Source organism: Catharus ustulatus, chromosome 8, assembly GCF_009819885.2.
Source record: "Catharus ustulatus isolate bCatUst1 chromosome 8, bCatUst1.pri.v2, whole genome shotgun sequence".
Taxonomy (NCBI): Eukaryota; Metazoa; Chordata; class Aves; order Passeriformes; family Turdidae; genus Catharus; species Catharus ustulatus.
This window is the reverse complement of record NC_046228.1, coordinates 25293418-25409657: the sequence shown is the minus strand read 5'-3', so window position 1 is coordinate 25409657 and position 116240 is coordinate 25293418. Positions and strand designations below refer to the sequence as shown.

The window sequence follows — 116240 nt, the reverse complement described above, 5'->3', positions numbered from 1 at the left end:
TTAGTGAGAATTTTTCATTTTCCACTGCTGGCACCTCAAACAGTTCTTTGCAAACTAAGTTAGGCATCGGTCCTGAGCCCTAGAGTGCTCCACTGAGCCACATGAAGCCACCCCATTTTCTCCCATGAAATTCAAAAAGGTCTCAGATCTGTTATGTTCAGCCTTAAGAACAAATGCTGCAGGGATAACAGGGTGAAGGTATAATGGCTTGTGATGATCAGAATGATCCAACAGTCCCTGCTGGCTTATTTACAATGAATCTATCAACTCACCCAAGAGTGAGACAGACTGCTCCTGAGTAGAACTGTCATCATGCAGATCAAAGAAGCCAGCACTTAAAAAGTATAAATGTCAGAATGCACTGGAGCAATGCTGGATTTGTACCTAAAAATTTCTTTTTAGTCTTTAATTTATTCATTTAAAGTAATAATCATTGTAAGCATAATTATTATGGAAAAGAAAACAAGAGAGTTTTGTATCCCTTTCTAAATTTTATTGGAATTGCCTGCAGATTTGTCACCAGCAGAGACTCTACTTTGTTGGCCCAGCTGTTAAAGAAAGTATATAGAGTGAAACAAGCATTTAAATATGCTGTATAGTCAACTTTAGTAAAATCAATGGGATTAGCTAGACTGTGCAATATTAAAGAGCTTTGTAGGTCACTGCAGAAATGGGATCAGACATTGCATTTTCCCTGAAAAAGCACAGTAACTACCAGGGACTGATGTGATATGTGTGGGAATAGCGTAATAACAGGCCAAATTCTTATCCCAGAAATAACCCTCTGGAAGCCACAGGGCAGCTCACAAAACCAAGGAAGCATTCAGCTGAAAGCCAAGAAGCTACAAAATCCTTGTAGAGAAGCATCTAGGACAGGGGGTGGTTTGGAGAAGGGATGCTCAGGTGCAGGTCCCTTTGGGCCAAGGAACAGAAGGCAGGGCACTGTGACAGCCTGCAGGCTTCTCTGGGCTGCACAGAGTTTGAACTGCCCCAGCTCCACTCCAGGCCCTCCCCACAAATCCCAAAGCTGTGCAAAGAGTTTGGCTCAGCTAAACAGAAAACTGGCCCTGGATATTGTATTTTACTGCATTTTCTCCCTTTCTATTTAGCCTCTCTTCCTGTGATTCTACAGAAATACTCAGAGACCATATTTCTTTAGATGATGTTGCTCCATTACAAAAATGCTGCATTAAAACTTACTTTCTAGAAATAAAGTCCATTGTAGAGCAAGATGGTCAATATTAGCATGCTTTAGGAGGGATAGTGCAGACATTCAGTATGTAGAACTGGGACTAAATGCCTAGGAAAAAAACCCAACAAGCTGCAGGAGGATGCAGATGGTTGATGCAGGAAGTCAGTTTAAAGTCACAGCTGAATACAAGGTCAGAGCTGAATCTAAAAAAAGAAGAAAGGAAAACTGTTATGAACAAAAAATAAAATAACAGACTACACTGTTTCGATAAAGCAAGAGCCCATATTTTAACCACTAATGTTTCATTTTAATCTAGATTTTCAGTCAGAAACAATGGTGGACAGGTGAAATTTATGAAATTGTAACCAAGTCCAGATTTCCATGATGTTTGCCTCCCAGAAAATCATCAGCTTCTGGACTTACTATGATCTATTTTTTATTATGAATGAATTCCCTTTTTTAAAATTCAGCAGTAGGTTGAACTCAAAGGTGGTTCTCTACTATTGGTATATCACTGTATCTTGCAGCTCTTATATATCAACAAAATAGTTTGTACCATAAATGATATGTGATCTCCTAGTGAGCAAAGATATTTCGTGGGTTTTTTTTCTAAATAGTCAATTAAAAAATCATATGTAAGGATATGTTTCTGTATTTACACACTCTATAAATCCAAGGATTGTAAAAAATCATACATGCAACTCCACTCAACAAACCAGCCCTAATTTCATAACTTTTTATGTTCTGATTATGTATTGTCATCACAAACATGGAATGAGACGAAGAAAATCCTCAACAAACTGAGAAGAACACAGTTCTGATCATCATACATACTTGCACATATCCTTCCCTTGCCATTTCTCTTTTTTAAGTTCATGTGTATCAGCAACAAGTCTTTTTTGTGGATTTTACATACCCTTCTAGGCCCTACAAAGTTAGAAGTTCAAGTAGTTTCAATCATTTCTGGTTTTCTTGTGAAAAAAAAAAAAAAGGCAGCATTTTTTTTTTACCTTCCAAGCAATTTTATAATACCATAAACCAAATGCACAAGCCTTTCTCTCTGAGCACAGAAGGTGCTGGATTGCTTTGCTGCTCTTCAGAGCAGGCAATTCTCCACTCAAATGATGGAGAAGAGTATTTCATTTCAGGAATCTGTCACAGGGAACAAGCATGGTTGGGCTCTCGGTATCTTCTAGAGTCCCTCCAGAGGGCAGCTGGAATGATCTTGCAATATCCCTAAATGAGGACTCTGGTCATTTCTCATACAGCTGAGCTGCAGGACCTCCCTGCTTCTCTCTCTTGGTATTGCAATTTTCACTGCCTCAGGAGACAGAGCTGGAAATAGAGCACCTCAAGACAGAATTAGTTCACTGGGCTTTGAATCTGTCTCTTGGGCCTCAGCATGGGCAACTAAAGGAGAACCAGCCTTAAAAAACCTCCAGCTATTAATGAGAACCATTGGAAGCAAACCCTGAAATACTCAGAGGGCCTTAGAAAGAATTGACGCCAAAAATTAATCCCAGCAGTGAAGTTCCTCTGATCTCCATTATAAACCTAAAAAACCAGCAGGATTTATATAACAATAGGTACTTTAAAAGTGGCATAGAAGATATTGAATATTTCACTAATGTTAGTTCCTACAGTATTGTTTGAATTTTGCAGTCAAATACATGGGTTCTGTGAGCCTGACAGAGATAAAGCACAAATAGCTGAATCTAATACCTGCTTCTAAGCCTTTTCCCTGAGCAACAAATGTACTAATTACAGAAAGCAGGATCTAGCTTTCCCTTTGTGCTCTACATGTTGTCACACATGGATGGAAATAATTAGCATTTATCTGAAATATTTTGTCTCCAAAAAGTTCAGTGGAAACCCTAACTATTTAGGAGACATATCAATAAACATTTCATTAAGAAAGGCTGGTTGAGGCTGGGACTATCTATGCCAGTGAGACATTCTCATTGCTCTGGCCCCAATCTAAAATCTTGGCTGTACCTGGATGAATTCCCATCCAAACCTACTCTCAGCAGACAGCAGGCACAGCAGAGGTGTGTGCACTGCAGCCCATTCCCAAAACAGCTGTATGAGCCTAGCTGGGTATCTCTGCAGCCCTGTAATTGAAATACCAAGGTTTCAATTCCAGAAATGACACCCCAGTACAGCTCTGACTGTGGAAGTATAAAAATGAAGCTGAAATCTCCTTCCAATGTAGAAGAAAATGAAACATCAAAACCTCAAAAAACTTTTCTGAAACCAAGCAGCCTCTATTGTGACACATGTTATGAACCAAATTATCTTTTTACTGAACCAGACAGGAAGAATGAAAAATCTATAGCTAATTTAAAGTCTGCCTGCTACACACAATATCTAAAATATTTTCCAAATGCATAATGGCAGAACAGTTCTCCTACACAAGACATTTGCTCAGTTGCCCTCCAGATCATCACTGACACTTCCTTAACCATTGCTAGTCTCCAAAAAAGTTCATTAATTTTCTTTTAGAAAGTTTCTTACCAAGGTCCTGAGGAAAAAAAAAAGGATTTGAAAGTAAGTTGCATGGAAAGGACATGACATCTCTCAGCCTCAACAAAACTGGGGAAGCTGTAGAAAAGTTACTATCCCTTCTCTCTTTTTTTTCACATGAACAAACTTTTAGAGTTCGAAACCTCTGACAGCCTAGGATTTCTAATATGCTAAAGACTACAGTCAGAGAAACAAGGAATGGAAATCTGGCCTGTATTGAGGATAACAAAGGACTCCCAGGTAATCTTTTTTTTTGTAATAGTTTGCAATTATACTGTCCTTTGGTCACACAGATCCCCAGCTCCTGCCCCACAGAGCACAGCTCAGGAACACACTGAGATTGCTTAGACTTTACCACCTTAATACAATTCACAGATTTTTAATTCACTACCAGCACTCACTACCTAAATGCTAAAGCCTCAGTACTCCAGGGAGAAAGGGAAGAATGAACCCTGCTTTAACCCCTTTAACCAAAACCTGCAAAGAAATAAATCTCTGCATGCAGCAGGTCAGACACAGCTGCATCATCTGTGCCAGTTTGTGCCTTTCCAGCAGCCTGAGACTTCCCCAGGGCAGCAGCACCTGCACAAACCCACCAGCCTGCCACAAACACACCACAGCAGCACCCCTTAAAATGCTGCAGAAGTGAAGGATAGTACATCCAAATCCATTGCACTTGGAACTCTTACTCCCCAGCATGAAGTGATTTGGTGCTTATGCCTTGGAGCTAACCTGAACTTCTTTCTGACACTGTTCCAGCCCCAAACAAAATTAAGAATAGTGTTTTGAAATCTCCATTAGCATGTGGGACTCATAAAAGTGACTCACACAAAGTAGAAACCAGAGCATTGCAGCATTACCAACAACTTGAATCTTCACACACAAGCTTCCAGACTAAAGTTAAATTCTGCCAGGATCACAAACTATCACGTCTATTCCTGTTAGACACTTCTTTGCTTTCCAGAAGCATCTCTTAGCAGTGAAGACTGAAATGACTGATGTCTTCCACCTTCCTCTTTTCTTAGAAAGGGCAGATTCTTTCTGGTTCCTAAACCCACAGACTTCAGTTCCATCAAGTCTCTGTCCATCAAAGGGACCTCCAGATAAGCTTCTTCAAAATGTGAGTCAAGAGAAAGGCAGGCTATGGTGGTAGTTTTTTCCTCAGCTGAATAGAGTCAGACTGAAAGGCATCTGATGCTTTCCATTTAATATTTTCATTCTGTACTAAAAAGCATAAAAATCTGTGGGTGTATTTTTACTGCACCAGCACCACACAAAACAGAAAGCAAGAAGTGGTGCATAAAAATTGCAGTAGGGGAGAGCAAAACAAAACTATTGAAAAATAAATATGTTTGCAGGATCTAGATACTTTATGGATGTATAGAAAAGGACACCTGAAGTACTACTGACTGTCACTATATGTGTTGCTGCTTTTAATTAACTAGGAATACCAAGCTAAGCCAGTCTGAAAGAGAAAAAAGAGTGACAGCAGCAATTCATGCACTTATTGACCAGCCTTTTTTCACCGTCAGGAAATGTTCAATTTGGGAATACGACCATTAGGTATATCCCATTAAAAAAAACCCTGACCAAACTGCCAGAACTCCAGGCTTGGTCCCTGGATACACATAAATTCTGTCATTTATGAGTGACATAGGCTACAGAGTGTACATTTATGAGTGACATAGGCTACAGAGTGTACATAGGGACCGGAGTGCTGCACATTCATAACAGCAACTTGTCCTGGATTTGGTGAGATCTGTAGCCTACCCAGACCTGGAGTTACAACAGAATTATAAAACACCAAGAAATACAGGACAAACAGCATGCTCAGAGCACATCCAACACACACAAGAACACACAGAGTAAACCCAGTGCACAACAGATGTGTATGCTTCTTTTCAGGAAATCTTGGACAGAGCTCTGGTAGCTGCAATTACAGGGTTTTACCTATAAGAATATAAAAAGATGTTCATAATAAATCAGAAGTGTGCCTCTAAACTCAATCATGGCATTTCCTATAATGGATTCCCCATCAAAGCACTTCAGGATAACCTGAATTGCAGAGAGCAATGAATCTTGGATGTCCTGCACACAGCTGGAGCAGCACTGCAGCTCTGGGGGGGTGCAGCCACATCTCTCAGAGCACTGGGATGCTGGGCCCTGCTCCCTGTGTGTGATGTGTCCCCATGAAAAGGATGGCACTCTCTGTGCATCTCAATGTGCTGCTGCAGATCAGCCTATTCCCAGTTCTTCCCCCAAAGCAGTTTACTGAAGCACGACCACAGGCTCCAGCTTGCTTCTCCTCACAGATATGCTCACCCTCTGCTCTAACTCCTCCACTCTCCCTTCTGTTCTGTTAGGTTTATTTTCATCACAGTCACAGAAGTTTCGTGCTGAGCAAGTAAAATGATAGTTCCTTTTCTAAAAATCTTCTGATGTTTCCCAAAATAACTGCATCTAGCAGACCTGTGAACCAGACCAAAATACCCTTTCACTAGTACTCAAAGGCAGAGAAGATAAACAGTACTATATATGAAATAAGAGTATGTTCTCCAGTGCAGAAAGTCCTTTCCAATCAATCTTTTTCTGGTATTTTACTGCTCAGATCAACACAGATACACACTGTCCAACTTTTTTTTTTTCTCCTGAGAAGAGGACAGTTTACTTGAAGCCACAATCAAATGAATCACATTTCCACCTTGTAAAAAATTAAAGCAGTAGATTAACCCTCAGATGAGAGATACATCACACTGCAGAATATTAGATTAGCTTAATTTAGAGCAATCCATCAACTCAGAAAGGAGGAAAGACTCATCCATTTATTCTAGATAATTTCTTTTGCTGAAAGGAAGTTTTTTCATTGCTATCTGCAGAGAAAATAGTTTCTCCCTGTCTCTCAGTCCTGGGATGTGCCTTGAAGAGGAGGCACAAACACAGCTCAGGTCCCCCAGGTGGGGGCCCAGCTTGACCCCAGAAGCTGCAGAGGCACAGGGCTTGCCAAAGACCCTGCACATTGTCCTCTCAGCAGTGCAGAGCAGGTAATGCTGCACCAGAGCTCAGCCTGTTCCTCACCTGAGGAGCAGGGACACTCTCACTGCTCTGCCACTGACCCTCTACCAGGTTACTGATGAGGTATCTTCTGATTTTTCAGGTTGGTGTCAACTTTTCCAGTGAAAAACTTGCCCCCTGTGCATTTGTACAGCACCCAGCACAATCAGCACCCGATGCTGGTAAGAACCTTGTGCAGCGTCTCTTACAACAGATTTGCAGGATATTGTGCAGACAGGAAAAGCACTTTAGCTTGACAATGCTGTTCTGTAAATTTGGATTCCCAAATCATCTTGTTTTGTCATAATCTTTGAAACTGATTAGTTTGCATATAAAATCACAGTCCTTTTGGCACAGGATTTCCATACCTGGCTGCTTGTCAGTGCTTTGTGCAGTGTTATGAACCTCTATTCCCCCATTAGTATTCACTGCAGCAAAATGATGACTGACACTGAAGATGTGCTTATCTGATGTGGTTTCTTACTTGTTTTCACCCATTTACTATATACCTCATTTTGTTTCCTTTATTGTAGTCAGTCTTTTACCAAGGAAAACTGTTATTTTTTTTCATGACTACTATTTTCTACATATCCATGAGCCTGATGCAGCTTCTTTGAAAAAATTCCTACTGACTTCAGAACACACTGGAACTGCTCCCTATGGAGGATGAAAATGTCTGGCATGCCTAATGCTGCACTACCACCACCTACTCATCCTCTCTGGTTCTTGTCTCTTTTGGAGCTTCACACTTTACCAGCTCTGCCAATAAAATGCTAACATTTACCCCCTTGCCTGCATTTCAGAAATATCCCAACCCCTGGCCATGCTGACAGCATGGGACAATCCTGCCTAAGCCTCAGTCTGCACTCTGACCTCAATAAACAGAGATACCTTTGATACCCAAAAGCCAGCTCATCTTGTCAATCTCTGAACCAGCAGGAAGGTCTCATCATTTTGTGACATGCAGCTTAATCCATGACGGATCTTGGTCCCTTTTAAGCAGTCAAACATATGTGTTCTACTTCTCCATCATCTGTAAAGAGCCCTTCTTTCTGGATGTGACAATGCAAACATAATGCAATACACACAAGACCTTTCCCCATGACAGGATGTAAGGTAGCAATCTGTACCTCAGGACTTTTATTTTCCAATTCATATGCAGCGTTGCAGGATGTGCCATTTCAATTGGAAAAAGCAAATAATGCCAGAAAGGATTCAGCTCATCCTCCCTCTCATAAGCCCAGCCAAAGGGACTGGCTTTTTAATTACAGAGCCAGAGAGTCAGTAAAACATCTCCACCTCCTTTACAGGATCCTCAGGCTCCAAACTCATTATCAGATTGCTTTTTAAGAGTCAGCAAATTAAACTCCCTCCAGCGTTATAATCACCACAGTGATTATAATTCCATGGTGCAGTGAAGTTTTAGGATGCTACAGACTTGGAGCCACTGTTATAACCACAGACTGCAACACACAGCCCCCACCAAGCAGCACCACACTGGGAAGCTCAATCTGCTTACTGGAACAATCTTTAAATAGTATTAACTGGCAGACAGCATTTCCTCCAGCTCAGGCAGCAGCAACACTAGGGGGTTGTAATGCATCCTGAATAGAACACAGCACATGCTTCATAAGCTGTCCTATAACTGGCTCTTATTTATTAGGGATTCAACTCTCCCAATAAAGTGGGCTTAGAAAGGCAACAGAAAAAAATATAAAACAATCTGTACATTATTTTCAAACTATTGCTTCAAAACCAGCAATTTTTTGATAACCATTTTACTTGAAAAGTAGTGGTTTTTCTGGATAACCATTACAAAATAATAATTGAGAGTATTTCAGAAATCATTCTGCTTGCTCAAAAACACTAAGTCAGAGATGGCACCTTCAGGCTCTGAAGTTTCCTTTACAGAAAAAAAAAAAAAAATCCTCTTTTATATTTTAGCCACAGACTTGAAAGATGAGTGTGAAGGGCTTGGACCATTTCTCAAGCCCTTAGCACCTTCCAGGTGAGGTCCAGCTATGGACAAAATTTGGCTAGACTTTAGAATCAGTTTCTAGGAGCACTCTTAAATCTGGCTCTAAGTAGATGCCAATCATAATCTAGTCTTTCTTGGAACTCTGTCCCTTATTAAATTCAATAATCACTCTTCTGAATGACAGCAGAGGGAAATTCACTAAAAACTGTTTTGAAGATCTGAAAGGATCTCTCCCAGCATGATAATGACTATGTTTCCATTTCTGTTAATGACATCTGAGAACTGGAAACAAAAGTAGTGGTGGAGGATTAAGTAATTATGGAGTATTAGATGCATTTGAAGAGCAGGGTCACAGAAAAAGGCAGGAGGAGGAAAGAGAGAGCATGCTGTGGGCTGCTCATCAGCTTGGAAGCTGTAAAATATCCCCCCTTATTCACAGTGTGGTGGCTGTAAAGGACACAGGCTCACAGTACAGATCAGCTGTTCTTTATTGTCCCCATTCTGGAGAGCTACAGCTTTTATGGGTAAGTAAAGCTCTTGTTAACTATAGATAGATACAATCTCTAGTCTGTGATTAATTTTTCTCTCATCTAGAAACTGCAGATGTATGCAACAGAAATAGAAAACTAATTTAGGATCATTTAAATATACAAGTGTAGTTCTGTGATAAATGCAATACTATAGGTGACCTAAAATTCTTGTGTCTTCTATTTCAAACAATATTTAACACTTATAGTCATATGAAAATCAAAGCTGGTTTAGAGAAAACTAGCAAATTATGAGAAGAGCAATGAAAAGGGAACTTTAAGCACTGGAAAACGAGTTCTTGTGAAATTTAGGTGTTTGAAAGGGAACTGAAATTCATTCCTCTCTACTGACAGTACAACATCCATCAAAGCAGATCTGCTCACGTGTGCCTCTGCACATGCAGGCACTCTGTCTCCACTGGGAGGGCTGCAGCTGCATTTAGGTGGTCCAGCCTTTGAATATGCTTCTTTATGACTCAACCCTCAGCACAGGTAAAGCTGCAGTACAAGCTCCTAGCTAAGACCTTTCCACGTCAAGGGAATGCCTTTCATACTGGATTGAAAATATACTTTGAATTTTCATTAGTCTCCAGATCATTCCAAGGTTTTGGTTAACTGGATCAAAGGGTTCAGCCTTCCACCTTCATTCACATGATGGCAACTCACGTCACAGCTGGACCTCGTGACATGAGCAGAACTAATCTTAGCAATACTCAATGTGTTTAAGGGTGAAATAATCTCTGTAAGAGCAGTATGACAACTGAGCTGCCATTTAGAGTAATTACCTCCTTAGTCAATTAAATTATTATTCAAGTACAGGCAAACATCTCAATGCTTTTGGGACAGTGATAAAAAAGCAGGTCAAATTTAACTTAAAAGCACTTTAAACAGTCAGAGAGATGGGCACAAAACATAAGTGGAGACTAAACCAGTATTGGACAGGTATTGCTTCTGGCTAAATTGTCTCTGTTTGTACACATCATTTCCATAGGACTGACTTGCTATTGCAATGCAGGTGGAGACAGCTGAATTTGGTGGATTGTTTCTTCTACTCCTACATCACCTGCCCTACTTTCTGAATATTCTGCTCAGAAGGCTTGTCCTTTTGATATATTTGTTGGTCATGGCTCAAAGTTTTTATTTCTACTTTTGTTCCTGCACTTTCCAGCCTGCTTTTGCTCACACAGCACTGTTTCTGCTGCTCAAGTACAAAACTCTGGGTAGGATAATAAGAAATGACAAACAGAAACCCACACAATTCTAAGTACAGGTTTGTCAAACTTATCTTGAAAAAAAAAATTCATTCATATAAAATCATGTAACAATTCAGGCAATTTTTAGACATAGGCTGTGTTACCTTCCTTACAACTAGAAATACTAAATACAACCTGAAAAATAACTCCTTGTGTGTGCAGTTTTCAGCATTCCCCAGCACCTTGCCATTTGCTTCAACAGCATTAGAAACCCATAATACATCAATACCATAGGGAAATCCCACATCTGCTGCTTTTAATTCAAGTTGTTTTTCCTTCTAGCTTTTAAAGCATTACATCAGATGGACTTAAATCAGAGTCAAGAAAGCTTATTGCTGCCTAGAACCTAATGAAAATTCAGCCACTCTTTCTGCAGAGCTAGAAAGACTGCACCAAAGGCAATAAAGCCATCCTGACCTGAACAGGCTGCAGGGGGGGAGGCAGGGTCCCAAAAGCAGCTTTGAACCAGCTCCTCAAAGGCTCTCAGTCTCATTTCTGAGGTGCTCTGTCAAACAAAGCTCTTGCACCCAAGGAAGGATGAGGTTGTGTCTGAAGGCTCATACCATTCCATCTTTTCTGTTTCTAAGGACTTGCTTGTATCACAGCATCACCAACAATGTGGAAAAAAAAAAAAACAAAACAGAAAAAAAAAACCCTCTTCTTGCTCTGTTGCAATTCAAGTAACTTTTAATATCCATTCACCTAAACCTATCATTCTTGTGCTTTGGGTTCCCTCCACATGTATTAAAAAACCTAAATTAAGTAAATAAATCACAGTGCTTAGAAAAAGCTAAATTATCTTCTCACTATTCTAATATCAAAATCCAGTTTTCAAAGGGGCCTATCTTCTAATGGAGATATAATTTAATCTATACAGAAAAAGTACTTCATTCAGGGCCCAGTCCAGGAAAGGACAGTGACAGTACATTGTTATTTAAACACTGGAAAGGGGACTTTTCTATGATCATTTGTAGATAAGAGTACAAAACAATGGCCTGTCCTGTCCAAAAATATTTGGGAATAAAAACAGCCCAGCTTTACTGAAAGATCTGTAGAAACTCCTTCAAAAACACCAATTCCAGACAGGGAAAACAAATACCTATTTAAAAGAAATTAGCCCATGTTAGAAATTAGAGAATATTTTAAGACTATAAAAATATCAGAAGTATTTGGAATCAGTGCTGTTCAGCGCAGATGCTGAAATATCTAGCACTGCAAAACTATTTTACACAAATAATTTTATCATTCTTTAACTTATTTGTGCAAAAAAAGTAGAATAGGAAGAAATCTAGTCACAAAGTAATTCAGCCAAGATAAGCTCAGTACAGCAAAAAAAATCTTATGACTTGCTCAGACACAGTCCCTCCCCCCTTTATTAAATGTTTGTTTTTTTTCTGAAAAGCCCCTCCCACACAATTTGATAATTTTTGTATAGCAATAAAAATATTTAGATAATTTCTAATGATTGCAAGCATTTCTTGCAATACAAGTGAGAGAACACTGTCAAGATTTTTGAACCTGATAGTTCTAGGTAATGCTGAAAAAGCTTGCACAGCATTATGAAAACATGAATTTGTCCAGGAAAATCTTATTTCAACCTTCAGTGCCCAGGCAACTCCAACCTACTCATGCAGAGAGCTCAAACCTACTCACACAGCACAGGTAACCAGGTCAACATAATCAAATTAAAATAAACAAGAAATTACCCAGAAAAAAAAAAATCGGATTTCCAAAATTGGAAAGACATCTGTGTCCATCTGCATACATTTAAAATCTGATTTTTCTTGCTCTGCTGGGAATGAGCATAAAAGTAACACTTTATAGATATTGATAAAGTGATGCACTAGTAAGGAGATACTGTTGAGCAACTCAGGTTTGGAGCAGAGCTCTAAATTGTAGGTCATGTCTCACAGCAGTGTGTTACTTTGCATTAAGCACCAACAGAGCTTGTAAGGCCATAGCTTTTAAAATGTGTGTCAGAATTGAGAATGATTTTTTTTTACATTACAAAGTCTCTTATACTGCATAAAAATAGCCAAACACACACACACCCACTAGGCAAGAAAAAATATTCCTGGCACCTCCACTATGCAACCAACTTCAATACTGCCTTCCAAGGATCTTCTTCACATCTGTCTCATTATAAAAGGGGTCTAACACACATCAGGATCAAAATCAAAATACTCAGTGCTACAAAATTTCAGACAGTGCCACAAAAAATATGTACAGAATTTAGGAAAATTCCCACTAATGTCCACTTTATTCTGGAGATCTCTGAGATTAACAAGGTGCCTCACTCCATAGGTCATGCAACACCCTTATCTTCATAGTACAGGAGCAAAATCCTCCTCTCTCAGGTGGCTTTTTCCAAAACTTGAGTGGAGTCATACAAGCAATTATCAAGAACAAGACAGGTGCAGGTAGAGGACAAGTTCCAGACAAAATTTACTTTTGGGAAGCAGAAGAGAAATTAATACAGGCCTACAATATATCTTTTTAGTATAGCTCTTCAAATAAAATTTGTCACACACAAGCAGAACAGACAAATGCTCAGGCCTATGGCTTTATTTGAATAGAAGCAATCATTAATTAAACACTAGAAGTTCAGGAATTTCAATCTGGACAGTGGGACCTTTGTGCTGTGCCTGTTTAGGTGGAGACAAGGCACAAAAGGTCAATAATTGCATTTGTTTCATTTGTCATCTGTCCACCTGGCTCCCTGGTGGGGCTCTGCCAGCCATGCCCAACACCCACCCACCCTCCTGCCAGATTGTTCAGCAGGGACAGCTCAGGGCTGGGCTGATGCTCCCAGAGCAGCCAAAAGGCTTCTTCCTTTCACAGCTGCTCTCCTGCTTGGCTAAAACACCCCTTGTAGCAGCTGCCAGCCAAAGGAAACCAGTGTTTCCTCTGCCATGGAGCCTAATTGGTTTTTTCTCCACTGACAGCTCTTCAAGCTAAATTTAGGGAGCCAGGAAAATTGGGCTGAATGCTCTTTGGCTGAGACTATGGCCTACTGCCCATACACACATGATAACCATAAGGGTTCCTTTAAGCCACTTTGTGCTTCAAAACTTAAAATGCACATCAAAGGTATGCAGCAAAGGCATCTTTAGAGACCAACACCACTCAACAAATGCAGAAAACTAGATCTCCAGTGAGCAAGACAAAAATTTCATTCATTTCCATAAACGAAGCCAATTTATCCCCAGCTGTCACAATTTGTCTGATTGCTTTTCTGCTCACATGTAGCTTTGCTGCACTGACAATTTACTCTTCTTTCACGGTACATGATGAAATCAACCTCCTGGAACCAAACAACTGTGAAAGAATTTGAACTTTGATTTAAACCTGACCCCTTGTTTATTATAAAAAACACCTCTTTAGAGGTTTATATAATTAAATTGTATTTATATTCTGAAAATATGACCCAAACACAAACTGTGCTTTACTCATTGCTTTTGAGCACAGCACATTTGTGGCTGCTCCTGCAAGCATGACTTCCAGCCTTTGGATCTGGAATTTCCTTACCTTGCATAATGAATTGGAATACCTAGGAGCTCAGACCCAGCACTTGCCTACAACATTTTAATACCTTTACACCAAAGTGAATTTTATCCCTATTCTCCATCCCTCAAAAAAGGAGTAAGTTTAACAGAACACAATTAAGCAGCCTTTCATGCCATAGGCCATCTCTTTGGCACTTTTGCTCTCCCTGACTGCACTTGGCTGGCTTTATTTTGACTTATCTCACTGACCTGATTTAGGTTATCATATTGTTCCTCTTATCTGTTTTCAGTCAGGGTTCTGCAGCCACTTTTCTTGTTGACTCCACAGGCCATAACATCAGACACAAGCCAATAGGATCTGCCTTCTACCCACAGCTTTCCTAACACACACTTTTTCCTTTCAATTATCCAAGAAAAAAACTAAAAATTATAAAAAATATTCCCCCTCCCAAACAATCTCTATTTCACAATCAATTGCCATTTTTTCTCACCATAACAATATATCAGTTTGGGTTACCACAAGAATATCAGTATCTCTTTTTACCAGGGCCTCTTCTGAGCCTGCATTTCTCTACTAATTGTCTGAAAATTTCTTCTGTCCACCTCAGTTTCTTTTTCTTTACCTCATAAAAAAAAAAAAAAGGAAAAAAAAAAGGAAAAAAAAAGAAAAATTGCCATACAAGAACATAAATGGAAGTACTAGCCAGTCAGGCTTAAACTCCTGTCTTCATCAGCCTTTCCACCTGTGGCTCAGGCTAAATTGTGAAAAATCTGCTTTAAAACTTGCTGCTTTCTTGTGTCCTTTGAATAGTAAAACATTCAAAGGTCCATCCCACAGGATCACAGGCATTGAGAATGCTTTAAGGAGCTCAGGATGGGCCCATGCAGTCCAGAAAGGTTGCAAAAGCAATGAGCAAAGGCTAGATTTTGGGACAACAGTGGGCTTTCCTCTGTTTTCCAGTTCTAGGCAAGAGGCATTTTCAGTGCACACTTATGTATTTGGCCATTAACATTGAGAATAACTAACAATAATCTAAACCAGGAGAAAAGAATATTGGGGAAAATAAGGGCCTTTTCAGATTCTGAAAGTGGGTGGAAGGAAATATTTCAATTCCCAGATACTGACAGGGCTCCAGCCTTGTAGGGAAAACTACGATCATACATCCCTACTCCTTTCCTGCTTGGAGAGAAGTGCTGAAGAATGTTTCTAACAAGAGTTAAAAACCAGCCAGGTCAGGAGTTGTTCATAATTATATCCCTTTCATCCTCAGGATATTAAATTCTCTCCCCAGGTCCTTTTTAATCTCCTGATTTTTGTCCTACACCTCATCACCCTTGAGTGCTGTGACAAAGACACAAAATGTATCTTTTAACATGGCCCTAAGTGGCTTTCCACGGGGACACAGAAAATAGCAGCTTATCTGATTTACAGGACAATTTTCTTGCCATGGGTTTGAAAGTCTGAAGAGATGGAGAATCTGCTCCTCCAATACTTTACTTCATGCACCAAGATAAGATAGTTCTGCTGGAAAGATTATGAGTCAGACCAGTCCCAAAACAGTTGCATGACTTTCAGGAGATGAAATACAATAGTTCACCACTGGAGAAATTAAAAAAAAGAAAAAATCTTTGTTTGAATTAAATTACACCTTTCTCCTCCCTTCTCTGGTAACAAAATCAAAAGCAGCAGCTTTTGCTACCCGTGGTTACAGCAAAATGCTCTAATCATGTATCTGCACCACTCACAGCCAGCAGGGATGCTTCTGACCTTACAGGCTTTATTTGCTCTTAACACAAATACATTTGCCAGCCCTCCTGGACTTCTCCAGCTCCAATTCATACCTTTATGTTTCATATGAAACATAATTTAATATCACATTCCCAGACAAGGGGACCTGGAGCTTTATCTCCACTACTATACAATAATACTTCTCAGCATTCAGGTACATTTATTACCATGAGTTTGTTTAGGATATTCCACAACAAACCAGAAATTATTTTATCTATTTTAGGGAAGAGCACTAAAAAACTACTGTGAGAAAATGGAGAGTTACAGCTACATGCTTTTGCAGGCTGCCACCACTAACATGTTTGCAGGTCAATTTTTCTTTTTGCTTTGTTTTTAATTACATTGCTCGACAGACCCAATGGCTATTTTGCAGTATTACGAGTTGAAGTTTTAGTTTCTTTGGGTTACATCTTATGCTTTTCAGCTACTCTTGTCCTGCAGAGCTCTAGGAGTTTCTCAACCCTAACCCTCATCCCTCAGCTGTTACACAGGACATGTGAAAACAGAGACTTGTGTTTCCTGCCCCGGTGATAAAATACATTTACAGAAAAATACAGCCAAGAGAAGGCCAGATGACAATTTCAACAAGCAAAAACAAGAATGAGTTATTTTCTGCCTCAATCCAAAGTTACTTTGTGGCATTTATCTCTAGTCCATGTTCTGCAAGCTAAATTACAAACAAATCCAACATAAATACTTGAATGAATTTAAGTGCAATTAAACAGGATGAGACTTCCACCAAAGAAAATCCCAATAAGAAGTCGATTTCTAGAAGTTAAGAAAGCATACGCAGTGTCTTCTTTTACTGTTCTTTAATCACCTGTTACCAGAGACAGGAGACAAAGCTAAATAGACCTCTATTGTGAATAGCTACCACACCTTTACACTCAGCAAAAACACATTACCTTGCTTTTCTGCTTTGAATAATGCTGATAATAATAATGCATGGAAGAACCTTCTAAAGTATACTAAAGGTAAGTGACAGAAGAAGTAGTTCAGTACGTGAAATTACTGAAAGAAGAGGCAGCAAAACACAAGGCATTTGACTGGATTAAACTGTTTAAGCCCTCAAATTGGCTCAAACACACCTGACACTGCTCAGGACCCAAACAACAATAAGTAACACCAAGAGTAGCATTTATGTTGAAGGATAGAGTCTATACTTCCTCTAGAAGAAAAAGAGAAAATAATTTCTACACATGTGAACGGCTGCAAGGAAAAAAAATCAGAAGTCATTGCTGTTTTAGAAGGGGCAAACTCAGCTGCTGGAAGAGGGAGATGTGTGGGATTCTCTCACTCCCTGAGGATTTTATAGGTCAAAACTAGCCCAGAGCATGGACACAGCCATGGTTCAAGGGATCCAAAGAGCTCCCTTCCCCATGGCTCTTTCCCCTGCAGAAGCCAGGTGAAATTTCTGTGCTTCAGCCCATTTTCTGCACTGTGTCAGCTCCCACAGCAAAAGTCTGGTTCCTATGCCTTTTACTCAGTGTCTTATGTACAGATTTATGTGTGAAATGATAATCTATGCCTTCAGGAAAAAAAGGCTTTTGTAACTCAGCCTCAAGGGATTTCTAAACTCAGGCCCTGCAGGCAGTGAATGCCCAATTCCCTCTCTTCTACAGTGAATGCCTAAATCTAGCAGAAATGCTGATTCAAGAGGACAAACAATATTCCTTGGAAGATGTTTATTCTGCTGGAAGCCTCCTCAGAGGCCAGGAGGGCAGGCACTTCCTGCTGTCTGGCCAGCTGAACCACTTCTGCAAAAAACCTGAAACAAATCCTCCTGGTTTGCCCCTAGTTCCACCCCGTCAACAACCTATTGATTTACCAAAATATGAGTATTGGTCTAATACCGATACTCAACTGTGACGGACAAAAGACACTCTAACAATTTAAAGTTAGAAAGGGTATGTTTATTCAGCGCTGGGCAGCAGTGTGGGGTAGCCCCCTAATACACACTGCAAAATTACAGGTGATCACAGAGTCTGTTTATTGACAAAAGGTTTAAACAAATACATATTCATAATACCAGCCCCTCCCATCCCCTGCTTCCTATGGTAATTAGCTTGAATGGCTATTAAGCATGCGTGGTTGGATTCTTGAATTAAGTCTGGGCTCGTTTTTGTGGGAGGGGTTTAGAAGGAGGAAGTAAGGCGAGTCTTCCTCGTCCTGACGTTTTTATTAATGACAATACAAATGGCCTTTGGGGCAACTGCAGTTCTGCAAAGAGTGAGTTTCTGGTTGCAATTGTTTGTGTTCTTTGGACCTAACTACTAGTTTCATCCTTTCCATTGCAAGCACAGCTAAGCAAACATAAATTGACAGGCAATCAATTATTTAAGTTTCAGGTAACTATCTCAAGCCCAGTTTCTTTTAACTTTTAACTAAAATCCTAATTTCTTTAAGATTAGTGTTTCACTATTCCACCATGGGATGAACCAAAATGCCAACACCCAGAATTTTCCACAGAAGATAAATAAATAGCTTCTTCTGGTGACTTTTAGTCACAAACTGTATATGTTCTACTGCTTTTTCACACAACAATGTCTACTTCACTGCCCCTACAGAAGCATGGACTTAAACACAAGGAGTATTGAGGAATTAATTCCAAGCCAGTTAAGTTAATCAAGTTTTTCTCAATAACAAGCATGATAAAATTCTGAGTCCCCGAGAAAAGGTTCAGTATTTTAACACTGTTATAGTTAAATGCTGCTTTCTGTGAGGCTTTTATAAATAACTCTTCTGTCAGCTACTGCTCCTACTAATCTCAAAGTACTGCAGAGTGAAACCAGAAGAGTGTTTTCCAGGACTTTGTCTGTCATCATGCATATGGTGTTATTCTACTGATCTGTTCCCTGGAGAAATGACAAAACATCTGGATTTCTAGTTACCACTGTACCAACCCAGCATGGACTGTCCCTGCTATTTGTAAAACAACCTCCTCCATCTTCAGAAATCCAGTTGTCTTTCCACAGCGTCACAGATCCTATACCAGAAATGCATCAGAAGTGTATTTGCAAACACCACTATTGCTCTGATTAGAGAGCTCAGTACTAGAAGTCAAATGCCAACACATTTTGGGTTTTGATAAGATGAAAGCAGAGTTCAGCGGACAATTCCATCTCACAGGTTCCTAATTTATTTCATGTTGCTCAATCAGCAGTTGCAACCTTCTGCTCGCTCCCACTAGATATTTAAGATCAAACCTGATTCAACTGTCAGGTTGCTCAGGTGGTTTATTTTCTGTTCTTTTTGTGTAAAAAAGCTGCATTCTACTGTTCTTCATTTACACAAAATTATTTATTCAGCAAATTTTGTCAGGAGAAACTGGACCTGATGAATCTAACTATTTTTCTAGAGATAGCAGTTTCTTTAAAGCACAAAAGCAAACCTCTTTTTAAATTACTGCTTTTTGTTTTTTAAGCCAGATAGTTTTTCTTCTCAATAGGCAGTAACAGTTTTTAATTGTGTTCTACTTCAATTCCCTTTACTTCATCCATTTTTCAAAACAGCTAAGGACACTTATTTTCCTCAGAGGTAAATTCCTGCATGCACTAAATTCATGTGTTTTCATTTGAAAAACAAAAAAAATCTCACATTAATTAATGGATACATTAGGGAAAGAGAATAAAGTGAGTCAGCCAAACAAAAAAAAGTGATCAATTATTAATCCCCATTAAATAATTTCTGAGGCACAACTCATGAGTCAGCATTTTCAAGGAAACCATTCATAAAGCAGAAATGCTATTTTACTACAATTTTGGTAACATCCTACATTATATCCTACTAAACACTAACTATGTCAGACATCAGTTTTCCAGCATTATTTCTTACATCAATTGAAGCCACTTTAGGTCTTTTTGTTTTCAGAAATTAGATGGAGGAATCTTCATATTGAAAGGACAGAAGATTGTGTCAATAAAATAAGTGGTAACCAACTGTCAGAACTGGAGTTTATAAGAGATTACAAGAGATTAAAAGATGATTCATAAATCACTGTGACATGCAGAATATCACTGAGATCAACAACAGCATTAATAAAGTTGGAAGCAATAAGAATAGGATGAGTTTACAAAAAACAGTGGCAAGGAATGTGGGAAATTAAAGTCTGATCTTTGCACAGATAAATTGTCGGATTATAGTAAATCACAGAGATACTAAACAGACATCATGAGAAAGGATAGTCCCCACTTATCTCCACTTTTGTGGAGGTAAGTAATGTTCAACCTGTCTCTAAACATATTTTTAAGGAGCTGGTAAGAAGGTCAATAAAGGAGATACTGTTAATGCATTTCAATTTCTGCAAACCTTTCAATAACCTTTATCTAAGTTATCTTGGGATATGAGAGATGATTATCTGATGAAGTCTGAAGAGCTGGATAAAGGCTGCTTTTACAATAGAAAGCCAAAATTATTAGAGGTTACCTTCGCTGGAACCTGTGTAATTCAATATATTCATAAATGACCTAGAAATAACAGAATAGCAAAGAGTTTTTCACTATTTGGAGTACTCAAAATTGACTGTAGAGAATTGCAGGAAAATTGTATCATCCTGTGTGACTTGGGATAAAGAGGCACATCAAGCTCAGTGTCTGCAAATGCAAAACAACCTACATGGGGAAAAGATGGCCAAATTAGAAATGATGGTGGGGTTTAAGCTAACTCCCACTGTCCAGAAGATGAAAAATCATTTTGATCAACTGCACAAAAGCCATTTTCAAATAGACAAAGAATTACCAAAGTAGAAAAAAACCATTATAATCTCTGTCTGAATCCCAGTCCACCTGAGTCTTGAGAACACTTTCAAATTCTAGATTCTCACAAAGAATAAAAGTGAGCTGGAAAAATAATCAGGCAAATTATCAAAGTTTCTGTAAACGCTAAGCAAATTGGCAGAGGAATTGCAAAGGGGGACTACAATAAAAACCCATCTGATTATAACAGACTTGGAAGAGCAAATAGTGAAGGATAATTCCTTTCTCTTAGTACAGCAACTCAAAAGCCATCAACTTTGACCTTTTAGGTAAATATTTTAAAACAAAGGGAAGTGTCTTCCTCTTACAACTGTGAACCCATGGAACTTAGTGTCCCTGTGGAGATAAAAATTACGAATTAACTTGTACAGGTAAAAAACATCCTTACAAAAGTTAATCAACATGCATTAGATATATATTGATGTAAATACTAGGTATGTTCCTAAAGGCCAAAGTTGCCAGAAACAAAAGTTTCTTCCATTCTTTCGGGGCTGCCACCACCACAGTGGATCCTCAGCTGAGCTACAAGTAGTGTCTTTATGATAAACAGGTATTTAGAAATGACAGGCTTGATATGGGTCCTGTAATGATTCCTCTCTCATCCCCACCTCAGACTCTGCCACAGTTATTATATGTTAATTTCTGTTTCTAGACAGAATTAATCCCTGCATGTTTATGCCTGCACAAGAGCTATGTGCTGTCTGAGAAGTGACCAAGCTTTTGACCTCATGCTCTTAGAATAAACGAGTATATCTTGACCCTTCAGGAAATTATTTTATAATAAGATATTAAGAACTGAAAAGAACTAGCACAAGGAATTCAATCTTTTCCATGCTGGCTCAAAGTTTTTTATTCCATTCTGTTTAGAAACCCTGAGTAAGCACCTGGAATACCTTGGGCTTTGTGGAGATGACACAGAAGCTGAAGATCACATCCTTGAAAGTTTGAATGGGATTCTCCTGGCTATTACTGAAGATAGTTAAGTATCACTCTGGATCACCAATAAACCATTTGCACAGATGAAAAGAATTCATGGCAGGTTTTGTTTACTGTGATAATCTGTATTTCAAGAAGTGATTGCTGCTGCAACTATAGCTGGCCTCAGGCTGTGTTGCTTTCTTTTCTCTCTATAAAACTCACAAAATTACCTGTGAGCAGATAAAGTTACTGGTCACTAAAATACCAAAAGCTCCAGAGAAATTCCAGGTTTAATATTCTATTTACTACAAACTCCTAGGATTAATTTAGGGTGACCCCATCAGGTCAGGCATTCTAAAAGTAGTTTCTAGTCTACTTATACAGAAGTCCCTAAAGCCTTTGCACATTCTCCTAGAATTACATAGACCTGCATTTATCTGAGTCTCCTGGCAGATGGTGATTTACTACCTTCAGGACAGCTGGCCATATTTTGATGTCAAAAGGCTAAAGGAATTGTCTGTTCTAATTGCTAGTCTAATAAAAGATGCTGTGCCTACCTACAGAATTAATTGCTAGGCCATACCTCAGGAATAGCTTCTTAATCCCTGACTTCCTATGCCTTATGCAGGCATCCTTTTACAGGCAGGGAAGATGAAACTGTTTTCCTCTTTGCTTTGCCCCCCCTGCTTCAATTCAGGATAAAGCAGAGTAATCAGCTGGAACCACACGTGCAGCAATTCAAGCAGATGACTATGCCCATACATTCAGACTCAGAGAGCCTTTAAGAACCTTGTTAAATCAGAAGCTTGGATCCCACAGGCACCCAGTCTGAAAACAAAGGAGCATGTGAATGAAGCAGCTGCAAACCTACTGCAGGTATTGCTAACACTCTTATCATTGCAGAGCAGAGATCCTTCCACCTACTCAGAGGGAGCAGGATCTTCCCAACTTTGGCAAAAATCCTGACGGGCAATCCACGATGTGCAGTGAAAGCAGCCCACGTGCTTTCAGAGATAGCCAAGAATGGTAAGTGGTGCTCAAATATTACTACAAGGCATCTTACAGCACACTAGCTTCATGTTTTCACTCTTGAATTTTGTTTCATGGCTACCAGCTACTGCTATTGCAATTGTTTTATTCCTAAATGGCAAAAGCCTGGAATTCCCTCTTTTATCTATGCAGAGGAAATGAAGAAACCGTGTATTGAGGCAGATTTGGTTCTAACACTGATACCTTTGCTGGAGAGCACAGACCAAGAGATGCTGCTCCATGCTGGGAGGGCCATTGGCCGTATCTGCTACGATAATCGTAAGTACCCGCTGAAGAGAGTCTGCTTTTCCCTGGCTCTAAGGCACTATCTTAAAAGGCCTTGTAACCTGTAACCTTTATGAGGCCTGAGCACATAATGCACTTCAGCCTCCAGTTAGGTATGCAATTCACAGAGCTCACAGACACCTGGCTGTATGCACCCCAAGCACTGCCTGAACCCTGGGGTTTGCTCCTAACATTTTTGACTTCAAGGTGGCACATCTGTCAGAACTGCTTTGAAAATACAGGAGGAGCAGAGCCTCACACATCTTAATCAGTTTTGCAGACTTACCTTGGGTCCAAATCCTGAATGGCTTGGATTTCTTCCAAAGTAATAAGAACATCTGTGAAGCAAAACACTTGTTAAAGAAGTGTGTTAGAAAAAAAAAAAAACAGATTTAAAAAAAAAAAACTGAGATATTTATCTATGCAAGGAATAGTCTTCTCTGAGGACCACTGCTTGCATGCAGGACATTTTTGTCCTCCAAATTGCCTGGACACCAGTTTGCTTGCTGGTCTCACAAGTTAAATGATTTGCATTTACTTGCCCAAAACAGTTAAAGACTTTTTTTTAACTCCCAGACTGACCAAAATATTTTTTGTACACTGAAAGTAATATGAAAATTTTCACCCAGTATCTCGTATCCATTACCCTGTGCCTTCATCTTCTCTAGTACTTCTAGTGTGGATCTGCACAGCTTTACTTAGAAAGTTCTGAACTTGCCTCCTCCACTGTTCTTATGAAATCTAAGCATGATAGGCACCTGGTATAGATTCCACTAAGCTCCCTGTGAGTTATGTGCATTCACCAGGGAATTACACAATAGTTCAGAAAAGCTTTTCCCTACAATTACATTCCTGGTTCATGGAACTCCTGCACCCAGCACAGCTGCAGCACATGGCCATCCTGCACATCTGCTTCCCTTCTGGCAGAGCACAGTCCCAGCACAGATTTGCCAACACCACTGTAACATGCTTTAATAAAGCCTATTACTGACATGGCAATAAATGCATCAAAGAGAAGAAAAATTGCCTTCACCAATTCCCTGTCTGAACTCCAATTGTCTGTGCTACAGCAGCACCAGTCCCTCCTGGTGTCTGCCATGCACTCTGCCACCCAGCAGCAGCCCAGCTCCCAGCAAGACACTGCTGCAAAAGCAGTGCCATCGTGCTGTTAACAACCATACTGCCCAAATCTATCCTACAGTTCCTGGCACCCTCAAAAGCATTTCAGACATTAACCTGTCATTCCTTACAACACAAACTATAAAAAGAAAGAAAAGGGTTATCAGGGTTTGTGATGAATGGCTGCTGGCACACTCAGGGCTGGGGATGGCGTTTGTCGGAGGACAGCTCCACGAGCGCCTACAAGCCGGGACCAGCTCTGCGGCAGCCAGATCTCGGCGGGATATATGATAAAAAAGCTTTATCCCGACTTTGTCCCAAAAGTCTCTGGTAAAGGCTACAGAATGGTCAACATTTTGGAAGTTAATCAAAGTTGAGTCTAAGAGATTCTTTAACTCCTGCTTTGCCAGGTTATTTTGACTGGAGCTTAATAAATGCTTTAGTTGCTTATAGAGAGTTCTCTCGTGAGCAGAGTGAGTTTGTTCCATTTATTAGACTTGTGTACTAACCTCAGGATCATAGAAACAGTGCTCGTAATTCACTGGCCAGGCAATCTCACAGCACGCTGTATTCCTGCTCCCCTCCTCTGAGCTGTGCTCTGAGGCGTGGCCAGGCAATGGCCTAGCGTGCTCGGGACCACCCTGGATCCACACCTTGAGCTCCAGCGCAGGCCGTGCTCAGCAGTGCTCACCTGTGCTCGGGGCACGAGGCAGGGTCCTCCTTAGAGCTCCAGGAGACTCTGATCAACAGCGTCTCTGTGCTCAAGGAACACCGTGGCAGGGTCCCTCACAGAGCCCCTCACAGAGCTCCAGGCACTCTGCACAGCAGCAGAGTAGAGCTCGTGGGCTGCCAGGCAAGGCCTTCCAGAGCTCGGCTTCCCTCACTCAAAGGCTGCCTCGACAGATTTTTTTAAGAGCATCAGCCCATAACGCTGTGCTGCAACGCGGTGCTGTGCTCACGATACTGATAAAGCAATGAGAAATAGTCTGTTAGTTACCATCCATGGAGAAGTCTCCCACAGCTGAAGAAGCTGAGGTGGCCCTTGAGAAACACATTGGTGGCACCAATCTGTGGGAATGTTGGGGGGGGCGACGGGCAGGATGGTTGGGACAAACGGAGAGGTCTCTATAGGCAGGTCTTGGAACTTGTGTTTATTGCATGGGGCGTGGGTAAAGAGGGCCCTGCTTGGAGCTGCCAGCCACAGTTGGAGCAGGGCAGAAGGAGAGGGTAGGGTGGTAGGAGTTCTAAGTACGAGGATGAGGTAAGAGAGATAAGAGCTAAGAGTTAAGAGATTAAGAGAGTTAAGAGAAAGAATAAAGAGCTAAGAGAGCGAGTTTCCCATTACAATACAATCGTCTTCTGTGTTGAATATTCTAATTTCCACTAAGCAATCTAATACAAGATACAAATTCTCTAACATTTGCATGCAACCTATAGAAATCACTATATTACCATGTTTTACTGCTTTCTTATCCCTAAACCTTACCTTGGACCCTTTCCTTTACGCCTGCAGAGGGTCTCTGCAGGCTTTATGGTATTTGTGGCGTCTGGCATATCCAAACAAAGGAAGGAGGCTTCAAGCATCCACACTGTCAGGCACACAGTCAAAAACTGCTACCATTTCTATCTCGCTTATGGTTTCCATATTCTCAAAATCCTTTGCTGGACAATCACATTTATAAGGTTTTCCTGATTCATCCTGCCCAAAAAAGGTTTTCCTCAGCAAGCACATGTGGATGGAGACAGTGGCTTAACACCTTAAGTCAAAGTTGAACCAGGAGGTTTAGCAAAATTCTGTTCCAAACTTGCATTTCCTCTACACACATATTAGCCTGGAGCCACCACATAAAAGCTATACAAATTCTAATAGGGTGAGAAAGAACCAGACTACCTTGCTGCTAAGCGTCTCAATGGGACCCTTTGCACTGATTTAATCAGTTCGTGACTTAACCACCTTTAACACCCATGCTGCCCTGACCAGGCACCCTTCAGGAAGAGCTGGTGCAGGTTGGAGTAATCCCATCATTGGTCCGAATTCTGACTGACTATGCAGAGAGTGAACCACTGGTCCACGTTGCTTTGTTGGCCTTGTACAACCTGGCAGACCTTGGTAAGTAAGGTCCTTTTTCAAGTTTTTGCATTCTAGAACAAAATATCTCCACAGTGTCACTGCCTTTCCATGCCCACAGGTTTTGTTTGTGTTTTCCTTTGCTTTTGGGGTGGGGCAGGGGTGGTGTTTGGGCTTTGTTTCTAACATACTGATACCTAATCGGGAACTGGCCACAGTGTCTGGATTGGAGAAATAACTACTCTTTTATGGAGTACCAGCAATTACATACTACATTAAACAATTAAGTTGTAACAGTCAGTTTTTGACCCCAAATGAAGAGATAGCATAACTTCATAGGATAAATTAACAGTTTCAACTACTACAGATTTGGTACATTAAAAGCTTGTTTATTAAAATCTCAGTTCTATTTAATAATTAAGTTCCTATACCTTACTGAAAAACAGCTTCCATTTTCATTTATAACATTTTCAAAGCAAAAGCATCTCCACTAATTTTAAATATATTTGTCCTACTTCACACAAGTTGTGAGTAGTAAAGAAAAAGACCATGCACAGAATTACCACTGTATATATGGTCTGTCTAAAATTTGATCTACTGCTTCCTGCATTTCAAGGGAGATACAGGGAAGGGGACATGAGAGCACAATGTCACATTATCCTCTAAGGAGGTCTGTCCTTATTATGTCTGTTATATATTTAATAACACATTCAATTGAAAGGCATCCATTGCAAACAGTGGCAAGCTTTGCTAACATACATCTTGCACATGTTTAGGATCCCAGCAAGGCTAGAAGGCAATCAAGGCAAAAAATACACTGCCTCAGCAAACTGAATGTGCCAGTTGTTATATTAAATAATCATAATACAGAGGGACTTGTACAAGTCATTGAAATTAAGCCAGGATTATTTGGACACCTGTGATGTCGACAGAAATTACAGAAAAACTGTTAAAGAACTTGGGGGGAGAAGAGTGAGTTCTGCTGTCTCAGTGCTGTCCAAAGAAACAGAAGAGTCTACAAGAACAGAAAATTCCTTCCAAAACAGTGTCTAATCACTTCAGATCATAGGGAGATATCTTTAAACATCTAATCAAATTTAAAAATCTTGACTTTATTACATACACAGATTCAGCCAAGGAAGCCCTAAGCACAACAAAAGTTGCTGAACAGCTGGTGAAACAACTGAGGAGAGCAGAGAGCCATGAGAGGTTAGAAATTGTCTTTGAGGTCCTGCAAGCACTGGCAGAAAATGGTAAGGCTCCTTTTGGTCTGGGTGAAAAAGGGGAGACTGGGTTTTGTACTGGTTTAAGCTCTGGGTTCCAAGTTTGCCATGGGATCCTGCTAACAGAACCAGCAACACTTTCAGGAGACATAAGCCTCGAGAAATTCAAGATCCTGGCCCAAAAAGCATTTGAACAGGTGAGACAGCAAAGGAAGGAGGGAGTACCACTGCACTGCATTTCAGTAGATCCACACGACAGCAGGCTCAAAGTTACTCTCCATGGTGGGTAAGAGGAAAGCAGCAGCACAGATAATTTTCTAATTTTAAAAATCAGAACAACCAGGTACCACTTCAACCCCTGTTTGGGCCATTTACTTAAGAGCCGGACTCACTGCTCCTTCTGGATCCTTTCCAGCTCAGAATATTCTGTGAATCTGTGAAGCTGCATACCCTAAGGCAGCAGTGCAACAAGCACTGACACTGCTCCACTGAAAATTCTAAATATCCGACACAGATTTTAAAGACTTGAGAGCTCATGACTGGCAACACAAGAAATGTCAAAGACCAATGCAGAAAGCTTTGCTCATTCTGCCTTGGTGTCATCCTAGCTCCAGAAAGTTGGAGCTTTTGTGCTTACAAACAAAACCAAAAAACCCTGAAAAACAACTGGCTAAAGTTCAAGGATTTAGCTTTCTAGTTTGGAATGCTTCCACAAAAAGCCAAGCAGCTTTTAATGTGCTTTTGCTGTGATCTCTACAGATGCTCTGAAAGTGCAGTTGGTGGAGGCAGGTGTGCCAGAGGCGCTATCTGAGATCCTGCTGAGGCTCCAAGGCAGCTCACAAGCTGAAGATACGTGCATTGTGAAGGCTGCATCAGATCTCATCGTCTCTCTGCTTCTTGGAGGTAAAAAGGGGAATATTACAGGCCAGGTACATAAAGACTCAACATCCAGAAGTCTCTTTAGCAAAGGAGTTACTATCTCTGTTGGTTTCTTTTACTTAACAGAGACCTATCCACAATCTCTTATCATCCTTGCAGGAATTTTCTCAGGCATGACACTTCATTTCTATAGCCTATAGCCCAGTGCTTGTGCCTAACAGCAACTTAGTTTGTATTACTGCTAGGCTATATTTTGGGCAATACAAATTAAAAAATAAAATATCAAGAACTGGCCACTTACACTGAATTCCACTACTCTCAACCCCAAAGCAATCAACAACAGAAACATTTTAAATTATTAACCTTAACAAGAAACTAAATCATCACCGACTAATGGAACAGTTCTGTTTGGGGCTAATTATAATCAGATATGAGATATTCTCTATTTCTCATAACACAAATAAGAACATACAGAAGGTTTTTGCTAAGGGCTATGGCATCATGTCTCAGAACACAGACACTTGCACCATATCCTGACACTTACTGGTACCAAGGCAGGGGCAAAGCTTACTGCTAATTTTACAAAAGAAATGCTAAGGTTGGTTATTCTCTACCCTTAAAAGATGGAAAGCCAATGATTGTGAGTGCAGAGAAAAACAACGCTGTCAGATTCCTCTGCTCCCTGGTTCTGAAACAGCTGCTTTCTTTTCTGCAGAATTTTCTGCATGCAATTAAGTTACAGATAATAATAATCGTGAAGAAAGGGGTGATCAGGTATGCAAGCTTTTGCACTTTTCTTTTTCCTGAGCCACACTTTATTAGAGGGGAGATTCTGGAAATACTTAATGCAAATGTATTTGTTGGAAATTAAAAACAAAATGAAACAAAAAATACCACAAAAACACACAGAAAAGCTCTCAAACAAACAAAAACCCAAACAAAAAAATCCCACAGAGTTACTGCTGGCTTTGGTTTTTAATCCTTTTAGGAAGGGAGTGTTACTCAGACAATTGTGGGGGGAGGGGGGAAATCTCAAGATAAGCCATTTTATCTTTCAATTCCTATTATAGAAAGCAATGAGCCTTTATACTCTGCAGAGAGAAAGAGATTCTTATGAGCAGACTCCTGGAAAGCATGCTGTGCTCAATCAGTCAGCAAAAGACCCCCAGCACACTGCCTGTCTTTTCTCACTGATAGCTACTGCACTGGCTTCAAACTCAGTTAACAAAATTGCTCAACTTTCTGCATTAATAGGTGTTTACGTATTAGGAGAGATTCCCTCACATCTGTCCGAATGTTGGTTTTGGGGGTTTTTTTTAAAGCAAGTTATCACCCAGACATCTCTTCACCTGCACCTCACAGTCTTTCTGGACTCCCTTTTTTCCTTGCCTCACGCCTTGCTCTGAATCAGCCATTGTGCATCATGGTCTGCAAAGGGCACGGAAGTGCCCCCAGAGCCTTTAACTGGCTATTTCCATTTACTCACTGAATGCCTTGCTTTGTCACTCGCTCTTCTCCCCCATCTTCCCCACAACAGCGTCAGATGTTTCATGTGGAAGAAGTGAATAATCCCTCTCATGCCTCAGTGTGTGCCACTGATGTATGCACAGCTTTTAATCTGAGAGAAAAAAAGTCCTGTGGAAATCTGTTCTCAGCATCAAATGACTTCTAGGCAATGAAAAGATGACAGACAGCTTTTGCAGCTATGAAAAGTGGCTGTTTCCATCAGACTTTAACTATGAGCCATTAAATTGAATGTTCTGCTGCTATCCAAGCAAAAACTCCATAGGAGAGAAAAGCAATTTGGAGCTCTCTGACAATCAAAGCAAGGCAACCACTAATGGGCTCTGCCTATTTGCACTTTTCTACATGAGGAAAAAAAAAATGTTCTGACATTCTTCAGTTTGAGAGGTGGGGGAGGAGAGAAATTAAGTTCAATTAAGGTTAGTCTATATGAAGATCAAAATATTTTCCCAGTAGAATTTTATCAGACCAAAAGAGATGACCTACTTCTATAGAATCTGTTCCTAAAGAGGTCTGGGCAATTTTCCTCATATACTCTGATCTCCAAAGATTAGGACAAGGCAAGAGAACACTTGAAGAATGACAAGCAAAACCATCAGCTTTAGAGAATATATGCACAAAATGGTATCAAAAGATAGAGTAGAATTCCAACTATTCCACAGACTGACAGTTCTCTCATGAAAACACCCAATTATGTTTTACAAGCATCTGAAAAATTCTTTTCTAACATATCTAAGAACACAGGGCAAAAACTAGTTACTAAGGGAAATGTTGAGATAAGAAAAGAATAATAGGCACTCATTCAAAAAACAACAGGAATATCTATGACTTTGAGGTGTAAATAACATACAAACCAGCAAAGGTGTTACAATCACTAAGGCTCTTCTTTATGTATGCTATACATACAAAAAGTAGAAGCCTGTATGCCTCAGTCTGTAAACTCAAAACCATGAGAAGTACTAAAAGTACTTTTGGCTAGACCTTGTGGTTGCATGAGGTGTGTGTAGTTCCAGGGATAACTCTTTATTCCAGGTGAATATGTCTTTCTATTTAGTGTTCACACTGTTTTGCCATTTCTAACAAACAGCTTTCACGAAGTAAGAGCACAGCAGTAAGGAGATGTTCATGTGTGTCAGGCATATAATTCTCTTGAGGTATAATAAACTGCATAAAGAAAAATACAGGAAATTATTTTCCAAATGGCATCTTCAAAACCTTTCCTTCAGAAAGGATGTCATCTGTAGCATAGAGGGTTTCCTTTTGCTCTTTAGATGAACTTTCTAATTCCTAACAAGGTGAGCTAAGCAGCTTCTGAAAACAAAGCTGCCACCTGTACAGAGCAAGTTCTCAAAGACAGGAGGAGAGATCCAGACACACACTGACAAAATGCTGCAGAGCATTGCTGGGCAGGCAATAGTTTTTGGAATATACAAATCTGCTCTTTCACTGGGATTTAATAAACCAGATCTCTCCACGTCAATTCATTTTTTCCAAGCTTCATGAGTGCAATACAAATTGACTTCTCATGGCAGCAAGTAGGTTTCTCAAAAGAGGTAAGAAAAACCTAGCTCTGATTCTTTCAAGGAGTAGTTAATGACTATTTCATAGAAAACAAAGAATAACAGGAGTACAGAAGTAGTAATCAGATTTACCATTGGTGAGTAAGGTCCCGGGTTTCACAATAGCGTCTTAAATCAGTAGAACAGCAAAATTAAAGAAGTGCTAATGATGAACGGTGAGAAATGAAAAATGCCACTGGAAAATGCAGCAGCACTGAGGAGTAAAAGAGACTGGAGAAGCTATGGTTTTGAATTTGACAGCAATTGTCCCTTGAAAGCTCTCTTCAGCTAAGCTCCACCGGAGTCTGTCTCAGCATCAGTTTACAGGCAGCTGATGCTCACCTCACTAAAGAGCTGAAGGTTGCAAAAAAACACCACAAAAGCTGTAGTCTTGATCTTGGCAAGGCATGAAAATAGTCAAGGCAAAGACTTCCTGAATTCTGAATTTGCATCATTCTTTCCCATCACTGTGTTTCTTACCTCTCTCTTCAGATGGCAACTGTCTGCGAATGTTCCAGCTGGGAGTCATTCACCAGCTCCTGGATATTCTGGAGAAACAAATCCAGAGCAGGGACACCTCTGTTCAGCAGGCTGCCCTGAGTGCACTGCAGAACCTCGCCGTTCCAGGTACACAGCCTGAACACAACTGCCTTGCTGCCATTCTTTGTACACATGGGTCACCTCTGCAGCTCTGACCAAGTCACCAATACCAGCCCCTTGTGTTTTGAGGGGCAATTGACCTTTTACTCCTCCCCTGCAGGAACATATAGTCGAATAATTCATCAGGACTTCCTCATCTACCTGAAGAGTTTAAATATCATAGAGTGTAATCTCACTACCAGCTGCTGAAATAGTTTCATACTAATAGCACACAGCAGCTCAAGACAAAAATCAGAACTGGGTTCATAGCTTAAAACAGAGTATGGGGTGGAGACACCTGGTAGGGATGTCAGACTTTCTCTTCTATAAAGCTAATATTTATTCATATTACACAGAACCAGTAAATCTTAATGTTCTTTGAAGCTGCCTTTTAAAAAGCTCAACCAATTATAAAATATTAATATACAGCAATTTGATTACCTGTTCTGTTCAAGTCTATTACAAACCATTTTAGATGTTTCCAAGTGTGTGGACACTTAAAATGCTATTCCTACAATGTACTTTTCCTCATCAATTCATAAAAACATCTGTAATTTATCTGTAATATTTGTTAGATATTCTCTAACAGAAATACAACACTTCTAGAAACACAAACTCCATTCACTTTCAACAATATAATCTGCTACCTGAAAAAGAAAAAATAAGATACTGAGTGGAAATCCACAAACATGAATTAAATATGGATCAACACTTGAAATAGACACAGAAGAACTCTTCAATTCAAGTATTGATCTTAAAGGTGAATAGATGCTTATAAAAAATTGAAAAAGTCATTATGATCTAGTAAAAGGAGTCCATGTGTGCCAGTGAAAAACAAGGACATTAGGAGCAAGTTACTTAATAGGGTGTGCTTCTCAATTTCCCCAATAAAAGGATGAAGGGATATAACAGTTATCTCCCTCATTCTACTGTCCAATCTTCCTCACCACTCCCGAAAAATATGTGCAAAAATTAGGGGAAAAAATGCTCTGGAGGAAGCAGCTTTTGGTAGCACAGTTAAGCAGTATTAAGACTCCTTTCAGACAAGCTTCTGGTTATTACAAGGGATTTACTGTACCGACCACTGGAGCAAAGACACAAAAATGAGGAGAGGAAAGCACAGAAACAAAGGCATGAACAGCAGGGGATCAGCAAGCTCAAACACAAACAGAAAATCCATTTTGAAGAAATATGGCTGAGTAAATCATTTCTGCCCCCAGTTCAGTTAAGCTGAGTTCGCACAGAACAGGCATCCTCATCTGACTGGGCAAGTGGATGGATAATCTGTTACAACTAGAAAAAGGAAGAGAAATGACAATGCTGTGTTCTATGTACTTTGTTCTGGACAAGCATAAGATCAAAAGTAACCAAACCTACCTAAGAGCAGCTCCTATAAAAGTTTTAGCCCAAAAGAGAAGTCTAAACAACCAGGTAGTCCTGACTTAATTTCTGATCTCTCTAGCCAGTCGGACCTTTCACTAGAAGCCTAACACAGCACACAATTCACAACAGTTATGCTATATCTACATTTTCAGATGTTTGTGCTGTTACTGAGCCTCACATCAAGGTCTCTTTTCCATTTTCTAGTTGTCAGCAAGGTTCAAATGCTGGAGGAAGGCATTGCAGAGCGGATCGAGGCGCTCCTGAGGTCAGAGAGCCCTCCTGTGCAGTTTAAACTCCTCGGAACATTACGGATGTTAGCAGATGGCCAAGGTAGGCACCTGCCAGCATCCACTGAGATCAGCTGTGAGCTCCCCTCCCCCTCCCCCTGCAAAACCACGGGCTGAGTGTCCTGCTAACCCAATTCCACTCCATCTGGAGAGATTCCAGCAGAGATTATTGCCAGAGGCTGCATGCTTTCCAGACTGCCCCAGTCAGCCTCAGAGGCAGCTGAGTAACAAACCACGTGGAACAGACCCACAGCAGTTGGTGAGAACAGGCAAAGACCTAAAAAAAAAAAAAAGCTTTTTACCAGAGATAGAGATAGAGCAGCAAGGCATGAATACAATAAAAAAGAGCCAGGTTTCAGTGTCAACTCACAGGACAGCAAATCAATAAAGAACTAGAGAACACAAAAGGAATAAAGGGAGCTGGTATGGAGCAAGGCAGGAGAAACTAATTTCTACCAGTTTTTCTATACACGTTGCCAGTTTTATCTTGCTTGTGTGTCTCAAATGTTGAACTTACTTTGCATGTTAATGTATTGGATTATCCACCTGGACTTCAGTTTAACCAGAGGAGGGTATGCAAAAGCAACAATCTTTCTGAGCACATAATTGCATTTTGAGAAACATGCACAACGTTGGAATTACATTAAGGTATACTTCAATATCTTAATTAATCCTTGGGCTTACTTAGCTCTTACCAGACCGTGGCACAAAAACACTGTGTGGTTTGGCACCGTCTTTCACATTGTCTGAGCAGCTGCTCTGGAGCAATAATCAGTAGTGATTCCTTGATGTGCAGGAATAACGTAAGCTAAAACTAGAATAGTTATGACCATTTTGTGGTGGGAAGTGATAATTGACATAGGACAATTACAGACATCACTTCATTAGTTATATGGAAGAGGATAAAACCTCACTCTGCTACACTGCATGCTGCACTCCATTGAACTACTGCAGACACCATTATTATGACAACTATTTGCATCTTTTATCAAATTAACATGCATGATAGAAAATTTAGATCTAGCCCTTCTATTAGTTTGCACTACTTCCAGTCCAGTGAAAGCTGCTTTCACTTACATTTCACCGTGGTAGGAAATGAACATTACAAGATGCATAGAAACTTAGCATCTTCTTGTTCTGAGGCTTAGAAGAAGTCACTGTAATGTCATTTTTCTAAAGTTGTATCTCAATTGTGACAGGGCACTTAACATTTCAAATTGAGGCATCACAGTAGCATAGATCTAAATTATCAAACACTAAATTAGCTTTTCTTATTTTATTTACCAGCCCTAAAACAAAGTTGAAATTTGGCACAAGGCACAACTTCTGAATCTGAAACAACACATTTATCAAAATGCAAAGTAGAATAAAATATGTAGGAGACTCAAAGTTTATCTATTCTCACCTATGAACACACAATTCTCCCACTTTTAATTACTTTCTATTCTGTTTACTCATGAGCTAACATTGCCTTAATTAACTCAGCCTGAAACTCTTATGAACATACACCTACTAAGAAGTCCACACTAAATTAGTTAATTGCCTTATCTAGTATAAATTCATTACTCTGACTATCAACAGGCATACTGAGGCTTACACACAAAGGAGAGGCAGGTTTCTTCCCAATCACAGAAAACTGCAGGCAGATCTGTCAGCTTCACTGCTCTACAGAGATGTTTATCTCCTGATTCTTCCACCACTGGGCTTCAGAGGAGCAGAATAATTTGTGCACTTCAGTAGCCAAAGGACTTTCAGCACAACTAGAGCTCAATCTTACAAAATGACAAATTTTAAGTTAAAAGGTCTTCCTGTTAAGAATAACTGAGTTTTATCAAAACTATCCCTTCTGTTACAGATGTTAACCTGATTCTACTTCCTAGGAAAAGTTATCTAGTGAGGTTTTTTCAAATGTCAACCACAGACACTAATATTTCTAGCAAGTCTTGAGATGGGGTTCCTGAAACACAGGGCAATGCAACTTAAAAGGCTCTTCCACACTAAGGGGAATTTCTGGTAATGCCTTATACATGGTTCAACACACATTCTTAAAGACTCAGGTCATCCAAATACTGACATGCTGTTGTTCTGTACTAAGACTTGGCTTCCCACACTACCAACAGTAATGAATTATCACCAAAACAGAATAGACAGGGTCCCAAGAGCCCACAATTACATTTGTGGCGGGCTCAAAGTGCAAGTGCCAAAAGCCAAGTGGGAATGGGATGGGCTTCCTCAAGTATTGCAACAGATTTGTTTTCAAAGACAGAAAGCTGCTTATTTTAGGCCATACCTCAGCAGCCCCTTTAAAAAGATAGGGCCATTGGAGCAGCTTTTTGTCCTTTCCCTGCATGATTCCCTTGGTAAAGTATGCTTTGGTAAACATTTCCAAGATCTTTTAAAAGTTCCATGCTTCCATTAGAGTTCTTGAAGGTTGCTGAGTGCAGGTCCATAGCTCCAGTTACTCCTACGCCCACATTGCTGTGACAGACTGATTCTGAATGCCTCTGGGTGATGCTTTTCAGCTGATGCAGCTGAAATCCTGGGCCAAGACCCCCAGCTGCTCAGCAGGCTGGTGCAGTGGTGCAGTGAGAGTGACCACAGCGGCATCTGCGGAGAGGCAAACCGGCTGCTGGCATCCATCCTGCACCACAACCGCTCCCAGGTACAGAAACCTCTGCTCCCACTGATTTCTACCTCACCCTCCTCAAGTGTTTTCAAAGCTTGTAGACAGAGCTAGGGATTAAACAACACATACAGTTTATCAATGAAAACCATGAAGGTTCACAGTGAAAACCTCTCTGGTCTGCCTCAACCTGTGCACTCTGTAAGCACAGATACCTCACAGAAACGAGCACCATGGTCTCTTACTGTCACTTGTCAACACTGACCCTGCTTGAGTAAGGCTTGACAAATGCTAAGCAGGTAAAGTTTTTCTATGGCCATAAATATGTTTCAGATTAAAATGGTAAAAACAACCCAGAGCTGTCCTAAATGTCAGTCCTCTGGAAGATCCAAAGAGCCCACTTATCCATGATGGACAAATCTGGCATGATCTTTATGTGCTGGCATTTTCAAACAGGCTTCTGATTTTTGTAAATTGTGCTATTACACACAGGCATCCCATATGCTGTACTGAGGCAGTGACTAAAGAAGTAGGTACTCCTTGCACAGGCTTTGATAAAGCAAAACTAATCCTTGCTACTTTGAGGACTTGAAATGAGTGGAATAAGGACAAATTGAAACAAGACCAAATATGTATTTATTTTACAGATATGCATCTATGATTAATTTTAAGTATTGATATTCCAGGTATATTAGACCAGCCATAAGCAGACATGATGATCAGTGCCAAAAGTAATGTCATCTCTAGTCATTGAATATTGTCAGTTTGCACTGCAGCAGACAAATAATTTCCCTCTATTAAGAAGCTGAAGAGTGCAAGCTCACTTCCCTCTTCATCCTTCTGTATCCCTACATCAGATTCCCATGTTCCACCTTTGCTTTCACAGGAAGTGGTCAAAGCCATCCAGGCAGCACAAGGAGTGAAGCATCTGGTTTCCATGACAACAAGTGAACACACTGCCATGCAGAATGAGGCTCTGAACGCCTTGGCAATAGCATCTACCATCGATTTAGGTATTTTCCTCCTAAAAGCATCTATCTGTGCACGATCCTCAGTTCTTAAGAAAGATTGTCATGCTGTTAATTCTAGGTAACGTGCAAAAAAGCACATTTCTTGTCTAGATTTTGCTCTTCAGCATGAAATAAAGGTGGTCACCATTCAGATCATAAATTCAATAGGCTTTGGGAACGGCCTGAAGTTTTTTTAATTTAGGATAGAGTCAAATTATGCTGTGTGGACAGGCAGTAGTTGAATAGCATAATATGATGCTAGAAACCTACACACAAAAAAAAAAAAAAGAGTGAAAGTAAATGTGATGGAGATAAAAAAAGATGATAAAGGGTAAATGAAAGACAAATTATATACCCAAATGGTCAATGAGGACTACAAGTAAGAGAAATAATCTTCAGACAGACATGAGGAAAGAATAAAGCAGAAGCATAAATAAAAAGGCAGCGTAGAAACTGCAAACTAAGCAAGTGAGAAAACTAACAACTCAAACTAATTTTCCTGAGCTAGTTTTCAGAGTTATGTACAATTTTTTCAGATTTTTCCTGTAGAACTTCTAAAAAGGTCTCAATTTATTACAATAGAGAGACATCACAGAAATCTATGTACATCAAAAGGTAAATTGAAAAGAAAAACTTGAAATTTGTAATTTCCTACACCAACAAGACTGAAGAGCTCATTTTACTGTGTATCTACCATTAAAACTCTCTAACTCATTTGGGCAACTAATGGGAATGAACATTTCTAGCACTGAACATTGCAGATTTTAATTCACTATAAGGTTAACTATATACAGTCAATAGTAGACTGGTCCTGTCTCCATGAATAAGGTCAGTAAAGAAATTCTGTACAGGAAAGAGCACAGAAATTCCTCAGTGCAGAAGACAGATGCTCAAGACATCCCTGTAGAGCCAGTTAGAAATGAAGCCAGTCCAGAGTTTGTTGGTTTTTTTTAAAGCAAGCATATTCACTTTATAATTTCTTTTAGAAAATAGCTCAGGGTTACTATTTGTTTGCTTATGCTTTCAGAAACCCTTGAAGAACCTTTTAAAGAATCACAGCTAGTTCAAAGCTTACACAAACTTCTACAAGATGATAATACAAGTCCTGAGGTGAAATACAATTCAATGGGCCTTTTGTGCAGACTTCTTAATTCAGGTAACTTCATTTTAAATTGTCTGTGATGGAAGGATGAATATTTGTGATGAAGACAAGTGGTTTCTGTTACCAAAATATGCTGCCTGCAATGCTCCAGTGAATGAGTAAAGGATATTAGAGGTTCATTCTGTATTGATCACCAAAAATCATACTCGAGTAGTTTCCTTCTCTATGAAAAGCTGATTAAACCATCAGTTGAATAAAATAAAAAAGAAAGGAAGGCTTTATTCCAGTGAGTCAGTGGCATAACCAAGGCCAAAAACAGCAAAATTTGTCTTGGAGTAAAAGCATCTTTGTCCAACTTCACCGTGCATCAATGCCTGGCAGTCCCAGAGCATTTTTGTGTCCAAAGAAACAGTCTGTACCATTCTCTCAGGGAGGCATGCATTTGCTCTGCCTGTGCTGTGAGCAAAGCAGAAGCTGAGATAAAGCAGCCATTTTAGCTGCCTTCACACAGTGACTTTCAGTAAAGTGTGTGAAGGGCACGATTTCAGTTTCACTCCATTGTCAGGGAAGACCTAAAATGCTTCAAGCAGGATGGGACCATGCTGGATGTCTAGCACTACAGGAAAAGGAGCAGCTTGAGCCCAGGAGTCCAAAGATCTCATGGCAGTTTCTCAGACAACACAAAAATTACATAAACTGAAAACAATGATTGTACTTAGGCAAGGATGGATCATGAGGTGAACTGCCTATCAAATCCTGGAACCACCCTGCACTGACAGACAAGCTGGATTTTGCAATATACTCTATTTTATCCCCACAGCCACACAGATATTGGAATAGGGATAAAGAACCCACAGCTTTCAGTGCTACTATGAAGTATTGATGCTCTATAGGACTTTTTTCCAGAGATGTATGTACCTAGCATTTTATACACTAACTGTAAAGCCAACAGTTGAGTCTTACTAATATGGAATGGTAGCAAAAAGCAACAGGCAAAAGTGTGTTAGAAATCATCCTGTATTAGAATTTCAGAATTTGCTTTTTCTCTGTCAATCAATTCTTAGAAGTCAAGCAAGAAAAAAAGCCTTGATCTGTCTGATACTTGCAATGGCTGAAAGGGTATTTATTGAGAAAAATGTTTTAATTGAAGCAGTTTATTATGAACAGCAAGTACTCCAAACATGTATCTTACAATTGCTGTGAGCCACAATGCCATGGCAGGTAACTAAAACTCATCATTTCATCTCCCATTCAGGTGATCTGAGACAAGAAATAGAAGAGGACAAGATCAAAGACACCCTCGAGCTACTCTGCAGTCACAGCAATGCAAATGTGGTCAAGGAAGCCATCACAACACTGCAGGTTTTGAGAGGAGAGACACCCCAGTAACCTCCCTTCTCCCACATGGCAGGCCAGCACTGCTGAGGCAGACACCACCAGCTTGGCAACTCTTCATTTGCCCTGCTGCTGCTCAGCCAGCACTGCTGAAGCCCAGGTGCAGCTCCTGCTTTGAAAGCTGTATATAAAAAACTCCTCATTAGCACAACTCTTTGGCCTGATACTTGCACCACTGCTGCTCTTCACTGAGCCACTAACACACAGCAGCAGGAAAAAGTCCTGTCAAGCAAATGGTGTTAAGAAACATCACAGGAGAAACATCAGGCAATTACCAGACATGATATATTTTTCAGCTGCTTGGTTTTGTGAGATTAGCATACACTCTTGCAATTTTTCTTGTATCAATGGGACTTTAAAATAATTATATAAAAGTCTTAAGCTTTTATAATGCAACCTGAAACATGAGTTAGATTAAAGCTGTAGCTTAAACAATGCAAAGGGCTAACTGGCACCAGTTCAACATCTCCACATTGTGAATCACACTGTGAGCCCAACTGTTGGGTGAACATGTTAAAACCAAAACTATCTTTAAGCTAACTCCCCCTTCAATCTCCAATTTTAAATCTGGTCTCTGAAACCATACTTGCTCCTGTCACACGTTATATTCCTAAATACTTGAGGCTACAGTCTTGTCCTGATTTCAGAGTTGCACTTACTGGAATGAGACTCTGCAGAAACAAAGTTTACAAGAAACCAGCCAGTGAACACACAGTGCTTGGACAAGACACAGAAATGTAGGCAGGGGTAAGGATGTGAAGGCAGCCAGTGCTGCATTATCATCCATAAGAGAACCTGGGTTTAACAATACATAATGTAAAAAAAAAAAAAAAGTCATGCTGCCCAGACCTAGGAAATCAAATTCAAAACCATGAAGTGGTAGAGTGGTAGAAACTGAAAATCTTGGGAGCAATTACTTTTTTTTTTAGCCAGCAGAAAAGCTATTGAGGAAAAAAATAAACAAGCACTGATCTTCAGAAACCTATTATAAAATAAACTATATTTAGAAGTCAACAAGGCCTCATGTTCTCAATTTGAGAACCACTGGCTTATGTCTGCAAATAAATATGCCAACTTTGTTCCTGCAAAAGCTCTCCTACTTGCAAAACCAAGTAACACAACTTAGCCCGCTACATTCATCACCAAATATCACTCTCGAGTAGTCTTGAGAAAAAGAATTTCATCACCCCAGAGAAGTGTCATTTGTTGAGTAACACACAAAAGTTTTGACCACATAACAGGACAAAAGAAAAACAGCACTTGTAACTTTTTTTTTATGTCCAGAGATTTAATAGTTACTCTACACTATTGTGCAGCTCTTCACCTGTTCATGGCTTTCCATTAACAGTGCAGAGAAAAGCATTAGTCTTACCCATTTTGCAACAGCCCAAACTGAAAAGAAAAAACATCAAGAATTAGTTTCAGCACAAGACAAAAACAAGTACCCCTGGACCTTGACCATTACTGAGTTACCCACAAACTGCAGTCTCAGCAGCCAGTCTAAACCTTTGAGAGTGAAATATTAGTGACTGGAAGCAACAAATCTCAGGAATCAAACTCCAGGAGTAGAAAATATTACATTTTATTTAACCAAATTTAAGGCTTGAGAAAAAAAATATATTGAAAGTCACTCAGAAAAGCCATTTCAGAAGAGGAGACAGGAGCTCCCCTCCAGTGGCTGAACAAAGTTCAAGCTGCATGACAATGCACAGACAGTAAGGGGAAGAAGGAGGGAAGGATGGAATGGGGACACAAAACCCAAGGCAATTCTACACATAAACCAACAGCCACATTGAGCTCCATGGGCTGGGAGCACAAGTCTGTCCACATGGCACTGCATGAGGTCACCAAAGCTAAAGACCTCTTGGGAAGAAACATTCAGGTTTTTACCAGGCAGCCCAAGGTCCTTTGGTCACTGCACTTTTCTCCGTGCTTATATTCATTCTCCTCTTCGTGTACAGGGAAACTGTGTCCAAATGCAGTTATATCAATAAAAACAGAGGCAGCTGTGCTGTCAGACTGACAGATACATACATTGCTTAAAGGAAATAAATTGTGCTCATTTCTGAGAAATAGAAGTGATCACATTGAAGTTTGTTTCTCTCAGTCCAGTTATTCAAGTCTGACCTCATTTGACATCTTCATGAAAAACCTTGGTTCCACTGTAGTGTTTGTGAAGTTGTTCCAAACGCACCCGCTGAAATCTCAGCGTCAGCAATGCATCAAACCTCTCTGTGAGATCACTCAATTACTTTCCCTTTGAGGCTTTAGAGGCAGGCTCACACCCAACTGCTTTTGCTGACAAGACCTTTTTAAACCATAACCTATCCCTTTAGTCATGAAGTCACTGAAGGTCCACAGAGAACGTGCTAAATAAATCCAAGTAGAAATGTCCATTACAAGTCTGAAATTACACTAGCCATGTATGGGCATCCTTCAGAACATACAGGGACAGAACAACTTAGAGCCCCAGAATTCAAAAAATTATAATGAATAAGCACAGAGAAGTTTATCCACAATGGCAAAATAGAAAAATCACTCAATGAATTTAAAGATCCTCAAACCAGTTGAGCTTCTCTCAAATTCACTTCCAAATAATTGAAACACCGATATAAAGGCTGGTGCTAATACGCCAAAACCATTAAAAATAAACTGTGGAAAGACAATATTTCTGTTAAATCCTGGTTTGCATACAAACAGTACTTCAAAAAAAACCACAAGTATTAATTTGTCTTCAGGTAACTTGGCAAGATTTGCAGACCGTGGAGTCCTAATCTGTAATGCTGGCTCTTGTCAGCAGCTAATTTCAGTGCATGAACTCCACAGCCATCTTTGACACCAGAATGATTTTCACCAAACTGCTGGAATTCCTTCCTAGCATTAGGAGCTGGCTGTGTCAAAAACTGGCAAAGGAAAATGTACTCCCTAGCTGGTGTTTTCAATGCAATGTTTTATTACTAAGAAGTCCCAAATAGGAAGCATCCCTCTCCAATTTTACATATATCAGATTACCACACATAAACTTAACCAAGTAAGCTGGTTGGTGAGGTGTTGTGAAGTTTCAAGCACCAGAATTTAAAGCCAAGTTTGCTGACCACTGCTCTGCTGCTTGCCCAGTCATAGTACAATCACACATTTCTGGCTGCTCCATGTGGATCAGATTCAACAAATAAGTAATACAGACCTCAAATTCATGGCTTTACAGAAGAAATGCCTCTTGCTCTCCCCTCAGTGATCTACTGCTATTGTTTCCTTGTGGTATACCAAAGTTTAAAAAGTCACAGTGCACTTCTAGCCATTTTACTTTCAGGTTTTCAGATGAGTTAATAGCAGGCTATTCTCTGCTACTGTAAGGAAATCAGCCATCCTTACACAAGCTTCCTTTTCCTGTTGTGTCTCAATCACTGGCCAGAAAAAGAACTATGAAAGCTGAAGTACACATGAGCACTGTCTGAAGTGCTTCACAAATTGCAAGCTAGGAGGATGTCTGGACAATCAACCAGACAGATTCTCACTGTTGATCAACTTTTGCCAGTGAAATGTTTGTTAATACATGCATAATAGAAAAAAAGACATAATATATTTTAAAGTCTGGCTTCCAAAGAAAGCCATATACTTTAGAAATACAAGTATTAAAACCTTCAGGCACACTACATATAATAAAATATCATTACAAAAATAGATACTTTTCTAAAATTTACACTGTGTTAGGCACTGTAAATGAACCTGCTCTCCCTGAAAAACCTGGTGTCACTGGAAGCAGTAAATGATGTTAGCTATATGGCCCACAGTAAAACTGACAGCTACTGCCAAGAACTTTTCAGCTACATGCTTTTACCTTGCAGCTAAGGGTACAACACCAAAGTCTTACAGAAGAGACTGGAACTCCTACTGAACTACAGATCCATCTACTAACCCCCCACAAAGGGAAGACTGGAAGAAGAGTTTACTTTTTTCTTGATTAAAACAAAAGCCCTGACATAAGGAGGACTAGTTCAGCTTCATGTAGAAAATGAAGAAATCATTCTGGTTCACTGTATTTTGATTCACATTTGAACCACAAACCAGGCAGAACTGATGGCTCAATGACTTTATACAATTCAAATGACTTTAAAAAATTCAACAACTCTATCTTTTGCTAAATCTGTACTTCCTTATTTAAAAAGGTATTTCAAGTAAGGATCAACACTGAATTTGTAAGTCTTTCATCAGTCCTGGTAGTGGCAGTTAAGACTTGAGAAGATCAACATAGTTGTGAGAGAAAGGAATAACAAAAGCCATCAACAGCTAGCAGGGCATGCTTGCTACCTACTGAAACAAGCTGCATTCTGAAGTGTATGCAGACAGCACTTTGTAAAGATATTACTGATCATTGAAAGGATAAGCATTTTAAAAGAGGTTTTTCTTCTATAAATAAAGAATATTTACATTTTTCTCAGACAGGAAACAGCATCAGGGCTTTACACCCTCTTGCCTGAAATGGAGATTTGCAAGACTTAATGCTACAGGATAGTCAGATTTTTCCCACCCTGGGAACTGGCTTTCATTTTTCAAAACAGTATGGGGTTTGCACAATCTAAAAATCAATTAAAGATCTAGACAATTTGTGATATTCCCCCCCCAGTTTCCAATTACGGTTGCTGGATATGTTGCCAAAAATGACTGGATAAGTCTACTGTAGAGATTAACATGATTGCAAGGTTCTGAAGAAATCAGCATGTGACATTTGAAAAGATTACATTTTAAGACAGATGACAGGACTGAAGACAGAACAATCTTCATAGCAATCCTTCAAGGAAAGGGTTTACAGCAGTTTCATGTCTCCCTGCTACAGTCCTTAAAGTTCTCTTGATGTCTTGGGAAATTCCATTTCTTCCTCAGAGATCAATGCTGGTGCACTGAGTTGTCTTGTTAGAAAAAAGGTAGACAGCATGTGTTTGGCAATTTGGGTTTTTTTTTGCAACAGCTTCTAACAAAAAGAATGAGCAAGTGAAAAAAAAAATCCACATAAGGCTTTTAACAACGGGAGTACTTCATGGTCTGTGCATTTCTTCTGCCTTGGTGTCCAATCAATAATCTTTACATATACTGTCTTGCAACATGCATCTACTTTCATATTCAGAAGGCATTACTTGCTTTTACAGCTTCAATATCAGAAATCAATGTCCTGGCTAGGAAAATCCCAAAAATCTAAAAAGATAAAAAACATACAATGTGTGAGATAAAACACTTGTAATGTACCAGTCTGCAAGATGTTTTTTTGCAGGTTCAGATATCGTTTCATAGCCAGGATCATCCACCAAAGCACAGCTATTACTAAAAAGTAATAAGAGCAACAGAATCCTGTAGGTAATAAAACTCATGAGAAAGATGCTTTCATGTAAAACTTCAGCAGCATTCAAAATAAGCTTCCAGATGCCTTAGAGTTAGACAAAATCCTCTTAACCAAGTTTGAGTATCAAACACTTATGCTTGCCTACTGCTAAAGCTACAGAGCAGACACTTCCATTCATTCCACAACGTTGAATAACAACCCAGACAGTTTTCAGATCCATTTTTTAAAACACAGACAGAATGTACAATTACCTGTATTAAAATTCTGGTCACAGACAACAGTTAGAGTAGTCCCAGATTATTCAGAGACATTTCAAATTTGAAATTTTAACATTCATGTCAGTTCTCAGGGAAATCTTCCTTAAAAATTGAGGAAAAATTCATAACTCAGCAAATTTCCTGAAACATTCTTCAAAATAATATAAAACTGAGGTGAAGTTTTGGAAAGCTAAAAGACTTCATTTAAATGTAGTCAGGTTAAGTCTAATTCTCTGTCTCACTGTGAAACAGCTTCATGCACAAGACTGACCCAATTAGAAAATACAAATAACTGAAAGGGGTTTCACAGAGACTCAGGAGATGAATAAAGAAAAACATTGTCAAGTTATTGTCAATCAACACACTGCCAAAAGACTAAACTTGACTATCTTCCTAGCAAAAGGTGCTGTTCTTAGCACAGTATTTCTCAAACCCATGGAAGCACTATCACCAGATGGTGATAAAAATATCTATCAAACCCTAAGCTACAGAGGGTAGTACTACCAGAGCTGGAAAAAGGTCTTTGCTAGCACTCAATACTCAACTATTGTCGATTAAAGAGAAAATACTTTCTGTACAGATGTATAAGTTTATTATTTCCCATTGAAGTGAAGGAATTTCATGGCATAGAAATTAATGCAGTACAAACAACAGCCACAATGACAGCAGGATCCACCTTGAAAGCAGCAATCTAAGGTGCTTTATTGAGAATTTCAGCTCTCTTTGATGTACTAAGCACTGATGAGGTAACAAATCACACCAACTCTTTCATCTGGTTCTGCTAGCATCACATTTGCAACCTGTTCACCTATTTGCCTGCTCTGACATCCCAACCTTTTTGAGCAGCATGCTATACTCACTTACAGCTGGCTGAGGGAACCTCAGCATGAAGGACAAGGTTGTATCTCAGTCATTTCAGGTTTATCATAGAAGGCTGGAGCTCAGATCTACTGGAGCAGACAGCAGATCCCCCCTCCTCCATGACATTGAAACACAAGGAATATTTTATATAATCATCATATATTACAATATATTACAATTATCACACACTATTATGCACTGTATTTTTATTATGACCTTCACTGCTTTGAGCAACAGGTGTTTTCACACTAACTCCTTTACTATAATTGGTGCTTGTGCCATACTCTTCTCATACCTAAAAAATGCACATTCAAAATATTTATTACCTCTGTCCATAACTCCTTTTACCATCAGCAGGTGTGTATCTGCAAGCATGACTTTTTTTTTTGAAGAATCATAACAACTAACCTGGAGCAGTGAGATAGCTATGAAGACACCTGCAACAATGTAGATATTTCGAGGTAACCAAGCTTCAAGTGCATGAATGCATCCTTTGACAAAAATCTGATCATCCCATTGACTTTTGCTCTGAATGTAGAAAGGAAGAATAAGAATATTACTTTTCTGCTCAAATTTATTACAAAATCAATCACAATCCAGCTAAGCTAATGTTTTGACACTTTTGCAGTAAAGTTTTTGACCACACTTCAAAAATACACATCTGAATCAGGGAATGTTAGACATTGATATTTGTATCTTCCTGAAAATCCTGGTATTAGAAACACCATAGAATTAGCAGATGGTCAAATTAGCAGACAATAGATCAGCAGAGTTAAGACTACTACAACTGGTAATTGTGTGGAAACACACACTTGAAATCCAAGTCCTACCTCTTTTCAAAACACCTTTCCCCACTTTTCTCTACCCTCCCACAGTAGAAGCTTACTTTAAGCAAAGCACAATGTCTACCTTACTTCACCTGTAGTCATTAGCTCATTAGAATTTAGTCATTAGTTCCTAGAATTTTGAACTGACATCTATCAGCAATCCCACCACTTTTACAGTTTTGTCTATGCAGGCACAGAACATGGCACAGCACCTTACCTTCTTTCTGATATCATAGCCACACTGCGTATTCACAACTTTTTGCTGCAAAGCAAAAGAGACTTTAAATAAACAAATCAATTGACTTCTACTCACTTCTGCTCACAGCAAGTTTTTGTATCTTTTCTATTCATAAACATATCAGAATTGTCAGAGCAAACCATTTTAAAAAGCATTTTTGGCAAAAACAAGCAAAGCCCTAGCAGAATACAAGGAAATTAATGACTAAGCAAAAATGTGCACTAGCAAGATGATATCCTACACCAAAAATCTCAGCTGCTTCTATTACTTAGCATTCAATTTTTTAACATGAAAACTGCATTGCCAGCATACAAGGAGGACATCTGCATTTACAAAATGCATAGTAAGTTGTATTGAAATATTAATAGAATCTCACATTAAACAGATTCAAGCATCCTTTTGCCTCCTTAAATACAGCACCAGAAAAATGTGCAGTTAAACAGTACTGCTCCAAACTAAACTAGAAAATAATTACTGGGGAATCTGAATATGGAATATGTCCCTGAAAAAGGCTTTCCTTGTCTGATTTCCAGTACAATCAGAAGCCTACCAGATATTAAATATAACTTACCAATGGCTCTCTCAGCACAAGGATTGCTGGATGGATTTTGTGCTGCAGGTAGTCCCAGCAATACCATAAAGCACTTTATGGTAGCCCCTACCTCCACACGTTGGCAGCTGCTGTGAGGTTCACCAAACTTCACAAAGTTTAGTAAAACAAATTAAAGAATAAGCACCAAAACCTTGCCAAAAATCAAGGATTGACTCAGAAGCTTTACATACATGAGTACTTTAATAATTACTGACAAACAAGCAGCAAATGGAGTTACTCCTGCCTGTCTGGCAGATGGGTGATGAAACCCTAATTCCAACTGGGGCAAACACTTAGAGCTCTCAGCTCCTTACAAGCCAGGAACAAAGGCCAGGGATCCAAGCAAAAAACACACTGGGAATAAAAAAATGCCAACCATCAGCGCTTCAGATCCAAACCATACTAAAATGGCTTGAATTTCCAGTGACAACACATTTTCAGCTAACAGGTTGCCACGTTTGGACTGCAAAAAGAATGCAAACAACATAAAAAACATTTGTCTGCACAAGAGAATTGTTGGTCATTTAGGACACCTCAAAGCCCTTGAACACCTTATTCAGGAAGTACTTCCTGTCATAACTCTACAACCTCAGAGCAAAAACAAAGCCAGGAAACAACTTACAGCAGGATCAGGTATACAACAGGAAAAAGGAACTCCGCACTTCTCACGACTTTTGCTTTCACTCTTGCAGTCAAAGTATATATTAAAGTCCCAGTCTTCTGGACCTTGGGCACCACAGCAATGGTTCTACAACAGAGAAATACATTCCAGAAGTTTGTTCAGTGGATAAACTATCTCTAATACACCTCCAAACATTAAGTGTTGGCTTACAAATCTTCTTCATCATCCCTAAGTCTGTGGAGAACCAATGACAACAGCAGAGTAAAACCAAAAAGGAGTAGACACTAAAAGGGCTCTATGAAATCAAAGCAATACATTGTCAACATGAAAGGCTAAAGTATAAAATTTACCACTTTATATGTAATTGTCAGATATCATCAGCTCCATTGCGAATTTTTTTTTAAGAGAAAGCTTTTTCTTAGGGAACAAGGGGAACAGGAGCAAAGAAAGGTCAAAGGCAGATGCATGCCTGAGAGAGCTCCCACAATGGACACCAGAACAAGCCTGGATGTCAGGAAATCTTCCCTCCCTGCTGCTTTCAACACAGAAAGAAGAAAACAAACATATCTGTAACACTGTACTATTAGCTACAAAATATCTTAATTCTATAAAAAATGGAAAATTTTAGATCTATATTCTCCTCAAAGGCATCAAAGAAGTGACAGGATAGGAACTTACAATTCTCTGTAGTGAATCAATGATGTTCTGGAGGTCAATGTCATCTCGGTAGGATTTAATGTTATTCTCAAAGAATTCTTTTACCCTGTCCCTCACCCAGTCTTGGAACAGGAAAGCCATAACTGCTACTGCCAACTCCAACAGGAATATAAACACAATTGTTCCACAGAACTGTGAAAAACAAAAGTCCTAAATTAGAAAACATAAATTTGTCTTGAATGCATCCCTTTACCACCAGAAACAGACACAAAATTGGGTTCAAATTTTGATTCAATACAGACACTGAGCACAGTGAGAATACAAGGCAAAGAAATCCCCAAGAGACAAAGTTACCCTTTTGTTTTTGTCATCTGAACTTGACAGTAAAAAGAGCATCAGACACAGTCATTATTGCACAGTAGTGAAAACAATAACAAATGAGAATCTGTAAAACACAGGGCTAAAGAAGTCTTGATATTACCTTCTGGATTGTTTCTAATTTTATAGTTTAAGATTTTTTTTTTGTCCAGTTTAGCTATTTTCAGATCTAAAGCAAGGAAGAAGCCTCAGTATAAAAACAACCATTTAAGAAATTTTACATCAGTCAATGAAGTCCCAAAGTTTTGCCAACATGTACAGGAAACTTTAAAGTTTCTAAGGAATTTTGTTCCACTATACCATGTTCTCTCAGTAATTCCTAACTGACTAGGCATGTTCCATAACATTACAGTGTTAAATTCTGATATACCTATACTAGAACATCACTGCAGAGCAGAACAAATTAAAAGAGGGAAGGAAGAACATGTTCCACAAAGAGGAAAACAGATCAGCTGGAACCACCCCTGCTTTCAATACCATTACTCAGAGGTTTCTCAAGGCAGCAAGTTTACCATATACTTTATCACAAACCAAATTCTATCATTAATTATCAGGGTTTGCTCTCAGCTCTTCATCTTTGCACCTTTGACACATATAATAATTCCCTCATGTAAAGATGTTACTTACAAACTTCAGCAGGCAGATGTTTTCTCTCAGTGCTCCCACACAACCAGCAAATCCCAAAGTAAACATCACTATTCCCACCACTAAGACAAGCACCACTGGGTCCAGACCATGAAGACCAGTCACCTTTGTCAGATCAGACAACACACCCTGAAAGAACAAACCAGGACAGAATGTGACCACTGTAAGCACGTTATTCATTCAGCATTCCTTCTGGATGATTTCCGCATGATTCCAAACGAACTGGCTGCAAACCCTTGAACTTGCCAACAGTGATACCAACAAAAAAAAAAAAAAAAAAAAAAAACAACCAAAAAAACCTTGTTGTAAAATGGTCATTGACAATACCAATCTTCTTCACCCTAGCAGAGGAACTATTAAAGTTACAGCTAGCAATTCTTTTAGTAAGCCAGTTTGTTAGATTATATCCCCCTAGGTCTATTTGCCAAACAGAATTCCACAAGATGGTGCCAAAAGCTCAATTCTATCACTGAACGTTCATTCAGTTTCAAGGCAAAAGAATTAATGTTTTAGATTAACTTGAAATGTATCAATCAGAAGGTGACTCCAATATCATGGTCTAAAAAACAGATTAAGAAATTTTTTCTAATCACAATGTTTAAGTGGGAGAAAGGGAAGGACAAAGCACCTTATGGATGGCATTTTAAAGAGGGAAATTATCTTTCTTTGGTTTTCAAGAGAAGCAGATTTTTCCTCTCATTTTAGTTACAACTCTTCTAGTGCCACAGTCTTACTAGAGCTCCTCCAAACACTTTCAGAAATATAAAAGTATAGTCTAAACAGTGCCCTCCCACCCCAATAGAATTTCTTACACCAAAATGAGTTATCTATTCTCTATATTTGCAATTTGCCTAACAAACACAATATTTTCTTTTTTGTTAACTATCCAGAAACCACTGATCTCGACAATAACCCTTGCTATGAATTCTGTCTGCCTAGATTGCTAAATCTATGTGAACGTAATGCTAACAGTGAAAACCTTAATTTTACTTTCTAGATTAGGTTTTTTAAAGTTATTACACCAGCTACTGTTAAAATTCCATCAAATACAATACATATAATACATAGGACCCATGTGATGGGCAAGAACAAGATGGAATATACAGAAGAAAGAAGGGACAAATTAAGGAAAACTCTTCACGAGAATGATTTGTAGGGACACCCAGGCAGCCTTGCAGTAGTCTGTGTTCATCATACAACCATCAACAATACACAGGTTATTTTAGTAAGGAAATATTTTCACTTTTGAAACAAAGAAATAACAAAAATCAACAGAACACAACATCCCATCATCACATGTTCACTATTTTTTTCTTTATAAAATATATTCTCAAGCTAACAATGTTTGAGTTAAGAGAAAAATATCAAGAGAGACTTGCAATAAGCTGCCTAATTCTTCCAGTAAAATGAAATTCCCATCTTTCTACCCAGGTACCTGTTCTAGAGTTAAGTGCAAAGATAAACATCCTAAGACAACACCTTGGAAAAATCCCCTATCACTTCTTATTCAACTGCTTACTTAAAAATAAAATCTTCAAAACACAGTAATGAGAAGAAAATGTGCCCTTAGAGAAACTCCATGAGCTGAAGACATTGATTAACAGTACTACAGTGATCCACAGGACTCCATCTTCCTTCATAGCATGTTCCATAACAGTCAGAGCTGTTAATTTGGCAGCAGCAAGAGTTGTTTTTATCAAAATTGGCTGATGGGACGAAAAGAAAAAAAACAATAACTGAACTGTAGAACTCAGAATTGCCTTGCAACAGCTGGTGACTAACAGCTGAAACAAGCTATTAGAAATGGTCCTAGTTTGTTGATAATGTGTTACCAGTCACACAGTTTCCTTCTTAAAAACTGTTACACCTCACAGCTAACTTAAACTTGGTCTACCTGGTTAATTATGAGAGTCCCACCTAATGAAACCTTGGCTCAGAGGCCACAATCAAGAAACACATGTCAAGATCAGATGGGATAATGCAGCATCCCTGTATAATCAACATGCTGTGACACCACTGTGTGACCAGGATGCTGAAACATTCATAACTATTGCCAGCCATCTCCTGCCCACACCCAGACTGCAGCTTTTTGTTTTTTTCAGACAATCTCACTTGCTCAAGCAACATTTTTTGGAAAACAATTTCCTCTGATCAAAGCATGTTACAAATAGAAGTTGACAGGAACTGGGCTTCATTATTCAACCTCAGATGTCACTGGTTCACAATACTTCCTTCATGTTCACACTTAATGTATACAACATGCTCTTTTAAAAAGAAGGTTATGATGATTTTGCCAACAAAAGATATTAAGTCAAAAATCCTGAAAGATGAAACAAGGGAATTAATTCAGAAAACTCTCATCCCACCATACCCATTTCACTAAAGACACTCCTGCCTGTGCCATCTGCACCTGGTACAAACAGGCTGCCCTTTACAACAGATTTCCTCAGGCACACAGGAGTGCAGCCTGATACCTGCAGTCCACACCAGACATTCTGGAACAAATCTCACACTTTAAGTCTTTCTTTCAGTCACATGGAACAGTGACTTATTTCTCCATGCTCTTGAAGTCCCTCTAAGCAGCAGTCTTGATTTGAAAACTGACTGTTCCCTCTCCATTTGTGGACTTGCTGGAATGAAGTCAGGCTGGCTAACCTCTAGTTTTCCAGACCTCCCTTTGTGTCCTCCTTGAAACCACTGTAACAATAAAAACTGTTTTCCTGATAAGAGGGCTCAGTGTTATTCACCTTCTTTCTACCAACACTTTACAATAATTCACTCTCTGTGACTTTTGCAGTATCTTTTGACAGATAGTGACACTTTAAATTTTATGCAAGTTAACTTTTACATGACTGTTCAAAATAACTAAAGCCAGTTATAAAATCACAAGGATAGGCCAATTAGATAAACCAGTTAGAGTCTGGATCTCAATCAAATAAGAAGAGTCAGAATGGTTACATTTTTCCATGTAGTATTTTCGACACTTCTCACAAACCAGCACTCTCATTTCAATATATTATCAGCCAACAGAGAAGCACAGGATTTATAGCCAGAGAAAAAGACTGCTGAGAAATTAATCTGAAGTGTAGTCCTAATGCACAAAGAGAAAATCAGAAATTAAATGGACTTAATGTACTTCATGTTGTGGTAAGAGACAGGATGTTCAGAACTCTTCCAACACCTGTAGTTTATCTTTGGGTTTACCACTGTGGCACAGTTTCTGCAATGTTTTTCTCTTACTTCCTATCTATTGTTCACCAAGATGTTTATCTGTAAAATACAGGCACTACTGGCTGAAGAATGGCACTACTCTGAAAGACTGAAAACACAGCTAGGAAAAACTGACATAAAAAATAACAAACAGATTTCATGAGCCATTCAGAAGTTCAAAACCACAGGAAAGGCTTTGAAGTATTTATTTGCAAGATAGCACAGACAGCAGAAAGAGTTCAGGCAAAGTTAAAAAAAAATAGACACAAAGAGTCTGCCTTTGCCTTTTAGTAACTTCAGTATACCATAAAGCCAATTTAGCAAGTGGAGATAGTCTCCAGCCACACAGATCCTGGGTGCTTTTCTACAAAACAGAAGAACGAACATTAGAGAACACAAATTCAAGGCAAGTTTAACATCCTCCTTAAAGGGTTGGAAAGAAAATTCTTTTGTAACAACAAAATAGGAGGCAAATGCATTTGTGTGTCAAGATAAGTCACTATATAGCAATGAGAATGTAGCAAGCACATAGAGAGTAGGGAGGAGGAGAATAAATATCTCAGAATTAAAATCAAAAACTCACTTCCAAAAAGCAAGGGGAGCTCAGAACCTCTCTGCATGTGGATAGCTACTGTATGTAACCACTTTAATCGAGAACAAGTGAACATATGATGATAATTGAAGTCTTACTACTTAGTGGCACAACTGAACAGCCCTCCACTCCTAATTGAGATGCAGATCAGTGATGCTCACTTTCTCCTACTGCTTGAATTCATTAAACCCATCCTACTACATCCATTCATTGATTTCCATACCTGTATCATTCTGTTCTCTTTTAACAGGAGAACTCAGTACATGTGTACACAGCTTCCTTCAACTGAGGAAATTTTTTTAGGTATAAGAAATCTCTGCTAAAATTTAGAGTAATTCAGCTACATCATGTCCCCCAGTTTTGTTCCTCTACATGGAAACACAATCATTCAAGCACTCCATGGGCAATAAAGTGGACAACAGATGGCCAGACTGGGAGCATCTTTCTGAAGTACTTCAAAGATGCACATATATATAAAAAAGCACCACTAAATCTAAAGACAATTCATGCTCCTCACAAATATTTGTTTCTAATAACAGGAGGTGGATGGAGAATATAGATTTGAGAAAACACACTTTTGAAAGAGAACCTGTTTATGAAGGTTAAATTCTCCCTAGTGTCCTGTTCTTACAAGTTCATAGAAAAGCTCTGAATATCAAGGGTCACAGCTTAACTCCTGGTCAGGGACAAATAGCAAGTTCCAACTAAACTCAGGTTAGATTATTTGAACATATTCCTTAGCTCAGATGCTACATTTAACTTTCACAGGTTCCTGAGGAAGTAGTTTTACTGGAGCAGGAGGGGGCAGACACGTAAGAAAGACCAGTCATTTCTATCCTTACCTTTTCACTCCATGCCCACAGACCAACTGCAAGGAAGGCCACTCCAGCTAGCTAAAATAAAAAAAAAAATTAATTAGATTCAACCACATTCTCAAAATCTCAGCTAGTAGCACTATTGCTCAAATAAAATAAATATTGCCTGCAATTTGGGACAATAGTAATGGGACCCTTCCCCCTTGAGTCAATCGCTTACAAAATTTATTTGAAGAACATTTATTCCACAGCATTTATGCATTTTATAAATTACTTTTTTAAAGTATTTTAATTATATTCTTCCTGATTGATTAAGAAGCACATGGTACTTACCAGACAATGCCACAGAGCAGTATGCAAGTGGGAGTTACCCTTGTCCCAATGACTTGCTATAAATGCCTGCCTGCCCACTAATGAAAATGTCAGAATATTTAATTCATTTTGGAGTTATTCCCTACTTAGTCACTTAATAGTACCAATATTATGGCTATGACAGTAGCCATGCTTGCTCCTTGTAACTCCCCAGTGTCAAGGTTCTCTATATTAGCCTCTTCTCTGATTAGATATAGTTTGTCTTCTGAATCCTTACTTTAAGCCCCTCTGAATCAAACTAGATTAATGGTCTGTTTGCTTACTTTCCATAAGCACTAAATCTAACTTACAACAAACCCTCCACTAATTCATGAGCTTGTATAATATATATTTCTGAATTATAGTCACTCAAATGAAGCAAGAGTTCTTAGTTCTAATATTTTATTCCCTTTCGTCAATGCTCAGGCAACTTCTTTTTAACATCCAATTTCAATAATCAAACTAAAATGACCTCTCCATAACCCAAGGGCAGCTCCTCCTCACTACTTAAAAGCATTCAACCCTGTAAGGGGCCTTATGGCTTTCTAAAACTGCCTGAAAGGAGGCTGTAGTGAGGTGGATATCAGTGTTTTCTCCCACATAAGTAGTAACAGCACAAGAGGAAACGGCCTCAATTTGCACCAGGAGAACCTGAAATTGGATATTAGGAAATACTTATTCCCTGAACGGGCTATCAAGCATTGGAGCAAGTGGCTTAGTCACCATTCCTAGACATATTTAAAGGATGTACAGACACGGCACTTAGAATATGGACTACCTGACAGTTTGGTCAGTGGTTGAATTCAATCTTAAGAAATCTCTTCCAGCCTAAATTATTCAATTATCCTGCAGAAAGGACTGAAGTTGCCTCCCACTAAGCCTTGCACACACTGCAGAGTAAACCCCAACAACTAAAAAAAACCACTTTGAAAAAGGAATTCTTTTTCTCTAGAAAATGCAGCACCTCCCAAAGTAAACGGGCATCACAAGCCATTTTCTACAGCACAGGCAGGAAGCAAGAATGGAACCCTCCTACACTCACACAAGAAAACAGATGTGTGAGAATAAAATACTGCTGGGCTCATGGGCTGCTTGCCCATGATCACTCGGGGCAAGTGAAGTTGTTCTGGGTTTACTCTGCTGGGGAGAGTGGGGGAAAGCAAGGCCGAAAAGGGCTGCAAGCATCATCCATGCTATTCTGTAAAAATCACTCAACTTCTGTTAAACACTTCTGTCTAGGCAGGAATTATTATACGCCATATTCTGGGTCTTAAAACCAAAACCACTACTGATACATGGAGCTAAAACTGGACAAAGCAGTGCTAAATAAATTCCCAGATGTTGCTTAATAAGCAATATAGCACAATGACTACTCATCTTGGGACTCTGAAGCAGCTAAGAACATTTAAAGTGATCATTTGGATCAAAACATAGCTTGAAAAATACTATTAAAACCACATAAACAGAATATTGACCTAGATGTTAACAGAATATTAATTTAATATAAATATAAAGAGAATATAACCTTAGATCTTAACCCAGCGATCTTCAGATCAAAACAGGCAGGGAAAATAATCAGTAATCAAACTGTATGTCATTAAGTTGCACAGTGCATGTAATTGATGCATCCTTCACCCTTTTCACTCCAAATGCTCCAGTAATGCTGGGAGACAGATGAAGACAGCTGGTATAATTTGCAGTAATCAAGGTAAATTACACAGACAGCTGGATCTTTGGAAACTTTTTCTACAGAAAACAAGGTAGAAAAAATAATTGGGAATATATATTCCACTCTCTGTATACAAATTAAGGGTATTAGAATACTAATATTGTGCTATTGAATTTGTAAATAGGGTGACCTCTTCAGACTGCCTCTCATTATAATTACTTTTTAAATTAAATTGTAACAGATTTTTGATTGAGTAGATTTTTCATTACCATGCATTATTCTCACCTTGGAACACAAACTTTGCTCTCACGTTTTTATAAAACATTAAGTTTCAAGAAACTATACTACTTTTACAAAGTTTTTCCATAAGCAGCTGTGCAAACTATCTACAAGTAAAATGGAGCTTATCAGAAGAAAAATAAACTTAAGTCTCATTAAAACCACGTGGATAAATCTAAAACTTAATTCAGCTAAGACAAGCAATTCAAATTTTTCACTAGAAGCAACCAAACCAGAGACATTAAAAATTTCTTTAGCAAAAATCCAGTTAAGTATGAGGTACTTGCAGAAGAAACAAAGCTATCAGCCACTACAGTGACAGGTGCAATTACCAAAACAACCAATTTGCAAAGTCAAATAGTAGTTAATTGAAAAGAAATAATTTTGCTTTAAAGGCTATTTGCAAGATACTTTAAAGTACCTCACTGAATACCATTGTCAACCACACCGTGGTGACCAAAGTAGCTCAGAACTTGGTGTGATTGAGCATGCCCAGAGTTCTACAGAGAATGAGCCTCAGAAAAATGCCCTAACACACTTGTAGAGAGGCATCCAAATGATGGCTACAAGGCAAAACAGGGAACTAATCCTGCCTAAACTAAAGGCCAAGTCTTAACCTTCTTCAGCTCACTGAACTAAATGGCTGAGTGAATGGGACAACAGGCAGTGAGAAGAAGCAAGGACAATCAAAAGTTTTCCCAAGGTGAGAGCAAGCAAATCAGCAATTTCCAAAAAGCTGACATATTGAAGTATGGCATTTTGAAACTTGCCTTTCACCAGAATCTGAATGACATGTAACCAAGAACAAACTGGACTTCCCAGTTCACTACTGTGCTGGAAAGTCCTTTAAGCCGTGTACTGCATGAAAGGTTAGATGGAAACATAGACAAAGCAGCTCGATTGTGCCCCTTTGAACAGCAAACTGAAATGCTATTTACCAGCATTTGCTTATTTTCTGCTTTAGAATTGATAAATCCAATTTTTAACAGAATGCATCAAACTGTAGGCTCTGCTCAGATGTACACTGACACCAACTCAGTTACACTGGGCCCAAATTACCACTTTAAGCATTACCCATTTATCCATTCCCAATCAGACTTTGAATTGCTATAATTCCTAAGACTGTGCTGTCAGAATCACATTAACAACTGAGAAAACAGGGCTAATTTGTTTCTTAAATGTAGGCAGAAGCTAACTCACTATTGCAAGACAACTCTTGCACACAAACTGATTGTGGGGCGGTCTGTCCCCAGGTCTGATCAGCAGCAATAGGAATCACATGCAGTTTTTGTATACTCTTACAGAGAATACATTTCCTACTCCCTGCCTAATCCATGCAGCTCCACCCATGCTGGAGCAATCAGCAGCCTGCAGCCCTTCCTTCCTATCCTGGTCTCTTCGGAGACTCTTCCTCTCAGAGTGAGGAAACCACCTGGTGGTACATTCTCTCCACTTCCTGGCTCAGCACTGCTGTTTCAGAAGTTCCTGGAAAACAACATACATAGCAAAAGCCAAAAAAATCTTATGTTAACCTAGGTCTTCTTTATTCTTCAAAGAGACAAACTCAATTCTTTTCCAGAGCTGAAGAGAACTTTTGCCCTTCACCACCATGTTCCCCTACAGGAGAAGTGACAAGTTCTGGTTTTGTCTCCAATAACCCTTAAGAGTTACACACAACTACAGACCTTTAGAAGATAAATCCAGATGACCGAAGCTAAAAGCTATTTTACCCTCTCCTCTCAATTCATATGTAACCTAAAAGTCTTTGGCAGAGCACATATGCAATCCTGCACTAAAACAGCTATGGCCCAGCTGAGGTGCAATTCTCAGTCTACCCCAAAAAAAAAATCCCTTTCAACTGGAGGCAAAGCACCAGAGCTTTCACAGAAGAGCTTACTCAATTGCAGAATGATTCAGAACAGAAAGGTGCCAAAACCAAGCTCTTCACTTGGCATTGTTAGTCTTTAAATTGCACCATGACAAATGAAGTTATTTGACAGTTAAGAAAAAAAAGCTTTCAAGCACAAAAAGATCCAGCCTTATCTTGCTCTCTGCAGTGCTATCTTAATGGTTGCAAGTACTGCCTTATCACCACTCATTAACAAGTATGTACTTGGACAAGCTAAGTCTTTTGAACACACTTAAAAAGCAAGATGGAAACAAAGCAATTGCATATCAAAATCACGCCTAGGCAGAGCCTTGCTAGGCCCTCATTCCCTTTCTTAAAAGAACAGAGAAGTGATATTACAAGGTAGCAGTGCTCAACTGAAAGCCAAAACTTTCTATTCCCAAGTCACTCACCCGAATAAAAAATACTCCCAAATGAAGATTTACTGATTCCTAAAGGGTCATTACACTGAGCTTGCCATTAATAGTCACATTTGCCCTCTTGAGTTCAGTATTTTGTAGTGAACTGTATTTGAAGCATGACACAAGCTGCAGTAACCACTCAGTGAAAAGGTTAAAAACTCTGGGAATCACTACATCACCTGCTTTAAAGATTGTACAGTCAATGATACCTTTAGAGGTACAATGGGAAAGTCAACACTTACCTTTAATAAGTATAGCAGAAGAACAAATGCAATTATTTACATGTACATTACCTGTTTTGTGCATAAAGTGTCCTGGGCTAAAACACAGGAGAGCTCTAACAGTTTCTACAGGCAAAAGGCCCTCTGCCATCTAGCTAAATCCATCCCTCATCCACCTCTAGAGCAGCCATGCTCACTAACAAATGCTCACAAAGAAGTTCCCAGAAGTACCTGTCCTGCCACCCAAGGAAAATGAATCAAAACTAACATTCCTCGCTAAATGCTGCTTGTGAGTTACAGTTACATTTCCCCTACAGGTTTCCTAGTCCTTCAGTTCTTTTAAGGTACACAGAAAATTTACTTTGTTTCATAAATGGTGAATTTGTAGTCACCCCAGCCAGCAGGATTCCACAGGCTCTGGAATCTAGTGTCAGCTAAATGATTCATGGATTGCCTAGAGGGGTGTCTACCTTCAACACTTACACAGCTTGTTCTACAACTAAAGGTGCCAAAAATCTTATCCAAAGAGTTGTAGCTGCACATCATTTACTAGGTCAGCCTGATAATGTCAGCAGAAGCATCAGACCCTTTTGTTGAGGAAGATACCAAGACTACAGGTACCTGTTCAGAAAGCTAATTCCTCCAGCCAACAGATCAGCTGAAACAAACAGGTTGTATTATGAATTCTCCTCAATGTTTTGGCATCTCTTTAAAAGTTTCTCTTTAAAGAACAGAAATAGCTTTAGATCTTCATCATTCATCTCAAGAAAATACCGTTTTTTAAAAGTGAAAAAAATATGACTGCAGAGAAGGAAAAAGATACAAAATTGATTCCTGTGAAAAAACAGATGCAAATTCTTAATAGTCTTCCCTTTACAGTGAAGACAAAAAAAATTCAGCTTTTAAAAGGTTGTCAGAAACAGTCATAGATCCCACTTCATGAGACACTCACTAGAAAAAAAGCAGAGGTCTAATACGCTCATGAACAAGAGTGTTGATTTCTCACATATCCCACCACAAACGAGTAAAGAGCATCCACACAGCAATGAAGGGATTTCTCTGAAAACCAGAACAGTTGGGCAAACATCACTTCTCACTGTGCCGCACCTCACTGCAGGTACATGGGAACTGTACAACACAGAAGAGCAACTGCAGAGCTGGTGGCTTGTTAAGTACAATTTTTGGCCTGCTGAAGGCATCCTCAATTGTGACACAGAAAATATTATCTGTAATGAACACATGCACTATGCAATATCGCAGCAAATTAACCCTTAACAAAGCATCTTTTCTGCCCTGGTATCCACACAAGGATAACTCTGCTGTGGCTTTATGCCACAGTATCATGTTAGAGCATTGCACTAGTAAGCAAAAGGTGGTGACAGCAGCAAAGTTCTGTGGTTTTTGGCAACTTTACTGCTAGCACTGAACAAGTCACTGCATCTGCACTGTTCCAGGACTACTCATGCTTTTCCATGACTGCAGTTCCTAGGACTTCAGGTGCAAACTCTTAACATTTGACCTGAATGTTCCACAAGGAATTGAGTTTATCTGAATTGCTTCCTCCTCTTCCCCTCACAGACATCTTAGTTCTTTCTAGTGCAACACCACGCACTAACCTTTAAAGGGCCTTCTTTTCCAAGGCAGGTGCTTCATTAACCATCATAGATATCTAAAACCATTCATCTATTATTGTACCTGTCCACACTCACAATTCTACACAAAAATTATGGGTTAATCCATAGCTAAGTATTTCAAGACTGTATCAGACTCAGCTGCCCAGAGCATGGCATGTGCTGCCAGTTGTTGACATATCTGAGGCAGCTCCTTTCTTCTCTTATTTACAGCTACACCACCCAACAGAGATCAAAGATGATCTGAAAGGAAACATTATAAGAGGATTCTTTTAACAAGGAAGTAACTTAACATGGATAACATAGACACTGAGTCCTCACACTTTCAAGAATAATTAATTTCTCATATGGGATAAGCTTCAATTACAAAACACCTAGGGCATACTGTACATCAGTTTCCTGGTTTCAGGCAACTATTTCAGCTTGTTCTCTTGAACAGAGTAACGAATTTAGTAAAACTTAGCCACGTCTAAACTATTTCAGCCCCTAAATATTGTACTCACCCAAAAGACAATGTTGTAGCTGAAGAGCAAGTATTTGTACCAACAGCTGACTTCTGCATTAGAATATCGGTAATAGTGCATCTTCTATAGCACCGCGTCTGCACAGAAGAGAAAGAAGAATGGGATTAGGTAAAGATTCCATGAACTGAGGATTTTTCCCAGGCTTGTTCTCTCTTGCTCTGTTGAGAAAGGGAGTACAGTAATCTGTACCACACGCCATCCAGAGGTATTTTCAGTCAGCTCAAACTTTCACCGACCCTACACTTCCTTTCAGTATAGGTTGCTTAATAATCTTATCTTTAAGCACCCTAATGTTTTATCAGGGTGGGCACACCCATAAAGGAAACTCACTCTACAGTTAGCCTAGGAAGATCTACATCAAGTTGACACTCATCTGTCTTCTCACTCTTTCAAAACCGTTTTACTTCTGCAGATAGCTGCTTAGACTTATCCACAAACCCTGCACATCCAGCAATCCAGCTAACAGGATATACAAAGTGGTTACCTGGAATTGCTCAGTGTCTATGGATTGCCAAATATAAAAGTATTGTACCCAACTCTTCCATATTTGTGTGTTCCTTTATCAGATCATCTCCTCTAAGAGCCTGTATTCTCAAGAACCAAACTCCCACCATGTAAAACCCACGTGTTCTGTGGAGTTTTGTTTGCTTCCTTACACGCACTAGAGAGATAAGGTTCAACCACAGCTCTTGCTCAAGTGTTTCAGAGAACTACACTGTTCAGAGTACCATAACTAAACCACCTCTGCAGAAATGCCATGCAAAGAAAATCAGAACAAGCTCTAAACTCACAGTAGAAGCGAGCACTTGCACAGCCCTCACATTCTGGACAGCTGAGTGCTGCCTAAGACAGATAAGCAGCATCTCAATCTCCAATTCCTTGAGGTCAATGTCACTGAAAGATTTGCAAAGGCAAGGAAACAAGAATGCACAATTTTCAAACATCTCCTAAGAAAATGTTCTGTGTCACCCTGGTCACTCACAGACAGCATGCAAAAACCAAGCCTACCCAGTAAAGTCTAGAATCCAGACCATGGAATGGACAAGTGGACTGCACTACATCCACAGCTATGAGAAGGTAAACTTGGTTTTTTGTGGCTGTTTGTTTTTGGGTTTTTTTTCCTATAAAGGAATCTGCACCCGAGTATAAAAAACAGTCCCACTTACAGAGGAAACAGAAGTTAGCTTTGAGAATCCCATCCAATACAGACTAGAGTGTGAATTAATACTTGAACTTGGTATTTATAGAGTACAGGTGTCAATTTCCATATAATTTTAATCAAACACTGAAAACAAGTTTTGTTCCTTCACCTTATAACTTCTAATGCACACAGTTCATTTAGAGCAAAAAACATTTATTTACCTTTTGTTAAAGCAAAGGAAATTGCACATTATGGCCTGGAAAGGACCTTCCTACATGTGGCCCAGTCATACCACATAAAATGAATTTTGTAATTTAGTTATTGACCTTTGTAATGTTATAGACAAAAATTAAGAACCTTTACAACTGTTACGAGTCACAGCAAAGAACTCCTGCTTAACCACCATTCTCCTGCTTACCTAAGTTCACAACTGAGTGAATAAAAGAGAAGGAACAAAGTTTGATTTTCCCAACTTGATTTCAGCTTCTAGCTCCAAATGACAATTTGTATTTCAACAATCAATGTCCATACACTTGTCCAAATCAGTCAGGCTGATGTGCCTGGGCAAGAGGCACATCTAAGCAGATGTGTCTAAGCAGAGTCCAAGACTTCATTTGCATGAGTGTAATCCCATTTTACAGCAATACACTGGCTGCCAGTGCAAATACATTCTCCAGATGCAGACACACTGAGGCCTCCACCCCTGTTCTTCCTCCTCCCTGTAAAATCAGGAATCTGGTAAAAGACAGGAGCAGCAACTGCAAAACACACGTAAGGAGCTTTGCTTTTGGTGCTTCTACACCAAAAGAGAAGGCAGCAGGCTGCATTTAACTAGCACATCATTAAATTTCACAAAAATTTGATTCTGCTGGACAAAGAGGCTTAAAATGCAGCCTAAGGCAAAAAGGTAAGTACATCATTTCAGGACTTGAAGCACAAACATCATCTGAAGACTTAATTTTTGTTAGGTTACTCACCCTGGCATTTGACTTATATTCAACTGTTCAGCCCCAGCTTCACTGAAACTATTCACAGGAATAAGAGCATTAAAAATATTACTGGTGAACTTTACTCCCCACCTACCTCACTGTTTTGACCACCAGCTTGGAAGACATTTCTCCATGCTTCAAACAACTGATAAGATGTCCCAGTCAATACCAATCACAGTATTTTAGCAGAATGAAAAAGCATTTTTTCAATATACACATTTCTAAATGCCCAGAAATGATGAAGGGGTGTATTACCAGTACTAGCAAGGAGCTGTAACAGCCACAGCCCCTCAGACAGATATCAGTTTCCAAAACACCTGTCTATCTTAAGAGCTGATTTGGCTTGTTCCATGCTCACCTTCATTAGAATTCTTTTGGTGGTTCCTGACAGACCACTGAATACTGTATGACTGGTAGGAGAGCAGCATAATAAATCTGAGGTATATATATGTGATGTTGTTTTTTCTCCCCCAACACTACAAACAAACGAAGCAGTCCACTCAAAACAACACAGCCACCTTCCCTGTGTTGATACTAAAAGCAGTCATGTTTCCTAACACAGAAGGTATCTGTTACCAGTCTAGAAATTTGCTTGTCAGTAATTCCCTTCGTTCACAGCACAGGCTGCATAGCTATGGTTAGGCAATGCTAAAAACACTTGGAAGATTAAAGCAGTATGTGGGCAGCACACACTAATAGCGTTCTCTACTTTGTTTCAGACAAAGCAAGTCACATTGTGTCAGCTGACAGTAATCACCCACTCACAGCAACAGGAATTTCTAAAAATTAAATACAGAGCACTGCTGCTTTGGTAGAATATAATTTTGTCTTGGTGTTTACAGCTTTAGTGAGAAGGGAAAAAATGTAGTCATTCATAAGAGGCTACTGCCATTTCCAAAGCTTTTTGACACCCACAATCCTACTCTCACCTTCAAAATACTACAGCAGTGATATATCCAATATATATTCCTAACTCCCATAAAACAGATGATATAATCTTATTAACTAATCAAACGTAGATATGCAGAGAAACTCTCATAAGATGTTAAATGCAGAACAACTGAAACTAAGTTTCTAGATTTAGCTTCCAAAAATTGTTTTAAACCTGCAGATGTGCACTTGTAAAGGCACTACTCTACATGGCAGACCTAAGTCACACTGAAGTTCCAAGTTCAGCCAATATTGCCACCATATAGAGTCCTGATGCCCTTCCCTGCCCCTCCTAAAACCCACAACCATTAATCAGCCTACTCAGTGGAGCAAACAGCCACGCAGCAAACCACCAGCAAATCTTCAAATCAATCCTGTAATCTTGTACCACACATCAAGAAGTAAACAGTTTTAAGCCTTCCAATCTACCTTGCCCAGAGCATGTGCAAATGCCAGTGTGGGGGCAGTCAGCAAGGTGGCAGAAGAACAAGGATGGAAAGCAAAAGCAGTGGCAGCTTGAGTGTGCCCATGGAAACACAGCAGCCCCCCAGTGCCAGCCTATACCAGCAGCACACCTGAACCCAACACGCTGAAGCACATGAAGCTGGGGGAACAGGGGCACAACTGAGGCAAGAGAGAAAAAAAATCATTTGCCAAGCTGCTGGCTTCACCACCACTGTTCATCAGTACAAAGCGTTCCATCTATATGAAGCTGGTGAAGCAAATGAACAAAGAATATGCTGAGGAGCAAGGATTTTTAAAATACAGCGAGAGATGTACTTTGGTCTATGACTTTTTTGGATAGGACTCAATTTCATTCCATCAAGACCAAATCTATATCAAAAAGCATCAGTTCATTAAAGACACAGTGCCATTAAAAACAACTGTCATTCTTTGAAGGTGCTCAATCATTTTGTGAAATGGGGTTTTTGTGAAGGTAAAAGGCAGCCTAATCCTTGACCAGGCAAAATTCAGAGATATCCTTAAGACGTTCCAAAAATGGAACAACTAAGAGGCACCTACAGACTGCTCTTTTCACATCCTAGAGAGAAGCTGACTACTAGAGGGGTTCAGAACAGAATCTGAGTGCTGGCCAGCAAATCTTCATATGAAGGGGCTGAGTTGCTACAAAAAAAAAGGCAAGAAACTGAGAGGATTTTAAACTCTTACAGGCTAATCTGCTCCTGGAAACACACAGTCTTGCTGATGATTCAGGAACTCCAAGCAAGCATGTGTCATTCTGCAATTCTGTCTCCAAGGAACTCAGACTAGGGCCTCAAAACGAACAGACAAACTTCTCTTAAGGAATACAAGTACAGTTTATTTAGTTCTGCTGCAGTTCAGATGAGCAGAGAAACATTTGTTCATTCTTAGAAGAAACCTGAGGATTAATCAACAAAAGGTTTATCATGAAAGACCTATATGAATATCTGTTTCACCAGAAAATAATGGCAAATAACAAATCTCAGAACTAAATGGAAAATGTGGCTAAAGCCAGACAGAATTCTTAAGACATCATCTTTTGGGGCCCTTCTTTTGTACTGTGCTGAAGACTCAAAGACCTCAAAGAATATTTCAGGCAGATGTTGCTTCATTGTAAGCACTAAAAAACAAACCTTAGAGAACAAATCCCCAACCTACAGGGAAGGTTTCAATGTTTCAGTGACCAGGGTTTATTCTATCTATCACAAACTGCAGCTTAGGAAAACTTGTCAGAAACATACACCGGCATTTCCAAACCCCAAACAAGGAACCCATAATTCAAAAGAACGCCACTCCAAGTCTCTATACCTCACACTCATTATGCTGCACTTTTGGCCAAGCCATTAATTCTATGTCAATGAATGAGTTGCATTCAAAACATTATGTAAGTGCCTGGAACTCAGAGTAACATTCACAAAGTGAACACTGTATTTTTGGGAATAAGCTACATGGTCATCAAGAAGCTCTTCTGAACTCCCCACTTGACTAACATCACCAATCCTTTGGCATAAAGGCTCTACACTGCACAACTGTAATTCAAGGAGCCATTCAAGCTATGATTTATGGAATATTTTTAGCTCTATTTGATTTCTTAAACTGACAGAGTTACACTAAAGACTCGTAAAAGGCAAGCAGTACTGCTCCCATAGCAATTTAAAAGCTGTAACAGAGGACAACAGCAGTTCTACCAATTTCACCTGCCACTGTTCTTCATACAGAAGCTATAAAAGATACAGTTGGCTGGTCTTGCTTCCACGAGAAGTAGTATTTATTTCTATCCAGTAACAAAAAGCTACTACTAATATTAAAAACAATTGCAAAACAAAAGACACTCCAAAGATTCCATATTTTCATTTATACAAACCAGTCACAACGTCAGTCAATGACATTATACAATGGAAGTCTTGACAACACAAATTCAAACTACAAATACTTTTAGTTACTGACACTGAGAGGCACAACTCAATTATCCACAGAATTTTACTATATTGTGGAAATTTAGTACAATGACCTCAGGTTCATTGAAGGAGTAACTGAACAGATAAGGCTGTTTCTGCTTCAACATAGAGTGCTTGACCAAGGTATCAATAAAAGGCAATGATCTCTTACCTAGTGCAAGGAAAATCTGCTCAAAGTAGTTTACTGCAAACAAAGAATATACTCCACATTGCCCCTTAAAGCAAGAGACAGCACAGGAAACAGAGAAAAGGAAATGTTACACATCAACATCTAAAAGGTAGCAATTTTCCAAACATAAGGAAAACATATCTTTTGTAAGATACCCATCTCTCTACTAATATTGAAGAAATACAGAGAAGAGCAGGAGCATAGGATGTAGGGCCTTCACTGACCTTATCCTCAAAAGCACTACTGGATAAACCTCTGGAGTTAAAACTCATTACACCGAGGTAAGTGAAAACAACACTAGATACTATCACTACAGTTCAACAGATGCCTCATTAACATCTTAGAAAAGTTTAGAAAAATACTTAGTGTCTATGAAAACTTTATTAAAGAAAGCTATTGACAAGTTTCACCTGAATAGGACTTTGCCTGTGCTGCAATTTATTCACTACATTCAACAAGCCACAAGTCATTCTTTCATTTCACTTCCCAGCAAGCTCAGGTATTGGCAAAACACAGAAGCTGGTTAGTCATTCTGAGCAGGAATTAATCCACCCCAGGGTGCAAAACCTGTCATAACAAGTAACCAAAGTAATCTTAGCTGACCCAAACTTCTCAGCTGCTTTCTCCTACCTCTCATGAGAGCAGATACACAACCAATTTCCATAACATCAACACTTGTAAAGCAAAACCCAAAGTCTTAATTTAAAAGAAGTACATAATTTGATTTTTTTTTTCCCTTCTAACAGAAGGTTTTGGAAGCCTTACAAAGAAAATACCTTATCTGAGGAGCCAGAACTTCCAGTTTGGGGAGTATTTTTACTTCTGTTTAGTAATCCAACAATAACAGAACCTATGTTATACACTTTGTCTGCTCCCTCCCATACCTCCACACAGACCAAAAGAACAGAATGGGTCCCTCCATTTGCTGTACCACTTCATATCATAAAAAAAAAAAGACAGGAAGCCACCAACTTTCTTTGCTGACAAATACACTCTCTTCAGAGAACATCCTAAACTTTTATACATATTGTGACTTTTCTCCACTTCCAGGAATGCCACTTGTTCAGTCCCCAGTTATATTTCAGACTAAAAGAATATACCTTCATTTTCTCTTTCCATAAGAAAAAAACCCCCAGAGACTGATTATAGCAATATGCAACAAACAAGTGATGAGCATATAATTTGCTTTGGGTTTTGTGGTTTGTTTTCTTAAAAATGTTCCTTGCTTTGGATATAATGTCCTTCTACATTCTAGTCTGTCTACATCCACACCATATTTCTTAAACTTCACACCGAATACTCCTATATGTTTATATATATAGATTACTATATATTACTTATAATAGATACTTACTTTAACAGTTTAAATCAGATCAAGGTATTTCTCTGTTAAAAATAATTTTTCATTCCAAGGTTGAAATCTGATCTCTGATAATGAGCACGCTAAGAAATGACTGCAATATCTGATAATACTCATTACATTGACCACTTGTTCTGTTTAAATGATGTTGACTCCATGTCACAAAAACAAGATGTGGAATTCAATCCATAAAACCTCTTTTTTTCCTCCCTTCATACCCCAATTAACAGGGCCTATGCTTTCAGCACCAGAGGAACGCTCATTTTAAATGAGGCACCAGGGAATGTTACATTTTGGGGAAAGGTACGGAGGGTTTGGGGACAATGCTCTCAAAGCTTTCTTTTGCTGCCCTCCACCTCCAGCAGCTGCATTCTTAACACAACCAGGACAGCCTCATTTTGCTTGCCAAGGACTACAATCACCAGCTTACAGGCCACAAGAGAAAATGGCTCTTTGTGGCCACGCAGACAGCTCAACCACCCTGCAATTCACCTCTTGATCTCCTATCTGGTATAGGAACACACTCATGAAACTTGCAAAGCCCAAACAGAAGATAAACCTCTAAGGCAGTAGTGGAAAAACTTAAAGATGGAACAAAACAGCCTTCACCAATGTCTCACAATCCTAGCCACTGTCAGCTCTTCAGCAGAATAATGTCTCAGCCCAAATACATAGGAACAAGTTAATGTTTTGGGAATTATAGCAAGTAGGTTTGCAGAGCACCCTGCACATGCTACTACACCACAGGGAAGATTAAAAAGACAAAAACCAATGCTGCTTCAGGACAAGTCCATGTTTGAACAGCTCCAGCCCTTCCCCCAAAACCCAGTGCTCTGGCAGGTCGTGAGAAAGCCTTGACTGTCTCGCCCAAAGTCTCTGCATCCGCCCCTGGGGAAGGAGGAAAAACAGGCTTTCCACCTCTCAAGATGATGCCAAGAACAACAGTGCCATTTAGAGATCAGGGCAACAAAGGTTGTGAAGGGACACAGTCAGTGCTCCTTCCAACATAAACCTCAGTCTCTGCAACAGCTAATTACAAACACGCCAGCAGAATTAGAAGGTGCAGAGCTTAGACACAAACACTTCCTAACCCGTGCCTTCAGTAAAACGAGAAGCGTTACCTCCTGATGGAAAAAACGTGACAACACAGGAAACTGCCATGTGAATGGGCTGACAGTACAGTGTGCCTGGCTCCACAGAGAAAACAACTCAGAGAAAACAACTCCACAAAGCTGAACTACACCTTCCCTTTTCACTTGCCCCAGCTGGACAGGCTCTTTCTGTTGAACACACTGTTTTGCAGGAGCTGTTTTGACCACTTTGTCAAAATACCCTTTGCAAGCTCAGCTCAGTGGACACTTGGCAAAGAAAGCTCCCTTGTATTCCAAGAGCCATCTCACCAACTGCTTTCCAAGAGTCATGTCACTAATTGCCTTCCATTAGTTTCAAGTCAGACAACTTTTTTGATGAACCTTTCTGCTCCGCAGGCTTGCCATGTGGCCAAACTGAAGTAACTTAGTACTCAGGGCAGGGTAGAAAGCTTTGCTATTTTTACCCTTTATGAGATATAGCTACCTACACCACTGCAGGCATATTTCACCCACATGAAGTCCTTCCCTGAACACCATCTAATAACAAACTGTTGAGGGAAAAGCAATATGCATCAAAACAATCAGCTCAGTACCCTGGCAGTCAGAAAGCTGCTGTCACATAAAGACAGAAATCCAACCTCTCAGGTGTCTCCCTTCGGATCCAAGTTACTTGAGGCTATTCCTTTTGTTTCATATTCCAGAAGTTTCTAGAAGTCAATGGACATATTTCAGTATCCATCTTATGCCTCAAAGCAAGAACACACCACTTGCCAAGATGAACAAATGAGGTTTTTTAAAATACTAAAATTTACAGCTTTAAGCTGCCTCCAAATACTCGGCTTCATCCCGTAGCAGCAAGTGCAGTAACTCAAACACCTGACTGTTACTTTCCAGTCCATCAATTATTTAAAGCTCCTTTGCAGAGATACTCAAGTATCAATTATTTAGTCACTGAGCAGGAAACAAAAGCTTTTAGAAGAGGAAAAGAGATTTCTGGAAAGAGCTGTTGGGCCACGTGAATGTATTTAGGGTTGTACACTAACAACCTGCCTGAAACAGAACGAGAATTCCAGAATAAAACAAACCCTAAAGCCAAATGCACACACAAGCTCATCAAGTGCCTGAGCCAATTAGTGCCAAAGAGCCCCAGATACATCAGTGGGTCTCAGGATAGGTCTTCCCATGAAGATCTTTATCAGTTTGGTATAAATGCCTATTCTTTAGCCCAGGAGCATAAAACAGAGAGAAACTCTTTCCTAATACTACAGATGCTCTTTTACAATATCAAGACAACTTTCAACAACGAAAGATCAAGGGGAAGCAGAGCCCTGTGTTTATTGCACCCTTGCCTTTCCCACTCAGGTTTATGTTGCAGACAGGTAGAGATATAAAAAAAAAAAAGGTCTTATAAAACATGGTTTAGGCCTTGCTACTCTAGCCAAGGTAGCAGTAGCTTGTAAGTTCCCATAAGAAAGAATCAAAGGAATGAAAAGTCAGTTAATGCAACAACCTATTCTGGTTAGAAAAATAAAAGTTTGCACCTGCATAAACAATACATCTGTCCCATGAGAATCAGTGAACAAAATATGTAAACTAACCAAAAATAGAGAGATTTGACAGACGTACACCCTAGCCATTTACCAACCAATAAACTGAGTGTTAATATATTGTTAGCCAATTAGGTCTAACAGGGCCTTCTGATATTTCCTATAAAATATGAGTTTTGTGAATAAAGACTTGGCTATTTTGCATGAAGAAACTGAGCCCCATCTGCTCTTTACTGCAACAGGTTTAGATAAAGGATGAGGACAGGCCTAGGATTTTCAGCTTTTGCACAACTTCCGAAGACAATGACACAAAGAGCTTTTACCCTAGAGAAGGGCAGAAAATATTCCACTCACGTGTATCATCATAAGCTGTGCTCCAATGAAAATGACAAAACACTGTTGCTTGGCCCCCAAAGAGCTGAAGAAAGACAGGAAACACTGAAGCAAAACAAGTGCTGATTCCTCCTCCCTGCCAAACGGGCTGAGACACAGTTTGAACCAGAACAGAAAAGAAACTTATTTTTAAACCCAGTTAAGAGCCCTGGATTTGGACATAGTTCCTATTGTGGCCAGGATATTTTATTTTCATTTGTTAAAGGTCTTCTGCACAAGTGATAACAGAATTCACATGTGAATAATCAAGCAGAGTGGTTCTTCTCTCTGAGGGCTTCAATTCCAAGATTTATGTCAGACTGGCCAAAAAGTTTAGCAAAAGCCTGGCCATTCAAGGCAGTGGTTTCAACTGCAAATATCACAATCTCTTCAACAGTCAACACAGAAGGATCACCACTTTTGCAGGTGATGCTCAACACCTGCACTTTGCTATTATCCTCACCTGTGACATTCCCAAAATAGAAGAATTTGCCCAACAATGTTTTTTTTTTTCCAGCAGACTGACCATCTGATAGCAGATTTTATCCAGAATAAAGTTGGTTTAGAACACCAAAAAAATTCAAATATGCCCTTTAGCTATACTTAAGTAGTTAAATTGTGCATTTAAAATGAAGTCATCAGAGCTTAAGACATTTCAGCCCCTCCCCTTCTTTTTAGATTGCTAAATCAAAATTCAGATTCCTGTACTCTTGGGAAGATCCAAACTACTACTCTTTAAAACCCACACATGTCTAACCTTGATAAGCTTTAGTGTGACTATCTCTGACATTGTTCTTAACCTTTAGGAGATACTCTCGTCTGAAGATGAGCCAAAGGATCAAGGACAAGGATCCTCTTCCTGCCCAGACTGTGCCAGGGGCTGAAGGCAGTATCAGTAGCTGCACCCAAGCCACCAACAGCACAGCTTTGGAAGAGCCAGAGACTTTAGGATGGGCCAGACCAGAGAGGAAGACACACAACCATCCTTTGGATCTAGAATATAACCCCTGCATCTAGAAATAACTTCTGCTTAATTCCCTTTTAGTAACAGCCTGCACCATTTACTGTTTGAGGGTGTAATTTACTTTATCTGAACTACTTCAGCTTGAAGCAAAATGAGAGCCACAGCATGTTCAGGGATTTTGTGGATTGCAGCCCTCTTAGCCTTAGAAACGCACCACAGGTGGCAAAGTCTAGTGTACCAAAAAACAGGAAGTTTTGACACAAGAAGTCAACAGTGCAAAGCAACGTGGCACAGAGAGCTCACAAGTAACACGTGTCTGAAATTCACAGATTTTTTCCAAACCCCACCCAGGTGAAACTTTTTGTAAAAAAAAATAAAGGCAGGATCTGTGGAACAGTTTCGACAATTGTTCTGTGAACTCCACTTCCCCTCACATACACCCCAGTGAGAATCCTGAACTAACACAGGGAAATCAAAACAAGAGTTTAATTTATTCACACTTATCAGGGCTCAAACTGTTAGCCACACCTAATCCACAATGAGAAACTTCACAGACTGTGACAATCAATTGTAGCAGTTTGTCAGCAGAAAAAACTCCTCTTTCTTCCAAACACCCATTTACAGGTCATGGCACACTAGTAGCCACCCACAAAAGCTTTATAAACCAGATAAAAATACCCTCTCATAAAATTAGAGGTCAGCCTCAAAACAAAGCAATCCAATATTCCTCAGTTATTCATTAGAAGCAGACAAAAAACTCATTCATCATCCAGATACAACCAAATTCATAAGACACCATGTCAACAATTTTCTTGCTACACCCAAGAGGCAAAAAGTTATGCCTTCAATACCCAGGAAAGCATGCCAATTAAACAGCATCTTAGGGCTCAGAGCAAAGGCTTTTTATGGTCCCTTCATTAAGTATTACAAGGCCTAACGCTACTAAAAGGCAGCCCAGAACTCACTCCCTTGCAGTCCTGTCAGGTGTGTTGCCTGTGTGAAGGCTCTGCAGAGGCACTTCTCCTAAAAGATCACACTTTTAGTTTCTTTTCTCCCACCTTCCCGCTCCCCAGAGGAGGCAGGAAGGACAGCAAAGGCCTTGAACAGGAAAACACTAAGATTAGTTTGCCTACAATGCACTGAGTATCAGGCAAAGCCTGTGCCCAGAAACACAAACAAGACTTAAGTGAGTTTTCGTCTGATTTGGGGACTGGAGATAAGGCTACAACACAAAGGAAGCTAACTGGATCAACTTACACAAAAAAAAAAAAAAAATCACACAGAACACACATCACCCCAGCTTTTCATTATTATAATTCAGACCTAGACTGCACCTTCAGCAAGTCCACCTGGGAACAAGATCAACAAACATACAACAAAACGCCAACTGTGTAACTTACTTGCACGTTGTCTTTCCAGTATAGATGCACTTCCAAACGTTTGGAAAGCTATTTCTAAAAATTCCTGTTTCAGTGGCACTATAGTTTTGAGCAAGACAACTTTCTAAGGACAGGCAACAACGCTATATTCCATCCTCCAAGAACAGAGCTAAAAGGACATAGATCACACCCTAAAAGTACTTTCTCCCAGTGCTATTAACCAAAGGATAAAGAGCACCCTTCTAAGAACACAAGTGTCCTGAATTCCTCTGAAAAAAAAACCAAAACACACAAACCAAATGCTGCAAAGTAGTTTCTGCCACAGCTAATTCCCACTTCACACCAATGACTAGACTTGAATTCCCACCCGAGCCCTTTTCTCTGCACACAATTCTTCTGTAATGCAGATAGTGCAAGCATCTCAACCTTCCACACCGAAGCATTTCAAGTTTCACAGATTCACTGTGAGTATAGAGTGTCTCAGTACTGATTCCTTACTCCCTGCTGGAGACAGCCAGAAGAGATGGGTCATCTCACTAGAGAGTACTTATGAACAAGACACACCCTGGTGCTTCCACTCCCTAGGAACTGCTTTCTTCCATTTTATCCAGAGTTCTAGGTTACAAGGCTTATGTCACTGTAACAAACAAACAAAAACCCAACCAAAGTAAAGAGCAGTGCTGGAAGAAATTTGTCCTGCCAGTCATTTTAAAATACCCTTCACACCTCCACCACCACCACCTCCTTGGAAATTCCACTATAGAAAGGAAAAAACACACAAACAAGTAGCTTCTTTTACAGCATGGGTTAGGTTTCTTTGTGGGGTTTTATTTTTTTTTATGCAGAATGTTTTAAAATGGAACCGCTAAGTCTACATAGAGCACGGAAGATAAAGCAAGAGGCAGAACAGAACTGCCCACGGAGCATCACCTCTGGCACCGCGCTCCACGGCCGGGCCTGTTCAGCAGCAGGGTGTCAGGGAGGCTGCTCACTGCCACAGCCCGCAGGCAATTAAAGTTAAAATATTTTCAAAATTAAGTGACGGGCCCAAATCCTCGCGCCGCTGCTCCCTCTGAGCAGCTTGGGCTCAGGGCAGGGTCTGGCTGCAGCCGGGGCGGCGGCGGACAACGGAGCGGGCGAGCTGGCTGCAGCACACCGAAAGGCCTTTTTCTATTATTTTAATATTTGTTCTTAATTCCCCCCCAGCACCTCAACGAGACAAGCCAGCGTGAACTCCCAGAGGAAGCCTCGCCCGGCCTCTCCGGCTTCCTTTAATGGACAAGGACAATGGCAGGGGCTCGCCGTAGCCCCGCGCTGCCGGGAAACTCGGGCAGCCGGAGCGCTGCTCCCCGCGGCTCGCCGGCCGCCAGCCCCCGGGGATGCTGCAGGGAGCACACTGCCCCGGGGAGACGGGGCAGAAACGCCGGAGCCTCAGGACGGAGAGAGAAAGGAGCACTGCGGAGCACGGCGCGACCCCCGGGGCAGGGACTCACCGGGGCAGAGCCTGCTCGCTAAGTTTCGCCGAGCGGGGCGGAGGGCGAGGCGGCGGCGGGCGTAGGCGGGGGTCCCTCCGCTGCCTCGGCTAGTCCATGGACACGGCGGCGCTCCCGGAGCCTGCTCCCCCGTCAGCCCAGCCGGTGAGCCGGGCGTGCCCCAGAGCCGAGCCGAGCTGAGCCAAGCCGCCCCGCCGCTCTCCCGCCGGGCCGAGGCAGCGCGGAAATGAATGTCCCGGCCACGCCCGCTCCGCACGCAGCCGTGCTCCACACAAAGGGGGCGTGCAGGAAACCCGGCTCTGGCTCCGGACCCCGCGGCTCCCGCCGGCCTCTCCCGCCGTGACCCGCTGGCAGGCGTTCCCCCTGCACCCCCGGGCCCGGGCGGAGCCTGCGGGCCCAGCGCCCCCGCCCCTCACGGCCCCTCGGCTTTGTTACCTTGGCCGCGTCCCCGGCCCTGCGGCACAGCCCTCAGGGCGCCTCGTACCGCCGCTGGGATCCCAACGCGGGCCGGTGGGTCGGGGACAGCACACGCTGAGCGTACGGGCAGCACGGCCGAACCTGCCGGGAGAGCCAGGAGGTGGAGGAAAGACATCAAATAAAAACCCCCGAGTGTTGTGAGCCAGGCGTCCCAGGGCTTTTACACCTCCCGGGAGAGAGGCTGAGCTGCTGAAAGTGAGCAGGTGATGGCTCCCACCTGAGGCAGCACCGCCTGGCAGGTGGGAGATGCTCTCCTGCTCCTCGCTTGGCTCCCAACCTCCGCGCTCCCTTCTGTTCCCTTTCCACACCTTGTGATCTCCCTAGACACAGGGAAACATTTCTGTCACCTTTCTCAGATAAAGAGCAAAACCAACCTCTTCAGTGCCTCGCTAATGAAATTACACTTGTGTGCAGGAAGGCAAGGCCAAGGGAGGCAGTGAAGCACCACAGGTGTTCTTACAGGCTGCCTCGCTCCGCATCCTTCCCCTGCTGCAGCCCTTGGGCCGTGGGCAATTCCTTATCCCCCTGCCCCAGGAGCAAGCCTGCTCACAGAGACAGCGCTGAAGTGAAAGGAACTGTTGAGCAATGGAGTGGTGTGAGCTTAGCACTTCTCCAGTGTGCTCATTCTCCACTCATCAAAGCTGACAACCAAAAGCGTGCTAGGATTCATGGTAAATGCAGTTTCCCTCACCCACGCCCTTCTGATGTCTGACAAAGCAGATACACACCAGTGTGTCACCCACTCCGCTCACATGATCGAGATTCCTTCTCTTTTCCCACATGCAGTAATTCAAATAAATGGGGAGTTTGGGTTTTTGTTTATTGTTGGTTTCTTTTAGAGGGTGGAGGAGTATTTGCCAGCCTCCAGAAGTACTGAAGTAATCTCACAGAGCACTGAGTCACATCTTCAGAAAGTCCAGAGCCAAGGCAGAAAGCTCTAGCATGCTGATTCTGTGAGAGATAGGAAGATGGTGAAATAATAACTGCTAAGAGTAAACGCGGAAAATGGGAAATTTCTGGGAAATTCAGCTGCTTTAGGATGTAAGAACTGTGGAATTGGGAAGGGCATTTGTCGATAAAATAAGGTTCTCTCGCAATTTACCATTTGTAAAATGGTTAGTGTTAGCAGTTGACAGCATAGTTGAATTGACTGTGTTCACTGTTAGCACCGAGCTGGTTCGAACAGCCTCTCTGTGTCCCATTTATTTGCCTTTGACATTATCTCCGCACAGTGCTTCACTGTGTTGCCAAGAAAATTGGAGTAAAAATCTCATCCATCACAGAAACCATTAACTAAGTGCTAGGGCAAATTGGAACACTCTTAAAAGACAGTCACTTTCAGCAGTAAGGTGTAATAATCCTGCAGGAATGAAAATAGGAAATCTGAATTTGTAAGTGCACATGTGCAGGCCAATGTTCATGCACAGTTTGTCAATGCTGTTTTCCTCTGACTACTGCAGAACTGTTTTCTAAAATTAATGAAATCATCATGAGCAGTAGCTGACCAGAACTGCCCACCACTGTATATGTTCAACATTATCACTAAATACAATTTTTCAGTGTAAAAAAAAGTCTTTATGGAGGGAGCCATCCAGAAATCAGGGTTAAATTTGGAATTGTCATGTGGTTTTGATAATTATGATGTTAAGAGAGAGGGGTATGCAAGGAAACAAAGCCCACAGAAGCTACTGAGACACCTTAAGCAACTTCAAGTACAAAGAAACCAGTAGCAGATCTAAGAGAGAAAGCAAAATATTTTAGGGGAAGTCTTTCTAACACGTTTGAGATTGATTAGAAGAATAATAACTTAGGATGGAACTGGTCAGATGTGGGGTTAGACTTTTGGTGCTTTGGGTATTAATTTTGTTGGGTTATTTTTTTAAATGAGTAAAGCGGTTAATAGTTGTTAAAATGTTGTTTATTATAGAAGTACATCAGTTTTAAAAGTAAAGTTATAGATATTAAAGTTTATGTTATGTTTTGGTATAAAGTTTTAGGTAGAAGCAGTTGTTTATGGAGGTTTTGGTGGGGTTGATGTTGTTGGGCAACTTTTGGAGGTTTTTTGGGTGTTGATGGTGGCAAACAAAGTAGAAGTAAAATAGTAAAAGTAATGGTAAAAAGTGATGGCAAAAAGTATTAGCATTTTTAATGTATGTTTTATATAGAATTTTTTAACAAGCTAAGACATAAACTTGGACTATTAATTTTGAACTTATTAGAATTCTAATTTCTTAACACGCCAGGTTACGTATAAACTATGCATATGATCTATCTTGTTTTATCTGAAAAATGTAAGCAATATTCTTAATAGAGCTCTGTTATTTCTAAAACTACATTCCTAAAGCCTCCACTAAAAACACTAATGTTTTTCAACCTTCACAAAAACTCTCACTTCTACTCTAACATCTAAACCTTTCACTTACTAAAAGCACTTAAGCTCATTCTAAAACTTGCTAACTCACTTATCATAAAACTTAAACCTACACCTCTACCTTATGTGTGAATAACTTAATATACTTCAATCCATCCAAAAGCTTTAATTCAATCCCCGCACTCTGATTTCTCTCTGAAAAATTCAAAGAAACCCCCAACTCACTAACTCAAACTAATATACCAAATAAAATTGCAGGGGATCAGGCTCAATCAGTTAAAGTTTGTCCTCAGTCCCACAGCGTTTCCCCACCTCCCCCTGCTGTTGCCAGCGGCTTGTTGCACCTCTCTGCTCCAGTCCCTCAAAGCAGCCACGCACACCCCGGCAAGAGCAGAAATCAGTGCCACAAAAAGTGCAGTAGGTTAGATTTTGTAAGTATTGCAGTGAGTCTGTTAATAATTTATTCCCTCCACTTAGAAATATCTATATACCACAGATCGTGACAGTCCATAGAGTATATCTTCCTCCACGTTTCTTATTCTTTAAAGGAAAATGTCCATACAAGTGAAAAGATGGCAGGAACAGATGTTTTTCCCAACAGCTTTCTTCCAGCCGAATCGGACCCTACAGCACTCTGTTCCTGGAACGTGCTAAGCAAATCTGCTGCAGAAAATCCCTGGGGTTCACTGCTCACCTGCGCTTTGGCTGGGTAGCAGTGACATCCAGCGGTGCGGAAAGAAAGAGAAACTTGCTCTTTTTTTTCCCCTACCACAGTGCATCACAGGAAGCGCATCAGAAAATAGCAGGGATCCCTTGGCATCCCTGTCTCCTTGAGGATATTCGCGAATGGCACCGAGGGCAGGCACTGTGACAGCCGTGTGAACAGGTAATGCGCGTGGGGAAATAAAAATGCAGAACCAAAAACACCCTCTGGGCCAGACCAGCTTTCTAATGGCCCTAAAAGGACACTGCAAATAGGAAATGCAATTGGTGATCCCTAAAGTTTAAGCACTTTTCAATATTATACCTACATCATTGACTTCACAGCATTTTCATGCTGGAAATATTTTCATTAACCCCAGTTAATGTGTAAAAGATACATGCGCTGACAAACAAGGAGAAGTTGATTGAAGAGAAATTACTACAGCTTGTTTCTCAATCCCTACCCTTGCACTTTGTGCACTTTCCTACTGATCTGATCCATCTTCAACCTTAAAGATGAAAATAAACACAATATCTTACTGCATAGGTTCAAAATGCTCATCTCAGAATAACAAACAAGCTTTTAATTATTAGTTTCCAGTAACCAGCTGAGTGCTAAAGTATGATGTGCTGAGAAGTGATTTAGATTTTGGGTACATGTTGTGTTAAAAGAAAAAAAATCAAAACATTAAATGCATACAAAGAACTGGGCCAGCAGAGGTAGCTGTTAGCACAACAAAATCAACAACTGTACTTTTTTCCCAGTGAACATTCTAAATTCAGTCTGCAGTATTGGAAATTCACTTAGATTTCATTTGTACCTCATTTACTATTTTACTCTAATTTTAGTTATTTGAGTAGCCCATTTCCAATGGTAATTAGCTGTTCCTAGCTCCTATGTACCATCTCTTTTTCAATCCTTCCCATTTTTATTTTGTCAATATGGGGTTCAGAAAGGATGAGTCAACTCCAAATAAGTCCAAGGTTGGCTTGAAAAAAGTAATCAGATTTGTCAATAACAATTTTTCCAAACAATTTCAAAGGTCATTTTTACCTTCTAGGGTTCCAAATGTTGACTTGATTTCTAAAAGACAGGGTTAGAAAAATTTGAAATGCAAGTAAGCTTATGTAACTTTCAAACAAGAAGCACACTAACTGTTTATGGGAAATAATGCTGTTTAGAGCAGGGAAAGACCTCGGTCTGATATGGTTTCTGGGGAACCTGCCAGAACAGAGAACTTTCAGTTTCCATTAGTACTTTAATAAACTTAAAAAGACTTCATGGGCTTTTCTAAAAATGTTTTTACACTATAGAACACTTCAGCCGTTATACTTCCATGTTGCTGGACAACATAGCTTCCCACTTCTCTTTCCACTCTCTTTGGGCAGGCTGAGAGCAGGCTGCAGCCCCATGGCATCCCTGTCACTGTCTAAGGCTCCCTGCAGTCTGACTGGGCAGCCAGAGCTGACAGAATGGGTGCAATTCAGCTGCTTGTACACAAAACTGTAGGGAGATACTTTCCAGATTCAGCAGGTTCTACAGACACGTCACTTTATCTTCAATTTCTTGGAATTTATCTGGCTTCCATCCCATTCTTCAAGGACTGTTTATGCCTTTCACATTTCATGTTTATGTGAAATGCACAAAGAATCCTTGGGACAAGGTCTGAAATGCAAGTCTAAGAGCAGTACCTCCTTTGCTGGTCTTTGTGCAAGAGCTATTCTCTGGAAATGGCAAAGCTTTCTATTTCCCATGAGAAAGAGAACTCAGAACTCTACAGAAGCCACCATCCAGAATACTCCTGCTGTAAGATCTTTGCTATTCATAGCCTCTTGCAACTGTAGGAAACTGGGCCTTTCCCAAGTATCTATAAGCAGACTGCAGACAAGTGGACACTCACACAATGTTTGAACTTTTTAGGGGCCTTGTGTCAGCACACGATACCAGTACTGCCTTTCAGTGGTAAAACCCAGGAAAAGAATCCCCAGACACAATTCCTTATTTTCATGGTTCTCTGCACCTGTCCATGGCTCTGAGGAGACCCTCTATAGAGGAAGTGCATATCACAGAGTCAATTTGCTGCTGTACTCTCCAAATCCTGTTCCTTCCTCCATCCTCCAAAACAGTCACACACAAATTTCAGCTGACAGTAGCATATGAGACCAATTTCTATTTAGTTTCCAAATGAAACATATGAATCACTCAAAATCCTCACTGCTAGTGTTGTTTCCGGGAACTGTGAAGAACAGACCCTGAAAAGCATATCAATATTTTTTGTTAAAATCAGTTTTACCTGGACATAAATACTAAGAAGAAAAGGTAAGAATTTCATCCATAAGGATGCAAATTTTTAAAAAATAATCTTAAATACAGAAAGGAACCTGCCCTCAAGCCACAATTATCTTCCTTGCAGGGAATCACGGACTTAGAAGATCTAGAGCCAGTAGTGAACTAACAAGAAATTCACTGTGCAGACACAGTGGCATGTCTTGAATGCAAAATCTCAGAGTGAGACCGACAGGGTGGAGTCTTCTAGAAACACAAACGTATTTACCTGTTAATGAAAAAGCAAAAACCAAAGGCATTTCATTTACATAAGTTTTATTATCTTTTCCCCTCAGCTGGTACTCCATTACTACAGCCTTAGCAGAGCTGTGTTTCCCTAGGTAGACAGGTTTTCAACTGACTGTCTCTGACTGAAAAACATCTAGGCTAGGTCAGATTTTAGACCCAGCCTTTCATAAATACAGTCAGATACAAAAGACTAGTCAAAATCCTGACCACCTGGAAGGCTGCAAAGGAACCAAAACCAATCCAACAGGATTTTCATCATTTTCTGTGTTTGAATGGAGAATCTTTCCTGTGCATTAATCCCTAAATAGTTAAGCAATTACACCACATATTCAAGATGTGGATACTTCTACATGTCAAGCTCTAATCAGAAACATGTGCAACTGTTTTTCCACTTATGAAGCTTGTGGTTTTATCTTCTCAGCAGCTTCAAGGACAGATGGAAGGCTGACTTTGTCTCCAAATTCTTTCTCACGATGCTCCAGTAAAACACCCTGGTCAAAGACACAAGAGAGAAATTCAGACATGTCTCCCTGCAAAAGATCCACTACCCAACCAAACAATTTCAGGAAACAAACTTCTGCTCTTATATGAGAGACAAAAGCCTCCTAGATGGCCTGCAGTACCTGTTTTCCTGCCCCAATCACATATACACCTCCCAACGTGAATCCTTCTCCTTCCAGATTTCCACTATATCCACCTCTCCAAGCACGGAAGAAATTTTGCCAAACTCCCACGCGGAAAAAGCCTGACAACATCATTTTTCGTCTGCGTGGACCATAAAAGCCTTTCTGCAGGGGAACAGAAAATATGTCAGTCAACAAAGGGAAAAGGACTTTTCGTTCATGTGGATTTTAAGCTCATCCACAAGTATTTAAGCCCCATGTACACCTACATCCCTATTGCTGACAGCAGCGGTGCTTTGTGATAAACATATTTTTTGGTCAGTTAGTTGTTGGGTTTTTGTTAAACTCAGCCTGATTCTTTCACACAGGCATGGGAGAGAGAGAAAATAAAAGGATCTAGTAGATTATGAGTATTAAGTATTCTTTCTTCAGAACTCAAATGATTTTTTAATGAGTCTCCTGGTTTAGGGAGAAAGCAGGGCGGTGGTTGTGTAGAACATGAGATTAGCAATCCAGCACGTGCCAGTGTACCAGGACAAGCCATATCACTGCAATCTGGCCTGTACATCATGAATTAATTATATGTGTCCCCTTCAAACCTTGATTTGCACATGATAAACATCAGTGAGTCACACAGCCAGTGAAAGAAAGGAATAAATATTACAGGCCATATTGTTTACCTGTTAAAGGGGAGGAATAATCCTGCAATAGCACATTATCAGTACATAGCTACACTGCAGTTTGTAAGCTCAGCAGGATGTATAAATATAGAAAAACAAAGCCAATTAACTTCTTAAACTACAGTGCTACTAAATCCTTTCTCAGCCAGACTACATTCTACTTATTAATACAAGCTCCTCAAAGAGGACATTCATAGATTGGTTTTTAAATGAAAGGAGAACACAAATTTCACTATACCTTTTCATCGAGAAAGATTTCTCCTTTGAAATAATGCTGAAAATCCTCCACTTCAGTCCCTATCTTCTCTTTCACAACAGCATAGAGAGGGACACCCAGCTTGGATAGCTGGGGTTTCAGAGAGGAGAGCTCAGAAGCCTCCTAAGCAAAGGAAAAAACGCAAACATTTCAGTCAATAAACGGAGGTTGGAAAGCTTCACCATGAATTTCAAGACCATCAGAAACACACAAATCCTAGCTTGAGGCACAAACCAAAAACAGACCTGTAACATTCAAGCTAGTTGTACTCCTAGGCAGCTCTTCATCAGATTTATTACAATTTTGTTTGTTAAACATGAAGGAAACAGATTCTTCTGTGTATTTACTTGATAAAATATATTTTTAACTTAAAGTTGTAGATATACCTTGCCTGTAAGGGCTTCAATTATCTTTTGAAGTATTTAAGAATGGTAAAAATATAATGCCTGTACATCATTTAACTTTTTCAGAATTTTCAATCCATTTTTCCAAGTTGAGAGCCATCATTATCAGTACTTCTGCAAAGTATTTTGAGGGCTCTGTGCAGCTGCAGGCTGTACCAGTTTAAAGTAAGTAATGAAGTAATATGAATGTAATAATGAAGTAAGTAATAATACACTCTCCTTCCTAAATCTCCCAGTAAAAAAAAAAAAAAATCAGGGAATTTCTTCATAGACTTTTAGTATCCCAGAAGCAAAACTGCTTTTTCTGGTGTGTAAGAGTGTAAGGTGTCACCGTTCATTTGCTGGGTATTTTGTTCTCCTAAAGGAATCCCAATTCTCACAGTTTGTACAAAGATCCCTGAGGTTTTGAACAGATCAGAGTGTCTGCTGAAAATATGTTTCCTATCTCCCATGGAGAAAAGATCGTTTTTACAGGACAGAATTCCCACCAAAAAACTCAACTCCACACTTTAAAAACATGGACACAGTTTACATTATCACTCTCAGTCACCTAAGTGAAATACCTCAACTGAAAAGCTTGCAGGACACCTAGAATCCATTGAGCACCAAGGAGCAAACAGGGATGAAGAGACAGGAAAATTTGAAACTTCCAGTAATACTACAACTACTACAAAATCACTCTTGGATTCCTGACTGACTGTGTGTGAAAGTTAGAGTCAGGCACATAAGTGCATTCTCCTCCTGCCTATGCTACACCTGTTCAGAGAGCAAAGCACTTTAAACCTTACATGAATTCTACACCTATTTAGGCAGTTACTACTGATGGGAGCAGATGCCTTAATGAAGAGGTTACAATATTAATTACTCCATGTTATAGAGTAGTGAGTAACAACATAATAACTATTTTTCCCTATAGCTATGAGAAACATAACATCCAAGGTGCAAGGTGCTCTGACTGTTCCCAGGCACACTTGGTACATTCAAATCATATTTTAGATGTCTGCTTCCAAGGAGCTCCACCCAAGGAGCCTAATGTCAACTTAAGGATCAAAATCTGTTTTCCAACCCACCTTGTTATGGAACAGGAGCTCCTTATCTTCAGAGTCTGTACCTTTCTGCCTCACATTTAGCACCCAGAACAGGGAGGTACTCCCTCTATGCACACCTCTTTTTTTGGCACATGAGCTTTATCTGATGGCTTTCTGCCAATCCAGTCTTGGGCTGCATTTGACCAGAAACTACCTGTCTCACAGACTTATTCTGGACTATATACATATAAATAGCCCATAACACTCATTACCAACTGAATCTTGTGCAATCTCCCTTTCTAACTGCCATGGGCTAGGTCCCTGGCAGATGTAAAATTCATGTAACCATTACCTTCAGAAGGAAAAAGCTCAGGACCTGGACCATACAAACCAGCTGCAAAGGAAATTAAGTATGCTGCTAGCCAGTGACCAGTCTGAACCATGAAACAAAACCTTTCAGACATTTGAGATGTATTTGATGACTGGCCTATTCATCCCCTCCCTTTATTTACAGACTATCTATGCAAGTAGACCTCAAGTCTTCGTAATTAATCCCCAAGCCAAGCAAGTACCTCTCTGCACAAAAATCATCCAGGTCTTCGTACAGCCATGATCACTGCACCATTCTCCTTCCATAGCTCACTTGCTTTGAATGTCCTTTGTTCTGTTTTACAGGAGAAACAACATCAACAATAACATCAGTAATTCTTGTTTATAATGATTAATGCTTTATGGACCAACACAAAGCACTGCAAAGAATTCCACATTCAAATACAGTTCTAACAGAAAAACAACTCTATATGTGTAAGAGGAGATTACTGCATTATTGGTTTTTAGAAGTGTGTCTTGTTTCATCCAAAAATAACTTTTGATTTCTTTTCCTTCACCACAAGTATGGGATATCAAGGGCACTCAACTACATGTCATAACTAGGAAAGACTAAGAAAACTACTTCCAACACTGGCCTTAGAAAGGTTCTTCTAAAAGTCCAATTCTTGAAGAATGTGGTCTGAAATACCCAGAATCTTACCTGGTCCCAAAGTTTTTAGGTCTATGTCCTCTAAAAACTCCAATGTAGCCTTTTCTGGCTTGGACAAAAATAAGTCAGTGTTAGCAAGGACGATCCCTGTCACAGCTGCTCCAATGGCTCCAAGGCCAACAGACCACATGCCCATGGTGAAGGCCCCCAGGTCAGGCAGGAAGGACATTTCTGGAAAGAGAAGGAAAGAACAGCTCTGACACTGGACATCAGTGAGGCCAGAGGAGGAGGAATTGGGTTAAAACAACTAAAAGCAGGTACTTTTGGTTTAATGGAGATGATCTTATGTTTATTAGTGTACTGGAATTGGTTTTAAAAGATAGAGATTATATTCCAGTTCTGTGCCTGACCTACTTCAAAACTAGATATTAACAAGATGTTCTTATCCTTCCCACCAGACCAAATCATTAATACTTAAATGCTCTGATGAAATGAGGAGGAGAAAAATAATCAAAGTGTACGTGTGTAATAAAGAGCCTCTAACAATAAGACCTATACATTACCAGTAACCTAAATAATTACAGTAAGAGAGCAGTTTCTTTCAAAAAATAGAAGCATTTGTAGATTAAATGTTTTACACAAACTAATCTATATTAAACAGTGAACTTTACAAATATACTATAGAGGACTTGGAAAAAAATAAATTTAAACCTTCTATATCTGGTTCATCATACCTGGTAACCTTTCACATTCCTTACAGTTCCCCACTGAGAACCAAAGCAGGCACAAAGCCAAACTTAGAGCTCATGCCTGCAGACAGAAAAATGTAGACTTGCAACCATTTTATTACCCAGTGATCCAGCATTACAGACATGTCTGGGACAGCACCTCTGTGCTAACTGCCACTCTTGGTAAAGCAGAAAGGACAGCAGGAACAAACAGCCTAAACTCACACCCACCAGCTGGAATATGCTGATAGCATTGCAATGGGAACTATTACATACAAATATTCCAGTGTTAAAGTACAAACCCTGCTTGTGGTTTAAAACTGGTGGCTCAAGTTAGAAGGCAATTTTGTGTCACCACCTTCCATCCAGAAAGCCCCCACAGCCCAATCCTGACCCTTGCAAGTGTTTCACAAGACTGGAAAGGGCTTCCAGAGAGAGGCAGTATCAGTTAATGGGGATGCTGGAAATCACAACAGGCCCTGCCTCGTGGACAAAGTTCAAGATCCAGCTCTGAGTAATAACTGGTACAAGAGTCACTGGAGTTTTTGGCAGTATATTGTCACTGTACACTTAAATCACAACCACTCTATATTTGCACTCACATAACTGCAGCACTACACATTAGAAAGAATCAATTTTTTTCCACAAAAACCCTATTTCCTGATAGAGTATTTTGGTAAATATTGCTGTCTGTATATATTTTTGTATGGGTGAGGTTCCCACCCCAATAAATGTACAAAAATATTAATTACTCTTTTGAGCTGTGAGGCAATAAGCCAGACATACACATGGTCTTTATCCCCACACCTAGCTGTTGCCAGAATTCAGAACCAATTAGGAGTAGCTCCTCACTTTTGTGCCCAGAATCTTCTGTGAGAAAACCCCTTTCTATCCTTAAACTCAGCTCCAGAATACTACTGATAAACAAATGCAACGTTGGGGGGGAAAAAAAACCTAAATAAAAGAACACCACATTGTTCTTTTAACAGCGTACTTGGTTTCAAGGGAACCAGTATCATGGTATCTAAAAACCTAAGTAATCCATGATCCTGAGCAAGAAACAAGGCCAGTTTACACAAACATCATACAGATAAGAGAACAGATCCTACCCTATTTCACCACTTTTCTAACCAAGGCAAGAATTCCTTGACTGTATCTACATTGTTTACATACATCTTTCAACCATGAAGTCACATTGTAATGACATTTTTTAATATCTGCCTCTGACACCTATCAGAGACCATCCTGACCCCACCCATTGGAATGATGCAAATGTAACAACAAATGTATGTAATGCAGCAATATCCTTGTGTTAAGACTTAAAATCTCTGTGGAATACCCAAAAGGGTAAAGCCCTGCTCCCTTCTAGAGCCTGATTACCCAACTGTTTGGATTTCAAGAAGTAGGTGTTTTTCAAAATTTATAATTACAGGCAGTGGATGGAGGGGGACTCAAGTATTAATCCCTTGTGCACATCATTTGTGTATAAAAATGTCACAAAATTTGTGGCAAGTGATTAATGAGTAGTTCTCACATAGCTTTTCATTTTTATTGGCATAAACAGCATCTCTAAAAGTCAGCTTTCAATCGGTAGGAAATCATTAAACGTAGTCAACACACTTCTTCAGTTTAGTTGGACTCTGGTCTCCATGGAGTGACAAATACCCCAACCTTATTCAAATATGGGAATTTTTGCTATTTATATAAATAGAAAAAAGGAAAATGCAGCTCTGCAGGGTGATACCTAAATTCCTCCCCTGCTAAGCAAACACCATAATGAGCCACTTTGAAAAATATGCATGGGAAGCAACAGGCAGGATTATTAAAACATTTGCTAACGAGACAGGCATCATGTCATTGAACCCCAAGTGCCGAGACTGTCTGGAAAACAGCTGAGCATTTACAACTAGCAGTTCATTTCTGGTTAGCTGCTGTTTATTAAGAAATCTGAAGCTCAAAAGGACTTCACAACCCTCCCCGCTACCTTGAAATACAAACACAACCACCTTGTGATCAAGTTTTTAACCACCGAGCAGCGATAAGGAGATACAAGCAAGCATCCCATAAGCCATAACCCACAAGAAGAGACAGGAGAGCATCCCGCAGCAGGGGTGCAACACTCACCGGAGCCCATGCAGGCTGCTGAGCCCGGCCAGCAGCACGGACCAGAGCAGATCCCGCAGGCAGGGCAGCAGAGCAGGGAAGGGCTAGGGCTGGCTGGGGAGGAGCCCGCTCCGCAGCCTCTGCCTTCCCACTGCCAACCCCCTGTCCAATCCAGCCAAAGATCCATTAAAGGTATCTTAATCATTCAACTATTTTTTCTTTTCTTTTTTTTTTTCTTTTTTTTTTTTTTAAACCCCTTCATACATGCACACCATATGCCAAAATAATACAAACAACCCCGGAAAAAATTAAAAAGTCATCACAATGCACAATCACAATTAGGGACAAAATTATTAGTATTGAGGCTGTACTACAGAATTAATCCAGTGTTTCTATGGTCAGTTACCTGCTTTAATCCCTTTGCTAAAAAGCATCATTTTCTCTGAGACTATCAGATCTTCCATCTCTCAACTGTTAAAATTTCCAGAAAATAATGAACACTCCCCTTTAAACAGTACAGTCCAAACAAAAAATGAAAAACATCTTTCTGTGTGTATGTTTTTGTGGTGATCAAAAGAGATCTACAAAGTAACAGTGGTCTGTCAGTACTCAGTTAACCAGAATTTAAACAAGTTTAATCTTAATCCTGTTTTAAGTGCCAGTGGATGGTCTTCACATTTGTCAAGACCAGTTAAAACGTTGTTTTCTAGATGTCTCATTTCCCTCCCACCCACAACCAAAGAAAAAATTGTCATTCAGAGTACAGCTATCCTTAAACATTTATTTTAACAGTGTAAACAGGACCCGTTGCAGCTGTGTCCAAAAAAAAAAAAAAAAAAAAAAAAAAAAAGAAGACTCTGTTTTCAAGATGTCAATAAGACTCAAAGTAAGAGATTTCCTTACATACTTTTCCTAAAAAGAAAATGCTCTTGCAAGTTGGACTGCACTAGTGAATACCCTCTAACCTAAAGCAACTTTGACCATTGTTTGTTCTTCCTTTCTCTCCCACTCCAGCTTCCCCAAGACGCTCTGTATCAAGCCTAAAAATGTTTCAAAGCTTTGTCAGAACTTGCGTATCCCAAAGAAGTCAAGCTGATTTTTTTATGAGACATTCTCTGTCCCCCAAATGCGTCATGACTACAAATACCTTTGTAAGCTAACTCCTATAAAGAAAATTTACAATTCACAATAACCTGGTAACATGCTCATCAAGATTTCATGAGTGTTTAAATAGCATTAAGGATTACAAAATACAGCATCCTGTCAGACCTTCAAACTTAGCCCTGCTTGAAGCAGGGATCTGACTGGAGAAACCTAGGACTCTTCCTACTTAAACTGGCCTGTAAACACCAAAATCAATGCACAGCTTGTGTGCAATGCTCCTAGCATTTCTTGTGGCATAAATGTAATTTTCAAACACAAGGGATTCTTTTCCTTTCTTTTTACCATTCTAAAGACCTAACAAACCACACATTGTGTTGAGAATAACAATCATCTTTTTAGGTTTCATCCCAATCCGTGCATGGTTCACTACTGAATTCCATGCTCTTGGCTGTGGCTGTAGAAAAGGCTGCTGTATCAAGCAAACAAGCCATACTCCTTCCTTTGAAAGGAAGTTAGTTGTTACCCCATTCTCAGACTGTTTTAAAGAAACCCAACATCTCAACAAGCAAGGGAGAGCAAAGAGTTCTGGCAAACCACTTTGGAAATCTTCCAGCTCTCTTGGAGAGGGAACAGGCAGCTAGACACTGTGTATGGAAAAATTTAGATCTCTGATCAGTGAATGGATACCATGGAGATGAGAGATACTTCATAGAGCAAAGACTGCAAAAAGCACCGATCTGAAGGTAATACAGGATGAGCTCACTGCTTGGTCTGCTGGTGATCCAGAGCAGGAAAGATGCACCCTGTGCCAGTCTGCAGAGGTGGCAGAGGAAAGGGAATACCAACAGACCCACCAATAATACAAGTCAGCATTTACAGAAAGCACAGCAGGTGCTGGGCAGCAAGTGAACCCTCCTGTTCCAGCCCAGCAGATCCAAGAATTCCAGGTCCTGCAGATTCAAGCTCAAATTAGACTTTTCCACTTTTTTGGATTCTCAGGCTTTGCTTATATTTTAACTGTCTCATTTCTCACACTATAAAATTAATAACAGAAAAATTGTTACTAAAAGCAAAGACACAAGCAAATGGACACGTTTCAACTCCACCCCATAGGGCAGAGGGGCTGTAAGTATAAACGAGGCTGTAACACATCGCCTTACACCCCGTGCAGAATCATTCCCCAGAACCGTGTTTCCCCTTTCAACACTGCTATAAACCAGCTCTGATGGGAACAGTGCCCCTATGGTTATAAAAGGCTGGGAAAGCTTCAAGTTGGTCCTTCTAGCACCTCAAAGGAGGACTCATTTCCCGAGCTGAGCCATTGCCCCAGCACCCAACCAGCGCATCACGAGTAAAATGAGAAACGAAGCGCGGAGCCTCTTCGTCCTTCACGGACCTGCTGTGCCTACTTACACACGGGGTGAGTTTGCTTAGCAAGCAGCGATCTCCCAAAAGGTTAAACCACGAGGGCAGGCATAAGCAGGATTTCAAACCTGGACAGCTCAGGATGGGCGGCAGAGATCCGATGGCGAGAGCCGCGGGGGTCTCCGAGCCGGGAGCAGCGGGGAGGGAGAGCAGCGCCGGGAGGGGACAGCCCGCGGGCCGAGGGCCGTGTCCGTGCCGCCCGCCCTGCGGCCCCGCGCTCACAGCGCCGCTGTGCCGCCCAGCCCCGCCGCGCCGCGCGCACACGCGGCTCCGCACCCGCGCAAACAGCGCAGCCCGGCTGAGAACGCACACTGCACTCACAGCGCACAGCCCACTCATGGCCCACCCCGCACTCGCACCGCGGCCCCTCGGGCCTGCCCCTGCACCGCCCCCCGCACGGAGCGCACCCCTCAGCCCCGCACTCACAGCGCCGCCGCTCCGGGCCCGCGCCCGGCACCGCCCCCGGCGCCCTCCGCGCACGCCCCGCCGGCCGCGCTCCGTGCCCTTGGCCCGCCGGCTCCGCGCCGCCGCCGACAGCGGGATTAGCCCCGCCGCTAGCGGCTGGAACGGGGGGAAGCCTTCCGCTCCCTCTCGGAACCCATGGTCCCCTCTCGGGGCTGCTGTAGCTTCTGGCTAAGCAGAGAAAGAAACTAAATACATGATGGGATACAGTGCTTAAATATGCAAGGCAGAAAAAGCACCCAACCCATAAGGAGCTGAGTCCAAGAATGTAGTGAGCTTATCATTCGACTAATCTGATTAATGGGGCACTTAAAATGTTTGCATATATATTGCGTTCATGATTATACTTGCTCAGATAAGCCAGCCAATAACATGTCACAACATCGTTTAACAAACATGCTCTTCAGATGGTTGTGGTCATTGGGCACCACTCCAAACAAAAGCTCAGAGGACTTGTCTTCACTACCTTGGGACTATCTCCTGAGGTCTCCTGGTGACCTGGCACCTAAAATCCAAAAAAAAAGAAAATAGAAAAATAAAAGGTGGTAGCAATGACAGAACAGTCTGGTCTGTAACACAACAGTAGCTCAGGAGAATGAACATAACCCTTTTGGTGGCACTGGTGTGTCTACATTCCACCAACCAGTTTTTCACCACATTCCAAACTTAACTAGACAAAATGGCCTTTTCTTATCACTCTGCTCCTACAGCAGAGCACAGCAGCAGCCGTGTGCTGCCACAGAGCCACATGGGACAGCAAGTTCTGCAGCACAGAGCCTATTGCACCATGTTGCATTGCACATGTCAGAATGGCATGGGCTCAGGCAGCTGCAAGGAAAATATTTCGAGTCTTTTGCCCCAAATTGTGGTAGTTATGCTTTTATCTACGCATATTCCTTTATAAATCAGGTGGATTATAAAAAGTACTGAAGTCCTAGCAGCAATAAAAAAATAATCTAAGCAAACCTAAGCATTACCAGACTGCCTGAAAGAGATGGGGAATTTTGAAGGATTAATAATTCGTGGCTGCTTTTTTCCTGGAAAATACACAAACAGTATCTCTGCTTTTTTTTCCTTAATTAGTGTGGGTCAGTTCTCTGTCAACACCAAACATAATATGCTGTAGTGACTGTGTAATTTTTTAAAAATTCAATCAGCATTAGAACATATGTATCTGCCATGCTGACACAGCAATCTTTTAAAAAACATTATGAGCAAAAAAAATTATTGGCAAATTTTTTGTCAAGTTGTCAGCAATCATTGTATAATTAAAACCCTGATTCCTGGAGGCTGTCAAGGTTCCTTTCTTCTAAATTTTACTATGGTTGTGGACCGAGCTGACAACATTTGGCAATGGTAGAATGGCAGCTCCATTATTTTTGTTTCCATGGTAAGCATACAAAATGAACTTTTTTCTTAAGGATACTTCTGCACATTATACCTGTAACAATCTGGCAGATGGCCTTCACAATTCCAAGGTAGCCAGTACTGCTGAGGAGGAAAAAAACCCCTACCTGTCACAAAATGAAAGTATCTATTTGTTCTTTGCCCTGGGCAGGAGTCCATGACAAGGCACCAGACAAGAGTAACAACCAGTTCATGCCAGAAGTGACTCTGATTTCCTTTGTCCCTATTGTAAAAATGTTGCAAAAAATGCAGCAAAATCTGAGCCCATATATCTGGATTCCATCCAGGAGTACCTTCCTACTTTACAAAGCAGCAAAATCCTTTGAATGCATGCTGACATCTAATAGACACAGAATTCAAAGAAACACAGTGTCATGAAAATACTGGAATCTAACCTTCCCTACCCTACCCACACCTCCAGAAAAGCTTGCTTTCCTTGAAAAGCTTCTGTGTTGTATTAAGTGGAGTTGCAGCAGCAATTACTTTGTCTTTATTAGAATATCTTTGCCTCCATTGCTTCAGAAAAGTAGTGAAATTTTGGAGGGAAAACTGAATGGGAATTTGACTTCTTTGGTTTTCTGATTTTCCTTCTTAATAAAATCATATTAAGATTGATCTATTATTGTTGAGTTTTTCCATGCACCTATTAATGTTATTCAAGTATTCTTCCTCTTAAAAAAGAGAGACTAATAAACTCTCTAACACATACACACACACTTCACAAAGCACATTTAATCTTCAAGTTCCCAGGTTTTGAACAGTGTTCTTAAAAAGAACAGTCAGCCCTTCTTTTCCTGCCTTCATAATTCAGTTTTATAGCAGTGAAGGAGGAGAATCAGTCTGTAAAATGCTTGTACATCAGTTAATTACATTTCCCTGGCATGCCTGTAAGTCAGAATGTGCTGTATCGGTAGCTATGCTAAAACATGATCTAGTATTACGAAACTTTCAATTCATACACAATGACAAAGCTGTGCAGTATTTCGGGAGATTTTCTTGTTGGATCATGCTTCTATAGATCAGCCTTAGACCAAGGGCATTGTTAGAACAAATGACTTATATTAAAGAAACCATCTTTTCTATGAGGAAACAGGAGATCTCTAAGGCAACAAGGAAAGACAGTGGTGGGATTTAGGCCCTAGGTCTGTAAAAGGACTTCCAGACTAATTAAGACTTTTGATACCAAGCAAATAAGATTCGATGTAGATATTATAAAAAACAAAACCAAAAAAACAAACCAAAAAAACCCCAAAAAAACCCAGCTTGAACTTTTCACCTAGATGCTACTCAAGGCAAAGCCACACAGATGCAGACTGCCACAGATCCCCACTAGGCCAGGCAGAAGCTGCCTCTTGTTTGGATTCTCAGGAAATAAACACAGCAGTCAGCCTAGACACAGAATCTCAGATTTATCTTAGCTAAGATCAGGGTGCAGTAGTCACAGAAGAAACCAAAGGAAATACAGGTCTTTTGAAATTAGTTCATTCACATAAGAAGGTTACAGTGGGACACCAAGAAAGATTGGTGCAATACCTTCCATCTGGACAAGAACAGGAAGAAAGAATTAGTGAGTCTTTTCAGCGGCTATACAGATTCTTATGACAAATCTCTTTTGCAATAACCTAATAAACACTGAATCACAGAAAAGCCTGCCATTTATAAGACAAAAGATAACCAAGGCATTTGGAAAGTGCAGATGAGGTCATTAGTCCTCCCACTGTCCTTCAGTCTTTAAATATCCTTGTGTCAGGTAAGGGTAATTACTAAGAATAAGCAAAATAGAATTTGTGGTCTACAGTTTGTCTGTCTCCTGTTTACTGCAGTGCTACAAATAAAGTAACTCTGATTTTTTTGATACTCTCATATTAGGTAGGACACTGAAAAAAATTATTTTTAATGACTATTCAAGCCACTAGAATAGTGATCGAGCTTCAGGCTCTACAAGCAAAACCAGGCTCTTGAACATCCCAAATCACCCACAAAGATAGCACTGAAAAAGCAGTAACTGCACTTCTGCAAGATCAGGACATCAGAGGAAAACAGTGATTCTGCAGTGATCCTGGTTAATCACTTGCAACTGTCGTGTAGTTTCTATTTAAATCCAGGCACTCAACAGGTTTCTAGGCTATTTGTCTTACAAGTTGTGATAAAACTGGCATGTTTAATTTCTCACTGGGCTTCAAGAGTAGCTATGCATCTTACAATCTATAGAAGTCATGAGTAAGTACAAGACTGCTTGTGTTGTTGATACAACCAAGGTAGTTGTATGTAGCTAGAAAATCTGATGTAAGTACTTTTCATGTAAGCATTGAAGGTGACCAATTTTTAAGGTTTAAAACAACCTGATGATTTAGCTGCTACTCAGAAGAATCTGTCCAAGCTCTAAGGCAGAAAACTGGTGTTTCTAGAACAAATTTGACCTTCTCCAGTAGAAGATGAGCTGCTCTTAATATTTAAAATCTGGGAGAAAAAATCCATTACCTCTTTTGCTAAATATCCATGTTATAAAACCAAAAATAACCCTGGTATTAGAAGTGTTGATGCCAATGTGAGTCCTTTTGACAGAACTTGAATAGGAATCAAATACACATGCCAGCAAGCCTCAGTTCCAACTCCTGGTGGCAAAGCTGTAATGAGTAGTTAGGCACAGTAAACTTCTAAACTAGCAGAGCTACAGCCACACTCACTAACCACAGCCTTAGAATTGAGCTCTTAATCCTTTTATTACACTGAGCTATTTGTCTGTGTAACTTTCTTCTAGAACAGCAAAATACCAATGTGTTACTATCAAACTGAATTTCAACACTGCATTTCTGTATTTTGTGATAGTTGTGTATTTTGTTCTTGGTCTTTATATGCCAACCAAGGAAGGGCCACAAACTGTATTTCATATTTTCAATGCATAGTTTCTGTTTAATTCTTGTAGAACTTTCTTTTTGAGAGGTTGTGATCATCTCTCATGGGCATATGAACGATTTTCATGTTGACATCTACCTTTTTTACATAACTTGATCATAACAGCTAGAAAGAAGAGCAATATAATGAAGTATCCAATGCACAATAATAGAGTACCTGAAATAAACAACTCTAAATAACGACTTAACCTGATAAGGGTGAACATCATGGAGAAATGCAACTGAAAAGATGTTTTACTTACTCAGCAAGGTACGTTTCAAGTCCACAGCATCCCTTCTGCAAGTCCTATTTCCGAAAGTATACTGGTTTATGTGCCTTTAATGGGAATGTGGAAGACTTCCAGAAATTCATAACTAAATCATGATCAGCCTTTCTTCCTAGAAGCAAATTAGACTCCATAACCCTTGTCACTGGTTTAGAAACCAACATGGAACAAAAAGTTTGCAGATGTTGTTTAGATTGTGCCTGAATGTTTGGTTAGTTAAAGCCTGTCAAATAGTAATTGGTTTGAGGAATGATTTTTTTCCCAAGTTAAAAAAAAAAAAATATTGTCTTCTGTTAGTAATGTGCTTAAGTGTACTTTCTTTCAAGCATTTTCCCCCACACCCATTTTGTTCACAACCACTGTAATTTTTTTCCACTGTACAAACTGTCAAACAAATTTAAGTGTAGAATGATTATGTAGGCAGTAAAACCCAAGAACTTTTCAGTTATTTAATTTTGCTAAATAAATAAAAAGCATGATTTTAATGCATTTTGTATCCTGTTCTTGATTTAACTAAATTTGGGTGATAAGTGATTGACAGTGGGACAGCATGATGTGTGGTATGAAACAGTGCACTGATAATGTTGAGAATTTTCAAGGTTGCCATTTGCTGTGCTGCACTACCAAGCCAGCATTTTAACAGGGACTGTTCACATGTATCTTGCAGGTTAAGCTTGGAATGCAGGCTTTTGGAAGGGAAAGGAATTTGCTTAGGTAAAGAGCAGTGGTAAGGCCAATTTCATTTCAAGCCACAACTACCCAGCAAATGAACCACGTCATTGCCCATTCCTGCAGTTTTACTGTTACAAGAACAATTAACCAAAAAAAAATTCAGCACCCTGAGATAATTTGGCAAATGCTTTTCTGCCTATGCCAGCTATTGTTCCAATAACAGACAACCTGCAGAGGCTCTGGAACTGAAAACACTCTAGAGAAGAAGTTATTGAAAACCTGATTAATTTACAGCTTCTCGTGTGTAGTAAGACTACAGACCCGGAAGGTTTATGGGATATGAATGAAAATCCCTTCACCTTGGGCATGACAGGTGAAGATGACTAAAGGCCTTCCAGGACAGATGAGCAATGCCGTAGATGCTAAACAGGGAGACCAGCGAAATTCACAAAGAATTCTGAATTGCAGCCATTTGACTCACATGGAAACCATCAGAGCTGTGTTCTTGTAGAACAGGGGAAGCCCTAGGTAAGCACATTACAGAATGACTCAGAGGAGCTGGCTCTGAACTGAAGCAATGTCTAAATGACAGAGATGCCAAAGACAACCATATCATCAAATGCCATAGGTTGAGCTTTGGATGAAATACAGAATAAACAGGAAAAATTATGTTCCCACTTTAATTAAGATGGTATTCAGACTTACCCTTATTAGCTCATTTTTAGTAATTTCCTTTAACTATTGCTATTAAACCATTCAGCTTATTAAGAACCACAAAACATCACAGATCTAAATGCCTAACAGCTGCAAACAGTTCATTAGGTACCTGCAATCAAGCTTTTCTCCCACAGGAAGAAGGCATCAGTAACTACCCTTCCATTAATCCAAGGTTCTGTTTCTCTCAGAACAGCAGGAAATTACTCAAATCCTAAAACTCACTGAGATCACCCTTCCTAGGACAGCACCTCCATATGTATTGGTGGGACTGTTACACAAAGAAGCCAAACATAGCTTTTTTCAGAAATGCTGATTTTGTTAAATGTTAGCAAAAGCTCTATGGCATCTTTATGCTATTACTAAAGAAATCAGTGTCTTGAATCAAGAAACGCATGGCTGTTATTGTGATATGCTAATCTCTATGTCCTTAATGTCTTAGGGAAAGTGATAATGTCCCTGTGAACATATTTTTGCTCTTATCTGATCATCTGCCTTAACCACCCTGTGATTCTTTTATGCCACACCCTGCAATTATTTTCTGGTATTCTCTACATGCATTTCTATTCACAAATGTCATAATATAGTAAATAATTACTTCATGTCACTGTATAAATAGAGCACCCAACCAAAATAAATGACCCATGGGATCCTTTTTGCCACCCCAAGTAAACATGGATTGTTTGAAATTTTAATAACTATAAAAACAAATACCTGCAGCTCAAAAAATGATCAGTTTTTTAAAGACCTAAGTAGCTATGCTTCAAAATACAGAGATAATAAAAGCTTCTAGAAACCATCTTCCCATTAGTCAGAAAATTCATGAACATAAACAGGGCTTCATAACCACAAAGGTAAGTCCAAACAAACTCCTTAAACACCACAAAAATAAGCTGAGTGGATAAAGAAGGAAAATGAAGAACAACCAAAGTCTAGTACTTAATTTAAAAAAAGGCTTTTAATATAAATCTGAATACAAAAATAACCAGAAACCATACAGTCATCACAAACAAATCCTCAAGGTTTTCTCTTATCGGTTCCCTGACAGTTTGGCAAGCGCTTGTTTTCTCTGCTCTGCAGTCATATATTCACAGGCTTCCAAAATGTTTACTATAATTAAAGTCTGTTGAATTGTTTTTGCTTTTACCCATATTCTTCCATTCATTCCCAGCACCAGCTCAAATGGGTACAATTGTGACAACTCTTGAATTATTTCACATTTGGGAGCCAAGAGCCTGTGAACAAAACAAAAAAAAAAAAGTCAGAGGAAGAAGTGCCCACACTTACAGACACAACATTATTATTGACCAGTAACTCCAGCAGTACTGCTATTATGGGAGCTATTTTAAAAGCACTGAAAAATGATGAAGTTGCTTATACACCCAAAATATCAATACAGTATCAGATTTTCAAGGCTCCTGTCATATAAAATACATGCACCTAAAAAATAAAACTGTTGTAAATTTAGTTTTTTTCTCACTAGATCCAGAAGCAGTCCCTGACAAGTTTAAAGTGAATTGATACTTTTATAACAATTCTATGATCTAATAAATTCTAAAAGCACACTGTTTGACAAAATGACATTTTTGAAGTGCTATTTATAAATTTCACACCCCAGATGTGTCTTTCAAACCACACTTCTGCTTCAGGAAACAGTATTAACAGCAATAAACAAACTACTCCAATTTTATTAGATGACAGCATACTAAATGCTGTAATGTGTCTAGGATTAAATCTAGGTCGAACAAAAGTATTCACAAAAATTAAAAGCATATCAGGACTTAGCAGTTTACTTGTAATATGCTGTTATTTTTTTACTTGCACATAGATACAATTTGGCTGCAAAAAGGTTTTGCATTGGTTCACACTCACTTCTGATAGAGCATATCAATCAGACAATTACAGGTATGAAAAAGCTGCCATGCACTGTGAGATTGCTTAAACAAAGAACAACAAAAACAAACTAAAAACTCCACCCAAAAAGCAACAACAAAGTTTGACTATTGTTTTTCCATGTAATCTACTATTCTTTGACAGTAACAAAAAAAATATCTTGTATTTACATCAGCATAAGCAACTCCAAAGTTCACAATGCATTTAAAAGCTCATTAAACACCTCAATTAATGATTAATTAAAATTTAATTAATTTAAAATTTAAAACAATTTAATTAGTGTGTCAGTTTTAAACTAAAATCCTGCATTTTTTAAATCTGTATCTTTATTTCAATGCTATTTATTTTTCTTTGGAAGTCAGAAAACAATGTATACTGGTGTATAAAGACCTCTAATCAACTGTCAGCCAAACATACACTCTCTACTACCCCATGAAACAGAAAAAGGACAATAAGCGTTGACAAGTTTTAAACTCCAAGGTAATATGTGCATACCTGAAACACTATCCCGAATGTTTGACTTCCCCAGGTCACTATTTTTATTTTCCATGCTGCCTCGGCAACCACATCACTTTTTTTAAACAGGTCATGCAACTTCATACAAAAGAGCTTCTAAGCCTCTTAAGAGGAAGAATAAATTTCCTTTCTAGGTCAATCCATACTCTATTCAGTAAAACTGGCTTAAATGCAATACAAGAATTACACAGTCTGATTTACCAAACTGCCCACACTGCTCAGAAGAAACAGTTGTGGGAATCTCACATGAGAGAGTGACTACTTACATGTTTTAGTACTTACTTTCTTATTAGACCTAAGGAAACTTTAAAGAGGAAGCCATCTTGTCCAATTATTCCCATTCCACTCGATTTTCCGCTGCTGTCTATACAGACCATCTCTGGTTCCATGTCTTTATTTGCTACAACGAACTGACCATAAATAAGATCTCCAACCTAAACAAAACAGCATCAAAGAACAAAACTATAATCTCTTATAATCGCGTAGCAGGACAACAATAAAAAAAATCTCATCAGCCTATTTTGTTTTTCTTCACAGTTCCTTTTACATTCTGGTAACAGTGTTTCATCTAAGTGGAGAAACTGTGGCATGCATGTGCAACCATTCATAATAGTGCTGTTAAAAAACCCACACAACTAACATTTTCTACCAGCATCACGTTTTAAAACCTTAACATAGGAGTGCCGTTTCGGATGCACCTGTGATAACTGATAAAAGATTCGTGTTAATCATAAAAGTATTGGGTTTATATAAACCAAAATTCAAAGGTCTGAAGTGAAGCATAGACACTTGATAGAGGAAAAATGTGATTAAATCATTGTTTTACATCCCCCTGTGATGAATAATAAGTTTTCTAAATAACTTATATAACATCAGACTTTCCAATAGTCTGACAGATTTTGCAAAAATCAGACTTCCTGCCTTTGTTTTATCAATGACTGCCTATCTATGAAGACCAGAACTTCCCGATTTCTGCCGGTTTTATCTACCAAGACCAGATGGTTATCTATGAGACTGACTCCCAGAAGAGACTTCACACGGATGTTTATTTCGGCCACCACTGCTTGCCTAGCAAAATTATGACAGCAAAAAACCAAAAATTATTGATTACAACGAGGGACCATGCTATAAGAAGCTGCAAACCAAGGCTCGACAGAGCGTGGAGTGGGCGGTGACCCCTCATGTCTCCCCAGTGCTGCATTGCTCCGTCTATATAAAATAAAGCAATCTAAATTTTGCTGAATATCGAGACTTGTTTCTCATTTACAACACACCTTACTCATGAGCTGCATGTGCTCCTGGCAGCACTATGAGCAGAGGAAAACATGAGAGTGAAACACCCAGCCAGCTGAGAGAGAGCAAACCACGCTAGTTACAGGCCTCGTAAGAAAGCCCAGAAAGGCCCCGGCCTAATGGTGCAAAAGCCTCCGAGGAGGGCCAAGGCAGAAGCATGACCTGCACACCTCCTCTAATGCGGGTGACCACTGCCAACAGCGACTGAAACGCAACAGAAGCGCCACCCAACGACGGGGCTCAAGCGCTCCCGCGGCTAAGCAGGGCACCCACCTGCACGTTGGGCCGGTTCCTCTTCGTGGCGCCTTCGAAGGCCAGGTAGGACAGGGAGGCCGGCTCGCTGCCGCCCACGTCCAGTCTGAACACATCCCCCGCCTTGGCCGTCACGATCCCTATGACGTGGTCGCCCTTCACCGGCACGTACTGCAGCGGGGAAGGGGGACAGAGGGTCAGGGCAGCGCGGCGAGAGGGGGCTAAGAACACACACACAGACACACACGGACACGCGGGTCCCGCCGCGCCCCTACCCGCTTCTGCTGCGAGTCCACCCAGTAGGCGCCGCCGCCCGCGGGCCGGTGCCGCAGCAGCCCGCACTTGGTCACCAGCAGCCCGGCCCCGCTGCGCCGCAGCCCCGGCCCGCACAGCAGCCGCCCCTGCGGCGCCGCGCCCGCGCTCAGCCGCAGCCGCTCGCTCTCCGCGTCCTCGTCGTAGTGCGCGGGGAGCAGCAGCAGGTCCCCGGGCAGCACCACCTGCCCCACGAGGGCCTCGGCCGCCGTGCCGCACTCCGCCGCCATGGCCGCGCCGGCGCACGGCTCCTCCGGCTGGGCCGGGCGGCTGCGCTCTGCGGCCTGCGCGGGGCTCCAGCGACACCCCCCGGCCGGAGCGGAGCGGAGCGGGCCCGGCCGGAACAGGCCCCGGCCCGACAGCCGCGCCCCCGCCCCTTCGATCCCCGAGCTGCTGCAGCCGCCCCCTCGCTGCTCACGGCACCTCCGCCAGCTGCCTCTCCTCCAGGGAAGCAGCGCGCCCTCCATTTCTGCCAGGGAGCGGCTACATAATGATAGTGCACTTAGGCGTCGGACTTAAACACTCGCCGTTAAATTCTTCTAGCTGCAGTTGTTTGCGGGATTTTTAATTCCCGATTAGAAGTTGACAGTAAAACAAACAGCTGGTCAAATGTGAGGTTTGGTAGGGAGCAGAAAAGATCCCTTCAGTTGTGAAGGCAAACTGCTCACAGAGAGATAACATTGAAACAGCTGGAAAGGATCACTTCTGGTCCATCCTCCCTGCTTAAGCAGGGTCGTCCTAGACAATGCATCCAGACAGTTTTCAGTATCTCTAGATAGATCCCACAACCTCTCTGGGCAATCTGTTCCAGTGTGTGGTCACCTGCACAAAGTAAAGAAGTTCTGCCTCATGTTTAGATGGAACTTCTATGCATCAGTTTCTGCCCATTGCCTGGTGTCCTGGTGGTTGGCAGCAGCGAGCAGAGCTTGGCACCTCCCCCTCAGATATTCACACATGTTAATGAGGCTCCCTATCAACGCTCTCTTCTCAAGGCTGAACAGGCTCAGCGCTCTCAGCCTTTCCTTGTAAGAGAGATGCCCCAGTCCCTTAATCATCTCCATACCCTCCACGGGACCCAGGATCTCCATGTCTCTCTCACTCGGGAGCCCAGAACTGGACACAGCACTGCAGGCAGAGCCTCACCAGGGCTGAGCAGAGGGGCAGGATCACTTCCCTGGACCTGCTGGTACAGCTCTTCCTAATGCACCCCAGGACACCATTGGCCTTCTAAGCCACAAAGGCACTGCTGGCCCACCAGCCCCCCCAGATCCTTCTCCACAGAGCTGCTCTCCAGCAGCTGAGCCCCCAGCTTCTCCTGGTGCTCGGGGTTACTCCTCCCCAGGTGCAGGACCCTGCATTTGCCATTGCTGAATTTCAGGTTCTCCTCTGCCCATCCCTCCAGCCTGCCGAGCTCTCTCTCGAGGGCCACACAACCCTCTGGGGTCTCGGCCCCTCCTCCCGGCTTTGTGCCACCAGCGACCTTTCCGAGCAGGCCCTTCTCCCCTCTACCAGCTCCTGCGGCCGGCGCTGGGGCCCGCTGCGCCCGCGGCGCTGTTGCGGAGCAACCCCGCGCGTCCCGGGGGCCGGGCGGTAGGAGCGGGGCGGGCCGGGGCTGCCGTCCCGGGGCTCCGGGGGCCGGGCGGTAGGAGCGGGGCGGGCCGGGGCTGCCGTCCCGGGGCTCTGGCAGCTGCTGCCGGGAAGGAGCCGGAGCGGGGCTGCTCTCCGAGGGAAAGCGAGCGGCTGCAGCGCAGCCCCGCGGCGCCAGACGCGGGGCAGTGACAGCACCAGCTGCCAGTGACTCTCGCGGAGTAGGGGCGAGGCGGGGTAATGGGCCAGGCCCTGCCAGGATCCCGAGCACCAGGCGGAGCGATGAGAAGCGGGCCCGCCCCGTCTGATGCGTAGGGGAAGGGGAGAGGCCCAGGCAGTTCTTAAAAGGAGCCCGGGCGGGAGAGGAGAGGCTGAGGTTGTGTTTGAATGGAGCTCGGGTTAAGAGGGTGGGCACCACTCAGGCACCCGGAGCCGCCCTGAACGCGGAGGATGGGACGGGATTCGCTGCTGTGCCGAGTGCCTGGGCTCTCTGCTCCGCACGCATTCAGCCCCCTTGACAGCAAAGGAAGACTCCGTGTTTACTTAAACTAGTACAGTGTGTGCGCAGAGACCTGTGCCTTTCATAACTGTAGAGTGAGTGCTTTAGGCCCTCGCCTTGCATGCATGTTTTAAAGATGTTCGAGCTAAAATTGCCCCTTAATCATCCTCAGATGATGGCATACTTGCCTGTTCTTCAAGTATCTATGTAGAAGATTTCCATGTCCTGTTGTGGTTTTCATTTTTTTTTATTTTATCATGCAGACCTAGAATTAGCAGCATGTTTCCAAGTAGTTTATGAGTTATACATGTCCAAACAGTAAGGTGGGGTTTGAGCATTTTCCTTCTGCAGTGATTGGTGTAGCTGACCTGTCACTGGAGCCTTTAAGAACTAAACCACTGGTAAATAACTTCCTTGTCTTAGTAAAAAGTAATGTCATAGTCAGTGTTTGGTGCCTGAAGCAAGAGTTCTTTAATCCCCTAACTTAATTCTGACATTGATGTCTAACATCTGTTTATTGTCAGTAGATCTGGATGGAGTCTCAGTATCTGAAGCAATGCCTGGGAAATTGCTTGAAGAAAGGACTGGCAGAGGTTGTAGAGCGTCGGCCAGCAGATCCAATAGAGTATCTTGCACACTGGATTTACAATTACAGAAGAAACTTAGATGAAGAAAAAGAGGTGGATCTAACTTGGGCAAAAAAAGATTGCTCCAATATAGTTGATGCTATTTAATATATCTTTCATTTTTATGTTGAATTGTTTCTGTGTTACCTCTGAAATAGAGAGCGCTGGAGAGAGCTGAGCTGGAAGAAGAACGGGAGGCAGCCCTAGCAGAACTTGAAAGGTTAAAAATCCAGGAAGAAGAGCAGCAGAAACTTGAAGAACAACATCAGGTTATTAATACTTAATAATAGTAATTCTAAGCAGCGTATGGTGCTGTGGCATCTTGGAGCTCTTTGTATATACTTCTAATAGCTGTATGATGATTTTGATAAAAGTGATAAAGTGATTTTGATAAAGCAAGTATTTTAATCTCACTTTTCTGAGTCATGGAAAATATTAGTCGGCACACGGGTAAGAAAACATATATTATGTAGTAAAATGTTATTAAAAAATGATGGCTGTTAAGGGAAAAGGCAACCAAATTAGGACTTAAGTGAGAAGTAACTGAAAATACTGTTTGGGCTTATAATGTGAGAAATAAATACAATATCTGTGTTTCTAGCCATTCTTTATAAAGGAGTCACGTGAAGTCAGTGTTGCTATGGTGATGATGTGACCTGACTGGATTTTTTGTATGGATGACTTTCATGATGTTAAAATTAAAAGCTTAATTTTAAATTTATGCTGATCACATTAAGCCCAGCTTTAGTGTAAAATGCAGTCATTTAATTTCACTTGCAGTTTTAAAATTTGGAGTTCAGTAATTTGCAAACCAAAAGTAATGTGCTTAAGGGTTTCATGAGTGATGTAAAATAGCAAATGAAACGAGATTTTGTCTAGAGATAATTCAGAGAATTAAATAAATAATTTCATGTAAGCTAAGGGAAAGATGTTGAACAATACTCAGATGCATGTTTTTTAAACTAACTCAGTTTTGGCTGTAGTCAAATGCTGGGTAAGTTTTGCTTTTATGTACCAAAAAAGAATAGAAAACTATGACCATACTTGTAACTGCTCACAAAATGCAAGAGCAATCAGTATTCTCTAGAGCTGTTGAATATAAATACCTAGATTATGCAGTTTCTGAAGTTTTGATGTGATAGGACTTATGTTCGCAATTAATAAACACTTCCTGTTAGATATTTCCAGTTGTAAATACTAAAGGTTGCTGATGGACATGATTAATGTTAATGGCATTGCTTGGCATTTTTTTCTATAGATTTGATTCTATATAGATTCATCCATGCTAGTTACTATGCAAAGTATCAAAGAGCCTTAATCCAAAGGATAGGGGAGAACTAATAGACTGATAAAGACCATGTGTAATGAGACAGTATGTGAAGTGTGTTCACTAACTTCAGTTGACTGTTTTTTCTTCCTGTTGGTAGTAAAGCCTTTTATCCATGAGTCTCAGATCTTTAAAAATGTTAAACCAGATGATACTGAAAGGACTTTATTAACATAGCAGCTATGTTTTATGCTTACTTTGTATTTATTATTTCAATAATAAATACATTGTAAACAATGTGGTGGAAAAGAAAAATGTGGGGTTTTTTTTCTTTCTAATTTGTTCCTTCTTAAACTGGTTGCAGGCTGAGTTGAAGAGAGAACGTGAAGAGCTGGAAGCACAGAATAAAGAAGCTGAAATGCAGTTGCAGCAGGAAGAGGTTTAAGCCAATGCTTAGTTGGTGGTTTGAAAATACCATTTATCAGCCATTTTTTCCAGATGCAGGCATCAATTACAAAACACAAAGCAGAAACCAATAGGTGTTCAACTAACACATAATTAAAGAAACAGGAGCGTAGAAAGGGGGAAATGTCTAACACTTGGCTTCTGCAGTCTGGGTTTTATACTTTAATTTTGGTCAGAAGAAAACAAATTTATTGCAAAAATCCAGCATAAAATCAGCTTAGCTGATATTTTCACATTCCTTGATGGTATTTATTAGAAAATTATACTTAATGTCTAATTTAAATGTCAAGACAGTAATGTTTTGCAGGGTGTTAGCACAAAATCCATTTACTGTACCTGGAAAAGGAACTATGGTTTGGAATTGCAATGCATCTGGATTCTGATATCTTAGGGTGTATGGAAATTTATACTAGCAGAAGAGTGTGTATACAGGTATCTGTGTTTATAGTCTTGTAATGCTGTTTCAGAAAAAACATCCATGGATAATTGGCATGCTTATCTCCCTAAAGCTTTTAAAACTGTGGAGCACAGAGTATTTTAAAAATACCTAAGTTTTTAGAAAACTCAATTAAAATATTGACAAAACATAATCGTAGGAAGATGAGATTATGAAAGTGACAGAAAAAAAAATGTAAAAATTTAAAATTGATGTTAATTAAAAAATATATAAAAAATAGTGTTAAGCATATAAAGACCATATTCCCATACCACTACATTTGTATAGCATTTATCTAAAGTATTCTCTTTATATTAATACATAATGTCATTTTAACACACCTGAAATGAGATTTCATGACACGGGACATTTTAACTGAAAACTGGTTTTCATTACCGCAGGAAGATGAAAATATAGAAACTGAAGATGAACCTGAAGTGCTTACTTCTGAGGAGCCAGATGAGAGTGAACCAGTAAGTGTTTAGAAAGAGATTATAAATTATTGATTCTCACAGATTTCCTTTTCTATGCTGACCTATCAAAAGGTTAAAACTGTTTAAGGGATAGTATTTTGGCCACAACCTCCAAACTGCCCATAGCTGCATTCTGGTAGGAGTTAAGCCATTCTAGAAGACTCTGTGGTGTTAGCTGACTAAATCCTAAGATTTAAACCACCCTTTTGTATTCAAATGTGTTACTGAGTAAAGCATTAGAGTGGAGGCAGCCTTCCTGTGCCTCACTTCATTTCAGTAGTGTCATTCTAGCTCAGAATTTGTTGTTATATTAATATGCTTTATACTTGAGGTAAATTTAATGGCAGACTGTTCCAGAAGTGTTCTCTCAACAGATTTATGAAAATACTTATGACTCTTCTTAGGGTCAGGTTTTCACAAGTGTTTCTTCTGCTGAGGTAAATCAGATGATATGCAAGATCTCATATGGTCCCAACATTTATAATTTTCTGATAATGACATATTAAAAAATATTCTTGAGGCTTTGGGTATATTTTGTATTCTTTAATAAGCAAATTGTAAAACCAGAGTGAAAATGAGTAGCAAGTAGTACCTGCTGCTTCCTGTGTATGCCAAGTCTTCATGCCTAAAGATGTTAGATTACATTGGCTTTTGGGAATGTTATTTCAGGTTTTACAGTGATATGTTAGCTACAAATTAAGAACAGATTAATAAAATAAGATATATAGGCCTGTATTATTGGTTCTGCCCCCAGAATCACAAGGCTTCATCCAAATTTGCTGGATTTTGTAATAGAAGTCTGGTGATGACATTCATTGTATTCGTTGCATTGAATGGACAAATACATGATTATACTGATAAGTACCAACTTGTCTATCGTGGGCAGTTTTTTCCTGTTTTCCTTTTTACAACGTTCAGTGAATGCTGAGAAGTGATAGAATTTTTTTGTTTCTGTTTTTCAGAGTCAAACAGAGCTCCCAACAGTAATAGAAGAAGAAAGTTAGAACTGACCTGAAAGCAGTAAATATATTTTCTACTCATTACTTGCTGACCCTGAAGTGTAGTATTTTGATTTATGTATTTTATAAATAGAACTGATTTACATACCTGTTTTTCCAGTGTTTGTTTTTAAGATGTTTGTATAAAGTTGGTTAATTCTGACACTGATTCTTCCTTTTTGTTCTTAAACCATTGCAGCTAGCATGGCTCACTTGCAGGAATAAAACTGCAGCTGAAGTGAAAGCAGCAAATATACTTTCCACTTATTGCATATCAAAGTAACCATAATAAATACAAACATATAACTAATATGTCAATATGATTTGAGGATAGATGCTACAATATGATAATTTGAATCCATATTAAAAGAATAAAAAATATTGAAAATTATTTTACAAGAATTGGTATGGTTTCTGATACAAAAAGGGAATGTTCTACAGGTTAAAAGATGGAGAGAGTATTCTGGACACCAAACTTGTTGCAAAGATCCAATCAGATTTCCCAAATGTATTTGAAAGAGGTAAATTTAACTCTAGCTTAGTGTGTACTAGAAGATCTTGTCTCCTAGAAGTCATGAGGTGGTTTTTGTAAAATGAGATGTTTGTTCTAGTTTTTATTATTAGATTAATATATTTATTATTATATTTATTATTAGAACCTTTTCTGGGTATTGTGTGGTACTAGGTAAGCTGCAAGTGTCTGTGTATTAATTTTGATCAGTCAAGTTTTTAAGACTTTTCTGCATTTTCCTTGAATTTGTAAATCAAGAAACTAAATCTGTGTTCTCTACAAAATACTATTATTTCTCAAAACTTCACTTCTAAAAATTTGGTAGAATATTTAGCTTGATCCGTGGTTATCTATAAAAAGAAGTTTTATAATCCTTAAAGATTCATTTTTACGAGAACTGATGTCTGTAATCACTGGCATCTTGGTACAAGTTGTCAAGAATGTTCTGTGTTACCTTCATTATAAATGGAAAAGACATCAGCATTTAGAAATCCTGTGCTTCTTCAATAAAATGTGCCTTTGCATCTCTGTCTTCTACTACAGGTTAGATGGTCATGGCCAACATTGTGTAATGAAAATACCTTTCATTACAAAATCAGCGCATAGTTAATGCATTTACTGCATTCTTCAGTCTTGGGATGAAAGAGATTTTTCTGATAATTTCATTTCTATTTTTTGTTATAGCTGGGTCTAAGAGGTTTGTTATCCTTAGCAAACTGTTAAAAATATCTATACACCCAAAAAACAAGGTTCAGTCACATAATAAATGCTTTTCTGCTCTGAATAATGTGTTTTGATCATGTAGCTCAGACTAAGAGTAATATTACCACATTTTAAAAACATGAGCACTATTGATTTTTCATATAGTAATATATTATTGTTCCTTTAAAGTATCTTTATTAAAAAATCCTGTGCTCATTTTATTACTACATTGCTTTTTAGATACTATTAATAACCACACCTTATATGAGCATCCTTAAGGTCAAAAGAGGAAAATGTCACTTACCAGGTATAAATACTTAGAAATGTTTGTGGTTTGGAGTCATGAGAAATGGAACTACTTTTGTGTCTAAGTGGTCAGGCTTTGCTATCTACAATAATTCTGATTGGTTTGCAATTTCTGTGATAGTCAAAACCTATCCGGTGGCATGAGTACCTTTCCTTGTGGTTGATGTTCCAGTAAAGAGATTTTGACACAGTTTACAATTATATTTGTTAGTAACAGTTACAATAGAATCATTTAAGGACACACTTTGATACCACAGTTCTAATTCCACCTGTTAGCACTGCATGCACAACAGCCTCTTGTGCCAATCTCAAAGGGGTGGAGAAAATGGATAAACAGATGGAGTTTGCACATGTTGCATATATTGTACCAATATGTATAACTGATTCTTAGTATTTAGAGTAACACTTTCAGAAATTGCTAACCATGTCCATTTACACTTCATGTCCAGTCACGTTGACCATGAAAATTTCAACCTTCATACAACCTTCAAAATGTAAGACACTATTTTAAAACATGCTAGAAATTCATTCTAAGAATGTGTTGCTTTAATTTTTTTGTTTCATACCGTTTGTATCTTTGTTTGATTTTGTTATATGTGTGTCCACTAGAGTGCATCCTTAATAAACACACTGGGAGCTCTGTCAGTTATAGCCTATGAAAATTACAACTTCGGTTTGTCATTTTGTTTCAGCTTATTTTTAACTATGAGTTTGTGGTGCTGCAGTCCATATTCCTCACTTTATTTCAAGATAGGAAGTTTTGGATGGAAACTTTTATCAGAAAATTACTGAGCAAGGGTCAAAATAAAGTGGTAGATTCCAATTTACCTGTCTCTTTATTGTTAGGTACAGAAAAGATTTGTTGCTAAAATGTTATTTATGGGAAGTCCCATTTTTTTTTTCAGGATCTGATGTGCACAGACCTGGTGCATTATTCCCCTTCTACAGCTTTATAAGAATTCTTATCTTGGATATGGGACAAGAGGTGTAAACAGTTCTTGGCTCAGTTCTTTCTTGAGGTGCAAACCTGCCTGTAGGTTACTTGAAAATGTAGTTCACAGCAAAGATGAGTTTTCCTTGGGTGTCTAAACCTGGAGGGAAATTAAGACAACTTAAAATAATTTTTGCCTTCTCCTTCTGAACTTTCACATTCTTTGGGGTATAGCAAGCTAGAGCCTGGAGGAGGACAGATGACTATTTTAGTTGCTGCACATGATGTGATTTCAGAAGTGTTAACACAATTTAACCTCTGCATAAAATATAAAATTGTATGTTGGAAAGAAAGAAAAACTATTACAAAATGTAACTCCATCTGCAGCTTACACTGCCTTTGAATACACTTTTATGGAATGAAGATAGAATTCATAGACCAGTGATGAAAACAGTCCCTGAAAGTAAGGTGCTAAATACTGACAGATGATTTACGAAATTGTCATTTTTCTTTCTTCAGAGTCAGAGCTGTCTTGTTTAGGCTGTAACCAGGCCATGTCCAGATCCTTCAGAGAAAATGCTGATAGGAACATGCCCATTCACAGCTGTTGTCATTCCAGCAATACTGAAGCACAAGGATGAAAACAGATATGAAGCCCAGAATAGGACAAAATGATTCAGATTAACTATCAGTCTGCTCACAGAGGTGCAAACAGCTCTGCAGTGTGAGAACCTTCTCTTGCATAGAGAAATACATGTTGCAGCAAGCACATTTTCAAGTTATCTTTTAATAGAGTAGGTTTTATTAAGTTTGCAGTCCCCTTTAAGATGATTGGTTTTCCAAATGATTGGTTTAAGGGAACTAACTTATCTTTTTGTAAGCAGAAGTTTTATACAGCAATTTGCTAATGGTAATGGGAGCCAGATTAATTAGTCTGGATTAAATGTTAAATTGAATTAGTCTGAACTTTGCTAATACAGCTTACTCATATTTGAAGTCAGCTATTAATTGCTTTACTTCTTTGAAGATTTTCTTGTACCTGCGTTAGAAAAAGAGCAATCTATTGGCTACAGCTAGAAAAGAGAGTGTAAGCCTGTTATTTGCTGAAAAGGACTGATGTACTTTTAATGATGTTTTAACAACACTTGTTTGCTTTTTTGGTTTTGTTTTTGAGGTGTTGCTTTTTGGGGGTTTTTGTTTGGATTTTTTGTAGGGGTGTTTGTTGACTTGTTTTTAATACCATTGTTTTCTGGCACTGCTGTTATAGACCTTCATGCAGTCATTGTGTTTTATACTTGTGTATTTTTTATAATTCATACAATGGAAGAAATTATACTACTACATAAGCTTTATACAGGTATTGGGCTAATAGGAATGGAAGAAAGGCCAGGTAGAGGAAGGTGCCCTTTTTTTGAGCTGTCACAGTGTAGAAGATTTTTAAGAAGTTAAGCAGTACACTTATTCCCAGAATTTGTCAGATGTATGTGCAACTTCAGTACTGTGGGTCTTCACTGTTAATTGATTCATAGAATCACTATCATTAACCAAAATCTCTGTTTAATTTTGATCAGAATTTTTGTAATCTACACTATTTTTTTTTCTAAATAAATTAGAACATACTACATCATGAAAAATTACGTTCATTACAGCCTGTCTGGAGATACTGAGTGCTCCTGTTTTTTCTTTAGTTGTAGGTCATACAAAATCAATGCCCAAAAATTCAAACCATTTTATTATTAATACTGGGCATGTTTGTTTTATCACTTGAAAGTAAATGCACATTCATACTGTCAAGTAATGTAATCAGCAGAGGAGGTTGCCATTTGGATCTTGTTGATTAACCTTTTTTGAGTTTATTTCAAAGACTGTACTGACATTCCTATACTACTACTGCAAAAATATATGCTTGACTTAAAGTTGCAAATGTTCCCCCATTACTTTCATCCATCACAATTTAAAATTTAGGTGTAGTTTAAATCATGATGTGAAGCTTGGATTTGATTTAGAAATAAAAATTTATATTTCAGCGTATCATACCAAAGTTTTCTGAATAATCTCAGCTTCTCTAAGGGTATTTAGAAGGTTTAGGAATGTTTTAATGATCTCCCCAAGGGAATTCTGCCATTTTCTCCATGTAGTCATTTGTGGATCTCAATAGAAGTTGATATCATAAAAGTTTTGGGGTTTTCTTTCAAAAATCTTGGGAAAGTTCTTGTGTAAAAGGTAACTTTAGTTTGATGCAAAAACCAACTGGTGTTTGAGTTCAGCAAATTATTTTATTCAGCGGTTCCTCCATAGTTTAGATGTTGTCTAGCAGATGCCAGATAAAGAAATCGGCTTTTCCTGGTGGAGGAGGAGGATGTATGTTTGAACTTGATCATTATTTTGGTTAGTCTGTTTTTCTTAATGAACTGAGTCATATTTTCAGCTCCATTATAGAGTTGATTGTTGTTGCTTTGTTTCAAAAACAGTAGAGGCAAACCCTTTTTTGGTGTGCTGAAGATGCATTCCAAGGATCTCAATCTTGGTCTCATTGAAGTTGCTGAAAAAGTTGTGTTTGAAATCATAAGAGCATTGAGCTCTCAATTAACAGGGAGTTCCGCCTCTGAGAAGCCATCTCCTAGTTATTAAACTTTTAATGTACTTGATATTAAAACAGGAGAGAATTGATTGCCTCAAACTGTATGCAAGACAGATTCCACAGAAATAAAAAGAACTTAATTGTGGGGAGGGTTGGAGAGAGGAAACATTCAGAAAATAAATTATTCCCATTTCAGCAGAGGGGCACTGCAGCTCTCTTTTGCTCTTTTTGAAGTCACATTCCTGGGAGTATGTTAGGCTTCTCCAATCATTCTGCTGAATTTCTGCTCCACCTCTTGGATGTACTTTCTTGCAGAAATGACTGGCTGCACACAGACACACCTGTATTTGGTTCATTATCTTAAGCAATTGCGGTTTTGCCACTGATGTGTTTAGTAGATAAGTTTAAAAAATTCTATTTATTTAGCTGATAATTGTAACCATGGAAACAGGATCTGTTTGTTTCATTGTATGCCAGGCTGCACTGAAAAGTTACCCTTAGGCCCTGACAGCTGAAAATTTCTAGGTCTGGGGCTGTGATGCAGTTCTGAGACAGCTACTCTTCAACTTTTTTTCTCTGGGCATATGTATCTAAGTGAAGCCTATAGCAAAAATGCACCAACATTTTGTTTCTCATTTGAACTTGGTTAAGTGTTACTGTATTTGCTTGAATTTTAAAACTATTGAGTCAGATCAGATTTATTGGTAAGAACCATGAACTCTACAAAAACTACCACTAATGATATACTAAAGCACTAGACTGAAATGATAACAATTATCTCCAAAGTTTGTGTTTATAGGCACCTGCCTCTTAGTATCTTTAGGATAAGTGGTTTTGCCACTGTTTAGGTTGCTGTTAACTGTAGCGTGTTTTCCCCTTACCTTCCTTATGTGACTTTTCTAAGGTTGTTTTTTTAGCTATCACTTAGAAACTCAGCATAGTTACAGTGTATGAATCTGTCTATGAATTTGCCCAAGCTCTTTGCATGGCACAAAAAATCAGGAAGTACAGCCAGATCTACGTATTTCTATTTCTATACATTTGGCCTGTCTCTTGACAAAGTAAAGACAGGCTTCTTTATTTTGCTGCAGGTTCTTCAAAAGTCTCTAAAGCAGCTACAACTCTTTCATTATTCTGTGACTACAAGGAAGTCACCACTCTTGTGTGTGATGAGCTCATGCAGCTGGCAGCAATACACCAATATTCTTCTCCATACTTCTACATACTTTAAATCAAAGGGCCATCTAACCTTCAGAGGAAGGTCAATTGACTTCTCTCAATTGCTTTGTTTGGTAGGATAAGTAAATTCCTGGTTTAAGTAAAATAATTTTTCATTGCTTACAGTATTTCATTGTTATAAACACCATAAAAATGGAACCTGCAACTTTGAATACGTTGAATTTCATATTTTAGTTTCTAAGGAGATCAGGTCTGTGCTTACTGAGTTTGCTGGCAGGAATCCAACTTGAGTCCTAGAAAAACACTCATGCCAACTGCGTGGGAATATCTGTATGTGTCTTTAAAATAGTTACACATTGAAATAACCTTGCTGACCTTGCCTCTAAAGACTTACAGAATCCCAGTGACATGTTTTATGGTGCTGTAGAGGTGGAGAGGGAACAAACTAGAACTGATTACCCAAAACCTCTGATGTTCTTGGGATTCTAAGCCATTGGTAGCGGTTGGGAAGAATTTAACAATAACCTGCAGTATAAACTTGCCATTAGTTTTCTCATTAGCCAAGATTTCTAAAAACATAGAAAAGAGGATACCTGAGAGGAGTTGGCTTATACTTGGTGCCCATTTCAATACCAATTTTCAAAAGCAGAAAATGAGATGCTTCACTTTACTGGTTAAACCTTCTAATATGTGTGAGACAAATGTTTTTTCTTCTCAGAGCCAATAGGAATTGTTGATAGGTTTTGATTGTGGCAGGTCTGCTGTGATCTCTTTTTTTTCTGGCTGACTTATCAAACTGTTGAGAGGCCAAAGGCAACACTGGTGTTTAATTACAAGCAACACAGATTGTGGACATAAAAAAGAAGCAGCAGCAGGAAACCTGTAAGCTGTCAACCTCCCATCAAGAAACAGGAAAGAATCCTCTGCATAGAAATCAAATCAGTGATTGGTATAAATGTAGGAAATTTAGGTGCTCCTTAAATTGATTAATAGGAAAATCTGGAAGAGGGAAAAGAGAAGAATCAAGGGGTAAGAAAATATTGGAGGAGAAGAAAGAGATAAACCCTGAGAGGAACTCTTCTATGTGTTTAGCTATGAACTGCTACCTGTGGGGAGGCTATATACCTATGTAGGGTAGGGTTTAAGGTGGTAAAGAAAACAGATTTGTCCTTCTCTTTCCCTTCCTGGTAGAGCTGCAGGCTTCAGTTTCCGCTTAAAGGACCAAAATTGTCTTCTTCCTTGAGATGATCTAGTGTTGCTGGTTTATTTTCTGGAGTACTGAGATTTTTGCATAACTTGAATACTCTCCATTGCAAAAATGTAAGTGTTATTGATCTTAAACCTTAAGAATAGAATTTTGACTTTATGGTCTTAATTCACATTGCGAGCATTGATCATATTCAGGAGGTTTTTTGGGGGCTTTTTTGTTCCTTTGGATAATTTTTGTGTTGTAGTACAACATAACACTCCAAGTACTAGAATTTCCCATTGCTTAAAGTGTTCTTGTTGCTAAGGGTCAAGGCAAGATTGTAACACATCACAAGTCTTGAGCTTTTTAGTTTGTTTCAGGGTAAAGGATTTGGAATTTAAAAAAAGAGGGAGAGTATAATAATGAAACTGTGAGAAGGCAACTATGTCTGTAAGCACAAAGATCTTTTGGTGAGATCCATTTTCCATTCCATATTTTGTCTGTTAACAGGAATCTAAAAATATTGATGTGTTGTGATTGCTGTATGAATTTTTGTATAGTGCTGTTTATATACTCGTGTGAGTCGATCTCTTCATCCATTAATATCCCCTGTTTAGATAAATATCTAAGAATATTTTTGGCCGTGGTTTTGTTCAGACTTTATCCAAAACTGCTGAATGACCAACTGCAGTGAAATCTTTCAGACACAGTTGAAAGATAATAATCTTTGCTGGTTGTTAATATATTTGCCCAGGTGACGTATGTGAAATTGCTACTTGGGTGGCAACTTTCCCAGTTTGGATCAACTGTGCTACCAAGGTCAGGTT

General features: G+C 39.9%; 5 protein-coding genes across 9 annotated transcripts; 2 read left to right on the top strand and 3 right to left on the bottom strand.

Moving 5' to 3' along the window:
- Nucleotides 1–9211: 9211 nt before the first annotated feature.
- Nucleotides 9212–41974, top strand: LOC116999387 (rap1 GTPase-GDP dissociation stimulator 1-like). Its single transcript, XM_033066027.1, has 13 exons — nucleotides 9212–9268; nucleotides 21441–21551; nucleotides 22395–22517; nucleotides 22674–22799; nucleotides 25906–26034; nucleotides 27120–27245; nucleotides 27975–28118; nucleotides 31670–31804; nucleotides 33404–33529; nucleotides 36009–36148; nucleotides 36996–37122; nucleotides 38147–38275; nucleotides 39477–41974. The coding sequence occupies exons 1-13, from the start codon at nucleotides 9265–9267 to the stop codon at nucleotides 39608–39610; spliced, it is 1554 nt and encodes a 517-aa protein (XP_032921918.1). The 5' UTR covers nucleotides 9212–9264; the 3' UTR covers nucleotides 39611–41974.
- On the bottom strand, nucleotides 41183–76014 carry TSPAN14 (tetraspanin 14). 2 transcript variants are annotated; one of them, XM_033066029.2, is made up of 9 exons: nucleotides 75942–76014; nucleotides 61610–61707; nucleotides 54673–54723; nucleotides 50011–50157; nucleotides 49027–49197; nucleotides 48349–48474; nucleotides 47114–47158; nucleotides 46478–46597; nucleotides 41183–44806 (listed from the first exon to the last, which is right to left on the bottom strand). In XM_033066029.2, the coding sequence occupies exons 2-9, from the start codon at nucleotides 61688–61690 to the stop codon at nucleotides 44735–44737; spliced, it is 813 nt and encodes a 270-aa protein (XP_032921920.1). In that variant the 5' UTR covers nucleotides 61691–61707; nucleotides 75942–76014; the 3' UTR covers nucleotides 41183–44734. The 2 variants fall into 2 exon arrangements, with proteins under 2 accessions (XP_032921920.1, XP_032921919.1); XM_033066028.2 differs by lacking the exon at nucleotides 75942–76014 and adding an exon at nucleotides 75507–75731.
- A 5627-nt stretch (nucleotides 76015–81641) lies between these two features.
- On the bottom strand, nucleotides 81642–91434 carry PRXL2A (peroxiredoxin like 2A). Of its 4 annotated transcripts, none has more exons than XM_033066238.1 (6): nucleotides 91388–91434; nucleotides 85653–85832; nucleotides 85195–85286; nucleotides 83173–83313; nucleotides 82255–82419; nucleotides 81642–82122 (listed from the first exon to the last, which is right to left on the bottom strand). In XM_033066238.1, the coding sequence occupies exons 2-6, from the start codon at nucleotides 85828–85830 to the stop codon at nucleotides 82024–82026; spliced, it is 675 nt and encodes a 224-aa protein (XP_032922129.1). In that variant the 5' UTR covers nucleotides 85831–85832; nucleotides 91388–91434; the 3' UTR covers nucleotides 81642–82023. The 4 variants fall into 4 exon arrangements, with proteins under 4 accessions (XP_032922129.1, XP_032922127.1, XP_032922131.1 ...); XM_033066236.1 differs by lacking the exon at nucleotides 91388–91434 and adding an exon at nucleotides 91030–91172; XM_033066240.2 differs by lacking the exon at nucleotides 91388–91434 and adding an exon at nucleotides 90950–91028.
- Nucleotides 91435–98336: 6902 nt separating this feature from the next.
- On the bottom strand, nucleotides 98337–101895 carry EXOSC3 (exosome component 3). The gene is made up of 4 exons (XM_033066822.2): nucleotides 101627–101895; nucleotides 101373–101522; nucleotides 100089–100240; nucleotides 98337–98632 (listed from the first exon to the last, which is right to left on the bottom strand). Exons 1-4 carry the CDS (start codon nucleotides 101891–101893, stop codon nucleotides 98428–98430), a joined length of 774 nt encoding a protein of 257 aa, XP_032922713.1. The 5' UTR covers nucleotides 101894–101895; the 3' UTR covers nucleotides 98337–98427.
- Nucleotides 101896–103036: 1141 nt separating this feature from the next.
- Nucleotides 103037–108416, top strand: LOC116999740 (DPY30 domain-containing protein 1-like). Its single transcript, XM_033066700.1, has 6 exons — nucleotides 103037–103253; nucleotides 104277–104429; nucleotides 104534–104644; nucleotides 106007–106081; nucleotides 106945–107016; nucleotides 107979–108416. The coding sequence occupies exons 2-6, from the start codon at nucleotides 104283–104285 to the stop codon at nucleotides 108018–108020; spliced, it is 447 nt and encodes a 148-aa protein (XP_032922591.1). The 5' UTR covers nucleotides 103037–103253; nucleotides 104277–104282; the 3' UTR covers nucleotides 108021–108416.
- Nucleotides 108417–116240: the final 7824 nt, after the last annotated feature.

Coding starts and splice junctions, on each gene's coding strand:
- LOC116999740 (XM_033066700.1), top strand. CDS start 104,283: ATGGAGTCTCAGTATCTGAAGCAATGCCTGGGAAATTGCTTGAAGAAA. Junction 106,082..106,944: donor TGCAGTTGCAGCAGGAAGAG/GTTTAAGCCAAT, acceptor TCATTACCGCAG/GAAGATGAAAATATAGAAAC. Junction 107,017..107,978: donor AGCCAGATGAGAGTGAACCA/GTAAGTGTTTAG, acceptor TCTGTTTTTCAG/AGTCAAACAGAGCTCCCAAC.
- EXOSC3 (XM_033066822.2), bottom strand. CDS start 101,893: ATGGCGGCGGAGTGCGGCACGGCGGCCGAGGCCCTCGTGGGGCAGGTG. Junction 100,241..101,372: donor GGAACCGGCCCAACGTGCAG/GTGGGTGCCCTG, acceptor TGTTTTGTTTAG/GTTGGAGATCTTATTTATGG. Junction 98,633..100,088: donor TCCTTAGGTCTAATAAGAAA/GTAAGTACTAAA, acceptor TTTTGTTCACAG/GCTCTTGGCTCCCAAATGTG.
- LOC116999387 (XM_033066027.1), top strand. Junction 22,518..22,673: donor TTCAGAGATAGCCAAGAATG/GTAAGTGGTGCT, acceptor TTATCTATGCAG/AGGAAATGAAGAAACCGTGT. Junction 26,035..27,119: donor GTACAACCTGGCAGACCTTG/GTAAGTAAGGTC, acceptor TTACATACACAG/ATTCAGCCAAGGAAGCCCTA.
- TSPAN14 (XM_033066029.2), bottom strand. CDS start 61,690: ATGCACTATTACCGATATTCTAATGCAGAAGTCAGCTGTTGGTACAAA. Junction 50,158..54,672: donor TGTGGGCATGGAGTGAAAAG/GTAAGGATAGAA, acceptor TTGTTCTTTCAG/GGTGTGTTGTCTGATCTGAC. Junction 47,159..48,348: donor GTTGTATACCTGATCCTGCT/GTAAGTTGTTTC, acceptor TTTGCTTTGCAG/CAAAAAGTTGTGAATACGCA.